This window comes from Tamandua tetradactyla, chromosome 3 (genome assembly GCF_023851605.1).
Source record: "Tamandua tetradactyla isolate mTamTet1 chromosome 3, mTamTet1.pri, whole genome shotgun sequence".
Lineage (NCBI taxonomy): Eukaryota > Metazoa > Chordata > Mammalia > Pilosa > Myrmecophagidae > Tamandua > Tamandua tetradactyla.
In genome coordinates this window covers 65,790,574-65,925,976 of record NC_135329.1, presented here as the reverse complement: position 1 = coordinate 65,925,976, position 135,403 = coordinate 65,790,574, and the positions used below count along the sequence as shown (strand labels likewise).

Sequence of the window (135,403 nt, the reverse complement as noted above, 5' to 3'; positions counted from 1 at the left end):
GCACTGTGGCCCTCACCCCAGGCCACTCATCACCCATCCCAGCTCCAGGGCCCCACCTGCCCCTGGAAGGCACACAGCTCACTGGAAAGACCACTGTGCCCCACTCAGAACCAGTGAGCATCTGGGGAGCTGCTCTGAAAACCCCGAAAACTGCCTAAAGCCTAAGGGGCAAAGCAGTGGCACTTTAATACACTTTGGCTGAGCCAGTCACCACCACACTTGCTGTTCTTAATTCAGCCTCTGAAGATTATATTAAGAACCTCCTGAGCAACGAGCAATGAGACTGAGTAACTAGACCTGGCCATGCTTAGGGCTGAATCAGAGAGCTGCCAGCAGCCAGCACATGCACAGGCAGCAGTGCCCTGAGCACAGGTGGCCAGGAGGGGCTTGCCCGGGGCTCAAGAGGGTGGCGCCGGGGGCATGGGCACTGGCTCAGGTCCAGCTGCAAGGGGGACATCTGCAGATCCAAGGGATGGGCACGGACACGGGGGGTGCTGTGGGAGCTGAGGTTGGCATGCAACTATGCTCACGGGCAGGTGACCTCAGCCCTCCCCAAATGCCTCCTAGAAGCTCGGGGCAAATCCTCTAGAAGCCTGAGTCCCACATCTGGGAAATGGGGGTAAAACCAGAACCTGCCCCTCCTTGGCCTGTTGTGGGAGGCCGGTGAGCCTCACAGCAGCTCCTAACCCTTGTAGCCCCTGAGGAGGGGTCTGGAGCCTCCCACTGCAGCTGAAGAAACTGAGGCTGCATGCCTTCGGCTCCATCAGCGGTAGCCCCGACCTTCCACACACAGGGCCCTGAGGCCACCACTGCCCAGGGGCCTCGGCCAGGGCCCAGCTGAACTGCTCCTGAGTATCTCCTTGTAAGAACCAGCCATTGTGAGCCTCAGGGGCTGCCACCGTGCCCCTCGCCCGCCAGCCCAGAGTCTGGGGTCACCAAGCATCCCCCCAAAGACTCAGTAGTTCCCATTTTTCAACCTCAGCTCATGCTCTCACCCTTCTGGAAAAGCCTTTCCCCTCCTCTCTTCCTTGTCCAATACTTCCACGTTCAAGGCCCAGGTCAAATCCACCTTCTTCCATGCAGCCTTCCCTGATTTCCACACCCTGTAACCATCTCTCATCCTTTGACCTCCGGGGAAGGGCAACATTTCAGAGCTCCTCTCACAGACCATCTCTGACTCACAGAATCCCGCAGAGCTGGTCATCCTCTCCCAGAAGAAGGCATGGACTCTCAGAGAGGCTCGCTGGACCCAGCCAGCCCCGTCCACCCGCTTATTTATTTAACACTTGTCAACTGTGGGAGGGGTCTCATCACCTAAACACTTCCTGACCCCCTGAGAGCAAGCCCAGCCCCATCGTCCTGGCCCCTTGGGAGGCTCAGCGCACAGTAGGACCTCATGAAGCAGTGGCAGCCAAGGTACAAGGAGAGGGCACTTTCCGCGGTGGCCAAAGCCTCCTGCACCCACTCGTCCCGCAAGTCCCCTGGGGGCGCGGAGAGGGAGGGCAGCAGTACTGTGGCCCCTGCAGCTGGCTGTGGCGGCCCCAAACCTGGCCTTAGAGACTGGACATGCGCTGAGTGTGCACTAGGGAAAGCAGGTGACTTGTGGGTCAATGACATCTTATTTCAGCTGCCCAGGGTCATTTGAGCGTCAGCACACAGTGCATCACACATGCACGCACCCATACTACCGGGGATCACACATGTGTGCACACACATGGCACTACTCAGGGTCCCACAGGTCACTGCACATCGAGCTGGTGCTTGAGGAAGGGAGAGTGAAGGGGATGCTCACAAAATATGGGAGGGGTTGGAGGGAGCCAACAGGAGATGGTGAGGTACCCTGCAGCCAGAGGAAGGGGTAGGGCAGCCCAGGCACCTCAGGGAGGGAGAGAGGCAGGAGATGGAACCCAAGAGTGGCAGGAGGAAGAATGGCTGTCATGGATGGCCACATCCTACAGCCGGAGCCTGTGGGGGTGTCACCTGATAGCCTTGACCCAGATCCTGAGGAATATCACGTGAAATGGTACGGGGGGATTAAGATTCGCAAGAGAATTTAAATTGCTCATCTGTTGATCTTAAAATAGAGAGATTATCCCACATTACCCTCGAACAATAATCTGCTCATTATCCTAGGCCCTCTTGTCCAACAAGTTTTTGCCTCTCAGAGACCAGTCATGCTCCGTCTCACTTCAGGGTCAGTCCTCTCTGGGTTTAGGCTCATATAAATCAAGGGTCCTTAATGGGCAAAGAGGATGCAGAATAAACGAGAGGCGGCAGAGAGGGATGTAACCTCACATTCCTGGCTCTGAAATCAGATGAAGGAGTATGGACCTTCAGAGACTGGAACCAGAGGGGAAATGGGTTCTCACCTACAGCATCCATTCCCTGCCAAAACCTTGATTTTAGCCAAGCAAAAGCCAAGTCAGACTTCTGACTTCCGACTGCGTTGTTTTAGGGCAATAAATGTATAATAATGTATTCCAGCAGCAATAGGAAATGAATACACCAAAGGAGCAGCTGGAGGAGAGAGCTACCCTCCAGGACCTCTGGCCTTTGGCCAAAGGTGTCACCAGTCCAGGGCAATCAGCAGGGATGGCTAGAGGAGGAGCCAGCTTCTCTCTCCTCCTGCTTTCCCCTCTCGCTCCAGGGCTCCCCACTGGCCAGACCCCACAGGAGATGGATGGCATCCAGCAAATGAAGAGGAGTAAAATGTGTCTAGACAGGTGAAGGGAGAGGAAACCCTTCCTCTCCCTCCCTTCCCCTCCTCTCTTACACACACACACACACACACACACACACACACACACACACACACACACATACTGCTTCTCATCAAAATGAACTCTGTTCTCCTGAGTTAAAAAATTCTGCCAGGACTCAATTTGGAATGAGGAGAAAAGGGACTTCATCTTTCTTTTTCTCCTGTTCTAGTAAGAAGCAATTTCTCTAGGTCATTTTTGGCATCAGAATCAAAACCTGTTCAGACATGCAAGCCAATCTGATGGAAGCGTGCATGCACCTGGCGAGAAGGTCTGGCACCTGGACACGTAATGCGAGCAGGCGCCATCCCCACCCCAGGGTCAGCAAAGCGGGTGGACTCTTGGCACTGTCCCACACAGCCTGAGAAGGGCACCTCCCCATTCCCAGAGTCTCTGGACCTAGGACTGCAGCTCCCCCACAGCAGCTCCTCCAGTAGGGACCTACAGCATTGAGCTGTTCCAAATTATTCGCTAAACCATTTAAAAAAATTTAACTACCTGCTCTGTGGTAGGTTTTGATTCTAAAGGAGATAATAGGTGATATCAAGGCTCAGAGTCTTCGATTCAGGCCGAAATGAACCTTAACAAAAGTGGCAACTTATTTTTATTCAGAAGCAAAATTAAGTTCTGGCGACCACAAAGGAGCCAGGGCGTCCACATGTGCGTGGAGAGTTTCCATGGAGAAGGGCCGCAGGCTAGGGGGTGTGATTGCAATTCTGCCCCCAATAAAAGCCAGGAGTTCTCAGGGCGAGATGGTTCTCGCGGGTTCTCCAGGGCCTCTGGTACGACGCGGTGCTCCGCTAGGGTTACGAAAGAGACCAGCGAAGAGCTTAAATACACGCTGTACGAACTTCACTTCCTCCCACTGCTGCACGCTGAGGACACCGGCAAACGTGGGCCAAGCATGACACCTTGAGGGTCTGTCAGTAACAAAGGCTTTCCTTGAGGAAATTCGGGAAGCCCGGAAATGCCCTTTAGCAAGAGGTATAACTTCTGTAAAACTGCGAATGCTGATGAATTCTTCATTAATGGAGATGCCGGGAGGGGGCCGCAGAAGGGCTGCCAACTTGTGCGCAGGAAAGGAAGTTTCTCACAAAAGTCCCCATCGGTAGATGAGACTCTGCAGTGGCAGGAACAAGCTCAGAGAGGTTGAGAAGTGCGCTCTGAGTCACACAGCCAGCCCATCTGGTGCCCATCCGGCCCCAAACGGGGTGCAAAAGCCTCATCCTTTCCCGGGAACAGGCGTCCCTGGGTGGACCCAAACCGGACAGCGCCCAGGGCCCGGCGGTCATGATCGGTAGAAGCCCGAGCCGGAGCCCACCTGGGGCATGCAGACCCCGCTGCCCGCACCCGGCCTCGGAGCTCCCTCCCCGCACGGCTGCGGCCGCTCCTGCAGGGTGCTGGCCGGGGGGCACCTCCCACCGCTCGGCGTCCTGGAGCCATTTACAGAAGACGTGAGGAGAGCCTCAGGCCGGAGCCGGATTCGAGGCTGGCTCTGAAAGGTGTCACCCTTCCTGGCCCTCCAGGAGTGGTGCTCCAGCTTCAGCGGTCTGAGCAGGACCCGGGCAGCCTCCGCAACCTGTAGGTCCCATTAACCCCTGAGCTTCGTGTGCGCGTGCCAGCAGTGAGGGGCTCCCAGGAGGAGATGTGGGAGGCACCCCGAATTTCTCTCGGGACCTCCTCGGGCTTCTAGCTTGATCTCATTTCACCTTCCCAAGCCTCATCCCTTATTTCCACAGTCCCGGGCGGGGCCTCTGGCTCTTGCCTTTGGTCCATTGCCATTTTCTTTGCTTTCTCCCTCCAACCCTGTTTATCCTTTATGGTGCAATCTAACCCTATCCCCCTCACCCCCCTCCCCTCAACACCCCAACACCCTCTTGCAGGGTTTTGAGCTCTCGTTGGGGCCACACTGTCTTTCCTGAAAACTCCCTGCCCTGCAGTGCCTGTATCAGCATCCTCATGGTTTGGCGGGACAGTGGGGGACCCTGAGCAGGAAAAGGTGGCCTTGGGCCCCTGCTGCACCGCAGGCAGGCTGGAAAGACTCAGGACCCTTGTTCTGGCAAGTGGAAGTTGAGTGGTAACGGCCTGTGCTCTCTTTTTCTCAAAGGAAACCTTGTTTACACTGCTTACAATTCAGAAACATTTCAATAGTAAAGAAAACCTAAACAAAGTAGCAGATAAAATATTTAAGGAATTGCAAAATGAGAAACACGCAGTTACAAAATCTCAACTCTCCCCTAAACTAATCTATAAATTTAGGCTCGAGTAAAAAATATTACTAACTTTAGTAGGCAGTATCATTTATTGGGTATTCTAGAGGAGGGTTGTTTTAGGTTTTTTTTTTTTTTTTTTACATCATTTTAAAAACCAATCAAAATGTATTGACGTAAATATTGTTACTTTACATATTTCCAATAACTGGACAAAAGGTCTGTACTGCTTTACATGTTTCCACCTGGACATGGCAGAGGTCAGCGTTGGCATAAGCAATAGTGAAACTTTTGTATCAGCCAAAATATGATGATGCTAATTGTTGGGGGGGGCTAATGAAGTTGATATAAAGTATCCATAAGAAGTATATTGGACTCATCTTTTTCAAAAGAATAATATTTTAGGAAAATACAGTTTTATAATGGTTAAAGAGAAATAAATGTAGCATCAACTCAATATCAGCAATTAAATGAAATGCGTATCAATCCTAATTGCTTTGAGAGAGAAAATCAGGCAAATGTCTGGCGGTTGTGGGGTATCAAGGCCAGCTGCTATAAAAACTGAACCCCTCCTCTTGACCCTGAGCCTCTAACTCTTCACATCTCCACCTTCCTGCTCCCCTGGGGAAGGAGGACCCACGGATCCCCTTGTCCTCCCCAGCCTGTTTCTGGGGCCGCATGGGGAGGAGAACAGGACAAAAGGCCACTAGGGAGAAGCTGGAACTTCAACCCTGTGCCAACAATTTCTGTTTACTGTGACCTTTTCTGCTCTGAGCTTGTCGAGCTTTCTCTCCATCCATCACCCAGCTTCCAGGGGACTTTTTCTCAGAGGACAGAATGCAGTTTTGATAGGAAGAACTTTTCTTTTCCAGTTCTTTCTTTCTCCAGGTCTTTGGCCATGTGACTTTCAGAGTCTGGCTTCTGTTGGGAGTGCCTGATGTCCCCGTCTCTACTGCTAAGCTGTTATTTCCCTCCGGATTAACTTTCTGTGAAGTTTCCTTAGGGGATCTTGATGGATTTGAGGTTGTGTTTGAAGTGCCAGGTTAAGACATTGAATCTGGCTCTCAAAATGTCAGTTTTCAAGCTGCAAAGATGCTTGCTTGTCTTGGAGATTTTTTATTTGAAGTGTAAGTCATTCAAACATTTCTTATTCTACATGTAGCTCTTGGTATATTTCTTGGTTTTCTTCAAGATTTTTTTTAAGGAATTGTTCAAGTTAATGTCATCAGTGAGTTGATAAAACTCGTCTTTGCCATGTTCCCCATTTTCCAATTCATTCTTTTTGTTAAACCCTCACTTGCTCTGAGAACATGTTTACCCTCTCTGTGTCTGTGTCTCGCACTCCAGGTTTTCTGCAGGAGGCTTAGTGGCTCTGGATGTCATCTGCTGCCATGCACAGAAGCTCAGGTACTGCTCAGTCCCAATATCAGGAAGTGTGGTGGATGACCCCGTCGTTCCGTCAGGGGGTCCCCATTGCTCTCCATTTAAGTTGGTCCTACTGAGTCTGTGCCCTCAGACTCTTCCAGCTGGGGATGGGAACAGGATATCACCTAAAAACTTCTCTAAACAGGCAAGGCCATATTTGTAGGAAGGTCTGTTGGTGGGTTGCACTTCTCTCCTGAAAAGGGAGAGAAGCCTGGGCTAGGGAGGGGCAGAAACCATGAGATTCCAAGGAGAGACTTAGATATTAGAGTGTTTATTAATTTCCTTTTGGAAATTGCTATTTACCTACTCAAACATGCAAGGCAGTAGAGAGCTCAGGTAGCCTCCAAAGAAATAGCAGTGTTGGCAACTGTCTCCTTCTCTGGACCATCCATTACTCCTTACTCACACATGTGCCTGTACCTGCATGGCCCTTTCCACCACAGAGAATCTCTGCACAAAAATCAAAGCTTTTCAAAAAGACTTCCACCTCTCTGTGAAGCTACACCAAGCCCCTCAAGACTCTCTGTCAATCAGCAAATGTTGCAGGGGGGTGGGGACTACCCCTGGGGATAGGAAGCCAGAGAGGCTGATTCCAGTGGACCAGCCAAATGCAGCTGATGGAGACAGAACATTTATTGAATTCACATTGTGCGTTAGCTAGCAGAAGACTCCGCCCTTCTCAGCTTGCCCTGGGAGAGAGCGCCATCTCCAGCAGAAAAGGGTGGATGCCGTGACAGGTGACAGGTCCTCTGGCCACACCCCTGGTTTCTCTTCCAGTGTGCTCTGTGCTCCCACCCTCCTTGCATGTGGTGCTCAGGCGCTGTCCCAGCTCAGCTCTGCAGAGACCTCTGCCCTTTACAAGGTGTACTCAGGTCCTTGGGGATCTCTTTATGGAAGCCCTGAGCTCCCTGTGGCACAAGTGGCTCCCAGAGCTTCTCTGGATACAGCAGAAGCTTTGGGGATTCCCCTGACACCCTGACTTCAGTGAATTAACAGGAATGTGTGCAATTGACCAGCATGTTAGACAAGCAATCTTATCACAAAGAATCCAGGCTTGGCGGTCAGAGGATTTGGGGTGAACTCTGGCCCTGCATCTTGCGAGCTGTGGTGTGCAGGCAAATCACTGAGTGTCCTTGACAGCACACTGGAGAGAAATGAGCACATATCTCTTGGGTAGGTGAGGGTGAAAGTGCTTAGCAAAGTGCCTGTGCATAAACAGCTGTCCATTTAACTGGTGTTTTTGTGGTTATTGCTAGTTTTCTGCCATCCTGGAGGTCTCCGCATTCTTCTGAGGATTTATGTCCTCAGGCTGCAGGTTCAGCTGTCCTCTCCATTTCCATAAATGGCAAATCCACAGCAGCCCCAGAAGTTGGCAGCACTGTTACATTACACGAGCTGTATTAAAATTCTCATGTCTCCCAGTGCGTCCGCAGCTGTTCGCATGGACTGCAGGGTCTGAAAGCCGTGGGGTAACCTGCATTCCCTCCTGCCTCCAGCCCTGACCCACGAGGTCGCCTGATGTGAGCTGTGAGTGTAGCACTTGGTGTGTGCTGTTTGGCCACGTGCCGCTCACTTGGAGGGCAGAGGCCCCTGGCATGATGTGGCCGGCACAGGGCTGGAGCCAAGGAGGATTCTCACTCTTTTGGTCAGGCCAGCAGTCCCATTTTATGGCTGCCTCGGTCCTACCTTCTTCACCAGGCCAAGTCCCCCTTCCCAATGCCAACTTGGGAAGGCTTGTGACGCCTGAGCCAAGAGAGAAAAGGGGAGTCTCCCATGATCGCAGAGGGCTGGGAGTCCACACACATCCATGAGGGTGGGAGAAGTGGGAATAGAGCAGAGGGCCAGGAAGACCTTGTTCTCCTTGACCCTGTTAGTGCGTCCCCAAATTCTGCCCACCTCCTCACCATCGCCAACCCTACTCCACTCCCATAACTGGAGAGCATGCAGAGCATCAGACTTATGCACACACTGCATGCACACATACATATGCACACATCATACACAAACACCACACATGCACAAACACCACATACATGTACACATGTTCACCTTACACAGGCACATATATGCACGTCACACACACACATCACACACATGCACACATCAAACACATGTTGCACTCATAGGTCACATGCATGCACACACCACATGTGTTCCACATGTGTGTGCACACCATATGTACACAACATGCACAAACACATCACACGTGCAGTCACAGGCACATACCACATGTCACATGCACATGTCACATGTGTGCATACATCACATGCATGTCACATCACTGCACACAGGCACAGCGTCACACATCACATGTGTGTGCATGAAATGCATGCACACATCACACTTCACATGCGCACATGTCATATGCATGCACACATCACACACATCACGTGCATACACACATCACATGCTAGCACATATCACACGCACATACACATCATACACATGCATGTCACACGTGCACGCACATGCCATGTATATATCACATGCATGCACACAATCACACACACACCTATGTCATACATGCACACTGTGTGCACGGATCAATGTGCACATTCCACACACACACGGCATGCATACACACCTCACACACACATGTCATGCACACACGCCTAATGCACAGCCATCATGCACACACAAATGCATGGACTGATACTTGATTTTGATGAGAAAATAGAATCAGCCAGAGACAATGGGGAAATGCAGTGAAGAGGGAGAGGTGGACAGGGCCTGGACATGCAGCTGGGATGCTGGGATGTGGTTTCTGCATGACTGTATGTGACCATCTAGCCCTGGAGACCTAAGGCAATGACCACACACCTCTCCACTGAGGACCCACACTGGGCTGGGAATCCCACCCCAGCATTTCCCTCCCATCACCAGCCTTGTCAGGGAAAGGGAGGTGCCTCCACCCCAAGGGGTCCTCCCACACAGAGATACTCAGAAAATATCTGGCTAAAGAACTATGACACCTATTTTTTTTTTAATTTCTTGATAGAATGTTGTTTATATGACATTAAATAACAGTTAAAAATGGAAGTTAGGTTCCCTTTGCTGTAGACTGTGGTGGTGGTTGAAGAGCCTGGAACAGGGTGAGTCTGGCCTCTGTGCTCCCTTCATCAGGCAGGACCCTGGGAGGCTCTCGGCAGACTTCGAACCATGAGTGCATTGCCCACCCGAACCCACCCACCTTGGCAGGCGGGACAGGACCCCCTAGGAGACTTCCCTGAGTAGAGCTAGAGATAGAGTGGCCAGAAGTCCCAAGTGAGAGGGGTGAAGACTCAGACGGAACAGCCAAAGGAAACTTGGCAGGTTATTCAGCAAATGACAAATACAGTCATAGAATTCTTGTTTCTTATCTAGACTTAAAGGCTTTTAAAAATATGCACAGACTTTTCCACCTGCTTTTTTAAATTAAAATGCCAATTCCCTTGAAGCTTGTTATTCCCTCTATATCTCTGTCTCACCAATACAATTGTGGATAATTTGGGCTTCATTTTTTTAACTGATTTTTTTTTTTTGCCTTATATCTGGGTTCAGAATGAGAACCACAACCACAAACTTCCTGATATTGAAACATATTGAAGCATATTTCAAAGCCACAGTGATCAAAACAGCTTGGTAATGGCACAAGGATAGACATTTAGACCAAAGGAATAGAATAGAGAGCTCAGAATTCTATCTTCACATTTATGACCACCTGATTTTTGACAAGGGGGCAAAGACCACTCAACTGGGAAAGAGTAGTTTCTTCAACAAATGGTGCTGGGAAAACTGGATGTCCATATCCAAAAGAATGAAGGAGGACCCTATCTCGTACCATATACAAAATCAACTCATAATGGACCAAAAACCTTAACATAAGAACTAGAACTGTCAAACTCCTAGAAGAAAACATAGGGAAGCATCTTCGGGACTCTCATGTTGGCAATGGTTTCTTAGACTTTACAGTCAAAGCACAAGTAACAAAAGAAAAAAACAGATAAATGAGACCTCCTCAAAATTAAAAACTTCTGCACCTCACAGGATTCTATCATAAAAGTAAAACAATGATCTACACAATCGGAGAAAATATTTAGAAACCACATATCTGATATAGGTTTAATATCCAGAAAAGATAAAGAAACCCTTCAACTTAAAAAGAGAACCCAATTTAAAAATGGCAAAAGACTTGAGTACACATCTTTCCAAAAAGGATATGCAAATGGCCAGAAAGCACATGAAAAGATGCTCAACCTCATTAGCCATCAGGGAAATGCAAATAAAAACTATTGTGAAATACCATCTCACAGCCATTAGAATAGCTACTATTTTAAAAAACAGGGCAGTGTGACGGTGGCTCAGTGGCAGAGTTCTCATCTGTTACGCTGGAGACCAGGCTCCCTTCCCAGTGTCTGCCCATGCAAAAAAAAAAAACTGAAAATAACAAGTATTGGGTAGGATGTGGAGAAACAGGAACACTCACTCATCGCTGGTGGGAATGTAAAAAGGGCAGCTGCTGTGGAAGATGGTTTGGCTATTCCTCAGGAAGCAAAGTATAGAATTACTGTATGACCTGGCAATCCCACCACTAGGTGTATGCCCAACAGAATTGAAAGCAGGGACTCGAGCAGATATTTGTACACCAATGTTCATAGTAGCATTATTCACATGTGAACGAAGAAACAAAATGTGGTATAGACATATATGGAATATTATTCAGCCATTAAAAGAAATGACATTCCAATACATGTGACGACGTGGATGAACCTGGAACACATGCTGACTGAAATAAGCCAACTACAAAAGGACAAATATTGTGTGATCCCACTGATATGAAATAATCAGAGTAAGCAAACTCATAGAATAACCTCTAGAATATTGTTTACCAAGGGACAAGGTGGGGATAAGGAATAGGAAATTAAATCTTAATATGTTCAGGGTTCAGTGAATAAAAAAGTATTTTTTTTCCTCAAGTTGAATTCTTGATATTCTCACAAGCAGTGTGGACAACCAAAGCTATAGGCCAAGCCCCCAGTCTTGGGGTCTGTTCATATGAAACTTAACCCCACAAAGGATAGGTCAAGTCTACTTAAAATTAGACCTAAGAGTCACCCCCAGGAGAACCTCTTTTGTTGCTCAGATGTGGCCTCTCTCTCCAACCAAAACAACAAGTAAATTCACCACCCTCTCCCGTCTACGTGAGACATGACTCCCAGGGGTGTGGACCTTCCTGGCAACATGGGACAGAAATCCTAGAATGAGCTGAGACTCAGCATCAAGGGATTGAGAAAACCTTCTCGACCAAAAGAGTGAAATGAGACAACGTGTCAATGGCTGAGAGATTCCAAACAGAGTCGAGAGATTATCCTGGAGTTTATTTTTATGCATTAAGTAGATATCACCTTGTTATTCAAGATGTAATGGAGAGGCTAGAGGGAACTGCCTGAAAATGTAGAGCCGTGTTCCAGTAGCCATGTTTCTTGATGATGATTGTATAATGGTATAGCTTTCACAGTGTGACTGTGTGATTGTGAAAACCTTGTGTCTGACGCTCCTTTTAACTACCTTGTCAACAGACGAGTAGAATGTATGGAATAAAAATAAATAATAGGGGGAACAAATGTTAAAATTAAAAAAATGTTCAGGGTTCCTATTTGAAATGATGAGGATGTTTTGGTAACAGATGGTGGTGATGGTAGCACAGCATTGTGAAACTAACTGACAGCACTGAATTATATATATGGCAAAATGTGGTTAAAAGGGGGAAATGTTAGGTTGTGTATTTGGTGACAGAATAAAAATCTGAAAATTAAATTTATGGAAACTGCACTACACGCAGCAAACCCCAAATGAAATCATGGATTGCAGTTGATAGTACAGTTATAAAAATATCCTTTCATCAATTGCCACAAATATTCCACATCAAATCAAGGTGCAAATAATAGGGTAGTGTATGGGAATACTGTACTTCATGCATGATTGTTCTGTAAAACTACAACTTCTCTTATTAAAAAATTAAATTGTTTCCAGAAGCAATCCAGTTGGGATTTTGATTAGTTTTGTGCTGAATCTATAGAATCATTTGGGAGAAGTTGATAATTTTATAATATTCTATCTTCCCCTTGGGATGTAGTTCTGTTTTATATTTAATTTTACCTTCTTCCATCTCTTTCATGGAAATTTAAAAATTCTCCTCATAGAGGGTGCTTTAGTTTGCTAAGGCTGTCAGAATGCATTACCCCAGAGACAGAATGGCTTTTATAGAGGATTTATTTAGTTACAAACCTTCAAGTCTTCAGAAGCAGTTGGCTTTCCCCTGGGTTTCTTTGTCACAGGGAAAGGCACATGGCCACATCTGCTGGCCTTGCCTCCTGGCAAGGTTCACATGGCTTTCCCAGGGACGTGTTCTTTCTGCATCTCCAAGTGTCTGGGTCTGTGTCAGCTCTGAGCCCTGAGCTGAATTGTGCCGGGCTGCTGAGCTCCCTTCCGACCTCTCTGTTTTAAGCGTCCAGCTGAATAAATTAAACATCACTCCTTCACTCATTCATTCCATGGACATCCAACGCCTCTCCACAACAGGGCAGTTATGTCCAAGACTCTGGGGCACCACAGTGAACGTGTCTTATGAAATTGCTCCTTTCATGTGGGGAGAGAGAGGAAAAACAAAGCCATGAAATGTGTTCTATGTTGGCAGGTGCCTGTCTAGAGAAGCTTCTCTGAAGAGTCTGCAAGATAAGACCCAGGGCAGATAGGGAGCTGCCGGGTGCCAGGGGCATACAGCAGGGCCTGGCATGGCTCAGGGTAATGGCTGGCACCAGCGAGCCAAGGGAAAGGAAAGGGGTTTTCCTGGAGACTACTCAGCTGGAACTCCTGGCTCTCTTACATTTGAGCTTGTCTGTCTGGCTATTTCACCTGCCTAGTAAGGTTTCTAGACCTGTAGTTGATCCTTTTTATTTTTCCCCTATATACAATACACTCTCACCTCTGGTTATTTTAATTTTACTTGTTTTATAAGACTCTGTTTGCTTTATCAACTCTCTGAAGTTATCTTCTGCCTTTCACCACATAAGTGTAGGATACAGATGGTCCTTTGGAACCTGCTTTATTTCCTGGGCTTGTGCTTGCAAGTGACCTTAGGAATTCCCTGTTCACAGGGTGACTGCCCTAACTTCCTGTGAAATAGGTTTTCACCCCTCCTGGGTGCCCTACAGTGTGACTTAATACCCCACCCCCACCCCAACCTCAACTTGTTTTTTGCACTACTTTGATGTCTGCAAAACGCTTCTCTGCCTTCAAAACTCTAGAAGGCCAAGCCAGAGTTTCCTAGTTCCACTTTACAGACTTTCTCCAATAGACCGGCACTGACACACAAGCACCCCCAGTATGTGCACAGGGGCCACTCTGCTCCCCCGGAACAGGGCTAGAGACCACAGTGGGACACAAGCTGACTCCACCTGGGTTGTGTCTGGGTAGGGCAGGGGGCAGGCAAGGATACCAGGGCTTCTAGGTGGAGCGTCTTGATTTGGCACTCGCCCGATCACTGCAGCCCTTGAACTATTTTCCATATTTTGAGGAAGGGCAGTCTTTCAGACACCTCTGCTGCCTTTGCCCCAGGGGACTGGAGCCGTGGCCGCCCTCGGAGCCGGCGGTCAGCTCCGAAGTGGCTGATCAGAAGCAGTGATGAGGATAGGCCACCGCCCTGCAGTTCGGAGGTCTTTATGTCCCACCCCCGATCAGCGAGCCAGAGCCAGGCACCTGGGCAGCGGATCCCACTGCTGCAGCCACATGGCTGGTTTGGGGGCTGGAAGCTGCTGCACGGGCATGACATTCGCTGCATTAATAAGAATTTACCACCTTTTCCTCTGCTTTCCTGGATGCTGCACAGTGTTCTCTAGACTCTGGAGTTTCAAACCGTTAATTCAGACAGTTCCTGCCAGTTCAATAGCTATTTTGGTGGAGGAACTGATTCCTGGACCTTCTTCTCTGCCATCTTCCCACAGTCCCCCGTGCCACGAGATATTAACCCCCAGAGACTATTTTATCTTAAAACAATGCGATTCATACACACCACAGAAACAGTGCATTATAACTTTTATTTATAAGCCTGGAACAGACAAGAATATTTGTTGCTTTCAAGTTTAAATTAACTAATAAAATGAGGAAAACTACCCAGAAGCTGCTATTTACAAAGGACAAATATAACTAAAGAAAGTTTTTTATTCCAAAATCGGAATAATGACATTTACAAAGTAATCATTTTATAAATGTTGATCTAAGTCCTTTATGCTCATGGACTTTTTTTCTTAGGGGAAAAAAGATTGAAATGAACTCTTTGGCATCATCTTTTAAAATAATTTCTTCTTGGCTCATTATCCACTGGAGTGCTTATAAATGTTTAAATGGGTGAATAAGAGTGCATGCTGATGACTCGTCTCTGAATGTGGAAATGCAGGCTGGGCGGCACTCTGTCCTTCTATGTCCCTCTGGTGATGGGCCACCCCAAAGCTGTGTGGTTGGGGGGACACGCCCTGGAGCCCAGGAGCTGAGTGGCCCAAGCAGCTCCTTCTCTCGACACATGTGATTCCGGCGAGGTACAGTCTCTGCTCCTCAATCTTCCCATCCATCAGATGGGAGGGTAATTCCAGGCAGAATTCAATAAGGCAATACACGTAAAAGCGCCTGGCCCAATGCCTGGCCAACAGTCAGCACTACAGACTGTGACCTAAGAATACCCTGGTGGGCTAGGGGACTCTGAAGGCCACGGGATGTCCCTGCTTTCTTTCCTCTTCCTCTCTGCCCAGGTGAGAACTTCTCCCAAAGGAACCAAACCGTCATTAGAGAAAACAAGCTATTTAAGGAGCTGGAAATGCTACTTCCGACCTAGTTCTTATCAACTACATTTTCTATACAATTTTGGCTGTTTTTTATTGTTTGTTTCATGTGAGCAAGTGGCTCCTCTTTCCTTTGGAAGGCAAATTCTATTTCTTAAGAACAGCCTCTGTAACCCTCATTTCCTTCCCAAAACTGTTTTGGTGTTACAGTAAGCTTCTTTTCATGTTTGTCCTTTACAAGAGATAGGGCATTTACCCTACACCATTTTAATTGAATAGTGTTTGCTGCGAAGTAAAACAATTTGCTTTTATTTATTAAATTTGATGCCTTTGGGCTAGCTTCTAAAAAAGAAAACCTGTAGACAGTTAAACAATTCATACTGAAATAACCAGATACTGGGTTTTCCCTTGCTCCAGCCTTTAACAGTTAAAATGTCCTGTGGAGTACTGCTTGGTGGCAGGTTATAGGAAATCACATCCACTGGACCCTGTACCTCCACAGAGCCATGCTTTGTGGTTAAGAGAACATTCGAGCTTGTCCATGGAAGCACACGAGTGGTCGTTAATGGGAAAAAATGTGCTCTTCATAAAAAGAACTGCACAATAGCCCAAGGCAATGTGTGGCGGTGGACAGCACACAGGGGACAGGGTCTGCGACCCGCCGGCCGTCCACTCACCCTGAGCCACCTTCCACTTCTGGCCTCAGTTTCCCATAAGTGCCAAAAGGCTGGACAGCAGACAGTGTCTGAGGCCCGCTCCGGTTCAGGCGCCCCCTGATGCTGGGACCTCCTGTCGCCCCAGGAGCATGAGGGCCTACAGGTTTCACCTTTCCAGGACACCCACTGGTGTCCCCTCAGATGTGCCGTCCAGTCAGGAAAAAGAGAGGCCTGTCCTCCTTGGCATTGGCAGTCTGGAATTCATCACGCAGCCGGAACTGCCACTCGTCTTCCAGCTCCAGGCGGACGACCGTCTGGCGGAGTGAGTTCCGGTCCTGACAGATGACGCACAAAGTGGCACCTGCAGGGACGATGTTGGAGAAGAGAAGAGCCTGGCCCCTGCCTGCACCCTACTGCAGTAGCAGCACAGGGTGCTGTCTGGAGGGCGTCCAGTCAGCGCGCATTTCCTTTGTAATGCTTTATAATCCTAGCAAGATATATAGTGTGACTATTATTTGGCAGGTGTGGCCAATAAGACACAAAGAGGCAGAACAGAAGTTGAAAAAGATCTGAGCAGAAGGACAGACAAGAAAGCAGACAGACGGGTCCTGGCATTTCCAGTGCCAGCCCTTGGGGCATGCCACCCCGCCCCACCCCACCTCGTGGCTGGATCCCACCCTCTTTGCCATCCAAAACAGGTTCGCCTGGCACCCCGCCACCTTTCCCTGCAGGCCCACACTTCAACCACACTCTGTTCACCTGTCCAGCCATCTACCTGCACCCCCCTCCACGTGTCCTCCCACTACGCGATGTTTCCTGAGGGCAGAGACTGTTGTAGACCCCTCTTAAATATTTCCCAAGGCCGTGTACACTGTTGGTTCTCAATTCATGTCTGCTAGAGAGGAAAGTCAAAGTATTTTGGGGGGGGGTTGGGGAGCGGGCGATGCATGGTTCAGGAATCGAACCCAGGTCTCCTACATGTTAGGCAAGAAATTTATTACTGAACCACCTGTGCACCCTTGGAAATACTTTTTTAAAGTCACATAGAATGCGGGTCGCTCACAATTACTCTAACATGAAAACAGCTTCAGGAGGAGAAAAGTAAAGGAGCTTGTGGGACCCCCAGCCAAGGAGAAATAATTCAACTCCCAGGATGGAGAAACATCTGAGGAGATTTGGGCCCTGATTTAAGCATTTTAGACCAAAGAAGTAACCCAGAGATTGGCAATACTTCCTATTCTCCTACAAGGGGGAGGATGCTCTAGGCCCGATCTCACAGAAAGCATGCTGGCTGGGGTGCAGGGAGACCCAAGACCCACCTTCATGGGGCTTTCTGGGACAGTGAGAGCAGTAACTTTCCCTCTCTAGGCCTCAGTTTCCCTAATGAGGCTCAAATGAAGGCGCCCCCCCAGGTCACCCCTCGAGGGGGCTGGGAGAGAGCAAGCCATCAAGCCGAGGTCCGGTGAAGCCGAGCATGGGAAGTTACCTTTCAGGAAATGGAACTTCTTCAAAAAGCTAGCCCCCACAAATGCATCACAGAGGTACAGGAGGAGCCCGCTAAACTTCCAGTCAGGGCAGCTGAAGTTGGAAGAGTGGGGCCGGGAGCTCACGTAACACACCGAAATCTGAAAAGGAAGGGATTCAAGAGAATACAGTTTTCTGTGAAATATGCAATATCATACAAGAGATTTGAGTATAAATATTAGCTGCTTGGTCAAAATCAGGGTTTGGAGGGAGCCATTCTGACCAAAAGGGGAAAAGGAAGTGTAACAAATAAGGTATCAGTGACTGAGAATTCAAAAGTGTCGAGAGGCTACTCTGGAGGTCACTCTACAGAAGCTTCAGTTAGACATTGCTACTTCACATGACTCACCAACCCTCAATCAAAACCATTCCAGCCAGTCCTAAAGAACACCTAGAGCTATATAAGATTCTACAAAGGTTCCATGCACTAGGGTAACTTTCCAGAAATCTACAACCTCCAGATAAGTCCCTGGGCCAAATAGGTCCAGAAACCCAGAGGGCCCAGCCTCTCCAGAGCATCAGCTAGTTCCATCTCCCTACCCCATATTACTGACAGCCCCTTTCAACACAAAAAGGTTAGAATAGCCATAGCCCAAGTACCCCTAAAGAGTAGGATAGAAAGACCAAAGGTGATGGTGGAGTTATACAGAGAAGGTAGGGTTTAACAAACAAGTATGATTACTAAATCATTATATTGATATTTCCTTTAGTCTCCAGTATCTTAGAGCAGCTAGAAGTAAAAACCTAAAAATGTGGAACTGTAACCCATACCAAACTTTGAAATCTGTTCTACAACTAATTGTTGTGCTGTGCTCTGAAATTTATTACTTCTTTGTATGCATGTTATTTTTCACAGAAAAGAAAAAGTAAGTCGATTGTTGTGCTGGTTTGAAAGGAAGTATGCCCCCTAAGAAAAGCCATGTTTTAATATAAATCCCATTTCATAAAGGTAGAATAATCCCTATTCAATACTATATATTTGAAACTGTAATGAGATCATCTCCCTGGTTGATGTGATTTAGTCAAGAATGGTTATTAAACTGGATTAGGGGATGACATGTCTCCACTCATTTGGGTGGGTCTTGATTGGTTTATTGGAGCCCTATAAAAGAGGAAACATTTTGGAGAATGAGAGATTCAGAGAGCAACACTATGAAGCAGAGAGTCCACCAGCCAGCGACCTTTGGAGATGAAGAAGGAAGACCCCTCTCAGGGAGCTTCATGAAACCGGAAGCCAGGAGAGAAAGCTAGAAGATGATGCTGTATTCGCCACGTGCCCTTCCAGCTGAGAGAGAAGCCCTGACTGTGTTCGCCATGTGCCTTCTCACTTGAGAGAGAAACCCTGAACTTTATCGACCTTATTGAACCAAGGTATCTTTCCCTGTATGCCTCTGATTGGACATTTCTATAGACTTGTTGTAATTGGGACATTTTCTCAGCCTTAGAACTGTAAACTAGCAACTCATTAAACTCCCCTTGTTAAAAGCTGCTCCGTTTCTGGTATATTGCATTCCGGCAGCTAGCAAACTAGAACAATTGTAATGATAAAAAGATATCATTATCTTTTTATCCAATATTCTGGAGCAGCTAGAAGGAAAAATCTGAGAGGATCGTAAGTAGCCCATGACTGACTCTGGGACTTGCCCTAGAGATCCCACTTGTTGAAGAGTGCTCTGAAAACCATTGCTTCTTTATTTCTTTGCTTTGTATATATGTTATATTATACAATAAAAAAAGTTAAAAAAAAAAAAAAAAAGTCAGTTCAGAAGGGTTTATCCAGAGTTATCTACTCATTAACCACTTGAGCACCAGAAAAGTACGGGCGTCAGAATTGGGTTTGATTTACAACTTATGACACTGGGGGCAAGTCAGTTACACTCTGGGTGGGGCGAGGACCTGAGACAGCAGCGAGGGGTCCCTCAGGGCCCTCACATGTGGGACAGGCAGCAGCCCCGGGGCAGCTACCTGAGGCCCCAGGTTGAGGTAACAGTCGATGGACAGCACGGGGTGGCTGCAGTTCTTGAGGGAGAGCGGGAAGAAGCGGTGGCCATGGTGATGGAGGAACTTCTCGAGCAGGAGCTGCGCCGGCACCGCAAGGAACGTGTGCTTGCTGTCAGGGGCGCAGATGTACTGGGCAGGGGCGCCCGCCGCAAGGTGGCCGGTCACCTGCGGGGGGAACCGAGCATGTCAGCGTGGCCGCCAGGGGGGCCACGGGTGTCCCGAGGGACGGGCACCCAGCCACGGATGCCAGAGGCAAAGGCAGTGATGCCGACGAGACCAGGCGATTCAGGAAGGAATTCCCTGTTAGGAAAACCGCGTCTGCTCCGGGCAGGGCACGTGGAAGCGGATCAGCTTATGCGCTGCGGGCACCCGCCTCTGCCGGCAGAGGCCTGGCGGTCGGGGAGCTCTTGTCCAGATCCAGCGTCAGAGCCTCCGGGAACGGCCAGAGACCCTGGGGTGAGCCTGTCCCGACACCCGCCGTCCCGTCCACCCCACGGCCCCCCCCGCCCCCCCCCCCCCCACCGGCCTCCCTTCGGGCGCGTGGCACACCTTGCCCGACCATCCTCACATCTTCCCTCAGGCTCTCCCCTCTGCCAGGATGACTCGTCCTCACCTGTCATCTGCTTCCTCAGGACCCTGCCACCAGCCCCCGGTCAGAGCCTGTCCCCCTGCTGCACACACCTGACCTTCACGGCTACTTCAATAAACACTCATTTAGCATCTGCCCTGGCTGCCGGGCTATGAGCTCCCAAGGAACTGAGGAGCAAATGAGTAAATGAAAACCATTATGTTGTTCCACTCAGATGAAAGATTATAAAAATGTATTTGCTTTCCTATATATATTAATATTATACATCGACAATTAAATGTAATGGAAAATAAGATTGTTTACATAGGAAGAAAGATGAAATACCTAAGGAAATGCACAAAATGTCCTTTAAAGGTAATAAAAGAAAAATTAAATTTCTTTTAAAGGCACATCAGGCTCTTCAGTTGAAAAACTTCAGATGGCCAAGATCCCAATTTTCTCCAAACTAAACTACAACTCTTAACACAACTTCAGTATTTTTTCTTTCCTTTGGGCACTTAACTAAATACCTCCCAAGTTCTTCTGGAAGTGCAGACTTCTTTAAGTCTTGGTTCTTTGAAAGAGAAATGAGGTGGGCTTTCTCCCCCAGATGTGGCCTGGCTCCCAGCCCGTGGGACAGTGGCAGAGGCTGCCCTTGGGCTGGGCACCGCAGCAGCAGGATGAGCTGCAGGTGCCGACAGGGGAAGGGGCTCTGGGCCGAGGGGTCGGAAACAGCTTCAGGTGGATGCACCAGCTTCCAGAAGACAAACTACTCTCGAGGGCAAGCGGAGATTTTATGTTAAGTCCCTCAGGCCTGCTCAGTTAGAAGGCCACCGTCAACCATCCCTCTCAATTCTCAGGGCCCGGCTTGTGGGCAGACAGCGGGTGCCCAGCTAGCCGGGCAGGGCCAGGAGCCAGGTGTGCCCCGGTGCTGCAGTATGGCCGGGGCAGGCAGGACCCGGCACCCCCTGCCCTCGAGGAGCGCCGTGGAGCAGAGAAGCAGACAGTCAGTGGCATGGAAAAGCCCCTGCGCGCAAGGAGGGACGCGGCCACCCCAGCCACCCGGGGCAGGAAGACTGCAGCCCGAAGAAGCGCTGCGCGGAGCCCTGAGGACCCGGGTAAAATCCGGGCTGGGAAGAGGAAGCTGCCGCAGCCCTGGCGGCCCGAGTCGGGCACCACTCACCGCGGCGTTGGAGGAGAGGGTGTGCGGCCCGCCCAGCGCCATCTGCTTCTTGGTCACGCTGAAGCGGTTGAAGCGGAGAAGCAGGAGCCCCGCGCTGTGCGCCCGCAGGTTGAAGTCCACGTCGTCGCACGTGAACCTGCCCGGAGGCGGCGGCGGCGGTCAGCCCCAGGGAATGCACGAGGAGCAGGCCGCGCCCGCCCGGGAACCCGCAGGAAGGCTCCCAAGCATGAGTTCTCGGATTTGTTCAAAAGGAAACAAGCCCCAAACCTCCCCGGCTAAAAGCTCCAGCACCGTGGACCAGCTGAAGTGAGGAAAGCAAGCCTGGAAGAGACAAGGGACCTGCCAACGCTGCCCAGTGCCGGTCCACTATGCCCATGCCGGCTCCAAGAGCCACCCCCGCGTGCACCTCCTCGGGCAGTGCGCCCACTGCCTGCCCAGAGACGGGCTCAGGGCGCCCGTGATCAGATTCGTCTTCGGGCAGGGAAGTGCGTGCTGTAGAAGTGCAGAGAGCAGCAGGGGACGTTACCTACTAGCGTCCTTCATGCAACGCTCCTTAAACCCACGCACTAGGGGGCGGAGACGAGTCAGCGAGAGAAACACACAGTGCGGTGTAGTTCACCAAATAAAGTACCATGCGAAGGGAGGGACAGAGTTGAAGGAGGGCTGAAGCCATGATACGGCAGGCTAAAAGCGAGGCCCGGGCAGGGCTCGCGGGCATGGCTCCTTCGGTTCAGTTAGCGGCGGCTGCCGGGGGCCAGCCTCCAACCCTCCGCCCCGCCCCCACCCCCGCTGGCGGGCCCGCTTCCCGCCGCCCCCGCATGAGGGCGGAGCTCACCGGTTCCGGCTGTACTGCACGTTCTGGGTCAGGTCCACGTTCAGGACCACGAAGTCATGGACGTGGCAGCGGGAGAACGGCTCGCGCACCTCTCCGCCCCTGGCCTTGCTCGACCACTTCCGCATCCCGATCAGGGCGTACTGGGTGACGTTGGGGGTCGCCTCGATGTGCTGCATGATATGCTTCAAGGAGACGCTCCTTTCGGACCAGGACAGCTCCCTGCCCAGAGGGGAAGAGGGGCGGCTCTGGGCGAGGAGCACAGAACTTCGCGTGGGGCCACCCATAAAAGGGCCCCACGCTGTGCTGAGCACTCGGTGCTGCTTTAATCTAGCAAAAAACCTGATGGCATCTTAGAGGTGACCTGAGGAACTTGCCCAGAGCCTCCCCATGGAGCTTGGGGTTAAGCAGTGGTCCTGACCCTGAAGCCTGCACTCTCTCTGTCCTGTCAAGCCACCTTGCATTTCCAATTCACCAGTTTTGAAGGCAAACGGAATAAAAGAACTGGGCTTTCTACTGTGAATTTCAAGGGAAAGTGGAGCAGGAGGGGCATGCTGGTTTGAAAGGATGTGTGTCCCCTAGAAAAGCCATGTTTTAATCAAAATCCCATTTCATAAAGGCCGAATAATCCCTATTCAATACTGTATGTTTGAAACTGGAATCAGATCATCTCCCTGGAGATGTGATGTAATCAAGAGTGGTTGTTAAGCTGGATTAGGTGATGACATATCTTGACCCATCTGAGTGGGTCTTGATAAGTTTCTGGGGTCCTATAAAAGGAAATATTTTGGAGAATGAAGGAGATTCAGAGAGAGCAGAGCATGCTGCAGCACCACGAAGCAGAGAGTCCATAAGCCAGCGACCTTTGGAGATGAAGAAGGAAAACACCTCCTGGGGAGCTTCATGAAACAGGAAGCCAGGAAAGAAAGCTAGCAGATGATGCCATGCTCACCATGTGCCCTTCCAGATGAGAGAGAAACCCTGACTGTGTCAGCCATGTGCCTTCTCACTTGAGAGAGAAACCCTGAACTTCATCGGCCTCCTTGAACCAAGGTATCTCTCCCTGGATGCTTTAGATTGGACATTTCTATAGACTTCTTTTAATTGGGACATTTTCTTGGCCTTAGAACTGTAAACTAGCAACTTATTAAATTTCCCCTTTTAAAAGCCATTCTGTTTCTGGTATATTGCATTCCGGCAGCCGCAAACTAGTATAAGACGCCACAGAGCCACCCCCAAAACTGAGGTGTCTGAGGCTAGGCCTGCTGACACGGACATGAGATAAGCAAGGAGGCAAGCTGAGGACAGCATCCCCAGGGCTGGGTGTCCACTAGGGCCAAGCACATTGCCCAGCTCTTCTGGAACTTTCTTTCCCCAACTGAGGGGTTTAAGCTATACTCCCTGAGATCCCAGCCAGGTCTGACATCCCAGAACTCCAGCTGCTGCTTGAAACAGAACGAAGAGCTCAGCTCCCACATGCATTTCTAGTACAGAGACATCTGGGGCAAATTCTTGCCCTTGGAAAAGTGATAGCAGAAAATATTGAAAGTGAAATAAAATCACTGTTCCTGTGAGCCATGGTAGCTCTGCCCTAAAGAAAGCTTTATTTTCTAGAAGAACAATGATCAATGGTAATTGTTTATTAGGATATCCCTAACACAAGAGAGAGGTGAACTAACCTAATGCTGTCTCAAAAACAAAGAGGAAATCAGAAATCATCAGGCAGTCCCAAGTTGAAACACTCACATGGCAAAATCACAAAAGGAAGCATTTTACCCTTGATGTTCAGATTCCATTATGTCTATTGTGCCTTTTCTATGTAGTACTGCTCCCTGCAGAACTCCAGGGGCAGGATTCTCATCAGAGACATGCATGCCAACCCGCCTTCCTCAGCTTCTAGGTGCTAATTGTACCTGAATCAACACTCATGTCACACCCTGCACAGGTACCACCCCGCCAGAGGAAAGGAAAACCCCAAAAGATGAAGAGATTTGCCTGCAGTCATGCATCAAAAAAATAATCTGAGAGGGCAGGCGATAGTGGCTCAGTGCAAGAATTCTTACTTGCCAAGCCGGAAACCTGGGTTAGATTCCCAGAGCCTGCCCTTGCAAAAAACAAAGAAAGAAATAAAAAACCTGAGCGGTTAGAAGTTAGTTAAGCTGGGGATGGGGAGAGGCAGTGACCAGAGGAAAACAGGACAGGGACTTCTGGTGTCCCAGCAATGTTCTGTGTCTTGACATGGGGGTTGGTTAAATGCATGTGCTCAGAAAACTTCCGCGTATGCATTATGCTTTTCTTCTGTGCGTGTATATTTACACTGAGCATATAATGTGTGATTTTCTGTTTATGTTATATTTCATTAAATTTTTAAAAATTAAAAAATGTAAAGAAAGCCGCTTGGAACATGAGTCCACTTCCGCCATGCCCAGGGCTCTGTTCACCAGACACAAGGCTGGATGAGATGAGACAAGATGTACTTTGTAGGGCACCAGGGGCCAAAGAGGGCTTCCCATTAACATGCACACAGCTATTAAAACAAAACAAAACAGAACAAAACACAGAAAACTGCAAGTGTCAGAGAGGATGTGGAGAAAGAGACATCCTCCTTCACTGCTGGTGGGGCTGTAAAATGGGGCAACCAGTGTAGAAGACAGTTTTCAATTCCTCAGAAAGCCAAATACAGAATTTTTTGTTTGTTTGTTTTTTGCATGGGCAGGCACCAGGAAATGAACATGGGTCTCTGGCATGGCAGGCGAGAACTATGTCTCTGAGCCACGGTCACACCACCCCAAATACAAACTTTCTTAAGACCTGACAATTCCACTACTAGGTGTCTACCCAAAGGAATTGAAAGCAGGGACTCAAATGGGTATTCTTACACTGACGTTCATAGTGACGTTCACAATTGCCGAAAGATGGAAGCAACCCAAGAGTCCATCTACCAATGAATGGGTAAATAAAATGTGGTATATCCATATGATGGAATATTACTCAGTCATATAAAAAGAATGACGTCCTGATGCAAGAACATGGGTGACCCTTGAGGATATTACACTGAGTGAAATAAGCCAGACACAAAATGACAAATATTGTATGATCTCACTGATGTGAATTAATTAAAATATGCAAATTCATAGTCAGAACCTAGAATACAGGTTACCAGGGGCTGAGTGGTTGTGGAATGGGGAGTAATGCTTAATTGGCATGGAGTTTATGTGTCAGCTGATGATGATGGAGGCACAACTTTGCATATATAATTAATACTACTGAACTGTCTATTCGAAGAGGGATAAAAAAGGAAATTTTAAGCTGGGTACATTACCACATACACACACTCACAATGCCCATGGAGCTGTACAAAATAAAAAATAAACCCTAAAGTAAACAGTGGGCTAATGTTAATGGCATAATGATAATTATGTTGTTTCATAAAAGTCCCATTCTAATGCACAATGTTAATAATAGTGAAAACTGCATGTGAGAGGGGGATATACACAGATTGTGTGTGGGTGTATGTGGAGAGAGAGAGAAACTGGGTATTTTCTTTGTGATTTTCCTGAACAACTACAACTGCTCTAATAAAGAGTAAATCTGATTGACTTGTATGGAAAGTAAGAGCTCCAGGATGGCGAGGAGGAGGCCACGAGAGACCATCCCACCTGCTTCTTTCCCCAGCACAGGTGACGTCCACCATGCTCCACATCACGCAGGCATCATCAGACATGACGATGAATGGCCAGATGTCCTGGGGCCGGACCCCCAGCTCGCCCTGCCGGCTGCGCTCCAGCTCCAGGTTGTGGTAGGACAGCTCCTTGATGAGGAAATGGGCAGCACCTGAAACGGGCAAAACGCCCCAGCTCAGAACTGCTCACCAAGACTCCACGCTAAGACAAGCAGGCTTCCAATTTTCCTTCCCTGCATCATTCTCCCACGGATGACTGGCCACTGACTTGGGAGAGTAAAAGTAGGGAAGCAAAAAGCTCCTCTCTGATTGAACACGTCTTTCTTAGCCTTTCTTTGCTAACAATTAAGAACATGAGTTAAATCAGTAGCCCAACATAGAAAAGGAATATTCATAAAAAATCAAGCATGCTAAAATAGCTTTAAGAGTCAAAAAGCAAAGGGGTTGACCTAAGATGTTTAGCTCTTTCATGTTCAGGATATCCTCTGAAGTCCTCCTTTAAGTCCTCCCCCTAGAAATCCCTCCATGGATAGTAACTTAGAAGCTCCCAGGACACCAGCTCTGAGCAAAGTCTTTGGGAGCACCCTAAGTCCTCCCCCTAGAAATCCCTGCATGGACAGTAACTTAGAAGCTCCCAGGACACCAGCTCTGAGCAAAGTCTTTGGGAGCACCCTAAGTCCTCCCCCTAGAAATCCCTCCATGGATGGTAACTTAGAAGTGCCTTCAATGCTGGCACTGGTAAGGCCCTTGGGGAGCACCATGAGTCCTCCCTCCAGGTACCCCACCAAGGACAGTATTTTAGAAGCACCTACCAACTCCAGCACTGTTGAAGGCCCTGGGGAGCACCAGCATGACGTGGTTGGGCCAGTGTTTCTTGTAAACAGCCATCTCGTACTCCTTGACAACAAGCACATGCAAATGGCCGGCACCATCCATCGCGTGGTACAGATTGAAGAGCCCATGTTCGTGGCGGCCCGTTGTCGGCGTGAAGGTCGGACTTTTTATATATTCATGGCTCTGTAAAGAATAAGCATGGGGGGGAGATTGTGCTCTTGGCCACAGCTGTTCCCTCCCTCTGAAATGTGACTCTGCAGCTCCTTCCACGGAAAGATGGAGTCCATTCCTATACCTCTTTGATCTGGACTAGCCCCATGATTTCCTTTACCAGTAAACGCAGCAAAAATGGCACTGTGCAGTTGAACTTGGCCTCGAGAGGATGTGTACATTCCACTCTCAGAACCCTGCTCGGCCACCACTTACTCGCCTGCAGGGGGTGCAGGGTGGGGGGTTGGAGAGGCCACCAGAGGCAGAGACCAGCTCATCCCACTGAGTCGTTCTAGGCAAGGCAGCCACCACCTGACCACAGGGGAGAGGTAAGGCCAGAAGAGGCATGCAGCTGACCCAGCACAAGCTGCTGACCACAAAGTCATAAGGGGAATAAATGCAGGGGTGAGAACATATCATTTTACCAGATTCATGATACTCTCACATTAGGGTGTGATGTGCTCTGAGCTCAGGTTATCCAGTATGACACAAATCCTCCACCTCATATGAACATTTGACATCCCCAAACACTTGCCATGTGGCCTGGCTAGTTAAACACTCAGGCTGTGGTATCTTTTATGTAAAGAACTATATTTCCCTTAAATATTTCCTCAACAATAAGTTCCTCTGGCATACTGGGTGTCATGCTCTGTCTGAATTTCTCAAAGCCCATGCTAAAAACCATGCACACAGCTGGTGCTCATAACTAGTTCAGCTGGGATGGCTGGAAAAGTAAGTGTGTAGCAGCAATTCCCCCTGGAGGCACCCTCACAGAGCCTGTGGGTGTGGAACCTGCTTATGCTGGAGACCTCTGGCACCTCACTCGTGTGCTTCCACTACTTAATGCCAGACTGGGCCCCTCTCCACAGGAGCCTGGCACTCGGGGAGGAGAAGGAGCCTCTACAAATGTTCTGCAGTCGCTGGGGCTGGATAAAGAGCAGCCAGTTTCCCTGCCAGGCCAAGTGCCTGCAGGAACTGTCCCAGTGAGACTGCTGGTTCCAAAGGCACTGGATTATTAAGAACAATCGCCTCATAAGATAAAGGAAATCATCTTATAGCGATACACACTGAAATATTTATGGCTGAATGATACAATGCCTGGAATTTACTTTAAAATAATATGTACGGGGAAAAAAAATATGTACGGGGAGGATAGTGGGATAGACCATGAGGATGGAGTTGGGTGGGACCCATTATCCTACTCCATCTACTTGGATGGTTGACGTGCTCTGCAACAGAAAGCACTAAAGAAAGGAAGGGATGGAGGGAACATCTATTCAAAACCTGCCACCTTCCAGGCACTGCACTGGGGCCTCATAAAGGTTATTCAGGTTATTCCTACAACCAGCATGTGAACAGTGACTCTTGCCCAATTCTCCAGATGAGCAAAGTGAGGCTCAGAGACATAATGTGACAGCTCTGAAGGAACACAACTGGAGAGGAGTAGAGTAAGGCTCAAACTTGGATCTAAGTAATTTTACAGCCCAGGTGCCACACCAGCCTCTTCCAAATTCCATCCCCATATTGGTTTCTCCACCTGTCTCACAGGCCTCTGACCGAGCACGTGTTTCCTCCGGGTCCTCAGTGACCACGGGAGCCGTTTAGACCCAACCCCCTGGGACTCAGCATCAATACCTTGTCGGAGACGAGGGGCAGCCGCATGCTTTCCAGCTGGCCTCCAGGTTGGCTGAAGACAAAGTGGTGCTCCTTGGACTTGGGGATGATGAAATGGAGCTGGACTTCCTCTCCTAGCATGGAGTAAGAGAAGGCAAAGGCGTGCAGGGTGGACTCATAGAGCTGAGGTGTGAGGGGAAAGGACAGAGCTTGTCACCAGAATCCAGCTGTGCCTCCCAGAAGAGCCCACTCTTGACCGTGACGCACAGGGACACACTGCGACCCTGCCCCACTGACCGCAGACCCGGGCTGACACCAGTTCAGAGTGGAGACCCCTGTGTCTGGCCATGGGGCAGGCATAGCCCAGGCCACACAGATTTGGCCAGAGCTGACTTTTGCCCTTAACCCACTTACATCAGAGCCTCGGGGTGCTTGGAAAGAACTAAAGATTCACACTAGCAGTCCCATTTGTAATTCTCATTCATGTGTTACAGGCCATCGCAGGACTGCAAATGACCCTCTTGGCCACTCCCTGGCACTGTACCCCTCACAGCCATCCTATGAGGCAGCCCTGCTCACCCCAGGTGACAGATGTGCAAAAGGAAGGACAGACGTCTCAGGCCCACTCCTGTCTCCCAGGCTCTGGCCCCTGCTCTCCCGGCTGCCCCAGCCAATGTGTCTGGGTGCGCCGCCCACCTCCCCCACCAGGCCCCTTGGCCTCTGCACACTCAGTCCAGGGATCTCAAGGTACCACCAGCCCCCCCACAGCGATGCCACAGCTACAGCTCCCTGTGGCCATCAGGTTCTCGGGAAGCAAATACCAAGAGTGATGGACCGACTCCGGGAAGGGACAGAAGGAGCACAGCTGAGAAAGTTTACAAGAGGGCAGCTCGGGGAGCCACAGAGCAGAAGGGAAAGAACACGACCACCCTCCATCTTCCACACATAGCTTAGGGGGCCACCACTGCCCAGATAAGGGAGCCCACTACCACTCAGATAAGGGGGTGCCATTAACACCCAGATAAGGGGGGCCACCACCACCCAGATAAGAGGGTGTCATTAACACCCAGACAAGGGGGAATCACCACCACCCAGATAAGAGGGTGCCAATAACACCTAGATAAGAGGGGCCAACACCATCCAGATAAGGGGGTGCCATTAACACACAGACAAGGGGGGATCACCACCACCCAGATAAGAGGGTGCCAATAACACCTAGATAAGGGGGGCCAACACCATCCAGATAAGGGGGTGCCATTAACACACAGACAAGGGGGAATCACCACCACCCAGACAAGGGGTTGCCATTAAGACCTAGATAAAGGGGGTCAACACCATCCAGACAAGGGGGTTCCATTAACACCCAGATAAGGGGGGCCACCACCCCCCAGATAAGGGGGTGTCATTAACACCTAGATAAGGGGGGCCAACACCATCCAGATAAGGGGGGCCACCACTGCCCAGATAAGGGGGGATCATTACTACCCAGATAAGGGGGGCCACCATCACCCAAATGTGGGGGGCCCGTCACCATCCTAGATAAAGAGGAAACCATGATAACCCCAGACAAGGGGCGTGTTACCACCCAGTGGTGGTCCTCTTTGGCCCTGGGATGCAGACCCAAGCACAGCCCTGAGCGCAGGCCAGCAGTGGCCCAGCCAGAACATGGGCCCCTCCCCTCCCTTCTCCTGCACCCCATTCTCCTATTAAAGCAGCCTGAGACCAAGACAGAGTTTTTTCAAGAAGCAAGAACTCATTGCTGACTTACTGATAGGAAAAGTGATAAAAAAAAAAAAAAACCCTTAAGTCCTTTCACTTCTTTAAATTGCAAAACCAAGAAAAGGTTTTCATGATAGTTTTCTTCTACCTCAAAATACACATTTTCCTGGAGCCTGCCCATGCCAAAAAAAAAAAAAAATGCATTTATCTCCAAGAAAAAAATGCAAAAATGTTTGAAGAGCTTGCCGGAGGCAAATGGGATTACAGGTTATTTTAAAGCTTGAAAAAATTGCTCATATGATTGTTCTGATTGCTTCTACAATGAAATTGAATACTTAAAAATATTTTAGTACCAAACACAAACAGGCACTATTTCCTTAGCAGTTAAACTCAGGGCCCAGGCAGATATGAGAAAATGAAGCCTCCTGCCTGCCGTTTCCCTCTGCCAGATGAAGCGAGGAGGCCAGGGCTGCTGTCTTAAGTCATGTGGAAAGCACTGGAAGATCAGCCAACCCCCACTTCAGCCCAGGGTGGGACCAACCCCCACCTCTGCTCCCTGTCCAGGTGCCTGGCTCACTCCCACAAGTTCCTGTGACCTTCCCCCTCCCTCCTCCCTTTACTGGGGTCTGAAAGGAAGCACTGAAGATGAAATACCATCTACCGTTCATAAACAGTCAGCCTCACAGGCCCTCCACACTGCAGAGGTCCAGCTCCACCCCTCAGGCTCGCCTGGAGTGTTCGTTGACAGGGCTTAGGCCGTGCTCTGGCCTCTGCTCCACCTCCCTAGCTGCCCTCAGGGACCCCCACCACTTGCTCTGTATGCTCCACTCTTCCCCATTAGAGTCACCTCACCCGCTGGGCAGGCACGTCTCCTCTCCAGGCCATGCTCTTCTCTCTCCTATTTGCTTTGACTTTTTGGCAAACGATATTGATTCTCCAAAGCCCCCTTATGTGTTCAATGGGGATAATGTACTGCCCTACAGTTTTTGGTGAGAATGAACAAGGAACTAGGCACGAGTTTCCTAAGCAGTGTATGTTAAAGGGTTAAGGGGGGGCTGGAACACAACCCCTCAGTGACCCAGATGTCCAGTGTCCAGTGGCCTGGACAGCCAAGCTCTGGTCTCCAGCCTCTCACCCTGGACAGCCTTTTCGACACATAAGAAGGCCAGGAAGCACTGATGCATCTAAAGTGCCCAGCAGCAGGGTGCCCCGAATTGCTAAAAACATCTTGAGGAAACAAAACAAAGCTGGAGGTCTCACGCTGCCTGACTTTAAGGCATATTATGAAGCCACAGTGGTCAAAACAGCATGGTATTGGCATAAAGATAGATATATCGACCAATGCAATCGAATAGAGTGCTCAGATATAGACCCTCTCATCTATGGACATTTGATCTTTGATAAGGCAGTCAAGCCAACTTACCTGGGACAGAGCAGTCTCTTCAATAAATGGTGCCTAGAGAACTGGATATCCATATGCAAAAGAATGAAAGAAGACCCATCTCTCACACCCTATACAAAAGTTAACTCAAAATGGATCAAAGATCTAAACATTAGGTCTAAGACCATAAAACAGTTAGAGGAAAATGTTGGGAGATATCTTATGGATCTTACAACTGGAGGCGGTTTTATGGACCTTAAACCTAAAGCAAGAGCACTGAAGAAGGAAATAAATAAATGGGAACTCCTCAAAATTAAACATTTTTGTGCATCAAAGAACTTCATCAAGAAAGTAGAAAGACAGCCTTCACAATGGGAGACAATATTTGGAAATGATATATCAGATAAAGGTCTAGTATCCAGAATTTATAAAGAGATTGTTCATCTCAACAACAAAAAGACAGCCAACCCAATTACAAAATGGGAAAAAGACTTGAACAGACACCTATCAGAAGAGGAAATACAAATGGCCAAAAGGCACATGAAGAGATGCTCAATGTCCCTGGCCATTAGAGAAATGCAAATCAAAACCACAATGAGATATCATCTCACACCCACCAGAATGGCCATTATCAACAAAACAGAAAATGACAAGTGCTGGAGAGGATGCGGAGAAAGAGGCACACTTATCCACTGTTGGTGGGAATGTCAAATGGTGCAACCACTGTGAAAGGCAGTTTGGCGGTTCCTCAAAAAGCTGAATATAGAATTGCCATACGACCCAGCAATACCATTGCTGGGAATATACTCAAAGGACTTAAGGGCAAAGACACAAACGGACATTTGCACACCAATGTTTATAGCAGCGTTATTTACAATTGCAAAGAGATGGAAACAGCCGAAATCTCCATCAACAGAAGAGTGGCTAAACAAACTGTGGTATATACATACGATGGAATACTATGCAGCTTTAAGACAGGATAAACTTATGAAGCATGTAATAACATGGATGGACCTAGAGAACATTATGCTGAGTGAGTCTAGCCAAAAACTAAAGGACAAATACTGTATGGTCCCACTGATGTCAACAGACATTCGAGAATAAATTTGGAATATGTCCTTGATAACAGAGTCCAGCAGGAGGTAGAAACAGGGTAAGATAATGGCCAATTGGAGTTGAAGGGATACAGACGGTGTAACAGGACTAGATACAAAAACTCAAAAATGGATAGCACAATAATACCTAATTGTAAAGTAATCATGTTAAAACACTGAATGAAGCTGCATCTGAGCTATAGGTTTTTGTTTTGTTTTGTTTTGTTTTGTTTTGATTTTACTATTATTACTTTTATTTTTTTCTCTATATTAACATTCTATATCTTTTTCGGTTATGTTGCTAGTTCTTCTAAACCAATGCATATGTACTAAGAAATGATGATCATGCATCTATGTGATGATGTTAAGAATTAATGATTGCATATGTAGAATGGTATGATCTCTAAATGTTGGGTTAATTTCTTTTTTTCCGTTAATTAAAGAAAAAAAAAAGAGAAGGGATAATTGGAGGTGAAGGGATACAGACTGTACAACGGGACTGGATATAAAAACTCAGAAATGGACAGCACAATACTACCCAATTGTAATGCAATTATGTTAAAACACTGAATGAAGCTGCATGTGAGGTATAGGTTTTTTGTTTTTGTTTTTTTGTTTGTTTGTTTGTTTTTCTTTCTATTATTGTTTTAATTCTTATTCTGTTGTCTTTTTATTTCTTTTTCTAAATCGATGCAAATGTACTAAGAAATGATGAATATGCAACTATGTGATGTTATTAAGAATTACTGATTGTACATGTAGATTGGAATGATAAAAAAAAAAAAAGAAATAAAAAAGTCCTATGATCTGAAAAAAAATAAAAATAAAAAAATAAAGTGCCCAGCAAAGTCGCCTGGCACACAGCAGGCGCTCAATAAATGCAAACGCCTCTCTTTACCAATACACTATCTAGACCTCACCACATTTCTCTTCTCCCCCTTCACTTTGTTCTAAAGAGTTTCCGTGTGTCTGGGGCATCAAGGCCTGTTTCACATCACTGGGTAAGCGTCTGCTGAAGCGAACTTTTGAGACTGTCAGGACATACGGAAAAGTTGGCTCATCTACGTCTGTTAACTTTGCCACTGGGAAGGTGTCACTACAGGAGAAACAAGGCTGGGTCTTGAGAGCATAATTTCAGCAATTACCGAAGAGAGATGCATGCAGATGGGGAGCAAGGGCTTCAGGAACTGCCCATGCCCTCTGGAGTGAACGATCAGGAGACCCGAGAAGGCACTGGTACAAGCAGGGACGGCACCGTGCAGAGTGAGCGGGGAGCGCGCGCGTGCCCAGCACCGTGCAGCGCCCAACACCAAGTAGCGCTAGTGGGGAGCGCGTGCGCGCTGGGCACCGTGCAGCGCGAGCGGGGAGCGCGCATGCGCGCTGGGCACAGTGCAGAGCTAGAGGGGGGCGGATGCGCGCCAGAGCACCGTGCAGCCCGAGCACCACGAAGCGCTAGTGGGGGGCGCGTGCGCGCCCGGCGCAGTGCAGAGCTAGAGGGGGGCGGGTGCGCGCCGAGCACCATGCAGCGCCGAGCACCGTGCAGCGCTAGTGAGGTCGCGTGCGCGCCAAATACTGTGCAGAGCGAGAGGGGGGTGCGTGCGTGCCGGGCACCGTGCAGACCGAGAGGGGGGCGGGTGCGCGCCGAGCACCGGCCCGTGGCCTACCTGGCAGCGGGGCTGGAGGCCCCGGTACTGGTGGCACTGCCTGCAGTGGTGGTACGTGCTGTGCGCCGCATACTTGGAGAGCCGCACGCGTGCCGTCTGGCGCCGCCCACAGGGGTCCTCTGCCTTCCGGGCCGCCCCTCTGTCTGCACAGAATTCCCCAGCATTGGTAAACAGCAGCAGGACGCACAGCAAATATACCCCTACCTGCCCAGATTAAAACTAACTGAACTGCCAAAAGGAGGAGTCAAAGAAGGGCTTGTGTGGTGGGCCAGGACTGCGTTTGACCAGCTGACTCTGCTGGTCAAAACAGAAGTCTCAGCATGAAAGACGGAAAAAGAGACGAGGCTCACACGGCAAACGAAGTGTACCTCATCCCCTGATCTGCGAAGGTCATGAAGCCGTGGTAAAGGACCCACTACACTGCAATTTAAACGGATTGGCAGCCTAGTGATCAAATACTGTAATGCAGAGGAGCCACTCCCAGTTTTTTCAAATGACTTGGCAGGATCAGGCTCCTAACACAACCTTAATCAGAGTCTGGCCTGCAGAAGGAGGCTTCCAGGAACTGGTCTTTTCTAAGAGCAGTGGCTCCACAGGGAGACTCCCCCATTCAGGGGCCAGACTCTTCTATTCATGGTTTGTAATCACACTGGTTGGTAATAACTACTGCGTGTGGATGGTGATCCTGAAACATCACAGGGTAATGATACTGTGAGAAGTAGAGACCCCAAAGAAGAGAGAAAATGAGAGACTGAGAGTAAAGGAGAGGGAAATGTGTCATTTTATGACGATTCCAGATTCACAAATAAGCGTATACATCCGTACCCTGTCTTAATCAGAACCTCAGACAACTCTGATAAGGACAAATCACCAGAGGAGTCCTCCTCACTGTTCAGCATCCCCCGAGCAGCCAGGCCCCCTTCCTAGGCTTTGGGGTGCCTCCTCCTCTGCACAGTGCCATCCCAGCTCTGGGCTGGGTCTGCTGGTTAAACAGCAGCAGCATTCACAGAATCCAGTCCCTCCTTTTCAGAGACTGCTCCTGTGTACTTCACAAGAAGCTGGACAGGAGTCTGACCTTCACTCTTCATGCCTTGATGATGCGAACAGATCATACTGGCATCCTCGTACTTCGGGTCGTGAATGACGTAGTCGAAAGGCATCTTCTTGAACAGCTCCAGGTCAGGCCAGGGGTCACTGAGCTGGAGGTACTGCTGATCCGATTCCTCTCGGAGGTCTGCAAGATCGACAGGAACACAGCAACCAAAAGGCAAGTGAGGACGAGGCACGGGGACAATGCCAAGACCGGGATGGGTTCTTGGAAACCCACTGCGCCCCAGAGCTCCTGGCACACGGCCCCACTCTCTCTACCCAGAGACACAGGCTGAGACCACATGCCATGGGGGGCAGGTCTGCCCTCTGCCCACCACTTGCTCACCTATTCCAAGGACTCACCCAACATACTCACCTGTGCTCTGGGCTTCCTCCCAGCACCATCCCCCAAACTTATTTATGCCTGAAACTAATGTATTCTACTTTCTTGCCTCCTTGTGTGTAACTGCTCCACAGCTCACATCACTCCACCCGTTGAGTTCTCCCTTCTGAGTGCCAACATCCGCAGCCCAAACCCCATTCCTTCACTGCTAGGTTTCACATTACATTAGGATTGGTATAGTCTATGGGGCTCAGTAAATATTTGTAGGCTAAAGGTAAAAACATCTAGTTGGTCCAATTCAATAATGTGTGTGTGTGTGTGTGTGTGTGTGCACACACACACACTAAACCCACTCCATGGTGTGTGGGCAAAGCCCGTGCCCATTAATGAGCGACAGGGGAGCAGCACTGATTGTATATTCAAAAGGTGCTCTGAACTCCATGTGTGTGACATCATATGTCCGTCATAACACCCTGTAAAGCAGGAACTCTCTCCATTTTGCAAAAGAGAAGCCCGAGGTGGTAAGACATTAGGAGAATGGGCTTTGAGTTTTAGCATACTGAGTTCAAATCCTGTCCTTATCTTTGGTATGTCCAAGAAAGCAAGGAGACAGAAGCTCAGAACACCTGCTGGTGTTCATCTGAAATTCAGTTTCAAATGTACGAATGGTGGACAATCCAGAGCATGCATAAAGAAACTCCCCTTTCCTTAAAGGAAAGACAAAGAACTGGATGGAAATTTTACTGTATATATATGGTTACTAGAATAAAAATTTTTTTAAATGCCATAAAACTACAACACAAACAGTGAACCTTAGCACAAAGCATGGACTAGAGTTAATAGTACAGTTATAATAATGTCCTTTCATTATTGTGAACAAAGCCTGCACACAACTGCACTAATACTAGAGCGGGTATTGTGGAACTCTCTATTTTCTGCATGATTTTTCTGTAAACCTACATTTAACTAATAAAAAAGGAAAAAAGCTGGATTGGTTTCCTGGGTTCCAAATCTTCTCCAAGCAAAAACTTAACCACAGCCAAGGGCATTTGAAGACTTGCTTTTAGATAGCACAGCTTCTTGGCACTCTTTCTCAATAACATAATGAATTTCCATTCCCAAAGCAAGAGATGCACCAGCCAGACCAAGTTTATGAACCACGGAGAGGGGTGTGTGGAGAGGAAATGGAGAGTGGTCTTACAACTCGCACAAAACAGCTGTTCACAGAGAATTACCTCAATCAGGCAATTACGTCAAACAGTCAAATTATGTCCAGTGAACAAAGAGAGAAGCATCTTCCCCCACATGAATATTTCTGTTTTGCCCCAAGACATCGACCTATGTGCTCTTTTGCTTGAGTGGGAAATAAATTCCAAAGAGGAAAAAACCTCTTCTGATGGAAAACTCTGTTTTCTAGAGGCATGGGTCAAATCTGGTTTAATTCCAGCTCTGCCACCTCCCAGATTGGCCCCTGAGCCTATTACTTATCAAGAAAATGGGAAAATGGTATCTATCTCATGGTGTGGCATAGAAAAAATAAAATGTGGTAATTTTGAGTACGCATCTAGCACAATGCTTAACACGTGGGAGGTCCTCAATAAACTGTAATTATTTTTAGATTAGTAATTTTATCCCAACAAAGGCCTCCAGGGTGCAATTCTGATATGGCACAAAATGACTGTAAGGAAAAGGCCTTTTGGACTAATCGTAATCTGATCATTCCACCTAGAAAGTCAAAGACACAATTCAAGCCTCTGGAGAGTTGAGAAAGACGACCCCAACCCGTGCACTGGGCATCAACTCACGGGTGTTGATCTCTTCTTCATCGTATACATCCACTTCCGTCAGCCGAACAAGCATTCGGGATAAAATGCGGAGGAACTCCAGGTAGGCACCTGTCTTCCCAACCTGGAAAGACGTTGAAAGAAGAGCTAACAGCGCGCCCCTGCCCACATCCCAGCCCCGTCGGCAACACGTGCCGTAGGCCGGCACCTCGCCCAAAGGTCTCATTCAACTAAAACAAGATCCCAAAGGGTGCGCACATTTTAGGGAAAGGCAGCCCAAAAACCACGAGGCTGGCAGCACATACATCTTGTGAGTCACTGCAAATGAGTCTTCAGATTTTAACTTCAGATTTAACTTACATGTTGTAAGCTGTTAGAAACAGGGCTTTTTCATAAGTTTAAGAAAGGTTGCTCTAAAAGCAAATGAACTGACAGTATAAATGTAATAATGTCTAAACGACTTGCATAATTACATATTCTCTATTCTTGTATTTATTGATATGTCTGTGGTAAGATGTCAAAATTCAATGTAAAAGACAATAATTAGGCATCGTGATTCTCTCTTCTTAAGGCCAGGGTAAAAAGAGAAAATTATTTCTCTTCTTCCTTCTATTTCTTCTTATGTCATAGAGTCTCTAGCTTCCTCAGCCCAGCACAAGGCTAGCACACTGACTGGACTGTTAGTCTTAGTTTTGGTTATATATTTGGTTAAAAAGGTGCCTGTGGGCTAGCCTAAAACCTCTCCCCTCCCCCCCCACCCCCATAACTCTAGGAAAGCACTTTCCAAGCTCTTGGCCCAAATACCTGGCTCATAAACAGAATTCAACAAATACTGATGAATAAAAATAACTCACTTTAAAAAGGAAAATAAGATGGACAACAGGGGTGGAGGCATGAGGAACTATTTGCAACACATGCAACAATGGATTAAAATCTATAATATCTAAAGAGCTCCTACAAATCAACAAGATGAAAAACAGCCTAAAGGAAAACAAGAAAAGAGAAAATCACTGAAAAAGAAATTCCCAAACCAATAACTATATAAAAATATGTTCAACTTTATCAGTAAAACTACAATATACTGTTTTTTCACCTATCAAACTGGCAAAAATCTTAAAGATTGATAACATACATAACATGAGGGCATGGGGAAAGCAGGACTGCCTTTTTAAAATATTTCCTTTTATCCTGCTTTTTGAAATTACCAAAACTCATACATGCTCATTTATGAAGTTCAAGCATTACAGTGGGATAAGGAGGTTTAAAGTTATAATATTCCTTCTCTTGGTCCCCAAATCTCACTCCTCTTCCCGGGTAACATTTCAGTGGCAATCAGGTCAGAAGTCTTCCTAGGCATTTTCACACATATGCACACCCATTGATGTGTTTTTCTAATTGATATTACACTACATATATTATTTTGTAACTTGATATTTTGCATTTAGTATTTTTAGAGAAATGCCAATGTCAGTATCTAGAGCTCTACCTGACATTTTCTATGGCTGAATTCCATGGCACAGTCATGCCCAAATCTATTCACCCAAGGCTCAATCGATGTCACTGAGCAAACAGCTCTAAAATGAGTATTTTTATGCATACATATCTTCGTGCATGAGGGATGGATTCCTGAAAATGAACTTTCTGGGTCAAAGATAGCACACCTTCAACAGTAGGTGCAAAAAGGAGGTGGGATGACACGATGTTAACCGCTTTCTCTGAGCCAGGCGACATCCCAGCCGCCCTACAATCACCCTTGTTAGGCTCTCACGCCATTTCTACGCTAAAGGTGCTGCTACTTTCTTCATTCTGAGAAGAGGGCACTGAAGCACTGGGAAGGCCCGTGACCTGCCCATACGCCAGGTAAGCTGGTGCCCAGCAGCCCCTATTCACACCTGCACTTCCTGCCAAAGCAACTCCCTAAGGCCGCCACGGAGCTCCTTCTCCCACATGCTCATGAAGCACCAAACATGCACACTGTTAGATTTTTGCCATTTGACAGGTGAAAAGGGTCCTTGATTGTTATGAGTTGGGGAGCGCTGGGATGGGGGAGCAGGCCTCCTGCCTCCAGCGTTCCACTGAAACCTCCCAGGGCAGAACTGGCCTCGTGCTGATCTCTCAGGGTGCATGCCGACCTGGCAGGCCCGCCGTGAGGGCGGAAGGACAGAAGGAAGCAGAGACCCACAGTGTGCAGGAGCAAGAGGCCACAGAGGGCCCGTCGTGGAGGAGGGAATGGCCTCTGCCCCGGGAATAGCCGAGGCCAGTAAAGGGGTATTTCAGACCCTCAATCCCTGCTCAGGACACAGATGCAGGCAGTGGCTGAGCGAGAGTGGGTGTGGGGGAGTAGACGACCCGGGAGTGGGTCTGGGGGTGCAGGCCGCCAGCGTGGGGCCCAGCACGCACCTGGGGGGGTCCGCTGAGCAGCAGCCTCCGGGGGTGGAAGCTGCCTCCGCGGGCGGAAGGGGGGTGGCCATAGTCAGCGTGGCTGGGCCGTGGCACCGTCCACTGCCGGTAGTAGAGGGACTGCTCAGTGGCCGTCGTGGCCCTGCTGAGCAGGGGCCGGAAGGAGCTGGTCCACATGACCGAGGGCGCGGGTAGGAGCGAGGTGGCCTTGGGCAGGCCGCTGCTGTCTGTGGACGTGAGCAGGTCGTGCACCAGCTTGGGCAGGATGACCACTGGCGGCCGCCGGCAGGCCCTGGTCAGGGCACATGGGGAGGAGGTGGACGAGGTGGCCGGCTCAGGAACATGGGTCTGGCCTGGCCTGAGCCCGGTGTCGGGCCAGGGGCCTGGACCTGCGGGGTGTTCCCACTGCTCAGGCGGGGCGGCGGGCCCCTCCGTGGTGCTGCCGGCTGACCCCCAGCCCTGCTCTGCCTGCTTTGCCCGCTCTCCGGGTGGGGGTCCCACCGGGCCCGAGGACTCGCCGCAGAGCGTGGAGCCTGGGGAGAGAAGAAGCATAGCTGCACCCCGAGCCTGGGGAGAGAAGAAGCCATCAGCTGCACCCCGACGGCTGGCGCCTGCAGTGTGGTCACTGCAGGAAGGAGCCCTGCAGTGGTTTGGCAGGGGTTTCCCAGAAAGCAACACCTTTATCTTAACCCTGTGGGCTCCAGGGAGAAGGGGCATGTGAGATGACTCCGAGGTATATCCCATCAGGTGCAGTCAGCTCAGGCTGTCCTGACACCCCTCTCCTTCCTCTCTCAGTGACCTCCTCCTTCCACCTCAGCAGCACGAAGGAGGCCATCTGCATCCACTTCTCACCCCACCAAGATGGCCTGTCCATTGGTGGAGGATTTGAGAACAGGGATGGGGAGACTGTGGGGAGCCCGGGGCATAGCTAGGTGTGAAGGGCCTGGAAAGAGACACAAGGCTCAGAGTGGACCTTAGGACCACAGAGGTCCCCACCCATTCTCCAGGGGTACGAGACTCAGAGTGGGCCCCTTGGTGCAGAGTCTCCACCCACTGCCCTAGTTTGGGAAGAGGTGTCTCTGCAGGAACCTGAGGACAGATCCCAGAGTGTGTTCCCGTCTGTCTACCGCTGGACCTCAGTTTGTCTCTCTTGAATCACTAGAGACCATCGGTCTATAAAGGAGAGGTGCCACCCCCTGCCCTGGTCCCTGACTCCCTAGTGTGCCTCTGTGAAGAGACCCCTAAGCTCTCAGCGCCCTCTGAGAGACCCTCTCTGAGAATGTCACCACCGCCCCTGGCTGGAGACCCTACAGGAGGAGAGAGGCTGCAAGTTAGCTGGGCTCCTCTGAGTGATGCAGGCTCCTTCCCCATCTGCCAGCTTCCTTCCAGGGCCCCAGGCTCCCCAAAGATCCTCGAGGCTGCAGCACTGGGCTTTGCTGCCTGAGCCCTGCATTAGGAATCCTATCTTCCTCTAGACAGAGCAAAAGGCCCTGTGATTGCTTAGGGCTCTTTGACTCCACTCAGCGAGCAACAACGGGGCTCCCCCGTGGCAAGAGGCCAGGTGAAAAGGACAACCAAGCTACCCAAGCAAACTTCCTGTGCTCCCTACCCTCTCCCACCTCGATCACACCACCGGCTCTTCCAGGCCACACCTGAGCACAGCTGTGCCCCCCACCCGCTCCAGTCTGTAGCCCCCTGGGCACCCCAGCTCTCGGCGCCGCACGTACTTTCACTGCACATACTACACCAAAGCCACCAAGTGTCAGCTGCTCTCTGAAACCCTCAGTGGCTGCTCCCTGCCTTGAGTCTGCCCTCCACCTGAGCCGAATCCATCACGCCTCTGGGTTCAGGGCTCAGCGGTGCCTTTGGTTGCTTTCCCCAGTGAAACCTGCTGACTCTCTTTCTCTGGATCAGAGCTGACAGGCACACCTGCCCCAGCCCTGGGCCCCCCCGAGGGCACAGCAAGTGCCCAGAGCCAACAGCCCTACGGGCGAGCTCCCAGCGAAGGATGCCCACACCCACTCACTCTTCCACCCGCAGCACAGGACACACCAATCTTCCGGAAAAGAGCGGTGACTGAAACCTGCAATTTCCCCCAAAGTCTCCAACTTCTCAGTCCCGACTGAGATAACCTTTATTCTCTAGAAAGTTCGGTGCTTCAAAGGCTTCCCTCTCTCCCCAGTTCTGGTTGAAAATAAAGGATCGGCAAGTGGCCCTTATAACTCCTTGCGTTTCGGAAGCCCAGGTCCATCGTGTCCCACGCGGGAGACTCACCGGACGATTTAGAGGACAGGGACGAAGATGCGGAGCCACGCGAGCACGGCCTTTCCCTGCCCGTGGGACTTCTCTTCTCCGAGGTGGAGCCTGTTTCGAAACAAACACACCAAAATCGCTTCATGATCCTCACCCTCGACATTCTCCCAGCACCACATAATTCATAAAGGGTGTTTGCTCGCCTCGTCCATCCGTCCCACCACCACTTTGGGAGAAAGGGGCCACACACAGCTTTGGGAGAAAGGGGCCAGGGAGCCCCGAGGCACGGCGGGCTTCCTGGGGGAGGTGACGTGGCACTGAAAACTGAAGGGAAACCCTGGTGGAAGACAGAGGAGGGAACCCTGAGCAGCGAAAGCGCCATGTGGCCCGGAGGCCACGTGCACACACCACCAGGCACAGCCACGAGCTTTGTGCAGTCACGCAGCGGGGCTGAGGCGGGGCGCCGGAGAAGGAGTAGCACAGGGGAGGGGAGTGAAATGCCAAGAGTGATGGCTCATTCCCCCGGGTGGGCAGGGAACTCGTGCTTCTGAAAGATCACTGTAGCAACAGGGAGGGCATAGGACAGGTCTCCCAACACCTGCCTGACAGGTGAACGACTTGCCCTAAGCCACGGGGTCAGCAGACTGAGAAGGCGTGGGGTCCGGGGTTCCACTAGCCATGCTCCTTCACAAGACCTTTCTATTCACACTGTTGGCTTTTTATGTTTTCTACTATGCCCTTAACTACAGCCAAATGCCTTGCACTGGTCTGACTTATGAATCCTATTAAAAATACAGCGTCAGATTCTAAGAGTCTACAAATGCACTGGCCTATTGTCATAAATCCCTGTAAAGGACAGCATACTGGTGAGCTGATTCATCTAAAATAAATAAGCAAGGGAATCATACATGTGGCAGAATTCTCAACAATTTGAACAAACGATGAACTTGAACCCTAAGAAATCTAAATTTTCCATCCTATTCTCTAAGAATCCTCGAGCTAACCTTGTCAACAGACGAGTAGAACACATGGAATAAAAATAAATAATAGGGGCAACAAATGTTAAAATAAATTTAGTTGGAAATGCTAGTGATCAATGAAAGGGAGGGGTAAGGGGTATGGTAAGTATAAATTTTTTTCTGTTTTCTTTTTATTCCTTTTTCTGAATAGATGCAACTGTTCCAAGAAATGATCATGACGGTGACTATGCAACTATGTGATGATACTGTGAATTACTGATTATATATGTAGAACGGTATGATCAAAAGTTAAAAATGTTTGTGTTTGTTTGGTGTTTTTTTGGTATTTAAAAAAATTTTAAAAAGAATCCTCGAGCTAGGAGGAACTGATAGGAGTTTCCATTTTCTCATGCCACCAAAAATAGAAAAATGTTCCATCTGATTTCGAGGCAGGCTGTGCCATTTCCTTCGTCAAAGACTTATCTTGGTCCTGGAGTGGCCAAGCCAGCGGAGACAGCTGTCCAGGTGTGCGCACAGCCGCCTCGAGACCGCCGTCCAGAAGGAGCTCCAGGCAGGAGCTGGGGGGGGCAGGCGCCCGCCTCACCTTCTTTCCCCAGCTGCTCATTTCCATTGTCCATGTCACTCTCCAGGGCTTGGTTTGGGGCGCCTTTCTCCGGGGGCGCCCCCTCACCGACCAGGCAGGCAGCCAGGCCGAGCTCCTGCTCCAAGGCTGCTCTCACCAGGCAGGAGGAGTTCATCAAACGCAGGTCACAGTACCGAAGGGACCTGGCAGGAAACAAAGGAAGGACATTCCCGCAGAACGTTTTGACGGAGCGCCGTCTATGGATGGGACAACCACGCCTTCCCTTGTCAGGACAGAGGGCTCTGTGAAGGAAACCAGGGGGTCCCCAGTTTGTGCTGGAAGAAGCAGCCCCTTCCTGAGCAACCCAACACACCCCGCTCCCCACAGGACATCTTACAGCCACGGGGATCTGGGGACCAGCGGAAGAGAACACCCATTCCCAGCTTTCATAAACACCACCCTGCCCCCACCCCGCGACCCCCCGATGGGGAGACACCGGTGGGGGTCTGAGACCCCAATGTGGCTGCAGAGAGCAGCACCCCAGGACCTGCCACTACCCCCTCCCTCACCCATTACCACCAGTGACGGGACAACCCTCAGCATAAACACACAAACCTGCACTGCCTGTGGACACGAAGGCACCCAGGAACAGGCAGGGACAGCACCTCTGGGCAGCCCCCGGTCCAGGCTCTCCCAGGGGCAGGACCCTCCACTCACCTGGGCAGAGATTCGCCATGCGGCTCCATCCCACTGAATATCAGGATGCAAGGCAGGCCCTCCAACTCCAGGTAAGTCTGAGGTCTCCACTCTGCATCCTCAATTTTCTGCCACATCTGCAGATAATTAAAGAGAAATACAGCAGGCCCAGGGGAACTTGCTGTCTTCTTTAAACACTTCCTGTTGAGTAAAGCCTTCTCAGCCAGTCCTTCAATGGGCAGGAAAGTTTTCTATGCTGCAAATAAGCACCTTATCCAGCTCCTTCCTGCATCTGTCTTCCCAGCCACCCAGAGCCCTGCCTGCTACATCTTAGATGCTCTCAAATGTCTGTTAACTGATAGATGCTTCAGGAGGAAATCCATGTCCTCAGTTCCCCTAAGGTTCTTTCCCACGTGCTGTCAGTGATGTCATCATCCCTGCAATCACATTTTCCACCCACTTATTTTCCTAATGTTCTTTCCCTAGACTGTCTTCTCCCTTGCCTCTTGGTTTAGGGAGTGAGAGCCAGGCATGTGCCGGGCATGGGGCCAGCAGGAAGGCACTGGAAGGTTGTGAGGTAAGTGCTGGCAGTGGTCAGCAGAGGGGACAGGGCAACAAGAGGAGGCAGCACACCAGCCCCCCCCCACCCCGCCCAACCCCTACCCCCATTGGGGTGGGTTGAAGTCTAAAGGCCTAAAAGCAGAAGTTGAACAGAGGAGGGAAACGCACTCTGGGTAGAAAGAAAAGTTCTTGGACCCAGGGAGCTGGGAACCCGAGCCTGTGCTTGAGGGGGCGGGCTGGGGAATTGGACTGCAGGGGGGGACGCGCAGGTGCGCTGGCGGGAGGGCCCCTCCCCCGGCTCCAGCGCCGCCCCCGCGCCCACCTTGAGCTGCTGCACGAAGTGCTGCCCCACGGTGAGGCCGGCGCCGGGCTGGGCCAGGATGATCTCGAAACGCCGCTGCAGCGCCAGGCGCTCCCGCACGCGGGCCAGCCGCTCGAAGGCCGCCGCCGCCAGGGCCGCGCAGGGCGCCCGCAGCAGCACCATGGGCCCGCGGCCGCAGCGGCAGCGCCCGGGGGCGCCGAGGAGGCCCTGCGCCATGGCCAGCGTCTCCACCGACGTGCGGCTGCGCATCTGCGGGAGGCCGCACACGGCCATCAGGGCGGCCGCGTAGTGCTGCAGGAGCACGAGGGTGCGGATTACGGCGCTGTGCAGGCGCGGAAACCTGCAACACAAGAGGCCGTGGCTGGGGCGGGCGCGGGGGCTGCGGCCCGGGACGCGCGGCCCCGAGGACAAGCCGACGACGGTCACAACTCCTGGAGATGTCCACGGTTTGGAGCTGCAGTGCCTTGCTCCCAAAGAAGTCAAGTTATAAACTGTGGGTCGTTGGAAACAGACGCAGGTGCATTCCTTCTGGCTGTTTCAGCCCCTGGCACGTGGTGCTCAGTAAGGGAAGGTCAGTACCTCCCTAGTCCTGCAGCAGTTTGTCCCCCACTCCAACCAACCCCGTCCCCATTCAGTGGCTTTTTGGAGCAAGCATAAAGTAGTCTCTTGACCTACAAAGGTAGGGACCATGCCATGCTGTTCCCACCACCATCCGGCTGCCACCCTTTAGGAGGCTTTACTCTGCCTGGGTGTCCTGGGCAAATAACGGGAGAGAGGCAGGAGGCAGGCAGGAAGGAAGGAAGGAAGGAAGGAAGGTGGAAAATGAGTCGTCTCCCTCACCCTGGATTCTGCCCCAGCTGCTGTGGCATCTGTCACCTTGGGTAAGATGTGAAGAGCAAGACATTGGTCAGATAGGAGCATCTGTGACCTGGACTTCCTACTCAGAAGTCAGATGCCCCAACTCTGAGAGGGGCCCACTCAGGGTTCTCTTAAGACAGGAACTGCCTACCCTGAACTCTGTGCAGAGGATGAGCCAAGGCTGCCATTTCTGGCCACAGTGAAGTGACAGAACCAGATTTACCCTCCTGTCTGAAACAACTGAAAAATGGGACGAATGTAACACACAGTAGTGCTTCCAGACTCTGGACATCAGGCAATGAAAGAAGTGATCCTGAAACAAATTAGGTAAGCCTCCAAGCTTCTGCATGATAAAGTTTTTGGCCTGCACTCAGGAAGAAGGAACCCAAGTAAAGCCCAGGGGCCTCCCCTAGTTGAGAAGAGGTGCTGTGAGTGCAGGGAGAATAAGGCAGGTGGCATCTACAAGACAAAGTTCCCAAGACGGGAGAGCTGCCGAGACTGAGGACTCCAGAGATCTGACCAGGGCCTCCTTGAGTCTGCAGCTGAGTGGTCATCGCCACGTGTGTGTGAAGAAACGATGCAAGGCCAAGGAAAGAGTCAACCACAAGGATTAGCGGGTGCCATGCCTGAAACTCACAGGAGTTGACAGTAGATGCTGTTCCACCACTAGAGTAGGAAACTTCAGGACACAGGGGCCTTGTGGAGTGCCCAGCACTCAGCAAAGCTAGCCCTCACCTAAGCCTGCTCCAGCACTGTCTAACAAACCCTAAAAGCAAGGCCTGAAGGGTTACGCTGTTTCCAAGTAAACTAAGTATAGCCTAGATCAATGCTCAAGGAGATTTATAAGAACACAAAAAAATATGCAGCACTGGCAGCCAAAAATTACCAGGTATGTAAAGCTAGAAAGTAAGACTCAGAATGAAAAGGAAAAAAAATATCAATAGAAACCAACCCAGAAATGACACAAATGATATAATTAGTAGTCAAAAAAAAATTAAAAGAATTATTAGAACTTCATTCCATATGTTCAAGAAGCTAGAGAAAAGCATGTAGCAGAGATTAAAAAAAAAAAAAGCCCAAATTAACCTTCTAGAGATGCAAATTGCAATGTCTGAGATTAAAAAATAAACTGGATGGGAAAGAAAGTAATTTAGACACCAGAAAAAAAGATTAATGAACTTGAAAACACAACAATAGAAATGAGCTAAAATGAAACAGAGAAAAGAAAACTGAAAAACAAAGAATAGAGCATCAGGGAGCAATGGAACAACTTTGCATGGCCTAATAAATGGTAAACTGGCAGCCTCTGAGGAAGATGCAGAAAAAAATATTAGAAGAAATAATGGCTGATTTTTTTCTTGCTTGGTGAAAATAAGCTACAAATTAAAGCAAAAAAAAATTAAGGGGGAAGATAGCAGACCAAGATGGCGGCTTAGCAATGTGTGTAATTTAGTTCGTCCTCCAGAACAACTACTAAATAACCAGAAACACTACAGAACAGCTCCTGGGCCACGTCAGTGATCGGACACACAGCATACCCCAGTCTGGACCAGCTGGACCAGCGGCGAGCACCCCCAGAACCATGAGTTCCCCAAGACATGGCAGCCAGCGACCCCCCCGCCACAAACTGCTTCCCAGAGGGGAAAGGAAAGAGACTTTACCAGCAGCAGGGGCTGAGTCCAACCAAACTCCAATTGTGGCATTAATTAACAAATTCTAACTACTAAAAATAGGCCCCCAGCTCAGGTTAACCTGGTCAAAGTGGAGGTAGCTCATTTTTGCCCCGATGCCAAGGGGGCAGGGCTGAAGGGAAAAGAAACAGAGGTTTTTGTAGCTGTGTTTCTACAGAGGCTTGACTGCCCTTGGATACAGTGGCAGGACTTGTCAGGCTGCAAATGCCCCAGGCATAGGCAGAAACAAACTCGTTTGAGGGCTTGTCTGGAACCTGTGCCTTCCCCAGGGGAGGGGTGAAGCCCAACTCAGATGGAATCCCTCCCTTAAGGAATTTAGACACCAGGGCTTGGTCATTTGAAGCCATTAAAACCAGCCTACAGCCTCTTCTCTGTCTCCACCATGCCCCCAGCAGGGAGAATCCACCAAAGTTAAAGGCACTGCATCATCTTATGCTGCTGTGACCTGCAGGCAGACAAGTGCCACGTACTGGGCAGGATAAGAAAAACAGAGTCCAGAGACTTCACAGGAAAATCTTTCAACCTGCTGGGTCTCACCCTCAGGGAAAACCGATGCAGGTGACTCTTTCCTCCTGATAGGAGGCCAGTTTGGTCTGGAAAAATCCGGCTGGGGTCTATAATACCAAAGTAGACCCTCCTAAGGGTGGGTCGGGGGGAAGGCACCATACAGGCAGGGCAAGAAACAAGAGCTGAAAAATTCTCCTCTGTTAAACAAAACCTAAGCTAGAGGTCCAGAAAAAGCTGAACTGAATGTCAAAGAACAGATAGACAACAAATTCATCCAGCAAGAAAACACTAGGTAAAAGAAGTGAAAGCAATCTCCAGAATAAACTAATTAAGGTAATTAAATGCCTAGATGCCAACAAAAAAAATAACAAATCACACTAGGGAAATTGAAGATACGGCACAGTCAAAGGAACAAACCAACAATTCAAATGAGATACAGGAGTTGAAACAGTTAATTCAGAATATATGAACAGACATGGAAAACCTCATCAAAAACCAAATCAATGAATTGAGGGAGGATATAAAGAAGGCAAGGAATGAACAAAAAGAAGAAATCAAAAGTCTGAAAAAAACAAATCACAGAACTTATGGGAATGAAAGGCACAGTAGAAGAGATGACAAACAATAGAAACCTACAATGGTAGATTTCGAGAGACAGAACATAGGATTAGTGAACTGGAGGATGGAATATCTGAAATCCTACAAGAAAAAGAAAATATAGGGAAAAAATGGAAAAATGTGAGCAGGGACTCAGGGAATTGAATGACAATATGAAGCACACGAATATAGGTGTTGTGGGTGTCCCAGAAGGAGAACTGAAGGGAAAAGGAGGAGAAAAACTAATGGAGGAAATTAGCACTGGAAATTTCCCAAATCTTATGAAAGACTTAAAATTATAGATCCAAGAATATTCTACCCCAAAGAGAATAGATTCAAATGTTCGTACTCCAAGACACTTACTAATCAGAATGTCAGAGGTCAAAGAGAAAGACAGAATCTTGAAAACAGTAAGAGAAAAGCAATCCATCACATACAAGGGAAGCCCAATAAGACTATGTGTAGATTTCTCAGCAGAAACCATGGAGGCAAGAAGACAGTGGGATGATATATTTAAATTACTAAAAGAGAAAAACTGCCAACCAAGAATTCTATATCCAGCAAAATTATCTTCAAAACTGAGGGAGAAATTAAAACATTCTCAGACAAAAAATCACTGAGAGAATTTGTGAGCAAGAGACCAGCTCTGTAAGACATACTAAAGGGAGCACTAGAGACAGATACAAAAGGACTGAAGAGAGAGGTGTGGAGAAGAGTGTAGAAAGGAAGACTATGAGTAAAGATAAAAAGAAGGAAAATTAGATGTGACATATAAACTCCAAAAGGCAAAATGGGAGAAGAAAGTACTACCCGTACAGTAATAACACTAAATGTTAATGGATTAAACTCCCCAATCAAAAGACATAGACTGGCAGAATGGATTGAAAAACAGGACCCATCTATATGCTGTCTACAGGAAACACATTTTAGACCCAAGGATAAACATAGGTTGAAAGTGAAAGGTTTGGAAAAAATATTTCATGCAAATAACAATCAGAAAAGAGTAGGAGTAGCTATACTAATATCCAACAAATTAGACTTCAACTGTAAAACAGTTAAAAGAGACAAAAAAGGATACTATATATTAATAAATGGAACAATTCAGCATGAAGACATAACAATCATAAATATTTATACACTGAACCAGAATGCTCCAAAATACATGCAGCACACACTGAAAACACTGAAAAGAGAAATAGACACATCTACCATAATAGTTGGAGACTTCAATTCACCATTCTCATCAATGGACAGAACATCTAGACAGAAGATCAATAAAGAAACAGAGAATCTGAATATTACAATAAATGAGCTAGACTTAACAGACATTTACAGAACACTACACCCCACAAAAGTAGGGTACACCTTTTTTCTCAAGTGCTCATGGATCATTCTCAAAGATAGACCATATGCTGGGTTACAAAGCAAGTCTCAATAAATTTGAAAAGATTGAAATCATACAAAACTCTTTCTCAGATCATAAAGGAATGAAGTTAGAAATCAATAATAGGCAAAGTGCCAAAAAATTCACAAATATGTGGAGGGTCAACAACACACTCTTAAACAACCAGTGGATTAAGGAAGAAATTACAAGAGAAATCAGTAAATATCTCGAGGCAAATGAAAATGAAAACACAACATATCAAAACTTGTGGAACACAGCAAAGGCAGTGTGAAGAGGGAAACGTATTGCCCTAAATGCCTATATCAAAAAAGAAGAATGGGCAAAAATCAAGAAATTAACTGTCCACTTGGAAGAACTAGAGAAAGAACAGCAAACTAACCCCAAAGCAAACAAAAGGAAAGAAATAATGAAGATTAGAGCAGAAATAAATGAAATTGAAAACATGAAAATGATTGAGAAAATCAACAAAACCAGAAGCTGGTTTTGTGAGAAAATCAATAAGATTGATGGACCCTTAGCAAGACTGACAAAAAGAAGAAGAGAGAGGATGCAAATAAATATGATCAGAAATGGAAAAGAGGAGACATAACCACTGACCCCACAGAAATAAAGGAAGTAATGACAGGATACTATGAACAACTTTATGCTAATAAATATGACAATGTAGATGAAATGGACAACTTTCTAGAAAGGCATGAACAACCAACTTTGACTCTAGAAGAAATAGACGACCTCAACAAACCAATCACAAGTAAAGAAATTGAATCAGTCATTAAGAAGCTCCCCAAAAAGAAAAGTCCAGGACCAGATGGCTTTACATGTGAATTCTACCAAACATTCAAGAAAGAATTAGTACCAATCCTGCTTAAACTCTTCAAAAAAAATTGAAGAGGGAAAGCTACCTAACTCATTCTACGAAGCCAACATCACCCTCATGCCAAAGCCAGACAAAGATATTACAAAAAAAGAAAACTACAGACCAATCTCTCTAATGAATATAGATGCAAAAATCCTTAAGAAAATTCTAGCAAATAGAATCCAGCAACACATTAAAAGAGTTACACATCATGACCAAGTAGGATTCATCCCAGGTATGCAAGATGGTTAAACATAAGAAAATCAATTAATGTAATACACCATATTAACAAATCAAAGCAGAAAACCACATGATTATCTCAGTTGATGCAGAAAAGGCATTTGACAAAATTCAACATCCTTTCCTATTGAAAACACTTCAAAGGATAGGGATAGAAGGGAACTTCCTTAAAATGGTAAAGGGAATGTATGAAAAACCCACAGCTAATATCATCCTCAATGGGGAAAAGCTGAAAACTTTCCCCCTAACATCAGAAGCAAGACAAGGATGTCCACTATCACCACTGTTATTCAGCATCGTGTTGGATGTTCTAGCCAGAGCAATTAGACAAGAAAAAGAAATACAAGGCATCAGAATTGGAAAGGAAGAAGTGAAACTCTCACTGTTTGCAGATGATATGATACTATATGTCGAAAACCCTGAAAAATCCACAGTAAAACTACTAGAGCTAATAAATGAGTACAGCCAAGTGGCAGGTTACAAAATCAACACTCAAAAATCTGTAGTGTTTCTATACACTAGTAATGAACAATCTGAGGAAGAAATCAAGAAAAAAATTCCATTTATAATTGCAACCAAAAAAATAAAATATTTAGGAATAAATTTAACTAAAGAGACAAAAGACCTATACAGAGAAAGCTACAAGAAATTGTTAAAAGAAATCACAGAAGACCTAACTAGATGGAAGGGCATACCATGTTCATGGATTGGAAGACTAAATATAGTTAAGATGTCAATTCTACCTAAATTGATTTACAGATTCAATGCAATACCAATCAAAATCCCAACAATTTACTTTTCAGAAATAGAAAAACATATAACCAAATTTATCTGGAAGGGCAGGGTGCCCCAAATAGGTAAAAATATCCTGAGGAGAAAAATGAACTTGGAGGTCTCATGCTGACTTTAAGGCATATTATGAAGCTACAGTGGTCAAAACAGCATGGTACTGGCATAAAGATAGATATATTGACCAATGGAATCGAATAGAGTGTTCAGATATAGACCCTCTCATCTATGGACAATTCATCTATGATAAGGCAGTCAAGCCAGCTCACCTGTGACAGAACAGTCTCTTCAATAAATGGTGCCTAGAGAACTGGATATCCAATGCAAAAGAATGCAAGGGGACCCATATCTCACTCCCTATACAAAAGTTAACTCAAAATGGATCAAAGACCTAAACATTAGATCTAAGACCATAAAATTGTTAGAAAAAAAATGTAAGGAAATATCTCATGGATCTTATACTTGGAGGTGGTTTTATAGACCTTACACCCAAAGCAAGAGCACTGAAGAAAGAAAGAAATGGGAACTCTTCAAAATTAAATGCTTTTGTGCATCAAAGAACTTCATCAAGAAAGTAAAAAGATAGCCTACACAATGGGAGACAGTATTTGGAAAAGACATATCAGATAAAGGTCTAGTATCCAGAATTTACAAAGTAATTGTTCAACTCAACAACAAAAAGACAGACAACCCAATTACAAAATGGGCAAAAGACTTGAACAGACACTTCTCAGAAGAGGAAATACAAACGGCCAAAAGATACATAAAGAGATGTTCAACTTCCCTGGCCATTAGAGAAATGCAAATCGAAACCACAATGAGATATCATCTCACTCCCACCAGAATGGACATTATCAATAAAACAGAAAATGACAAGTGATGGAGAGGATGTGGAGAAAGAGGCACACTTATCCACTGTTGGGTGGAATGTCAAATGGTACAACCGCTGTGGAAGGCAGTTTGGTGGTTCCTCAAAAAGCTAAATATAGAATTGACATATGACCCGGCAATACCATTCATTGTTAGGTATCTACTCAGAGGACATGAGGGCAAGGACACAAACGGACATTTGCACACCAATGTTTGCGGCGTGGGGCTTGCCTTGCCCGACCGCACTGGGGTCTCATCCTCGGATGCGGTTCGGCTGGAGAGCGGTGTCAGCCGAAACCATGGGGCTCGAAGGTCTGGAGGGCGCGCGAGCACAATAAACCAAGAGCAAAGAATATTTGCAGCAGTTTATTGCAGGAGTAGCTCGCGGAACCTAGCTGGCTGGCAAGGCTTACAGGCTAGGCTCCCAAGAGGGGGAAACACAGAGAATATATAGGGTTGGTGAAGGGGAGGTAACATAGGCGGGGAAACTTTGACGGATGGCTAGTATGGAGTATGTGGATTGGTTAAGGGGGTGTGTACATGGTCCAATGAAAAGGAGGTGAAAAGGTGGGGTGATATATGCTCAGGAGTTGCTAGGCAGAGGGTCAGATTAGCAGGGCTTGCAAGATCGAGAGATGTTTGGACATGTCAGGGCATGTCAAGGCAAATAAGAGGAGGCAGTTTTTGAATATATGCAGCAAATGTTTATAGCAGCATTATTTACAATTGCAAAGAGATGGAAACAGCCAAAATGTGCATCAACAGATGAGTGGCTAAACAAACTGTGGTATATACATATGATAGAATATTATGCAGCTGTAAGACAGAATAAAGTTATGAAGTATGTAACAACATGGATGGACCTTAAGGACATTATGCTGAGTGAGATTAGCCAGAAACAAAAGGAGAAATACTGTATGGTCTCACTGATATGAATTGGCATTAGTGAATAAACTTGGAATATTTCGTTGGTAACAGAGACCATCAGGAGATAGAAATAGGGTAAAATATTGGGTAATTGGAGCTGAAAGGATACAGATTGTGCAACAGGACTGAATATAAAAATGCAGAAATGGATAGCACAATACTACCTGACTGCAATACAATTATGTTAAAACACTGAATGAAGCTGAATGTTAGAATGATAGAAGGAGAAGGGCTGGGGGCATAAATGAAATCAGAAAGAAAGATAGATGATAAAGATTGAGATGGTATAATCTAGGAATGCCTTGAGTGTATAATGATAGTGACTAAATGTACAAATTTTAAAAATGTTTTTGCATGAGAAAGAACAAAGGAATGTCATTACTGCAGGGTGCTGAAAATAGATGGTAATTAATATTTTAAAATTTCAACTTATGTGTAAGACTAAAGCAAAAATGTTTATTTGGTACAAAATTTATATTTTGACTAGTGCATTTCCTAATATAAAATTATGTAGACAGCTTAATTGAACACCATAAGTACATAAGCTTTCACAATGTGACTGTGTGTGTAGGACATGAGATTTTGTTGGTTTGCCCACAGTGATGCCCCGATGAATCCCAGAGTGATTTGATCAGTGAGTGGAAAAGTATTTGCAAAGTCCCCTTCAGGGAATGGGGAGAACAGGGGAAAATTCATCTTCCCCAAGTTGAATTCTTGATATTCTCATAAGCAGTGTGGATAACCAAAGCTATATGCTGAGCCCCCAGTCTTGGAGTTTGTTCATATGAAACTTAACCCCACAAAGGATAAGTCAAGCCTACTTAAAATTAGGCCTAAGAGTCACCCCCAAGAGGACCTCTTTTGTTGCTCAGATGTGGCCTCTCTCTCCAGCCAACACAACAAGCAAACTCACCACCCTCCCCCTGTCTACATGGGACATGAGTCCCAGGGGTGTGGACCTTCCTGGCAATGTGGGACAGGAATCCTAGAATGAGCTGAGACTCAGCATCAGTGGATTGAGAAAACCTTCTCAACCAAAAGGGGGAAGAGTGAAATGAGATAAAGTGACAATGGCTAAGAGATTCCAAACAGAGTTGAGAGGTTATCCTGGAGGTTATTCTTATGCATTAAGTAGATATTACTTTGTTATTCAAGATGTAATGGAGAGGCTGGAGGGAACTGCCTGAAAGAGTAGAGCTGTGTTCCGGTAGCCATGTTTGTTTGTTTTTTTTTAGCCATGTTTCTTGATGATGATTGAATAATGATATAGCTTTCACAATGTGACTGTGTGATTGTGAAAACCTTGTGCCTGATGCTCCTTTTATCTACCTTGTCAACAGATGAGTAGAACATATGGAATAAAAATGGATAATGGGGGAACAAATGTTAAGGTAGGTTTGGTTTGAAATGCTAGTGATCAGTGAAAGCGAGGGATAAGGGGTATGGTATGTATAAATATTTTTTTCTGTTTTATTTCTTTTTCTGAATGGATACAAATGTTCCAAGAAGTTATCATGATGATGAATATGCCACTATGTGATGATATTGTGAATTACTGGTTATATATGTAGAACGGAATGATCAAAAGGGATGTTTGCGTTTGTTACTTGTTTTTTGGTATTTAAAAAAATGAAATTAATTTAAAAAAATTAACGGGACTACCCTACAGCATATCTTGATCAAAAAAGTTAAAATCAGATAAATTTTAAAATCGTAAAAGTAGCCAAGGTACAATAAAACACATCACACAGAGCGTGCCAGGACAAGAACAGCACATTTGTAGATGGAAACACTGTGAGTCAGCAGAGTGACTTTAATGTTGTGAGTTTTAAAAGACTCAAGTTATGGCTCTAAACTCAAGGAATATATCTTTCAAAAACAAGGCAAATAAGGACTTTTTCAGGCACACAAGAGCTGAAAGAATTCCTTGCCAGAGGATGTTCCATATCAAAGGCAGTCCCTCAGACAAGGAAAATGACACCAGATAGAACTCTGGATCTGTACAAAGGAATGACAAGCACGGGAATCTGCAACTTTGTGGATAAATATAAAAGGTTGTTTTTCCTATTAAATAAATATCTTTAAAAGACTATTGACTGTTTAAGGGAAAAATATATGGTGGGGGTTATAACATAGGTATAAGTAAAATGCATGACAACAATAGCACAAATCCTGGGAGGAGAGAAATGTAAATATACTGTTGTAAGAATCTTATACTAACATTAATTGGTACACAGACTTGATAAATTAAATATATATACCATATATACTCTGAATTATATGCCTTCTATAAATTATAAAGCAAACAATAACACCGCAAAGAGTTATTGCTATTAAGTGGGGGAAGGGAGGATTGAAATAATAAAAAATAATGTATGTAAGAGGATACTATGAACAACTGTAAAGAAACATATTAGATAACCTAGAAGAAATGGGAAAATTCCTTGAAACACACAAACTAACTACATTGACTCAAAAAGAAATAGATTTCAACAGACAAATAACAGTTAAAGAGACTAAATCAAAAACCTCCCAACAAAGGAAAATCCTGAGCCAGATGGCTTCACTGGTGAATTTTACCAACTATTCCAAGAAGAATTAACACTGGTCCTCCTGAAACTCTTCCAAAAAGTTGAAGGGAGGGACGCTTCTTAACTCATTCTATTTAGGCCAACATCATCCTAATACCAAGGCCAGATAAAGATACCACGAGAAAAGAAAACTACAGGCCATTATCTCTTATGAATTTAGATGCAAAAATCCTCAAAAGGACAGTGCAACCATGGCTCAGCAGGCAGAGTTCTCGCCTGCCATGCCAGAGACCTGGGTTAGATTCCCAGTGCCTGCCCATGCAAAAAAACCTCAACATACTAGCAAACCGAATCCACAGTACGTTGAAAGAATTGTTCATCATGATCAAGCATCATGCACGCCAGGTAGGCAAGGTGGCTCAGTACAAAATCAATACATGCAATACACCACACTAATAGAATGAACTTAAAGAACCATGTGATCAACTGAATCGATGCAGAAGAGGCATTTGACAAAATACTACCCCTTCTTGATAAAAACAATTGTAAAACTAGGAATATAGGAAAACATCCTCAACAGGATAAAGAGCATATATGGGGGAAAAAAACAACTAGCATCCTTTTCAATGGGTAAAGACTGAAGGTTTCCCTCTAAGATCAGGAAAAAGACAAGGATGCCCACTGTCACCACTTATTCAGCATATACGGGAAATTCTAGCGAGAGCAGTTAGGCAAAAAAAAATAAATAAATGCATCCAAATTGGAAAAAAAGAAGTAAAACTTTCTCTTTTTTATGATGCATGATCCTATATAGAGAACATCCTGAAAAATCCACAACAAAGTTAGTAGGGCTAATAATCAAATTCAGCAAAGTGGCAAGGACAAGATCAACACCCAAAAATCAGTAGTGTTTCTGTACACTAGTAATAAATTCTCTGAAGAGAAAATCAAGGGAAACATTCCATTTACAATAGCAACCAAAAGAATCAAATATCTAGGAATAAGTTTAACAAAGGAGGTAAATAACTTATATGTGGAAAACTACAAAACATTGCTTAAAAAGGTCAAAGAAGACTTAAATAAATGGAAAGACATTCCAGGTACATGGATTGGAAATCTAAGTATTGTAAACATGTGAATTCCACCCAAAGCAATTTGCAGGTACAGTGCAATCCCAATCAAAATTGCAATAACCTTTTTTGAAGAAATGCAAAAGCTGAACATCAAATTTATATGGAAGGGTAAAGCCATCTTGAATAGTCAAGGCCATCTTGAGAAAGAAGTTGAAGGAGTCACACTTCCCAATTTTAAAATTTATTACAAAGCTATAGTACTAAAACAGCATGGTCCTGGCACAAGGACAGACACAGACTAATAGAATCAAATTGCGAGTACAGAAATCAACCCTCCCACATAGCACCGGTTGATTTTTGACAAGGGTGCCAAGGCCATTCATTTGGGAAAGAATAGTCTCTTCAACAAATGGTGCTAGGAAAAGTGGATATCTATATGCAAAAGAATGAAGGTAGACACCTATCTTTTACCATGCACAAAATTAACCCAAAGTAGATCAAAGACCTAAATATAAGAACCAAAACCATAAAACTCCTAGAAGAAAACATAGGGAAGCATCTTCAAAACCTTGCATTCGGCAGTGCAAGGTTTTTTATTGGAGAAGTTCCAGGTTTAGCAAAAAATCATGCAGAAAATACCTAGTTGCCATATAACTCTTTCCTCCTACAGTTTTCCCTATTATTACTACTTTGTGTTTGTGTGGTACCTCTGTTACAATATACTTTATAACAAAGCACAAGCAATAGATAGATAGACAGACAGATAGCTAGATAAATGGGGCTTCACAAAAATCAAAAACTTTTCTACAAAGGGCTTTAGCATTAAAGTAAAAAGAAAACTTACAAAATGAGAGAAAATATTTGGAAATCACATATCCAATCAGGGTTTAATACCCAGAATATTTAAAGAAATCCTACAACTTAACAGCAAAAAGATAAACAACCCAATTAAAAATGGGCAAAAGACTGGACAGACATTTCTCCAAAGATATACAAATAGCCAAAAAGCACATGAAAGATATTCAACATCATTAGCCATTCAGGAAATGCAAATCAAAACCATAATGAGATACCACTTCATACCTACAAGAATGACTACTATTCAAAAAAAATGAAAAATAACAATGTTGGAGAGGATGTGAGGAAAAAACTCTCATTTATTGTTCTTGGGAATGCAAAATGGTGCAGTCACTGTGAAATGTTACATATAGAATTACCACATGACTCAGCAATATCACTTCTAGGTTTATACCCAAAAGAATTGAAAACAGGGACTCAGACAGTTATCTCTATGCCAATATTCATAGCAACATTATTCACAATAGCCAAAAGGTAAAAGTGACTCAAATGTCCATCAACTGATGAATGGATAAAAAAAAGTGTGGTATATTCATGCAATGGAATATTATTCAGCCATGACAAGGAATGAAGTTCTGGTGAATGCTACAACATGGATGAACCCTGAAGACATCTACATGAAATAAACCAGACATAAAAGGACAAATATTGTATGACTTCACTGTTATGATATAATTAGGATAAACAATTTTTTAGTCAGAAACTAGAATACAAGTTATCAGGGTCTGGGGTGGGGGCAGGGCATGGGGTCTTAATGCTTAATCAGTACAGAATTTCTGTTTGGGGTGATGGAAAAATTGTGGTAATGGAAGGTGGTGATGGTAGCACAATATTGTAGATGCAATTAATATCACTGAATTATATCTTTGAAAGTAGTTAAAAGGGTAAATTTCAGGCTGTACATATGTTACTAGAATAAAATATTAAAAAAAAAATAGGATAGTACAACACAAACAGTAAACCTTAATATAAACTATGGGCAATGGTTAATATTATAATAATATTATATCCTATATTGTAACAGAGGTACCACACAAACACAAAGTAGTAATAATAGGGAAAACTATAGGAGGAAAGAGTTATATGGCAACTAGGTATTTTCTGCATGATTTTTTGATAAACCTGGAACTTCTCCAATAAAAAGAAAGTACTCAATCTAAAGAAAGGCAGAAAAAGGGAACATAGAACAGATGGGACAAATAGAAAACAAATGCCAAGATGGTAGATTTAAGCCAGATCTACCACTGAACCACATTCAATGTAAATGGTTTGAATGCCTCCTTTAAAATTCAGAGATTTTCTTATTGGATAAAAAAAATCAAGACCTAACTATATGATGCCTATAAGAAACCAACTTTAAAAATAAAGACACAAATAAATTAAAAGTTGTGCCAGTCTGAAGCTGTTAAATACCCCAGAAAAGCCATGTCCTTTTACCTGATCCAATCTTGTGGGGGCAACCATGTCTCTTTTAATCCTGATTTAATATTGTGGGTTCAACATTCTTTTAATCCTGATTCAAGATTCAACCTTTTTATTGGATTGTTTCCATGGAGATGTGATACACCCAATTGTGGGTATGACTTTTTGGTTAGGTGTAGATATGACCTCGCCCATTCAAGGTAGGTCTTGTTTAGTTTACTGGAGTCCATTAAAAGAGGAAACATTTTGGAAAATGCTCAGAGCTGAAAAAGATGCAGAAATTTGGAGATGTATGGTGTACTGAGAAAGAGAGCAGATGCCTAGACACGGACTTTGGAGATGCAGAGCCCCACAGATGTTACCCTGTGCTTTCCCATGAGATTCTAAGCAAAGCAGAACCAAGAGTTGTGTCCGAAGGAGTAAAGTGAAGGCTCACACATGCTTAGAGTGGAGACAACTGGCATCAAAATCTGTAAGCAACAGAACCAAAAATAAGGACCAGGAGATGCCAGCCACATGCTTTCCCATGTGACAGATATTGGCCTTTCTTGAGTCAAGGTATCTTTCTCTGGATCCTTAGTTTGGACATTTTTATGTCCTTAGAACTGTAAACTTGTAACTTAATAAATTCCCTTTTTAAAAGCTATTCCAGTTGGATATTGCTACCTATCATAGTTGCCAAACCTCAACCAAAACCATCCCTGCCAATCCTAAAGAACACCTAGGCATTATATAAGATTCTACAAAGGGTGCCTGCACTAGGTAATTTTCCAGAAACCTACAATCTCCAGATGGGACCCTGGACCAGATAAGCCCTGAAATGCAGAGAGGCCAGCCTCTACAGAACATCAACTAGTTTCATCTCCCCATCCCATATTATTGACAGCCCTTTCCAACGTGAAAAAAATTAGAATGGGTATAGCCCAAATAACCCTAAAGACTGGGAGAAGCATCAAAGGGGAAAGAGGAGTTATAACAGAGAAGATAAATTTAACAAATGAACACGACTGCTGAATTATTATATCGATATCTCTTTTAGTCTTCAGTGTATTGAAGCAGCTTGAAGGAAAAACCTGAAATTCGGAACTGCAACCCATATGAAATTGATATCTGTTCTATAACCACTCGTTACAACGTACTTTGAAATATATTGCTTTTTTTTTGTATATATGTTGTATTTCACAATAATACTAATTTTTTAAAAAACCAGCTGTTCCATTTCTGGTATATTGCATTCGGCATCATTTAGCAAACTAAAACTGATTTTGTTATGAGAGAAGTAGGGTGCTATGGTTTGAAATACCACACATGTGGAATGGTTTTTTAAATGGATAAGGGGTAGATTCTAGAAGAGTTGTTAGGATCTTGATAGAGGAAAGCCCAGGTTGCTTTGAAGAGACTGTTGGTAGAAATGTGGACTCTCAAGATACCTCCGACAAGGCCTTAGACAGAAATCATGCATGTGTTATTGCAAACTGGAAGGAAGGCAAACCTTGTTTTAAAGTGGCAGAGAATTTGACAAAATTAAGTGCTAGTATTGAATGGAAGGAAGAATTTGAGAGTGATGAACTTGGATATTTAGCAGAAGAGACGGCCAAACTAAATGTGGAAAATGCAGCCTGGTACTTCCTTGTAGTTTATAGGAAATGTGACAGGAAAGAGATAAGCTGAGAACTGAACTCTTGGGTACAAAGAAAGCAGAAACTGATCTTCTGAAAAACTCTGGGCTTCCAAAAAAGGAGACCCCAGAGAATAGTACCCCATGTGAGTATTTAACCAAACATTGACACAATCAGACATTTCAGAAAAAGCCAGAAATGTAAAGGGAGTTATCCAGAAAGGATTTATGAAAGAGCCTATTATCTGATGGGTGTGGTCCACATACATTGCATGGAAAACCAATAACAGCATTGCAGGATCTGTATAAATGGGAACCACTGACAGTCTAAACGAAAAGGGACAGACAAGGACAAGCTGAAGGAAAAATTACTTCAAAGGCAGAATCTTGGAAGCTAAGGTCCGAACCCAAGAAACCTCAGGCCAGGAGAGCAGACCCATCATGCATATGGAAAGGGTGAGTCTGCCTCAGCAGCACAGGGCGGACCACCCATCCAGGTGGAAAAGATGTGTTTGCCCAGAAGCAGAGGGCGGGCCTGCCGCCTTGCTGTTCAGAAGAGTTTTAGGGCCTCAGGCATTGGAGAGTGGGGTGCACACTCCCTGGGGATTTGGGGGAGCCTGGCAATCACCTCATTGTTCTGAGGGTGTAGAGCACGTGCCCTGGAGATGGCAGATGGCCTGAGTGCTGCCTGGATGCCTGGAGAGGGTGGAGCCGAGAACAAGGTACTCTCCCCAATGTCCCTCAATGTGGCAACCCTCACCCCAGTGCTTGGAAAGTGAAGGGCCACCATGTAAATCCTTAGAGAGGGTGAAATTGCTGCCCTCTAAATCCCAGAGGATGAAACGTCATTCTATAAATGACTCTCAGACTTTGAAATCCAATGGAGTTTTCCTTGCAGGTTTATGGAACTGTTTGGATCCGGTGACTCTGCTTTCTTTGTTATTTCTCCCTGTGGCAATGGGAACATGTATCTTATGACTCTTCCTCCTTTGCAAATTGGAAGTAGATAACTTATTCTGAATTTCACAGGTCCAGAGCCAGAGGAAAATTTGCCTTAGGACAAACCATGGCTGAAGCTGATTTTTTTTTTTTTTTTTTTTTTTTTGAGAGGGAGGAAGGGAAGGAAAGAAAGACAGAGAAGGAAGGAAGGATGGAAGGAAGGAAGGGAGGAAGAAGGGGAAACATCTTTAAACATTTTCTTATTTTATTATATTTTGTTTGTTTGTTTGTTTTTTACATGGGCTGGGGCCGGGAATCGAACCGGGGTCCTCCGGCATAGCAGGCAAGCACTCTTGCCCGCTGAGCCACCGCGGCCCGCCTGAAGCTGATTTTGATGAGACTTGATACTGTTTTTGATTTTGCATTGTATTTGTGCTGTTACTGAAATGGTTTAAGGCTTTTGTGATATTGTAATGGAATGAGTATGTTTTGTATATACAAAGAACATGTCTTTTTGGGGTCCAGAAGGTGGAATATGCCAATTTGAAGCTATTATGTACCCCAGAAAAGCTGTATCCTTTTCCCAGATCCAATCTTTTGAGGGCAGGCATGTTTCTTTTAATCCTGATTCAATACTGTGGGGTGGGAACCTTTTGATTGGATTATTTCCATGGAGCTGTGATGCATCCAATTGTGAGTACGGCCTTTTGACTGGATGTAGATGTGACCCCGCCCATTCTAGGTGGGTCTTAATCAGTTCACTGGAGTCCGATAAAAGAGGAAACATTCTGGAGAAAGCTCAGAGCCGACAGAGACGGAGACATTTGAAGATGCTTGGAGCACCGAGAAAGAGAGTAGACACTAGACATGGGCGTCTGGAGATTCAGAGCCCAGCAGATGTCACCACGCTTCCTCCCATGAGATGCTAAGCAAGCCAGAAACCATACTTGTGTCCCAGAGAAGACAGTGAAGGCCCATAGACACTTAAAAAGGAAACCACTGGCATCAGAAGCTGGAAGCAAAGGAATTGGAAGCAGGGACCAGCAGAAGCCAGCCATGTGCCTTCCCATGTGACAGACATCACCTTTCTTGAGTCCAGGTATCTTTCTCTAGATGCCTTATTTTGGATGTTTTTATGTCCTTAGAACTGTATACTTGTAACTTAATAAATTCTCTTTTTAAAAGCTGTTCGAGCAGGCAATAGTGGTGCAGTGACAGAGTTCTCGCCTGCTATGCCGAGAATTCGGATTCGATTCCCAGTGCATGCAAAAAAAAGAGCTGTTCTGTTTCTGGTATATTGCATTCCAGCATTTAGCAAGCTAAAACATAAGTAAAAGCAGAAATGGATAAACCCTAAAAACATTAATCAAAAGAAAGCTGAAATGGCTATATTAATATCAGAGAAAGTAGATTTCAGAGAAAAGAATATTAAATGGGGTCATTTCATAATGATCAATTCATCAAGAGATCAGTTCATCAAAAGACACTTCACCAAAGAAGATATATGAATGGCAGATAGGCACAGGAAAAGATGCCCAATATCAACAGTCATTGGGAAAATGCAAATGAAAGCAACAATAAGATGCCGTTACACACGTATTAGAATGGCTAAAATTAAAAAGACTGACAATATCAAGTTCTGGCAAGGATGCAGAACAGCAGGAATTTTCATACACTCAAGTAGGAAAGTAAAATGATGCACATACTTTGGAAAGCAGTTTGGGAGATTCTTAAAAAGTTAAACATATGCCTACCACATAACCCAGCCTGTTCTAGTTTGCTAGCTGCTAGAATGCAATATACTAGAAACGGAATGGCTTTTAACAGGGGAATTTAATAAGTTGCTAGTTTACAATTCTAAGGCTGAGAAAATGTCCCAATTAAAGCAAATCTATAGAAATGTCCAATCTAAGGCATCCAGGGAAAGATACTTTGGTTCAAGGAGGTCGATGAAGTTCAGGGTTTCTTTCTCAAGTCGAAGGGCACATGGCGAACATGGTCAGGGTTTCTCTCTCAAGTGAGAAGGCACATGGTGAACACGGCGTCATCTGCTGGTTTTCTCTCCTGGCTTCCAGTTTCATGAAGCTCCCCAGGAGGTGTTTTCCTTCTTCATCTCCAAAGGTTGCTGGCTGGTGAACTCTCTGCTTCATGGTGCTGCAGCATTCTCTGCTCTTTCTCAATCTTCCATTCTCCAAAACGTTTCCTCTTTTACAGGATTCCAATAAACCAATCACAACCCACCCAAATGGGTGGAGACATGTCGACACCTAATCCAGTTTAAAAATCACCCTTGACTAAATCACATCATCTAGGGAGATGATCTGATTACAGTTTCAAACATACAGTATTGAATAGGTATTTCATAAAATAACTTTATGAAATGGGGTTTTTATTAAAACATGGCTTTTCTAGGGGTCATACATCCTTTTAAACCAGCACACAGCCTTTCTATCATGTAATATTTACCCAAGAGAAATGAAAGCATATGTCTTCACAAAGCCTTGGATATAAGTGTTCATGGCAGCTTTTTGTGTAATCACTTAAAACTGCAAAACAATCTAAATGTCTATTCACTACAAAATAAGCAAACTCTGGTAGAATACCCTACAACACTGTAAAAAGGAGTGAACTACTGATACTGGTGATGATATGGATGAATCTCAAAAGAAACATGTGGAGTGAAAGAAGCCAAACATCATCGAGTATATATTGTATAATTCCATTTATAGAAAACTCAAATTAATCTATAGTGAGGGGAGGGACAGAGGGACAGAAGGAAAGTCTTTCTCCTTAACTTCATTGTGGAGAAGGTTTCACACGTGTCCAAATCTATCACACTCATCAAATTGGAACCTTGTGCCAGCTGCTCTGTGTCAGTTATGCAGCGTCACAACTATTGCTTAAAAGAAAGAAAAGACAAGCATGTAGAGGGCTCCAAGGTGCAGCCACACCAGGCCAGGGCATGTGCTGAGGCTGTGGTCCAGCAGAGACTGCAGCCTCCTCAGGGCTGGAAGGAAGCACCAGAGAAAGCACAGTGGAATAAAAATGGGAGTCACTGAATGTCTAAATCCCTCAGCTTTAGGTCACAGTAAGCTTGGATGAGATTTGCAGCCCCATGAGCAGATTTCCTAGCTGTCCCCGGAGATCTCTGCTGCAAGGGAAACCCAGCAGTCTGGCTATGCCTGATAGCAAGAAGCAGGAATTCAGATGCTCGTCCCTGTATTTCCTTCTGTTTCAAATTACTGGTTTCAAGAGCATTTTCCAGAGGGATGATTCCTAAAAAGGCAGCATGGGATGGTAGAAATAGCATCAACTCTGGCTTCAGTCCCCAGCTGCCTCAGATAGGCTGTGTGACCCTGGGCAGACCACCTCCTCTCTCTGGGCCTCAGTTCCTACAACTACAGAGTGAGGTGGTTAAACTAAATGATCCCTGGGTGTCCCAACCACGATTTGATATTCTCTTGGAGTTCAATGAAATATAAAATTTCATATTTACCCAACTCTTGTAGGTTTAGCAGAGAGGGAAAGTAAAGAGAGGAGATGACAATAACGATGACCACAGCAGCTAACATTGAGCACATATGCATGCCAGGCTCTCTTATCAGTGCTTTATTTATATTAACTAATTTTAATCTTCATAACACCCCTATTAAAGTAGGTTATTATTCCCACAGAGAATCAAGAAACTTTCCAGGGCTCAAAACCACAAGTATGATCCTGGAGGCTGAGTCCTCAGCCTACAACCGTTGTTGAGCCTGTGCTGTGCATGTTGTCTCATGAAACCCTCCTAAGAAGCCACTGGAAAAGTGATCAGTTCTGCAGCTGAGGATACAGAAGTCCAGACAAGTTAAATTATTCGTTCAAGGTCAAAACCGATAAAGGTAGAGCCAAGACGCATCAGTACATTGGTCAGACTGGCTTTTACTAGTTTTTACTAGCTATGCAATCTTGGACTGTGTTCCTAGTGGTCATCCAGTCTTGGGGTCAAGTTACCAGCATTTGGGTCCTGCTTCACTACAAACCTGAATGGTCTCAGGCAAGTGAGCTAGCCTCACCAAGTCTCCATTTCTCTTACCGCAAAGTAATAACAACAGTGTTTCTTGCTTCACTGGGTTGTGGCAAGGACTATAAGAAGGCCCAGTGTCTATAACACAATTAGCACTCAATGGATGTGAGTTGCAGTGAAAAGCTGAGGAGCGAGGCAGAGAAGACAGGACTTCTGCACTCAGCAGGTTTATGGGAGCAGCTGCCAACCCGCGAGTTTGAGAACTGGCCTAATGAATCTTTGACAATGCCATGGAGCTCAAAGGTCTCAGGGACTTAGTTCCTCAAAGAGTTTCCTGAAGAACATTAAAGCCATGAAATAAACCACATTCACCCTGAGCTAGGAAAGCTCCGTGGCCAAATTAAGTTGGGGAGATGCTATGCAGTGCATCCTTCTCTGGAGGTTCACAGCATGCATGGCTCTGAGGACACCTGTGGTAAAGACATGCTTTCTTTGAATGTAGCATTTCTCAAACATATTTGGCCATGGAACCCTTTTTGGCTTGACAACCACGAGTGTCCAGCAAAAGCAGAGTTTCTTGGAACACAGCTTGAGAAATATGTCTCACTTGACCTCTTTATTTGCAAGAAGGGAAACGAAGGGCCGCATGACTGTGGCAGAGCTGCTCATTTTGTTCTGCCTTAGTCTATAGAACTTAACCAGGCTTTATAATACATAAATGTGTGACACCACAACCACTTAATCTCTCCGAGACTCGGCTGCCTCGTCTGCAGAATGACAGGATTAATATCCACTTCACAGGCCTGTGGTGTCAGGGGTCAAAGCTCTGCAGTCTTTGGCTGCTTCTGGGCCCATGCCCAGGCCTGCCACTTGCTGGACTGTGGCCTTAGAGTATGAAGGGGCTTCCCCATGCCTCAGTTTCTTTACTTGCAAAATGGAGATAAGAACAGCAGCTGATTCAGAGGAGTTGTGAGGTCAAACCACAGAATGAAAGTAGAGTTCTTGGGACAATGTATGGCACAAAATAAGCACCCAATAAGGGATATGTAGGGGAAATACAAACATGAAGCCAACAATGATTAATATTGTTCCCTTTAACCATTTTGCTACCTCGCTTCCCTTTCTTCTTTTTTGCCCTTCCTTCATTCTCAAACCCATAATCCCATATCCCCACATATTTCTGTCCATTTCCATCTCTAAAACTGCCTGGAGCATGACCACGACATCACTGACCCAAAATGGTTCAAATGCAGGACAAGACATAAACCCCGACCCCTCTCACAAAGGGAGGGAGAGAGAGGTGAGCTCCGCTCCCGGAGTTCGCTGGCTGTCCGCACACACCTCAGCTTGCACTTCCCATTAGTGGGCATTTTAGCATCTTCAAGAAGAGAAGTGTACCTTTTTCCTAACGCGGTGACCATGGCCTCAAAGGAACTATCATATCTGAGCAAGGGGAGGCTGTGTCCCGAAAGGGTGGATTCAATAAACTCTGACAGCCCAAAGTACTTCTTATTATCCTGATACAAGTCCGCTTCCTAAAACAGAAAACAGCATCCGTCATCACACGTCGGGGTGGCAGGAGGCACACGTGCTGGCACGCGGGGGGCCACTTTGGGATCTTGGTCTGGTTTGCAATGACTAACAATTCCTCATTCATCACTTTATCTATTTCTCTCCTCTGTGGACCAGAGCGGAAAGCGCTCACTCCTTAAAGGGTGACGTTTCCCACCAGTTGGAGCTTTCCATGCTGGGGGCCCAGTGTCTCAACCAAGAGGTCATCAGCCTTATTATATATATATATATATATATATTGGGGGGGGTGCATGTTCAGGGAATCGAATCTGGGTCTCCCGCATGAAAGGCGAGCCTTCTCCACTGAACCACCCATGCACCCCAGCTTATTACATTTTAACATGCAACTTCCTCTTACAATTACTTTTTTCCCAAAATCTTAAACTGCTTTTAGAAATATGGAAGTTTACCATCTTGAATTCAGTTGCTATTAAAATCAACAGAAGGGATGCTTTTATCTAGCCAATTGCACTCACACTGACATAAAACTCCCCCCACGTGGACATCAATGCTTCTCAGATTTCAGAGCCTGGCAAAGCTGGGGTATCTTTTTAACAGTAAAAAAGCCTGGACCTTGCCCCAAGCAGCACAGCGGTCTGCATGGGCACAGAGCCGGAATGCCAGTCATGTCCCAATCCCACCACTTATGGGATGCCCTCACCCAGTGGGCTGACCGGGCGCTGCCTCTTTCTCCCATCTGGGTGCATGGACATAAAACACTTAGGACAGAGCCTGGAGCACGGCCAGCGCTCCAGAAATGACTGCTCATTATCAGTTCTGAGTCTAGAGGAGAGGCAGGCTTTGGTGTTTTCAAAAGATTCTCTCAAGAAGGCCCCATGTGTACTAAAACATTTCATGTTTAACTCTTACTCATCTAACTAGCTAGAATTCAGCCGCCCGGAATCCTTCTATCACCAGATGGTCTCGGTGCTCTACTATGATGAGAAAACCCAGGCACTGAGCTAAAGTAAAGCGCGCCAGGCTTCCAGGACATACATCTGTTTGGAGGAAAGAGGCTCTGAAGTATGTGGCCTGAGGATGTGGAGACAGGAACAAGGACATTTCTAAGGCTCGTAGGCACTTGAGGTCTTCAGTGTGGAGCCCTCACCCCACAGACCTCAGGCCCCATCGTCAGCAGTCGAGGTTCCGGAGGCTTCTCAGAGGGCTTCACTCACCAGGAGTGAGTGTCAACCTCACTGCAGATGCCATCCAGGACAGGGCCACCCCGATTCATCTCAGGACGGTGTCTACAGACCTTGGGGAAGGCTCCCCGCTAACCTGGCAATTCAGAGGTGGACGGAGCTGGACTCCTGAAGCCCAGCTAAGTGGTTCACCCTGACCTTTACGAAGCAGATGTCTTGGAGCCCGGGGGCACTCACGGGGCTGGGGGAGACAGGCCAGTGGACCTCGTTGTAGGGGCTGATGAGGCTGTGCTGGGTTTGCAGCGCGTACGGGGAGGATGTCACCTGCAGCGTCAGTACGTTCGGGGTCTCCTGCACCTCCCTGCAGTTGAGCAGTCTGTCCACCAAGCCCACGGGTGCGTCACCTTGAGAGCAGAGACCGTGAGCTGCGCTGCTGAGGGGAAAGGGGGAGAGGACACAGCAAGGAGACCCTCAAGCATTGAACACATTTATGCTAGCATCCCGCCCCCAACTCTGCCAACTATTGAAACGTTTAATTCTGCGCGTAACTAGGATGAGGGATACTAAATGGCTGCACCGCAGGGACCTGCAAGGGCCACTCTGATCCTTGCTACTTACTGAGTATTTGGCTGGAGAGCAATATTTCTAGGGGGTTCTTAAAAGGCACACACATTTCTCCAGAACAGTGGCTCTGGCCCAGGAGCATTCAGCGAAGCACCTTTTTCTGTGGCCCAGTTGGAGAGGTGGTCCTCTCCCTAGACCCGTTTCCCTGAATTCCTACTGACCTTGCAATGACCCAAGAAGGACATAAGATGATAACACCTGTGCCAAGTTCAAAGGAAGTGGGGAAGGAATGGAAGCATCCGGATAGGGGCCTCGGAGACAGGCCCAGCTGAGTTCTCTCTGTGGGACAATATCCTCTGCCTTCTCTCCCATGAGTGCAGGGTGAGAAAAATCAGGGAACCATACCAAGAAGCCTGCCCCAAAATGAGCATTCACAATACAGCTTTCTATAACATGTCAGGGTGTTCAAATTCCCCTGAGCCCCATGGGCCCTGTATGGACCTTACTCAGGTGCCCTGCAGGGCCCAGCTGTCCCAAGGCCCCATGAATTGTGATAAACCAAAGGCTTGTCCCTGATCCCACCCCCTGCCATGCCTTCCCACCTGCAGAGGCCCCCCTCGGTCAGCGGCTGTGTCCAAATGCATGGCCCCATGGCCAATAGCAACCTGGTAAATGACCAGGACAAACCCCGTCCGACTCCTGGCTTGGTACCATCAGATATGCACTGGTATTTATATTCACTGTAACTGAATAAGGAAAATTGCCTGGCGAATGGCAGGCTCCGCTGGGACTGTGGGAAAGGGTGAGTCCACGAGCCTCCCTAAGGAGGGGCCTGGGCAGGGCAGCACTCGCAGGCACTGCCCCACGGCAAGGTCCTTCTGCTGAGTGGGGTGCAGAAACAAAGGTCCAGGGTCTTAGTTCCTGGCCAAGCTCTGCACTGCATGCCTGAGGCATTCCCCTTTTCTCTAGCCCCAGGTCTCTGCGGTGGTGAATTTCCAAGGTTGCCCTTGCGACACCAGAGAAACTCGCAGCTCTGAGGTTCTGAAAGGCACCTGGGGCACCTGCTCACAGCCCCCAAGCCCAGCAGCAAGATGCCCATGGCCTCAAGTATTGCAGAGAAAGGGACCCCCTGCCCTGGGCCAGGACCCTCTAACCTCACGAGGCCCCAGTGGGCATGGTCGTGGATCAGGACGAATAGCGTGTGTGGGTTCTGAAAGCAGTTTTGCAGAAAGGTCTTAAATTTTGTCTGAGCCTCCGTGTCTAGCTTCAAGACATACTGTTCTGCTCTCTGCTTGGTCAGGTTCTCCTTTTCCAAGCCAAGCTCCAGTAAAACCCCTGCAGCAAAGGAAAAACACGCTAGTGCCTCCAGCTCTTTCCTTGCCCCATGGACACTGGGCGTGCCTCTGCTCTGTGCATGGAGAGGCACTCGTCCACTCAGGGGAGAGCCACGGGCCACCAGGTAAAGGCCCTGCAGAGGCCAGGAAACCACAGCAACGACTGCATGAGACAGCGGGACCCAGGCATGCCGTGGCCGAGGGCGGATGCTCTACTCTGCAAAACTGGCTCCCACCCTGAATGCACACAGCCTCTGCAGATGCTGACGCTCTGTGTGTTTCATGGTTTAATCTCAATCCCCCTTGGAAGTACAGGGAAAGAACATTAAGTGGGAGTCAGATATCAACACATAATTAGATGGTTGGCCAGAGTGTGTCATAGAGAAAACTCAACTCCTACATCTGTAAGATTTTGGTCAAGCCATCTTCCCTGAGCATCAGTTTCATAAGCCATAAAACAGGGACAGTAGTACTTGCCTACCTACCACAGAAGCAAAGAATAAAGTTAAACTGCCAACATGACTCTAGATGGATCACCACTTTTGCCCCCAAAGGCCACAGACCTGAATGCCGGACACGCAGCACGGTCTGCTGGTAGGCCACCTCCGAGGGCGGAATGCAAATCAGAAAGGCAACTTTCTCGAAGGATCCGAGGTCCAGGTTCTGGGTGCTGGAATCAGCAATTGAGCATACCTGGGAGAGGAGCTTCTGGGCCACCGCCAGCTGGAAGGGCCTGAGGCTGTGCAGCTGCGGACTGTGGCCTGGAAGCAGAGGCGGGAAGGCGGGTGAGCCGGGAGTTCAGGCCAGGGTGGCTGGTCTGCTGCACATTCAACATGGACAGACTCAGCCAGGGAGTCCTCGATGGCCCTGGAGTGGAGGAGAGACCACCCACAGCAAAGCGGCAAGCTCCGAGGTGACCAGGGGGAGGGGACGGCAGCCAAAGATCTGTCATGTGCCTGAGATGTGTCTTTCTCCGCATGCTACTAAAAGCTCAAGCTGAGCCCCCATGGGAGCAGGGGTACAGTGAGCCACTCTGCCTGCGGGCAGGGGCACGTCACAGAGGCCGCGGTGCCAAGGGTGGGCTTTGCATGGGCACAGCATCTTCTCAGACAGGAGAGGAGATTCCCACACCTCTTCAGGGACTTCGTGAGGGTAAGACATTTCAACAGTGCATTTACAAGCCCGAAATCGGCATGTACTCTCTCGGGGAAAGCAGACAGATGCACATTTCCGGGCAAACAGAGATTATCTTTAAGACTAAACTCACACAGGCTTTGATTTTGATGCTCAGGACAGGCCGCCCTGGGCAGGGGCCCCCAGTGCCGCTCCCTGCCACTCCTGGGGGGTCCCTCCAGTCACTCACCTGTGCACACGGGGGCCGCATTGACATCCACAGAGGCTGCTGCAGGGACCGAGGAAGGGGCCTGGCCTTGATTCTCCTGGTAAAATCTGTCCAGCAAAGTGTCAAGGTCGCCCTCTACCCAAAACAGACAGAAGAAGCAGAAATGTGTTTTCCATCCTGACCCAGGTCAGCAAACACCTCTGGACACCCATGAGGTGCCAGGCCCTGTCAGGAGACCTGGGGTCACAGAGCTGAAGGAGACATGGCCAGCACAGCGCAGTGAGGGGACAGACACACTGGCAAGGTCAGGGATGCTGCGATGCGGAACACGATGGAAGGAAGAGCAAGAAGCTAAGGGGCAGAGAAGGGCTGTAAGCCTGTGGTGGGGGAGAAAGAGGGTCCGAGAAGGTTTCAGAAGGAAATGAGCCACATCTCGTGGGGTGAGTTAGCCAGGCAAAGGAGGGGGAAGGGCACTGAGCACTTGGAAGACAACGCTCCAGGACAAAGCTTCAAGCTGTTCAGAGAGGAGGCGGGGAGTGGAAGCTGCCAAGGCTGGAGAGGCCACGTGAGCCCCCAAGGCAGAGCCCACACAACCCCTGCAGGAAGACACAATGGCCAGAGCAGGGGAGGCTGTATGCAGGCAGAGCTCCTCCTGACAGCACAAGAAAGCACATGACCCCCAGACAGAATGGAGGGACCCCGTTTCAGCAGGGAGGGGGCTCAGAGGTGGGCCCCTCCCCAGACAGAATGAAGGGACCCCACTTCAGCAGGGAGGGGTTCTGAGGGGGGCCCCTTTGCCCCGTACATTGCTGTCCGGTGCATTTATGAACTTGAGTCAGTCTGTCTCACCACATCCCACCTGGACAGAGGGTACTGAGAAAGGCACCCAGTGAGTCCACTTTCCCAGACCCCAGCTCATAATCGACCTCTCTCTGGTACTCGGCGGGCGTGAGGAGGCTCTCAGAAAGAATCCGGGCTTGGTATTTCCCTGGGGAATAAACAGCAACTTTTATCAGTCCCTTCTGTTTAGAATTAATATGTGAGCTTTTTGGTGGTGGGCTCTGTGTCCTTGTCCCCCAAGGCCGGGCACCAGGCGGGGCAAAAACAGATGTTCAGGGATTTTTGCAAAATGAACAAGTGATGTACCCATTCTGCCCCCACTTAACAGTCAGAATCAGGAGAGGATTTAGAAAAGCCAATATCACTTACAGAAAAAACCGTGCATCAGCCCAGATCCTATTCCCCCCTTACTGATTGTGTGACTCTGGACAGCTTACTCAACCTCTCTGAGCTCATCAGGATACATGGCTAGCAATAGCGTTGACCCCACAGGATGGTTACCATGATTAAATAAGGTAAAGGTAATTTTATCAAACACTTAACAAAATGCCTGCAACATGGCAGGATGACCATCTCTACTGAATGTACTACTCAAATCAAGGGAATGAATTTATTACAAAGAAAAACATAGAAAGAGTTTAGGATCAAAGATACCAAAAGACAACTGGAGCTGCAGAAGATAGTGGAATGCAGGGCTGCAGGGCTCACTCCTCCTCCAAAATCAGCTAGTGGACAGGCAGGAACTGTCTGAAACAACCATTCTGGGAGCACCGTGCAGCAGGGAAGAGGCTGAGAACTGCAGTAAAGAGCTCTGAGTGGCTTGCTCTGCAGTGGCTGCTGGCTCCTGCTCCCACCCTTGAGGCAGCCACCTGAGCTGCAGTCCTATCTGACTGCTGCAGATGGAGGTGGGTACAGAAGCCCTCATCCCCAAGAACAGGGGCTGGGAGGGACAGGGCACAATGAAGTACTGATCACAGCTCTTCATCACAGCTCTTTCAGACAGTGATAGCTGGGCCCACTATTCGGCAGCAGAGAGTGATGAAAGTTCAAAGATGCAAGGGCTAGCTAGGACTGCGGAGAATGGTTTGCTGAAAAGCACCATCTGCTGGGCAGGCCAGTAAAGCACAGCTTTGGAGAGTCATCAAAAAGGCTTTATGGGGTCTTTCCTGACCCTCTCCCCAGGGCTCTTTGGAACTGGCCTGGGCCCCCTTCATGGAACCTAGGACCTGTTTTGCCTGGAAAATACTGACTTGGAAAGTCCTCTCCCAGGTGACCCTCTTCCCAGACTTTGCCCTTCAGGTAAAAGCAGCTACAGGCAATGAAAGCAGAGGTTAAAAAAAAAAAATTATAGAGGCAAATAAAAAATGAACACAACAGATCAAGATTCCCAGAGAAGGAACATGGAAAGGTAGCTTCCCCTGGGGGTGAAACAATTTCACAAAGAGTGCAATCTTAACAACTATACCGTTACCCAGGGCAATAATCAGATGAAGAAGAGCTTAAGTAATCCAATCGGTCAAACATGAGCAATGCTAAACCAACTGTCAAAAGAGCCTCAACCCAAAGCCAGTCAACAGTAAAACCCTAGGCAAGAGAGAAACTGAGCTTCAAAGTAAACTCATCAAGATAATCAGATACCCAGAAGTGAGCAAAACATTATAAGCCACACTAAGAAATGGGAGATATGGCCCAGCCAAAGAAACAAACCAGAACTTCCAAGAAGACACAGAATTTAGAACTAATCAAAGATGTTGCAGCAAATATGCTAAATTAATTCAAGAAAATGAAGGAAAATATGGATAAAGAGGTAAAGAATATTAAGAAGACACTGAATGAGCATAAAGAAGAATTTGGAAGTATCAAAAGAAAAATAACAGAACTTATGGGAATGAAATGGCACAGCAGAAGAGATTTAAAGGGCACTGGAAATCCACCATGGAACTAGAGGTAAGGCAGAAAGTGACTAGGAGAGTGGTTCCAGGGTACAAGCAGCCAGAGAGGGACATCTACATTGTATAGGGAAGACTTGGATGAAAAAAGCAGAGAAATTAGGACTGAAAGGATGGGCTGAGTTTACTTAACTGTGACCGCCTCTGGGGCTGGCTGCTACACTCTGGTCAGGGAGAAGAGGGAGGAGCCGTGGGTACTTGGCAGGCAGGGATCTCATGGATTGATGAATAGCAGGGCACTCCCAGGCTGGCTGAGGCCCCACAGCCCAAGGTTACTCCACGCAGAAGCCAGGAAATCACCAGACACACTGTGCCCTCAAGAAGATTCTCAGCGAGGTGCACGGTGCCCACTCCCCACCCCCAGGGCTGACGATCTCCAGCACACATGGAGGCCTGTGGCCTTCAGTGGATTTCCACTTGGTCTGGACCCGACCCAGTGAGCTGCCCCAGTTGGGGAGAGGTGGGCTTGAGGGAAAGAGGTAGCAGGAGAATGGAACTTCTGCTGGGAAGATAAGGAGAGTGCACCTGGAAAGCTCCTGTCCTGCCATATCTCCTACAGATGTCCACAGAGACTGGCATTCTCACAGGAGACCTTGGCCTTGCATGCAGTGGGAACTACTGATAAACCAAGTGCCAAAGGATACCGTCAACACAAACCCAAGCAACTATAAAATCTTAAGTGAGTGAGGGAAATCAACTTTCAAAATAATCTTATCAAGATAATCAAATGTGACGACATCAGAAGAAAATAACAAAACACATGAAGATGCAAGAAGATATGGCCAAGCCAAATGAGCAAATTAAAAAGCCAGAGGAGACAGAGAATCTGGAATAACTAATCAAAGAAGTATGTACAAATCTCCAAAATAACTTCAATAGGTTGACCAAAGACAAAAAGGATATTAAGAAGACACTAGATAAGCATAAAGAAAAATATGAAAGTATCAAAAGAAAAATAACAGAACTTATGGGAACGAAAGATACTGGAGATCAAATTAAAAATATACCAGATGACAGGGCAATTGAATACAAATGTACAAAAGAACAAATGGTGAATAAAATGGAATTGGATCTCAGGGAAATGATGGACAACATGAAGTACACAGATATAAGAAGCATTGGTGTCCCAGAAGGAGAAGAGAAGAGTAAAGGGCTAGGAAGAGTATTTGAAAAGATACATGGGGAAAATTTCCCAATCTTTGTAAAAGACATAAATAGACAAGTCAAAGGAGTCCAACCAATTCCAAATAAATCCAAATAGACCTACTCCAAGACACACAGTAATCAGTCCGTCAAATGTTGAAGAGAATGAGAAAATTCTGAGAGCAGCAAGAGAAAAGCAATTCAGCACATACAAGAGAAGCCACATAAGACTAAGTTCAGACTATGCAATGAGCACCATGGAAGTGAGGAAGCAGTGGTATGACATATTTAAGATTCTGAAAGAGAAAGATTTTTCAGCAGAAAATTCTTTTTCAACAAAGCTGTCCTTCAAAGGTGAGGGAGAGTTTAAAATCTTCACACACAAACAAATGCTGAGAGAACATATTAACAAGAGACCCACCCTGCAAGAAATACTAAAGGAACTTCTGTTAGCTGAAAAAAAAAAAGACAGGAGAGGAAGATTTGGAGAAAGGCACAGAACTGAAGAGTATGAGTAAGGGTTACTTTACTCTCTTATCCTTTAAGGATAAGAGAGAGGAAAAAATAGACTTGACAAATTAAAAACCAAAGATAAGATGATTGGTTCAAGTATTGCCTTTACAGTAATAACTTGGAATTTGAATGATTAAACTCCCCAATTAAAAGATACCAATTATCAGAATGGATTAAAAAGTATGATCCGTCTATCTGCTGTTTTCAAGAGACTTATCTTAGATCCAAGGATACAAATAGATTGAAAGTGAAAGGATAGAAAAAAAATTCAACACAAGCTGTAAACAAAAGAAAGCTATACTAGTAACAAATAAAATAGACTTTAAATGCAAAGATGTCATGAGACAAGAAAGTATACTATACAGTAATAAAGGGGACAATTCACAGAGAATAAATAACAATCATAAATGTTTATGCACCCATATAAGGAGCTCGAAAGTATATGGGGCAAACATTGGAAAAACTGAAGGGAACAATAGATGTTTCTACAATAACAGTGGGAGACTTCAACACAAAACTTTCTTCTATGGATAGAACAACCAGACAGAGGATCAACAAGGAAATAGAGAACCTAAACAATGTGATAAATGAATTAGACCTAACAGACATATGTAGATGGTTGCATCCCCAAACACCAAGACATACATTCCTCTCTAGTGCTCATGGAACAGAGAACTTGAACAATATGATCGATGAAATAGACCTAGCAGACATACAAAACATTGCACCCCAAAACAGCAGGATACACATTCTTCTCAAGAGCTCTTGGAATATACTCCAGGATATGCCATATGCTGGGGCACAAAACAGGTCTTAATAAGTTTAAAAAGACTGAAATTATACAAAGCACTTTCTTTGATCATAATGGAATGAAGCTGGAAATGAACAACAAATGCAGAACCGAAAAATACACACACATATGAAGGTTAAACAACAAGCTCTTAAACAATCAGTGGGCTAAAAAAGACATTGCAAAAAAATCAGTAAATATCTTGAGACAAGTGAAAACAAGAAACACAATGTATCAAAAGTTATGGGATGCAGTGAAGGCAGTGCTGAATAGAAAATTGATAATCTTCAACAGCTACATTAAAAAGGAAGAAAGAGCTAAAACCAATGACCTAATAGAACTGGAAAAACTGGAGAAAGAACAACAAACTAACCCCAAAGCAAGCATAAGGAAAGAAATAACAAAGATTAGAGCAGAAATTAATGAAACGGAGAATAGAAAAACAATTGAGAGAATCAATAAAACCAAAAGTTGGTTCTTTGAGATCATTAAAATCGACAAACCCTTAGGTGGATCGACAAAGACAAAAAGAGAGAAGATGCAAATAAATAAAATCATGAATGAGAGGAGAGGTGTTACCATGTACCCCAAAGAAATAAAAAGGTCATAAGAGATTACTATGAACAACGGTATGCCAACAAACTACACAACTTAGAAGAAAGGGACAACTTCCTAGAAACATATGAACAGTGTACACTGACTCAGGAAGAAATAGAAGACCTCAACAAACCAATCACAAGTAAGGAAATTGAATAAGTCACCAAAAACCTACTAACAAAGAAAAGCCCAGGACCAGATGGCTTCACAGGCAAATTTTGTCAAACATTCCAAATTAACACCATTCCAAATTAATATCATTACTCCTCCAAAACTCTTGCAAAAAGTTGAAAAACAGGGAACACTACCTAACTCATTCTATGAAGCCAGTATCACCCTAATATCAAAGCTTGATAAAGACACTACAAGGAAAAAAAACTTCAGACCTTGAGTCACTTCTAGTCCTTAGAGCAATCTCTATTTAGGAATGAAAACAAGCACAACATATCAAAACATAGGGAATGCAGTGAAGGTGGTACTTAGAGAGAAATTTATAGCCCTCAATGCCTACATTAAAAAAGGAAGAAAGAGCTAAAATCAAAGACCTCACTAAACACATGGAGAAACTAGAAAAAGAACAGCAAACTAATCCCAAAGCAAGGAAAAGGAAAGAAATAACAGAAAAGTCCAGAAACAAATGAAATTGAGAGAGACAAAAAAACAATAGAGAAATTTAAAAATCAAAAGTTGGTTTTGCAAGAACATCAACAAAATTGTCAAACCCTTAGACTGTCAAAGAAAGAGAAGACTTCAACAGACTCATTATGAGTAGAGATTGGATCAGTCACCAAAAAACTCCCAACAAAGAAAAGCCCAGGACTAGATGGCTTCACATGTGAATTCTACCAGTCTTTCCAAAAAGAATACCAATCCTGCTCAAACTCTTCCAAAAAATTGGAGAGGAAACACTCCCTAACTCATTCTGTAAAGCCAACATCACTCTAATATTCATGCCAGTAAATTGAATCCAGCAGCACATTAAAAGAATTATACATCATGATCAATTGGGTTTTATGCCAGGTATGCAAGGCTGGTTCAACACAAAAGAATCAATTAATGCAATTGTTCTCCATTTGTTGTTCATTTCCAGCTTCATTCCATTACGATCAGAGAAAGTGCTTTGTATAATTTCAGTCTTTTTAAATTTATTAAGACCTGTTTTGTGCCCCAGCATATGGCATATCCTGGAGTGTATTCCAAGAGCCCTTGAGAAGAATGTGTATCCTGCTGTTTTGGGGTGCAATGTTTTGTATATGTCTGCTAGGTCTAGTTCATTTGTCATATTGTTCAAGTTCTCTGTTCCATGAGCACTAGAGAGGAATGTATGTCCTGGTGTTTGGGGATACAACCATCTATATATGTCTGTTAGGTCTAATTCATTTATCACATTGTTTAGGTTCTCTATTTTAACAAATCGAAAAGGAAAAACCACATGATCATCTCCAGTGAGGCAGAAGAGGCATTTGGCAAAGTCCAGCATTCTTTCTTGATAAAAACACTTTGACAGACAGAAATAGAAGGAAACTTCCTTAACATGATAAAAGTTATATATGAAAAAAACACAGCTAACATCATATTCAATGTGTGAGAGACTGAAAACTTTCCCTGTAAGGTCTGGAACAAGACATAGATGCCCACTGTCAGCACCATTATCAACATTATGCTAGAAGCCCTATATAGAGAAAGTCCCAAAAAATCTATAACAAAGCTACTAGAGCTAATAAAGGAGTTCAGCAAAATGGCAGGATACAAGATCAACACGTAAAAACCAGTAGTGTTTCTACATACTATTACTGAGCAAGTTGAGGAGGAATAACCATCCCCTGGCATCTGTCTGAATAATCTGTTTTCATGGCCAAACGTGTCCCCTACTCTACTCTCAGCTGTGCCCAAGATGCCACACATGACTGGAGAAAAACACTTCCCACCGCATTAACTCACCGTCCATAAACTCATGACTACTAACTTCATCAACTCTCAGGGTCTCCTAATGACTCTGTGACACATCTCTAGTCAACTTACTTCCCCATGCTTTTAGATAATTATTTTATAGTTCTCTTTGCTCTTGAACCCTCCGACACCTTGGTCACCTTACTCACTCCTGGCTGATGACTTTGCTTCTCATTTCACCAATAGAAAAAAGGGCAGTCAGAAAAGAACTTCTGTCTTCTCCCACCACCAAACCTACAAGCCCCCAGCATCTGGGCTCAGACTCTACTTCTGCTATTAACATGGATGAACCCCTGTGCCTGTGGAAGGCCACCCTCCCAACTGCAAACTGCAGCCCACCTCCTGCTCTTCTCTCCTGCATCCACTATTGCTCTCTCTCTATGACACCGTTCCCAGCATCCAACGTGCTCTTCCTTTCCCCAACTTAAAAAACAAACAAACAAAACCCCTGGTCCTTTCCCTTTGCAATTACTGTCTCCCTTTATATCTTCCCTTTATGGAAAACCTCCTAAAAATTGTTGCCTTTACTCATTCTCTCTTGCATCCAGTCCAGTCAAGCCTCTGTCCCCACTACCCACTCAACTGCTCTGTCCGTGTCACCTACTGTCCTGTTGGCGGATGGAGCCAGTCCTCCGTCTCAGCTCACTTATTCCACCAGGAGCATCTGAGCCATCCATCTCCTCTTTGTTCCTGAATCACACCCTCCCTTCAGCTTCCTAAACACCATTTTCTCATTCTCCTCCTGTCTCATTGCTTGCCTCTCCTCAAAGCTCCTTTGCTGGCTTCCTCTTGCCGAGCTGAAATGTTAGAATGCCTGGAACTTGTCCTCAGACCTCTTCTTTCTCTCTGACCTTGGCATATGGGTTTTATTAGTCATCTCTTGGCTTTAAAAACCCCACAAATGCTGATTACTCCCAAATTCTTTATACCTGACCTCTGCCCTAAAACTTCAGATTTTTATGTCTACACATGGTTACCACTCAGATATCTAAATCTTAGGCCAAGCCATTCAAGTAGAATTTCTGCTTCCACCATGACCTCTACTGCCGCCCATTCCATCACACGCAAATAATTTAAAAATAAAAATAAAAAATTGCTCCTTCCGCTGCTCTTCACATCTCAATAGACGTAATTGCACTGTTCCAAGACACAGGCCAAAACTCTTCTCTCTTTCTCCCTCCCTCTGCCTATGATCCACCAGCAAATGCTGAAGGCTGTGCTTTCACCATTCATTCAGGATTGAGCCCACTCTCCCCACCTGCAGCTCGGCCTTCCCAATCCAAGCCACAATCGTGCCTAGACTAAGACAACGGCTTCCAAACTGCTTGCTGCAGAGGGGATCTCTGGTCAGTTTCCTTACTGGCCTCTCCGTACATGGCAGGGCGATCCTTCTAAAGCAAAAGCCACATTATATCCCTTTTCTGCCCACGCCCCGCTGATGGCTTCCCCTCTTACTTTCAGAAAAACCCCAAGCTCTCACTTGGCCTTCAGGATCCTACACAGCCGTTTCCTCTGCTCCAGCCTTCTTGCTGTGCCTTCAGCGTGCCCCTACAGGGTCTTCAGGTCCCCCTAATATACCAGCACCTCTAGCTAACTCCCCATCCCTCCCCCCTGAGCTCTGCATCCTCACGGCACCTGTCACCTCATACTTTGTAGGCTTCCTTGTTTATTGTTGACCTTCCCCATGAGAATGTGTAAGCACCTGGAAAGCAGGGACTTTATGTTCACTTCCACACCTAGACGCACAGCTGTAACCCAGCAGGGCTTAGGATAATTAATTAATCAGCTGATTGTCTTATTAACTCATACAACACAATATGGTGACTATTTATCACCACTTCTTAGCTGAGGGTCAGACTCAGTAAGTGGCTCGTTATGTTTCCAGGTGTATGGTAGAACCAGACTCGAAACCACTGCTGTTTAAACTCCAAGTTCTTGGTCTTCCTAAGGAAGATATGTGATCTGCTATTTTACCATTTACAGAAGATATGAAATTCAATCAAGCACAGTACACACGGTTCGGGCTGCTGGCGGTCCTGAGGCACCTTTCTGCAGGCTGCTGCCGATTCTGTGACCCTCTGGCCAGCAGCAGCAAAAAGGGAGGACGGTACTGGGGAGAGCGGCCAGCAGAAGAGCGCGCCCGCGCGACTCACCTGTCACCGCGATGCAGGAGTCCATGGCCGCGTTCCTGCCGGCGCAAAGGATCACCACGTAGTTGGTTTTGGCCAGCTGGCCCTCCACGAGCAGCCTGAACATCTCAGACAGGCCCTCGGCCAGCGAGTGGGAGCACTCGATGACATGCACACTGTTGTCGCAGGAGCTGGCGGCCAGGCCGGCCAGCCAGGGCAGCTGCGCGGGGCTCACAGGTGCCCCCAGGCCAGCGGGAAGGGGCTGCGGTTGCCGGCTCTGGGCCAGGTGCGCCTCGCGCCACGAGCGCGTGAAGATCCGCTCCAGGTCCTCCATCAGGGGCACCTGGTCCGCCGCTGCCAACGACAAGCCCAGCTTGAAAACAGCAATTTCTAACCTCTCAGCGCCAGGGCACCGCAGGGTGAGAGAACTAGGGAAGACGTGCAGCCAGCCTAACCTCACCATCCAAACAGTGCCACAACCATTCCTGGTGTATTTCTCAGGTTTTCTGAATCTGCAAGTTTAAATAGCTATAATAATTCTGTGAATTGAACCTTTTTCCTTATCATTTTAACACAGTCACATCTTCATGCTGTTTAACGCTTCATAAATAGCGCCATCCTTGGGTGCACAGTATCCCATCCTAATTTACTTAGCCATTTCTCTACTGGTCATCCTTCATTTGCTTCCAAATACTCATCTTTATAAATACTTCTGCAACGCACATCTTGATGTATGGAACTTAACCTAAAAGCTCAAAAGTGGGTTTGCAGAGCCAATTAATGCCTAAAATTAGATTGTTTCCAAAAGGCTTAGCTGTGTCAGTTTTAGCATATTAACGGTATGTGGCAATGTGATTTTTCTGTCCCGTTAGCAGCCTGGAAACCTATCATTTGGGTTCTGATGGTCACAAACATGACCCTGATTGATCTGTTTATTTGCATTTATTTGACAAAGACTGGGCTGGAATACTTTTCTACATTTCTTTCCTACAGGTATTTTCTCTTTTATGAACTGCCTAGTTTATAAGTCCAAATTCTATTTTTAGGTGAGCACCAGACTCAGATTTAGATGTGTTCCATTCCCTCTCTGCCCAGCACTGGCAGTGTAACCTTGAGCTACCTCTGTGTCCAGGGGTGAGACCACCTACTCATTGGATGGTTGCAGAATTAAATTCATCCCCTTGACCCAACATCTCCTTCCAGAACCACCTCCACCAGCGAAGCTCCTCAACAGAGCTGTCTATTCTAGCCACGCTTGTTTTCTCACACCTATTTTCTCTAACCCACGTACCTCTCAACTCACTCATCACCAGCCACTTCCAAATGGCCCAACTCAACGGGCAGCAGTCCTTCTTCATCCCACTCAACCTGTCGGTCGCACGGACTCAGCTGCACTCTCCCTGAAACAGCTTTCTCCACTGGTTTCTGGGTCAATGTCTACCTATTCACCCAGCATGTACTCAGTGAGTGTCTCTACAGATGCTATTGGACACACAGGTGTGAACAAGATAAGCACAACCTCCTGGTTTCATGGTGTTACGTCCTAAAGGGGTAGACACCCCTACAGTAAATGAACAAGCGCGTAATATAACTTCTCAGGAAAGATGAAAGGTGCTAAGAGAGAGCCACAGGGGCCTGGTGGGCACTGCTCTCTTAGACAGAGCGAGATGAGGTCCTCAGAGGAGGTGCATATGCAAGGAAACTCCAGTGATGGGGGGTGGAGCCTACAGAGGTCCTGGGAAAGAGGACATTGCACAGAAGGGACAGCTAGTGCAGAACTCCTGGCTGGAGCCGGGACAAGGCACACAGGACAGGCAGTGGGGCTGGAGCAGAGCCAGCAGAGGCAGGAATTGGAGGGCAGAGCGGGGGCAGACCTGAGTCACCTGGGGCCTGAGATGGGGTCTGGGTGGGTCAGTGTTGTGGTCAGGTTCACCTTTTTACCAGGTGCGGGGACAGGGCCAACCCGAGACCCTGGAGAGGTGGGAGAGGCGGGCTTCTGGAGACGTTTTGAAGGGAGAACCAAAGGGACTTGTAGACGAACTGGGTGCAGATGGAGAGAGTGAGTGAGAGTGGCCTCCAGGGGTCCCCAGAGCCCCCACATCCTAAGCAGACGCTCTCATGGCTCCCTTCCTGCTCCTGGCTGCCCCGCCTCATCTCCTCCTCTTCTGGAACTCTAAGTGTGCCTTCGCACTTTCCTCCATCCGTGACCTCACCCAGTCTCATATTTGTATGTGTCACCTCTAAACTTCTGCCCTCCGTTGGTTTGACCCACAGCCTCACCTGTCCCCTGGGCTCAAGACTTGTCCATCCAAACCCTTGAAACTTCCCATGTGACCGCCTCACAGGCACCTCCGACCAGAGGAATGCTTGCTTGCCCTTCAGCCCCACGGTTCACTGGCTGTGCAGGCCAAAACCTAGACTCCTCTCTCCCCACCTCCCTCGAGCAAGCGTCCTTTCATTCTCACCTACAGACATCCTGCAAGTGGCCAAGCCTCTCCCTGGGCTGACTGCACCCAGGCTGATCACACCTGGGCTGATGCACCTGGGCTAACCACACCTGGGCTGATTGCACCTGGGCTGACTATACCTGGGCTGATGCACCTGGGCTGACCGCACCTGGGCTGACTGCACCTGGGCTGATGCACACGGGCTGACCACACCTGGGCTGACCACACCTGGGCTGACGTACCTGGGCTGATGCACCTGGGCTGACCACACCTGGGCTGATGCACCTGGGCTGACCAGACCTGGGCTGACCAGACCTGGGCTGACTGCACCTGGGCTGACCAGACCTGGGCTGACTGCACCTGGGCTGACTATACCTGGGCTGATACACCTGGGCTGACCGCACCTGGGCTGACTGCACCTGGGCTGATGCATCTGGGCTGACCGCACCTGGCCTGACCGCACTTGGGCTGATCATACCTAAGCTGACCACACCCGGGCTGACCGCACCTGGGCTGATGCACCTGGGCTAACCGCACATGGGCTGACCGCACCTGGGCTAACCGCACCTGGGCGGACCACACCTGGGCCTCCTCTCCACATGGCCCTGCACGACCTGGCCCCATGCGGCAGCTAGTGGGGCCGTTTTAGAATGGAAACCAGCATGTCAGCTCCCCCTGTCCAAAGACACTCCAAGAGTTTCACAATGTGTCCGAAAACACTCAAAGTCTTTTCAATTGCCTGAGGCCCCGCCTGCTCTCTAACAAGTAGCTTCTCCCACCCTAACCCTCTCTCACTTGCCACAGCCATGTGGCCCCCCACTGATCCTGGGACATGCCAGGCTCCCCCCCACCTCAGGGCTCCTACCTGTGCTCTTTCCCACCTCACGGCCCCTACCTGTGCTTCTCCCCACCTCACGGCCTCTACCTGTGCTCCTCCTCATTTCACGACCGCTACCCCACCCAGCCCTGCCTCCCACTGACCCTCGCACGGCGGCTTTCTCCTCCTGCAGGTCTCCTCTCCAGCATCACCTCCTACCATGACCTTCCGTGACGACCCTAATCCACCTTACACATACGCACACAAATACATACGCCTTTTGCCCTGCTTTATCTTCTGTTTACTGTTTCCATCCCCACTGGGTCATCACCTCTTTGAGGGCAGAGTCGTGTTCGTCTTATTCCTCGATGCACCCAGCCTGGCAGGTGGACCGTTCCTGCACCAGCCTTTAGAAACCTGCCCCCCCCAAGCCCTCTCAGGCCCCTCAGTGCAGTGGCTGCTGCAGTCACCTCACAGCGTCCCCCAAGGAGGTCTCAGAAGCGGGTTCCTGGTGTCTCATCCCGACAGCCCAGGCAGGTCTTCACAAGGGCTCTGTGCCGGGCAGTGGTTGAGGCACCTGTCGGTCACCACCTGCAGTGATTCTCCCACCAGTGCTTCCCCCCAGGTGGAGCCAACACTCACCCAGTTGGACGAGATAGTAGACAGTTAGCAAGAGCTGCATTTCCTCCGAGATGGGCTGCACGGTGGCAGCGCCACATTGCTCATACGCTCTAGAGAGGGACTGGGAATTCTGGTAGCAGGTGTACAGCAGAGGGCTGACAACCACGTCCTTCAGGTTCCCGCAGAGGTAAGGGAAGGTCCCGTGGCCTGCAGAAGAAGCAACGACTTGCGGCCACATGTATGCAGATTCTCTGGGCACTGGGAGCTAATGTGCAGGCAGTTACACCTAGGGGAGCTCGAGTGTCCGTTCCAGAATATCTCTGACTTCCAGCTGCTGCCAGCCTAGTACACCTGCTCTGCCTTCCTGCTACCTTAGGATTACAGAATTGCAACATGTTGTGAGTGAAAGGAGCTTTCACATTTGCTTGCTCATCTAGCCTAACCCCCCACTTTCGCAGAGAGAAGTGACTTAACCAAAGCCAAACGGCTCCTTCTGATTTTATTCCTCGGATACTAAGTGTGCAACATTCTGCCTTGTATGTATGTGACATCTTCTAGATATGTGTCCTGAATTATTTGCCAGCTTCCCTGACTCCCTGCTCATAGGGTTCATGCTTTATTCTGCCTTGCGTCCTCCAAAGACTCTCTGGCACGCTAAGTACAGACCAGAAAAATTAGAATACTGGCAGAACTTGACAAATGCTTTAGCAAACTATGTGTCAGATTAATTCATTCTCAGAGGTGGAAGAACCAGAGCCAAGCTCAAATCCTTCTCTACCATTCTCCAGCTACATGATCCATGTTAAACTAAGAAGCTTAAGTCTTCTACGCCTAGGTCTCCACATGTGTAAAATGCGAGTGAAGGTATGAAACCTTCTGAGGTTGCTGGGATGATCTGATGAGGTAAATGTGTGTGTGTGGTTTCTTATGCAAAAGGCACCCATTTGTTCATTAAATAAGCATGTCCTGGGTGCCAGACAAGTGCTGTGTGCTCCGCGCAGGTGTTGTGCCCAGGCCCTGGGGGTAAATCTGGGAATGGAGACACAGTTCACATCTTCAAGGAAAGTGCTCCTCTAACTCGAGCATGCCTCAGTGAGGGAGGCTTGGAGAAAATGGCAGGTTCCTGGGCCACCCTGGGCTGGTGGGGCAGCATGGAGCCTGGTTCTGACCCCCATGTCTAACGCGCTCCCAGGTCATATGGGTCTGCGGGCCCAGGGGCCAGGATTTGGGGAACATTGCTCATGGACAGTCTTTCCAAAAGAGGCAATGCACAAGGTCACCATAAAAAGGAGGATGTGGTGTCTGCCTTAAAGCAGGACCAGAAGAAGAGGAAAAGAGAAGGCTTCCGAGAGAGAGCATTTGGTTGTCTGGACGTGCAGGGGGGTTGGGCACGGGCGGTGGCACAGGGGTCAGCGAAGCAAGTGCTCTACAGAGGGGTACGCGGGTTACACGGAGAGGGGGCTGGAAGCAGAGCGTCCGTATTCCGAGACCATGAAGGCTTCGACTCCAGGCTGCTGGGCTCCCCCTGGACGTCACCACCCTTCCGGCCGGAGCAGGCACAGGGGTGCCCTGGACACCCCATGTCCTCTCGCATCACTGCTTTCCCAGCACCGTGTTCGCATTCCCCACACACCCGGGGGGCCAGGCATGACAGCCTGCCCACATGACCATAAATGTGCACATGCAGCCTTCATCACAACAGCCCCCGGCCTCGAGTCACTTCAGAACTAGACTCCTGCCCTACTTCAGAATCCCCTCTATAAAAACCAGTAAGCGCCCATGTTATTTCTAAATCAACAGTAAGATGCATCTCCCACTTTCCAACTACCCTCCCTTCCCGATGACTTCGTATGACGATACCAAGGGCAAGAGTGGGAGTTGGAGTGAGTATGAGAGTGCCAGTGAGTGTGTATAAGTGTGAATGCATATGTGCATGCGAATGTGTCCATCAGGTGTGAGTGTGTCAGGTACGAGTGTGAGTGTGTGCATGTGAATGTGTAAGCATGAGTGTGTGCATTAATGTGTGCCAGGTGTATGTGTGCATGTGAATATGTGTGTGTGTCAATTGTGTGAGAGTGCGAGTGTGTGTGAGATTACACCAGCACACCGTAATGGCAAGTGCCATCATGAAGCAATTCTCACACAGTATCCCTATTTCAAAGTATCCCATTTCATTAGAAAGACTTCTTTAGTTGAGCCAAAATCGACCCCCACGTAGCTTATTTTAGACACAAAACAGATCAGATACAATGCCATTTCCTGCCTCTACAATGACAAGCATAGATATTTTTGCCCAACCAAAGTCAGATTCCACAGTTCGAAGATATGTGCTCACCCCAGACCTGGGCTCCTCAAAGACAAGCACTGCAGTTTCCCCACCTCCCATCCCTGGTGCCAAGCCCTGAGGCTGTCCCCATGCAGGGCTCACTGGGGCTGAAGGAACGAATGAATGAATGAACAAATGAAACAGCAAACACACAACGGAGTGCAATTGCTTTCCTCTGGGTTGTGGCGGGAAGCTGTGCCGGGCCCCCGAGTTCCCGGGCTGCACTGCTCACAGGTTCTGCCTTGCTCTCTCACTGCCCTGGAGAGAGTTCTAGCAGAGTTATCTCAGGAGGTCACCCTTAGGGTCAGGCCAGGGCAGGGCCTCAGTTCTGACAGCGTCTCACATTTTCCTTTTGTCCCGCCTGTCTCTGCGAGTTGCTGTGCTGCTGTACTTGCCTTTAAATATCACTGGCTTGGCCTTGCAGATTTTCAGCAAGTTGTCAGGAACAGACACTGGTTCTCCTGAAGCCACCACAGGAAAGGTGCCTGCAGCGAGTCCCCCCAGGCCGAGCTGGGGTGCGTAGGAGGACACGCCTGCACTTTCTAGAAACACACCGAGGGATGAGTAAAATACGTCAGGCAATCCTCCACCTCCAGCCCCAGTCAGCTTTTGGGGAGCGCCCAAGTCTTGGCATCACAAATACTCTGGGGTCACTCAGTCCCATCATGTGTGCCAAGCGGCATTTGCTGTCTGCGGAGGCCCCTCTTGGGTCAGGGAACTGACCCCTGTGCAGCCCTTACTAAGAAGCTTTAACATACGAGAAGGAGATTGTTGACCAGCATCTGCCTCCTGGCACCTCCCTCATCAGCACGCACACACCCCACCACACCGCCAGCCCCCCTGAATTCTGGACACCACTGTGTCACTTACCGTACTTAGCGCTGTTCCCACCACCCTGGAGGAAGCCACCATCCGCAGCCGATGGAGATCCCGGAGACCACCCTTTGTGGCGTTTTTTGGGGGGCCCGGAGTTTGACAAGACACCTGGACAACACACAGATAAGCTGTCGCTAGGAACGAGTGTCCACAAAACTTCCCCCACATTCGAGAACATTTGGGTATTTTTTCTCAAATCACACTTTGCAATGGGCTGTAGGCATCTAGAGAAGCATCCAGGCATAAGGAAACATCCTTTCCATCTTTTAGGTATTTCATTCTAAAGGTGTGCAAGCCTCCAGCAAAGCTGTAGTTCCAGGAGCCTGAGCTCCTTCATCTTTAAAATGGGATAATAGGTCCTACTCTGCCACCGGGACGAGAGGGCGTGCACACCGGTGCTTCGTGCAGCCGCCACCATTACCCACGTCCACGTCATCCTCGCCATCGTTCTCTGTAAATTCCGACACACTTTCTGCAAGCTCAAAGGGAGAAGGCGCACCAGGGGTCTCACCACCCGAGGGCAGCACTGAGCCGCCCGGCTGACCGCTGACCGCAGCCTCAAAACCCGAGCGTGGTGCTGGTGCCAAGCCCATGTCCGGGGCCACCCAGGGCCCAGGTCACAGGCTCAGGGGTGCGTGGCCTGTCAGAGCAGCAGCGGTGGCTGGTGTGGACGTCTGCGGCCAATCTGATGCCCAAGTCCCCTCCCTTCGGAGCTGCGCATCTCAACCCTGGCTGATCTCTAAGCTCACCTAGAAAACCGAAAACTGCTTCCAGTGCACCTAACCCCACCCACACCCATCAGAATCTCGGCCTCTGGGTGGGTCCAGGCACCCCAATCATTTGGGAAGCTTCCCTGATGGCTGGTTTGCAGTTTCTCTCCATGGGCTCTGCGGAGGCTGCCGCAGCCAGAGCCCACTCTCTGGGAATGAGAGTCAGAAAACCTGCTGAGAAGCAGCGTCTCGACCCTCTCCTGGGCACTCTGCAGCTTGGGAGTTGCTGCTTTGAGAAGCCCCTAAGAGTACCTTCACCTCTTACAAAGGGTTTTCAACCAGGTGGGCTCCTTCAGCCCTTGGGGCTCCCGCCGAGACAGCTACTCCCATTTGAGACCCATAAAGAAGATCCCCACGAGCTGCCACCCCTCTAGAGAGCAGCCTGACCCCCGGATCTCAGCTCGAGGAGTGGGAGGCGCACAGATACCTTTTTGCTTTGCCTCTACGTGGACTTTTGAGTCCACGATCCCCAAAACAGCATCACCAGGAGCTGTTCCTGTGCACCAAGGTGGCCAGTTTACTTCGAGCTGTCTCGTGGAGGGTGGGCAACGTTCGGCCCCGCGGCTGAGCCAAGCCTTCCTTATAGAGCCCACTCACGGCAGGACGCGTGGCATCCCTGCACAGTGCGCCCAGCACGAGAAGCGGGTCAGGGTTCTTGTCTGGGACAGCAGGAAGGAGCCTAGGTATCTCCCCGATCCGTCTACCGCAGGAAGCACCACTTCTCCTCCGAGGACCACTGAGCCTCAGACTTTGAATCTTAATTAGACACTCCTTGTAGTGTCTGTAGCAGCTTCCTAAAACTTGATCTTGAACCATCTGCAGAGCATGGGAGAAGGCAAAGCCCTACCAGTTTAACCGGCAGCCAGGAGCCCTGCTTGCCACACTCTGTGCCACCCAAGTGCTGGCAGTCCCAAGACGAGTGTGACAACACCTGCAGATGCAGAGGACCCGGGAGCAAGTCCAGGCCACCTGTGAGTCCAGGGAAGGGACCCACTCTGTGCAGGTGACACCCAAGCTGAGTCCTGATGGTACATCTGACAGGTGGGGGAAGATAGCAATTCAAGTACCTAGAAAAGCACCTCCAGGGGAGGAGACAGGAGGCAGGGGCAGGCGGGGTGCTGGACTGTCCTGTGCAGCAGTGGCCCAGAGATCTCAGCACAATTAGCAGAGTGAGACCCAACAGGCCCCTAGGGCTGGATGCAACACCCTTCCATGGAACCAGTCACCCAGGAGACCCCACACGTGTCTTCCTAGGGCACCTGCTCAAGATCCCTCATCTCCCTGCAGTTTGGGGTGAAGGGCGGGTATCCACAAAACACCGTCAGGGCAGGGACAGGCCCCCCCCCACCACTGCCATCCCCAGAGGCCCAGCTCTCAGACGCACGGCCCCCAGGCCTCCCCCTAAATGTAAAACCTTGGGGAGAAGAAATAGCCACCAAAAGATAAATGGATGGCTGCCAACAGCTCCCAGGCTGTGGGAGACAGGGCTGAACTCCAGACTCCAGAGTGGGTGTGCCGCCCTGCTCAGGTCCTGAAGCCTGAGTCTCAGCTCAAGAAACTGCGCACTCCTGCAGCTGAAATGAGGTTCCATCCCCCAGTGGCACGGTACAATGGATGGAGGAAGGTCAACTCCAGGCCTGGTTCTCCTCTCTGGAAAACAGGGCCTTGGACTACAGGACTCTAAAGGTTTCAGTTTGAACCATCTTTGGTCCTAACCTCAGCTGAGCTGTGTGGCAGGGAGGGTGAGAGAAGCCAGCCTCGTGCATTGAGTGGGTGCCACTGGATGCAAGGGGACAGTGCAGGAGGGCCAGAGGACCTCCACCCGGCCAACACTTTGTCCACTGACCTGGCCTCCTGCTCCCAACAAAAGTCACTTAGCACCTGCACTTGCCTCCCTCTCAGCAACCGCTCACCTTCCCAGGCCCTTCACTGCCCCCACCCCATGCCGCCTCCATCTTCTACGTTGCAGCTGTAGCTCCCTCCTGCCAGATGCCTTCCCCAAACACAGCTGTCTGGCTGCTGGCGCTGCTGACCAGACTCACGTAGGCAGCTGCCAACCTCGTGCCTGGCTTCCCGCACAGCAGCCTCTGACCCTCTCAACCCTCGAGCGCAGCTTTTATCTCCAGACGAGGAAACTGTTACCAGAGACTTGTCCCAGACCCCCACGAAGAAGACACAGCGCTGCATGCGAATTCGTCATCATCTGCTCCAAAGCCTCTCCCCACTACACCACTCTGCCCCCCTTTTTCCAAAGCCCTGGGGCCCCCATGCACGTCTTGTGATGAGCTGGTCCCCGGGCTTCCCTGAGGGGGCCCTTTCCACCCGGCCCCAGCCCAGGCCCAGGCAGAGACGCCAGGCTGGAGGCCCCGCCGGCCGGGCCCAACTCTCCTGAGCGACACCAGGCTCCAGGGTCCCCTCTGCTGCTTTCAGCCCAGCCAGCAGCAGGGCCCGGGCAGGTCACCCAGAGTTGGTGAAGCTACCGAGAGCCGAGGGCCTTGCAAGAGCCAGCAGGTTCTTCTTGGTCAGCTGCGGGTGTTTCGGGGCGTCTTTGCCATTGAAAACTGCTGGGCTCCCTGCAGCCGGTGGGGGGTGCTCAGAGGCTGGCCCTGAAAGCACAGAGGAGAGAGAAAGGGTAGGGTGAGCCCACAGCAGTTTCCGCAGCCAGGACAGTGGGACATGGCTTTCCTTCCCTTCTCACTAATAAACTTTTTGCTGACCATCCGCACTGGGGGATTGTAATTCCTGCAGCGGGCGCAGCGATTCTCACCAAATGACTCTTCCTTCCCCACAGAGCATGCACACAACACACGCGTGCCTACATGGCGAGCACAGGCTGGGCAAAGGACAGGCCTGGGCACAAGAGTGGCCAGTGGGTTCCCCAAAATGGCCCTGCCTGCCTCTTCCCTTCCTGTTACCTCTCAGAGCACAGTGTGCCCAGGGGAGTGGCAGCACCCAGGCCTGAGCTGCTCACAGGGCCTGGGGCAACCACAGGTTCTGGTCTCCTGAGGCTGGGTATCCAGAAGGTGGCGAAGGCTCTGAGCTGCAGGCAGCACAGCGCGTTCCCTAGGGGAGGTACGGCTCCAAACCACGCTGCCTACATCTGGTCCCAGTTCTGCCACTTACTATCTTGTAACCTCCCTGTGCTGTAACTTTCCCATCCACCAAATGGATTTAATAATAATACCAACTCATCGAGCCATCACAGAGTTTATATGAGTTAATATAAATAAAGTGCATGGAACATGCACGGTATATAGCAGGAACTAAGCAGGCATGGTGCTATTATCATCTCATTTAAGTCTTATAATCACCCTGCAAATTAGGCAGAAAATGTTTCTTCCCCAACTTTACAGATGAGGAAACAGAGGTTCAAATAGTTTAAAAGAGGCATCCCAAGTCAGCTGGCTGGAAGGCGGCAGCACGGGGAACTTTTCGCCCACTTCCTCTGACCACAGTACAGGGGTCTCAGTGGCCATCGTGCTGGCAGAGGTCCCAGGTGGCCTGAGCACGGCCCCAGGCAGGGAGGACCACGGCACATGCCCTGGGGACAGGGGCGTTCCGGAGGGAGCCGGTTCCCAGCATGCGCGACACTGCCTCTCACAGCCCAGCATCGGCTCTCCTGGGGCCAACGAACCCGTGCAGACCCTCTGGGCAGAGGCTGGGGAAGGCCGGCAGCTCCTGTGACAAGTCCCCCTGCCAGTTCCAAGCACCAGCAAATGGCCAAGAGTGTTACTGGGATCAGAAGCGCCTGATGGCAAATCTCAGTGCCACCTCTTACATCCCATGCGAGCCTGTGCTCACATTCAGACTTGACAGCCTCAGCTTCCCCATCGGTGAAAGGAGGGAACCAAACACTCTTGTAGGTGGCTGGGAAGCTCCTGGGAGGGGAGCACACATGCCGTCCACCATCCTGGGGGCTCTGCCCAGAGCTGGGGTGCAGAGGGGCTGGGGTGTGACCCCGCTTTCAAGGACACTAAAGAAGAGCGGAGAGAAAACTTCCAGATTCATAATATAACGTGCTCACTGGAAACAATTCCAGGTGAGAGGTAAAGGCACTGGAGAAAGAGGTGTCCCATAGGCACGGCCCCTCTTACACGGAAGAAGACTGGGTCCCATGACAAGCCAAGGGCTCCGGCGCCCTCACCTGCCTGCTGCGTCCCCATCGGGGTGCTCGCCTTTGCTTCAGGGATGGGCTCGCTGGCGAAGGCAGGAGGCCCTGCGCTCTCCAGGGGCTGGAAGAGAGAGCTGGAGCACGTGCTGGCGGGGGGCTGCCGGCTTCTGCACTCTGAGGGGACAAGACACAGACCTGAGAGCCAGTCCATAGCTCCCCGGCAGCCATGGATGAGCTGCTCACCTGGAATCCCTTCCATGGGACAGTGGGGTGTGGGTAACACAGAAGGGGCCGGCCCCAGCCTACTCTTGGGTTCCTGGTGGCCGGGGGAGAAAGGGGGGCTCCCTTCCTGCGATGCCACACCACGGGCCAGGGGGGTGGGGGCCAGCCAAGGGCCAGCCTGCCACCCCAGGCTCTGACAGCCAAGTCTGGGAGCACTAGTGAGCACCTGAAGGAAAGAAACAGGCCGCACGAGCCAGGTACTCGGTCCAAGGAAGGAAAAGGATTGCACCAAGTAAAGGAGAAGCCACAGCTGTCCTCAGCTGTCCTCTGCCAGGACCTCCAACTCCAGGCAGGGCTAACCCGGCAGGCTCCTGACACTGACAGCTGGTCCTGAGTGGACGAGCCATTGCGTCCCTGGAACCTAGAGAATGTCAGCTTAAGAAGCATCTGCTGAATAAAGTAAGGAAAGGAGAGAAGGAGAAGAGGAGGCAGGTAGGATGCGGGTAGGAAAGGGGAAGCTGAGAATGCCCAGGCCCGCCTCAAAAAGCCTCTTCCTTGCACTCATGGCACCTAACCAGGCAGACTCTGCGTGGCCAGAAATCAACAAAAGCAGACAGCTGGGGACAGGAGGGGTTTGGCTGGTCTCTCACTGAGAACCTTTCCAAGGACACCCCCCTGCACAGCTGCTCCAGCTGAGTCCAGTGCTCACCAACACCCAAGGGTCCCCCCTCACAGCTGATTGCAGCCCTGACAGGTCCAGGGGAGAAGTGGAACCTTTCCCAAAGCTCCCTACAGGCTTAGCCTGTTGCTTCCTGAGGAGCCAGCAAGGTGACACCTGCCATCCTGCAAGCCAAGTCTTCACCAAGGTTTTCACCAAGGTTTTCACCCCGGCACCACCTGCCTGGCCTGGATGACTGCTGGGGGACTCACCCGTGCCTTGCAGGACCCTGGCAGCCTCCACTAGCTGCCGGCAGTAAGCCCACGACTGCCAATCGGGAAGCAGGACCCTCTCCAGGTGCTGCCAAATGTCCCCAGACCCGGTCACCCCGCTGGAGGGCACTGCTCTGAGCACTGCCTCCGGGAGGCACAGCAGTGTGGCTCCATTCCCAGCAAAGAGATTCTCGTCTCGTTATTTCTCTTTTTCTGGCACTTATCTGCACCTTGAAGCACTTAAAATGTGGGCCTCTGTAGACCATAACATGCCCCATCCAATCTGCCTGTCACAATAAATTAAGTTAAACATCCCTAATGGAAAATAGCATTTTAAATTTCACGGTCCTAACATTTTTCCATCCAGACCCATTCTGGAGAGGTTTCTCCCCAAACTCACCCTAACAGTGTGAGTCCTCACTGGAGGACACATGTTACACACCCACCACGCCAGCACAGCAACTCACCTGAGCCCCTCCAACAAATTAAAGGTCCTTTAGTTAGAGTCCCTTGTGCATTACGGACCAGGTAATACTTCAAGTGCTTTTGCTTCTTGGGTTGGGTGGTCAGTTTCAGGTTGATATGATTGGAAAATTCTGTAAAGTAGCAGAAGCCTTTCTTTCCACAGCCCACACAATTCCCAGAGAAACCTGGATGGGGAAACAAAGTGTGACTTTTTCAGCTACAACTGGCTAAAAGGGGGGCGATTCCGCCACCTCACCTCCAGGTCTGTGCAAACAGCATGTAACTCGCCTTGGGCAAGACCCTTCAACTTGTACTGTTCCAGGGTTGAGGGTCCTGACTTCACCAGAAGGGATAAGATTTAAAAATACCCATGGGCCCAGGAAGCTTGAGAAGTTTAGCTCTGTTCGGGGCATGTGTAAAATCCCATATAAAGGGCAAACTTTTTTAGGGCAAGAACTATCTCACCCAACCATCTACACTTATGAAATGCCTGGAATAATTTCCTATGTCCCTGTTTCCTTCAGGGACAGATCTTGAAGGAGTTAGCCCGGGGGGGGTGCTGGATACATCAGGAATCCTCCTGAGAATCCTAAATTCCACTCTAGCATCAAATACATTGATCCCGTGAGTTGCTGAAGAGAATCCAGGAGAGCTGCAGAGGGCAAGGGCGGTCGTTGGCCAGTGACTTCGTGGCTGAACAGCCCCTGCAGACACTCACTCAGAGGCTGGCTATGTCTTGGGGCTCACCACCTCCTGTTCAGGGTTGGGGGGTCTTTCTGGGAGCTGCCGGGGGCCCACTGTCTGCACAGTGGGAAGGCAAAACCCACATCATGTGGGCTGGTACAATTCAGAGAATAGGCTTGAGAAGACCTTCAGCCCATCCAAAATGTACTCGTTAGCATTAGTGTTTCCCAGCAGGGAATGTGCTTTTCCATTCTGCTTTTCGCTGTTGCATAGACTCACGATCTCAGGGCCTTGCCTGGCCTGCTGGCATGTCTGTGGATACAAGGCACAGGTGAGGGAGACCCTGGAGGTAAAGGTGCTGAGACGAGCAGACTCTGCCATGTTCTCAGGTCTGCAGGGGTCACCACGACTTGGCCATGGGGCCATGTGACCCACACGAGCTCTGCTTTTGGAGACTCCCTGAGGTCTCTGACTGGTGTTCACACTGACATCAGTTAGGAACCCTAACAACCCCTCCACCGAGAAATAAAACCTTCCACCCCAGAAACCTACTGGATTTTCCAAAATCTATTTTATTTTAAGCAAATCTAACCTTGCTCAGAAGGCCTCAGAAGCGAAGGCAAATCTTTTGGCCCCGCCACAGGACAGGTACAGGATAATTTAACTTTCCAGAATCTTATCTCCTTGGTATCAGAGCAAGCAGGCAAGCTACCAGAGGGACATAAAACCCTGCGCCGTCTTCTCACTCATGTTTGAAAGACAGGAAGGGAGTTGATGAGTACAGAGGATGGCAACGCTCCCTGTGCCCACAGCTCACTCGAGCAGGAGAGCAGAACTCTCTTTGGGGAGCTCTGAGAACCAGAGAAGCCACGTCTTTGTCCAGAGTCGTGGACATGGAAAGGCCGACCTTCAGCTCTGGCATCAGCTGAGGTCTCAACCACGAACTGGCAAGGCTCCTGTCCCTCCCCCACCTCCAGCTCCTTCAAGGGGCTCTTGTCCACCACTCAACACCCAACTCCAAGGCTGGCTCCCCCAGAGAGACGTCCTCAACCCAAGGCGCCTGGGTCTCCCTCTCTTCTTCACTCAGCTGACCCTGGAATCTTCCTCCTCAGTGTCAGTTATCAAAATCCCAGTCCCCAGGTGAGAGTTGCAGTGGTTGTGTCGTGCATCTAAATCTCCATGTGTAGACCAGGATCTGGCACATGGAGAGATGAGCAAGGACCGAGAGGCGAGAAGAGGAGGAGGAAACAAGTAACCACAGAGGTCAGCGTTCTAAGATCTTGCATTCACTTTGAGGTAGTCACTTTGAAATAACAATCTAATGTTTTATTTCTTCCTTCATCTCCAACTTGGGAATCTTGACATAGACTTAGAAACCTGTGACCTCTCTGGAAGGGATTCTGGCCCTGGCAGGTAAAACATGGATGAATGAGAGACAGAATTGCAAGATCAAGGATGCTAAGAGTAATTTGCAAAGGCTGGTGCTGCCTTCCGCTTCTAGAAAGAGCTGAACAGACTGCAGGTGTTTGTCACAAGAGAAACATGGCCAAGGACCCAGAGCTCTGTTTCAGAAGCAGGGACGCAAGCAGGCTGCAAAGAGTCTCCTCTTTGGAGTTCAGAAATCAAAGTGGAAACCCTACATGTTCCTGGAATGGGAAATGTATAGGGAGCCAGCAAGCTGTTCTGCTTCAGCATGAGCTTTCTGGTCAGGAAAACGGGCTGTTCTTCTGAACAGTGGATCTGGAGACAAAGTCCACGGGACCCACCAAGAAAACCACGTGACTGTACAGATGGCCCCAAGCATCTCCACTAAACATGAGTCACCCCACTGTCAAGAAATTACTCTAAAGTTAATACCAGTTTTCAAAACAAAGAATAAAATAATGAGCTTTTCTTTTTGGAAATTGACCTTAAGAAGCTGGAGGACATGATTTCTCTAAAAGTCAGGTCTAGAAAGCATGGGATCCAGACTGAACCCTCAAATTCCTGCCAGGCAAAAATATGCGGGGTTTCTCCAATGCACTACACCACAGAAGACATCCTGTGAACTCATCCTCGTGCACATGCACAGCTGCGCCAACAGCTCCACAGCCTGAAGGAGGCAGAGGTAGCGTGTACATGGCAGGTGCACTTGTACGGTCACATGCAGGAGATTTGCACGCTGGGCACTGGCTCTCGTGCTGTGCCCCACCCCTCCACGCAGCCACGAGGGCACAGCCTGCAGTTCGCGCTCCGATGGCGACGTGGGACTTCGAGCAGGTGTGCTGGCACCTCTGAGCTGACAGCTGATGCCGCAGGTACCATGAGCCAGGCCCGGCACTTTGCAGAAACATCCCCATGGAGACCTCACCAAATCCTGCAAACAGCACAGCTGAAGGAATCTGGCACAGAGATGAAGTAATCTGTCTGGGTGCAGCACGGGGGGGAGTGAGGGCGAGAGCCCCCTGCCATGCCACCCCTCACAAAGTCAGGTCCAAAGGAATGTGGACCAATGGGCCTGGCCAGTACCACTCACTGTTCCCGCTCAAAGCAGCCTCAGCTGCATCACCTGTGATATCAGGGGAGTGGCTCAACCTATCAGGGCTTCCGTTCCCTAACCCTGAAAGAGTTACGACCCTAAGTTTCCTTCCAGAACCAGAATTACATGATGCTTCTTCAAAGTGCCTACAAGTGGCTTCCTTTGCACTCGGTGGGTGTATGTTCGGATCCCTTCCTTTGTGGGGAGGGGGCTCTCCCTGCAGGCATCCTCAAAGGATGGCTCTGGAAGCCCACAGCACCTGGCCCGAGGCATGTGTGAATGTCCTCCGTGTCCTCCAGCGACCTCACCCTCCACTGCGCACCTTTCCGGGAAGATGGGGGGCCTCCTGCCAGGTGCCTGCTGCCCTCGAGGCCAGGCCCTGTGATGCCACTCAGCAGGCCGTCCCACAGCCCACAGCACCAATCCTCCACGGAAAAACCCAAATTTGACCAATACGCTTTGAGCAAAAGCATGTTTCGAGCACTCACTCGCAGTGTATTTGCTGTGAATTGAGCTGGTGCTCTGAGGAAGACAGAGGTAAAGACCTTTGGCCCCTGACTCTTAGGAGGAAGGATCCAGCGGGGATAATGGTCAGGCAGAAGCACCAGCAGTGACCACACATTTCCTCAGCTTGGTGGCATGGGAGAGGCCACCCCGGCAGCAGTGAGGCAGGACACAGGGGGAGAACCTGAAACACCAGAGCACGTATCTACCGGGCATGGACTTGCTTTTGGGGTGCAATGTGCTACGGGAAGGGAGAGGAGTGAGTGAGGATGGGGACTCCAGGAAGACTTCCTGGGGAGGTGGGATTTGAACTCAGCCTGGACAGGTTCCTACCTCTGCGCTCCCTTCAAGCAGGGAGCCCCTCACTGCACCGGGAAAGCTGGAGGGCCGCCCTCCATTTCAACGTGACCGTTCTAACTAAACGCTTTTCCCCCCTTGTCTTAGCTATCGGCCAGTTCAGATGAACGACTTAAAACCTGAAACACACACGGAGATGTTTCAGCTTTCAGCTTTCATAGATAAAATCGCTCTCAGCTAAATCACTCAAAGAAGGCTCCGTAGATGATACGTTGTGGGGGTTGGTAGGGGCAGGGGCTGAAGGCCTTTACTTCCCCAAGATATTCCACAGCTCCATTTTATCATTTTATAGGCCACTAAAGGCCACTGAAGGGCTGGGGTTGGGGCCCGCCTTGCCCGGGGCAGCCCGCAGGGTTATTGCAGGAAGGCTAAGGCCCGTTAAGTGCCCAGACGGAGCGCCTGCAGTCATTTGCAAAGAAGAAAGCATGACCGCCCTTGTGACCCATTCCAGTCAGCTTTTTGGAGAGCAATTAACAAAGGTGCTCCTTCCTGTCCGCGGGGCTGGAGATTCCGGCCTCTCAGCCCAGCTCAGGGCGCCTGCGTGGCCTCCCCCCCCACAGTGACAGCGGAGCGTCCACACAAACCCGGGCCCGGCGGCCCCCACATGGCTTAGCTCCAGCTGCCCTGAACAGCTGACGAAGCTTGAGAGTGAGTGACCCACAAGCTTCCATCACAGAGTGAACTTTCTGGGATTGTTCCTGTCTTAAAAAATTAGTTGCAAGAAGTCCAGGGACCTCCCTAAAGGGAGGGTTGCCTAAAACTTTTTCTTTTCACGTCCCTTCCTCACTCCCAGAGCTGCACCTGTACCTCTAGTCCGTGTGCCTCTGCCTCGTTTCAGGGTTACCGGAGGGCAGGTCTACCCATGGCCCCCTTGCCAGGAGCCCTTTTCCTTCTCTGGGTCAACCCCCATCCTCGCTCCTCTCATCCCCTTTTTTCCTGGGCGCTCTGACAGTGCCTCGGGTATAAAATCTGCTGCCATGAACTGGCCTGGCCAGCTGTGGCCACATTGGACATCGGACCGGAAGCTTAGGTGTTTGCAAGCATGGAAACTATGGAAAACTCACCTTGCAGGGAAGACTGCTCTGATGCTGTCTGAAATAGTTCATCATCACCCAGCCCTCCAGCACCAGGCCAGGCAGGGTGGGGAGGGGGCAGAGCCAAAGTCCCCAGACATGCCCACCCCCACTTTACAGACAGGGTCCCGAGGCCTCAGGTGACACTGGCACCTGTAGTCAGTCCCAGGACAGCACCCACACGTCTGGTCTCTTGGCCCCTCACTCTGCACAAACATCACCCAGGCGTGGGACGGCCTGACTCTGCTGTGGTGGCATTGGAAGGGCAAAGGTTAATGATGCAGGCAGCCGGCAAGGGCCCCCCAGCTTTCCCCACCAGAGCCCCAGTCGTTTGTGGCAGGCACCCATGTGGGGTGGTGGTCAAAATGTAGACTTTAGGGCCAAAGGAAGTCCTGGGTTGAGCCCTAGCTCGGGCCCTGCCACAAAGCTCCTTGCAGCCACAGGCATGCCAACAGGTGGGGCAGCAGCGGCTGAGCAAGCAGAGGGGAGGGAGCTGCCCGGAGACATCAGGGCACCCCTGCAGGCAGCTGCAAACCCCCAGCCCCATGTCTAATGGTGTCTAATAGTCTCTAGAACTTTCTAGGATAAGAATTGCTTCCCATTCTTGACACAGGTAGGCACTTTAATACTAAATAATGGACATTATGCAGGAAGGCGGTCACATTTTAAAATAAATCTCATTTGCATGCTTTCCACAAAGAAAATCGTCTCATCTGGAAAAGAGAAACAGGCTTGTATGGCATGCTCATGAGCGGACACCAAAGGCCCCCTGGCTGCTATCGCTGCCACTAACAAAGGCCTCCCTCATCCCTGTTCCCCCGAAATGCAAACCAAGCCACAGGGGAGGGAAGGGGGCTCCCCAAAAAAGGGTGGGGAGGGGCCCATGGAGAATAGCAGAGGAGGGGTTCCCTGAGAAGGGTGGGGAAGGAACTCAGGGAGAGGGCTGGGCAAGGGGCCCACCAAGAGGGGGGGGTCTCACTGAGAAGGGTGGGGGAGGGGCCCACAGAGAAGGGTGTGGGAGGGGCTCACCAAGAAGGTGGGGGGCCCAGCAAGACGGGTGGGGGAGGGACTCACCGAGAAGGGTTGGGGATGGTCTCACCAAGAAGGTTGGGGGGGGCCCAGCAAGAAGGGTGGGGGAGGGGCTCACCGAGAAGGGCGCTGTGGCCATGGTCATCTGGCAAGAACCTTCCGTCAACAGCGCACACCAGGAGCTGGTCCGGCAGGCCGGGGGCCTTGGCACCCACGAGGAGGAAGCCGGCGGGGACATCGAGCTGCTGGCTGGAGAGCGTGGCCAGACGCAGGTCCTTCCCTGCCTGGCAGAACCCTGGAGGAGGGCACAGGACTCAGTGGGCTCCGGGGACATGGGCAGAGCAGTGGATGGAAACTCCGGGAAGGGCCGGAGCCCAGCTGGCCTCTGACATGTAAAATTACAGTCAAGATGCCCGAGACACTGGCACGGTCCTTACTTTGTGACCACGGGGTTCTCCACACCACCCTTGTTAACACACGAGAGAAGCTCAGCAGGAAACAAACTGTACACAGGAAATCGGGGCGTCCATCAGATAAATCCTTAAGAAACTGAAAGCAATTTATTTTCGCAACCTGCTTGTTCATGTAGGAGAAATAGGCAAATGCCAAGAATGAGGGGCTCGAAAGTGTCTAGGAGAGGGGAGGGGCCCAAGCAGAGAAGGTGCACTCTATACCCTTCTGAACTGTTTGCATTTCAGATCTTTTTGACACATTTCCTATTCAAAGCCTGTTTTCAAAAGCATCTGAACCAAAGGAGGCAGTGGAGGACTGAGGTTTATTTGGGGGGCCCCATTCCAGACCATGCTCTCCCCGGAGGCTTGGCCGGGCCCCTACGCCTCGTCCATCCTCAGCTACAAGGGAGACAGGGGTGCGACACAGACCCCAGGCCCAGAGGCCCCCTGCAGGACCCCGCAGTCCTGGAAAGAGCCTCTTCCTGGGCGCACAGCCTCCTGTCCACCCCCTCATCCCTGGAGGAGGCAGGAGAAGCCAGCCTCCCCGTGGCCAGGTGCCCACAGCAGGCCCTGCAAAGCTCCGACCCCTGTGAAAGCAGTACTGCGCCCAGCCAAAAGAGAAGGAAACTGAGGCTCAGAGAGGTTAAATGATGTGCTCAGAGTGCTGACAGCTGTGCCAGGACAGGACTGCGGTATGACTCCCAGGGAGAGGGGCTATCCGGGGAAGTCAAGCAAATTCCCTGTGGGTCTTCTGACTCCACGCCCTGGGCCCCTGTGGCCCACGCTCCCTGGGTGTCCAGGTGCCAGAAGAGGGCAGTCCGTGTGCAGTCCACAGTTACTGCGTTTGGTTAGAAAGGCTGTGGCAAAACTCCCTGCCTGCACTCCACACTAGAAGCCCCTCACAGGAGCCCCTGCATCCCTCTCCCTCTACCGGAACGGCCACCCCAGCAGGGCTGAGCCCCTCCTCTGCCGGCCACAGCACACAAGGCCAGAGCCTGACTGCACAACCAAGCTGACCACTTCTCCCTGCCACACTTCCACCTTAAAAAGCTGTTAGCAGGCCCCCAAGTGGACCATTTTTCTCACCCCGCATAAGCCTTCACACATGTTATTTTCTCTGTCTGGAATTTCTCAGCTTCCTCCAAACTCCTCACACTCTCCGGCCAACTCCTATTAATCCTCTGAAACCCAGATAAAGGACCACCTCCTCCAGGAAGCCTTCCCTGAAGCCTCTACTTGCACCGACTCCGATGCACCTCTGCTGACCCACCCTCCCTCCCACTTGGCACATCGTAAGCCAAGTGCCTGCTTCCCTCTGAGTCTCCTCCGTTACACTGGGAGCTCTTGGGGCTCAATAGTTATTTCAATTAATTAACTAGCTAAATAACTAATCACACACCTCTTGACTGGCATGTGACAGGCCAGATTAACTCAATAACCCACAGAGAGGTCGTCTGGCTAGTGAGTGGCAGAGCCAAGCGTCCCTGAGTGCAGAGCACAAGCGCTTGTAAAGAGGCTAAACTGTCCCCCACTTGGACCTTGGAGCCTCGGCTCCTGACCGCCCAGGGTGACTGAGGTGAGGCATTTCTGTCAATAGTGGAGTACGCCTACTTGTGAAAGCTTATTCCTAATAATCCACTCTGAGTAAATCCACTGTGTAAGCGGCCAGGAGTTGCTAATTTTCAGACAACTAACATATAAACATGAATTTTTGCTCCCAATCCACTTGAAAAGCTGCACTGAGGGGCCACGACCCTGCCTCATTTCCTCACTGGCTCCCAGAGCTGCCCCGCAAGCCCTCCTCAGCGTCCGCACACCTCCCCTTGGGCCCAGGTCTCACCGTCAGTAGTGCAGCTTCCATCAGGGGTAGGGTGCATCTGGTAGGGATCTGGGGGACTGCTTGATTCCAGCCCCCCCTCTCCCTCTTCTTCCTCCTCCTCATTGTCCACTCGGCCACCAGCTGGGAGTGGGAAAGAAAAGCACTGAGTGAGGCAGGGGCCACTCCAGCCTTCCCTTCCACCTGCTCAACAAAGGAATGAGACCCAGGGGCAAATGCAGAATTAGTTCCTCTCATCTTTTAGCCCACAGATCTTAACCACTTAATCAAGACTTAACCCTTTCAAAGGCATGGCCAGCCTCCTTGACTAGAGGGGAAACTGAGGCTCACCGGCTCGAAGGTGCACCCGAGGTCCCTCCCTGGCTTTGTGGCCCCTCACGACACGGCAGGGAATGGCCACTTTGGAAAAGTCAAAGCCGAGGCATCCAAAAGGCACCCGTGTCGGAAGAGGCAGGGTCTACCCAGAAGAGTATTGTACAGGTAAGGAACGTGGCTTCGGGGGCCCAGAGGCTGGCCCACGGCTACTCAAGGGCAGAGCTGGACTGCCAGGCCTGGGAGGAGAACAGCAGGAAAGCGCTGCCAAGCGATACTAACCCATCGTCCCTCCAGGGAAGGCTGTGTGTGAACACTGCTAAAAACACAAGCCAACCAAACCGGTCACACACGCCAAGAGCCATGCCAAAGGACTCTAAGGCAGGGCCAGACCACTCCAGCCTTAGGAGACGTGTTTGAAAGTGAAATGGGACTGCAGGAATGAGGGCAGACGTTGACCTCTCCTGGACAGCCAGGAATTGGCCGTGGAAACCCCTCTGCTCCCTGCATGTGGCCACTGCAGCAAAACCGGCTTCTTGTCCCCACGCCCACTCTTAGATCCTGCGTGGCAGGACCACTGTCCTCACTCGTGTCTGTAATCCTGGCACTCAGCAAAATGCCTCTCACAGAGGCAGCACTCAGGAAATACCTGCCCAACTGATCCCAATGTGCAGTCACTCCTTAGTCACGTAGCACAAGGAGGCATTTCATGTAAGTGAATTTTCAGGGCTTCTAATGTCTTTTAATTTGGACATTCTTCACTCACCCATCTTTAAATCTCATTTAGTGAACAGCATTATAACCAACTCTCCTCAAGAAACAGGGTAATTACGGACATCCTTAAAATCCATCTAGGGTATGGTGGTTTCTTCTTTTTCTGTTTCTCTGTCTTCTCTGTTAGAGCTGATTTCTCAGCTGCCCCTTCTCCTACCCTCCTCTTACTGGGCTCTACCACCCTCCACCCAGTGGGTTAACGATGAACTCCTGTGCAGTGGAAACAGCTCAGCCTGGGAATCAGGGAACTCAAGTCCTAGTGTCTGGACCTGCCATTGTCTGTGCAGCCACAGAAAAGTTATTTAACTTCTGTGCGTCTCAGCCTGCATCTTTAAAGTGAGCTGGTTGTAGGGTGCAAGGGTAGTTCAGTGGTAGAATTCTTGCCTGCCGTATGGGAGACCCTGGTTCTATTTCTGATCCGTGCACTTCCCAAACAAGCAAACAAATGAAAAATCAAACAAAAATTCAGCAAATGGTGCTGCAATAAGGGGAAACTTACATGGAAAATGAATGAAATGTGACCCCCGCCATACAGCATGAAAAAAAAAAAGTGAGCCAGTTAATCCACTTCGGGATGTGACATCATGGGAAAATATAGATGCTCAGAATTACACAGACTGTTCCAGGTGTGCTTTGCCCATACAGGCGACACCACTTCCCCATGGCTTTTTTTGGCTGCCACCTCCAGGACAAAGGAACCCTGGGACAAGAGAGAGGAACTGAGATTTCCAGGTGGCCCAGCAAGAGCGGACGCAGGAAGCTGGTGTCGCCGTGTTTCTGGGTCTGGATGGCAGAGACTGCGGGAGGACTGAAAAGACAGCCCGGGGAAGAGCAGAGAGAGGAAGGGGAGGGAATCCAGGCCTGCGCCTTGCTCAGCAGCTGTCTTCCCAGTACTGGGGGCGTGGCTTCAAGGGGGTGTAAGGATCCCCTCCAGGGCCCCCGGCGCCAACAGTGGGGGCAGGCAGGAGGCAACAGCCAGTGCTTTGCAAAATCTAGACTTGTCCCTGAGCCAGAAACCCAAAGCTCAGAGGGATGGAGAACCAGTGAAAAAGGGAAAGCAAATCTGGGGAACTAGAAGCAGCCCCCCACGCAGGACGCTAGGGCACGCGGGTGGGCACAAGGTAAAGGCACAGGAACCTGACTCCTGGAAGGCATTACAGAAGAGGCTCTCAACCCTCAGCTCCTAAAAAAAGAGCTCAAATCCCAGTCAGGAGAAAGCGGGGGTGAAGGTCAAAGGTCTACACTGGACATTCCAGGGCCCTTGAGGTGGGTGACATGACCACCTGCGGCTGAGCAGACCAGAGCAGACTTGGGCGCCTGGACCCTGGGGCTCCTGTGGCACAAACAGAACCAGCTGGGTTAGGGGCCTGGGAACCCCGAGATTCCAAAGCACCACTGCACCCCACAGGAGGGGGGAGAGGAGAGCACCTGATTTAATGTTCCTAGGACATTCCAGGCGGGCAGGGTGGTTCGTGAATATCTGTTCCAAAATACTGGGCCAGTACTTGTGTTCCCTTTTGGGTCTTTATTTTTTTTAATAAATAAATAAACTGTGAAAGGCTTTGTTTTGTTTTGTTTTGTTTTTTAACTGTAGAAGGAGGGTGTAAGACCCCTAAATCAGCACTCAAGTGCCCTGACAATACATAAAATGCTAAAGACAAGGGCTTTTTCCCCTATCAGCAGCCTGGCCAGTGATTAAAATCACCTTTAATACTATTGTCTGGGAGGCGACTAAGATAAGAGGCCTGCCAGAAAGACAGACAGACAAAACAGGATGCCACTTATACAAACCAGCCTGCCCCAAATTTTATGATGCAGGAGCAGGGCTTGGTTTATTGTGGCATTTAGCAAACAGAAAAGAGTCTCCCAGCCCCCACACCCTGCCTCTGGCCCCCTTAGTCCTGCCCCAGGCCCCTCACACTCTTTTGCTTGCTGGACAAATGCTGACAGCCAGCAGGCAAGTGCCAGCGTTCAGTGCTGGGGGAGTAAAAAGTCGGAGCCTACAGGCTGGGCCTGGAGAGCCCTGCCTGCCCCAGGAGCAGGGCAGCCTGCCTGACCCCAGATGGAGCAGGGCAGCCTCCCCGAGGCCTTCAACGTGAAGAAAAGTCCCTTAGGGGCCAAAGGGCTCTCTGCCAGCCCCCCGTGTGGCATCTTCACATCTGTCCCCCAACCCGACACCAGGGCCACCGAGCTCCCCTATTCCCACTCTTTCCAAATCTGGAGATCCAAGTGGTCTGGCTCAGGGAGGTGAAAGCACCCTGCGGGTTTTAAAGTGCATTCAGACCCTCTTCACTGTGGTCAGCCTCGTAACCACTACTAGTCTATCACTGGCCACAAAGATTTCCACGAGGAGTCAAGTGTGTTCATCCCACAAAGCTGAGCTGGCCAACAACTCAGTCTGCAGTCACTCAAGGCCACCACCACACTTCCCAGGAAGCTTCCCAGGTGAACACCACGGAAAGCCTGCTTTTCCCAGCTTAGGGTTTTGTCTGCAACCTTGCTTCTCTCAGACCTGGATCCAATTCCTTTCTGTCCCTCTCTGTGCCATTGGTAAGGTCAGAGCTGACACAGGTGCTTCCTACAGGGTCAGGGACTGAAAGTACACACACTTGTGACAGGGCCTGCCAGCACCTCCTTGCTCACTTGCTCACTCCTCTCCAAGTGCAACTTCCCAGACCCATAGTCAGCTGTTCCTGCTTGTACACACACAACCATACACACACACATACACACACTCATGCACACATACATGCACACTCACACATAGTTATACACAAACACAGATGCACTCACACATACACTCAGACACTCTGACACAGACATGCACACTCACACACATACATTCACATATGCAAACACAGATACACTCACACACTCATGCACAGACACACATGTACAGGAACACATATACAGTCATACATGCAAACACAGACGCACTCACACTCATGCATGCAAACACATCCACCCATATATACACACACATACACACATACACTCATGCACAGACACGCACGTGCACATGCATACACTCACAATATGCACACATAAACACTCACATACACTCATACACAAACAATACACACTCACACACTCATGCACACAAACACACATGTACACACACATACACAAACTCAAACATACATCATGACTGCCCCAGCACAGAACCTGACACACTGCATGCTTTCTTTTTTAATTTTTTAATTAGCTGGTTTTAAACCAGAGCCTTCTTTTATTTTAATAGCTAAGTGAACTCTGCAGGTAACTGCAAACAAAAGAACACCAAAAAGAAAAAAATTGCAATGGCAGTAACTCTCTCAGACCATGGATTGCCATGGAATTGCTTTTGACCTGAAAATACATGGCTATAAAAAATATAAACTAAAAATTTTTAAATAACCACTTTATTTCTTGGACAATTAAGTCCTAAAATTGTACCCCTGCTTGCAGATAATTTATTCTTGGCACAGGTTACAATCCTAAGGATTTGTTCTTGGTTTTTAATCGTGTCCAGAGAGTTCTTGTATCTGTATCACAAAGAGAAATTACCAAGACTATTTTGCCAAGATTTGGCCCCGAAACCTGAGCAGAAGATAAAAAGTAGAGCTGAGGTGCAAACGCACGTGGACGGTGCCCAGGTATCTAAGCTTGCAGTGAGAGAGCAAGTAACCATTACACTTGTAGGCAGTCCAGAACAGCCGAATGACCCTCTTCCTGTCTTGCTATCCTTTCATGACTAATTCTCTCCCTTGCAACTTTATGGCTCTTTGCATTCTTGCAACTTATTTTAATTTTAGCCAAGTGAGAACTCGCGTGCAATTTCCTTTTTCTAATAATTCTTTCTACCCAGAGCAGAAGAGGAAACCACCGCAAGCCCTGCTGTGAACGCTGGCTGCACCCAGGAATGGTCAGGTAACACCTCCTACCTTCCGGAGAGGAGAGCTGCTGCTCAGTCTCCAGGTACAGCTGGGAGAAGACGGGCCTGGGCGTCAGGGCATCGGAGCGCAGGGATGCCTCGATGGAGCTGTGCAAGACTTCTTCAAAACGGGTTGTCTTCAGCTGTCCAGCGTAAGAATTTCCCATCTTCAAAAAAATGGGTGGATTCTGCTGTTTAAAATGGCATTTCACTTTCAATTAAAAAAAACAACTGACACCACACATCGAGCTGAAAGCAGAAAGCTGCCTGCTGCAAGGAGGGCAGGGCCGCGTCCTCGGCTAGAGATGGGAGCCTCCCAGCCCACGGCCTGAGAAGCAGACCAGCCTTTCCCCAGCTCAAGGCTGCGCTGGCGGGGTGTGGCCCTTTCAGAACACTACATAGGAGTTTGGTGTTGAGCGTCCCGGGGTTCTCAGAGCCCCCGCATTTCCCAGAGACGCAGTTCTGCCCGGGACAGTCCCCAGCCAAATGACCGGCAGGAAGCTCTTTCTGGATGTCACAGCCGCTGAAAACTCACTCATTACAACCAGTCTTCAAACTTTATGATCACGGGAGGCTGCCTCCCCTCATCCTCCCAGAACGTAGGTTGACAATTTTTTTTCATTGCCTTTTCTGTTAAAGGCCAACTGTGAACATCTTTCTTTTAAAGCGCTTCCTAATTTAGTTTTCCTTTATAAAAGCAATGCATATTTTTACACAGAAATTCTGGAAATTACAGAAGAGGGTGGGAAAATAAGAGAAAATCACCAATGTTCCTGATCCCCAGAACAACCCCTTAATTTGTAGCAGCTTCGTTGAGCTATTTGTTCACACTCCATGCAATTCACCCAAAGCATACAAGACAACCATCGCCACAATTCCGGAATTGTTTTTCATCACCCCAGAAAGAAACCCCCTATCCTTTAGCAGAAATTCTCCACTCATCCCCTCCTCCCCAGCCCTAGGCAATCACTGATCTGTCTGTCTCTGTGGATTTGCCTATTCTGGATATTTCATATAAATGGGATCGTGCAACATGATCACCATGAATTGGTGGTGAGCTTTATATTATTTATTTCTATTTTTATTGGATTATAATTGAGACTGTGGCCTGTAAAAATTCTACTTTTTAAATGTGTTAAAGGTTTCTTTGTGACTAGATACCTGATGGATTTTTACAAGTAGATTTAAGAAAAGAGATGTTGGCACTCTGTTCAAGGGATGAACAGATACAGCTTGAAAGATTAAATTTTTCAATGGGCCCACATCCTTGTCTATTTCTTATCTGCCATACTGTTAATTTGTAAAGCAGCATTTGATTTTAAAAATAGCACCAAGATGTCTGCACAGGAATAGCTGGAGATGGCCTTCCTTTACGATGATGTGCAAACTCCAGTTACAAGACGCCTAAAACACCAGGCAGGGACTCACCCACCACTTTGGCTGTAGACTTCTGTAATAAATTCCCCTTGTCCCTGCTCTCTTGGTGGCAGAGCAATTTCAAGATGACCCTTGGAGTCCTTAAGGAGCTCTGGTTTCCCTCCCAAGAGCAGAATGAACGATGGAGTCAGGTTTTGCTTTTCTGCCTTTGTTGTAAGGAAGGTTCAGCCTTTCCTTTTCCCACTACAAGTAATTGGAAACCATTAAACACTTCCTGCTTGTGGCAATAACTGCTGGCCCCAGGGCCCCCTGGCCAGCCTCTGCTTACAGCCTGGGGAAATGAGCTGTGGGGAGGATTACTTCAGGAATCGGCCTCCAGCAGAACGAGCCAGCTCTTGAAAGACAGAGGCCGGCTGCAGGGGCACCGAACAGCCGAGACACAGCAGGCACCGGCCCGCCCTCGCCCACCTCAGCACAGGAATAGGGGTACCCACCTCCATGGATACACACCTGCACGATCTCAGCTCAGGAGGGCCATCTACAGCTGCCACCAATTAATATCATCTCCAAACCCCTTTCTAGAGCCCTTTTGTCTCAAGAGCTTGAAGACAGAAAGAGGTTTTTTCATGGAACCTGAATCATGCCCAATGATGGAAAGAAAGTGGCTGGGGCACTGAGACCCCACCCTTCCAAGGCCCTGTCCAACGTACCTGGCAAGGCGGGTCAAGGATGCCACTTGGCAAGGTAGGTCAAGCCCACCGCGGCTAGAGGCAAAAGCGGGGAAGAAAGAAAACCAAGAGTCATTGTCCAGCGCTGAGCATGTTCCCAGCTGACACACGTGGAAGTCATGTGAGCGGACAGAGGTGCAGCCCACTTTAAAGAGCAAATTCAGTCTTAGAGATGATAAGTTACCTGAAGGACTCCTTGTTGAAAGAAAAGAAAGAGAAGCTTAAGGTGAGAAGGACAGAGAGAGAGAGAGAGAGAGAGAGAGAGAGAGAAAGGGAGGAAGAGAAGAGAAAGGGGCAGTGACATTTAAAAAATTTTTTCATGCTCAAAAAGTACACAGTTTCCTTTACAGTGCTTAAGCAAACACCAAAGTTTTAAAATCTATAAGCAAATATAGAAAATGTTCACCCCTCTATCTAATGATGCATTTGAAATCATAATAATAAACATGCACCGATAAATTAGGAAGGGGTAGGCGTATGCAGAACAGTATTAAAATGCTGCGTGCCCTTTTGTTATTCCTTTCGGAGCACAGTTACATAGTGTGGGGGCTTTTCTCCACCCACAGGGCAGCGCCCCACCTTACAGACAAGACTGAATGACAGAAGCTACCCCAAGGCGACGAGCACTGGGGACTAGAGGACCAGAGCAGGCCGGAAGCTCCTTGGGGAGCTGGGGCATGCCCGGACAGACGGACAGCCAATGCCACAGACAAAGGAGAGCCTGGCCGGGGCAGACATGGACCCTGACTCCTCCAAGAGGCAACGGCGGCCCCTGGAGTGCTCCCCCTGGGCTGGTCTCTCTCTGCCTGACTTGGCCCTGGACACCCCTGCCACCCCCGCCCTGGCCCGGGGCTGCTGGGGCTCTTCCACCACCACCAGCCTGAAGCCCACAGGGCAGGGACAGCGGCCAGACTGTGGCCTTGGCCTCGAGGCCCAAACGGCTGGCTGTGTGGGCTGCACAGAGGACGCAGGACCCTCGCCGGCTCCACACCCCTCTGAAGGGGGGCACATGCCCTCCCTGAGGGTCTGTGCGGTCCTTACGGGGAGAAAAGGAGGCAGCGTGTGGAGGAGCCTAGCACGGCGCCTGGCTGAAGATGCACAGGCAACAATTTTTAGCTTAATCTGAATATTCACAAGAAAAGATAAAAATTTCAGACAGTAAATGAGGAGTGCAACAAGTGCCTCGGCCGCGGTGCTATGACACCGGGGTGGCCCTCCCGTCTCCTACCTAGAATTCTATACCCAACCAAAATAAATGACCTGTGAGTGTTGCTTTGTCACTGCGTGACTATTGTGTTCCCCAAAACCTTTCACCCAACGGTTTTAGCAGCCAGTGATTTTTCTTGCCTTAATCGGTTATGAGGAGTGGGAGGAGAGATGACTTCTTAATTCCATTAATCCTTTTACATTTATTAGCCAATATTTCCCTGTAAAGAAAAACTTTCCCTCATCCACTGGAGATTAACCATAGTTCCTCCTGAAAAGGCAGGGTAAGTACTTACTTGTTTCATTTATTTACCAATTTTCAGATAAGAGTGTATATAAATGCTGTTAATAAGTCAGGGCAACTCAATCTCGGGGTTTGCCCCTATGACTTAGGAGAAGCTAAGCCTACTTAAAATTATGCCTAGGGTCACTCCTACAGAATTTTGCTGTTGTGGTGGTGGTGGTAGCATGGGCAGGCGCCAGGAATCGAACCCGGGTCTCCTGCATGGCCAGTGAGAACTCTGCCTGCTGAGACACCATGGCCCGCCCTAGAGAACTTTTTTATGTTGCTCAGATGTGGCCTCTCTCTCTAAGCCAATTCGGCAGGTGAACTCACTGCCCTCCCCCCGACATATAAAAATAAATATAAGTAGGATATATAAATCTCCCTGGCAACGTGGGACAGAACTCCCGGGATGAGCCGAGACCCATTATCAAGGGATTGAGAAAGCCTACTTGACCAAAAGGGGAAAGAGAGAAATGAGACAAAATAAAGTTTCAGTGGCTGAGAGATTTCAAAGGGTCAAGAGGTTATTCTTAGGCATTATATAGATAACCCTTTTTAGTTTATGGGGTAGTATTAGAGTGGCTTGAGGGAAGCACCTGAAACTGTCAGGCTGTGTTCCAGTATCCTAGTTCTTGAAAATGATCGTATAGCGATATAGCTTTTACAAAGTGACTGTGTGATGGTGAAAACCTTGTGTCTGATGCTCCTTTTATCCAGGCTATGGACAGATGAGTACAAAGATAAGGATAAAAATACATAAATAATGGGGGGAGGGGATAAGAAGTAAAAAATTGGGTAGATTGAGATACTGGTGGTCAATGAGAGGGAGGGTTAAGGAGTATGGGATGGACAAGTTTTTTCTTTTTTCTTTTTATTTCTGGAGTGATGTAAATGTTCTAAAAATGATCATAATGATGAATACAGCTATGTGATGATATGGTGAGCCACTGATTGTACACCATGTATGGACTGCATGTGTGTAAAGATTTCCAAATAAAAATATTTTTTTTAAGTAAAGGCAAAAAAAACTATTTGATTAAAAAAGTGAAGGCAGAATAAACCATTTTGGAAACATAAAATCTCAAAAACAATTATCTCTCAAGTTCCCTTTCTCAAAAAACTACAAGAGAATGGAGTAAAAAACCTGAAGACATGAGACCCAACACAGGAGAGGACTTCCCACTGTAATGGTGACAGGAGCCAGGCAATCCACAGGACAGGGGGTGGGGGCTCCAGGGGGGAAGTCTCCAAGGAACCCACAGAGTAACAAGGGGCCCCCTCAGGTGTTAGATGCCATAGAAAGCAGCTTTATAATAAGTTCTAGCTGACTATGGGGATGAACTGCTGATAGGTGGATAAATTGTAAGTCAACTAAAAAATGAGACCATCAGCAGCTCCAGGAAAATTAAAAGTTGTATAAAAATAGAAAATTTAATTACAGCATCTTGTAAGTCTACAGGAGTTCTGATTCAGCCAAATTTTATTATATTATTCTACCAGAAGTCTGGGAAAGGCAAGGCTGAGTGTGCGTGTGCTTTATGTGTGTGCATGTGAGGGTGCGTTTGGGAGGAAAGAGGGATAAGAAAGGTAAACTGTCTAGGAAAAATTAACAGCGATAAGAAACAGCAGCACAAAATTATTATTTGGAAATACAGAGATAAATTCCAGGAGGAAAAACTAAATTTAAAAAATGGTTGCCTCTAGGGGGCAGGATTTGGAGTGGAAGTAGTTGGGGAGGAGTCTGTGTCTGCCCTTTTAAAGCCTGTAATATCATTTAATGTTTCAGATTACATGCACACTTATATTATTGCAAGGTGAACATTGCATTTAAGAATAAATGAAATGCAGACCTAAAAACGAGCATGTTATAGAATCTTTGTAGAATAGCAATTGGTGAATATAATGATGGACTATAGAGTAATATCAAAGAACTTCACACTGCAAAACATTTTCATATTCATTATCAATTCCAATCCTGGCAGCAACTCTCCCTGGTGGTTACTCTTATCCTACTTTCACCCCTATTTTGATCCCTATTTTACAAATGAAGAAGCCAATGCTCAGAAAGTTTGGGAGGTTTGTCTAAGTATGCACAGCTGATGACTGGTCTGGAAGAGAAAATAAATCTCCAAAGAACCCCTGCCATGAAAAGTAGTGTTAAGAAGTCTAACCTAGCAAAATATGAAAGTCTTTGACACCCTCATTTTAAGGGTTATCCCTCTGTATTAGCTTTACCTTCTATGCCTTTTCTGTTAGCGAGACACTTTCAACTTCAGAGAGAGCTTCAGCGTTCCTCCAGATGCCTGGAGGAAGAACTGGGGAGCTGGCCTGGCGAGACACAGCATCCACAGGCATGAAAACCAGACTCAGCTTTCCCCCAGGCCAGTGTTCTCTGCATTACTCTAGGAGCCAATAAAATCCTCCAACCTTCAAAGAAGGCTCTACCTGCACTCACAGGAGCAAGTGACAGCACCTGGGCCACCCCCCCCCCCATCAGCACACTCCACCCAAAGGGAGCACAGAAAGTGTCAGCACTCAAATTCATATCTATGAATTTATGAAAAAAGTCACATTCATAACTTTTCAGTACACATTCTATAAAGTAAATAACATATAGTACATACCACGGTCCACACGTATAATTTATAAATCAATAAATACATGCACAGGTGCATTTGCATGTGTGAAAGAGCAAAAGAGACAGAGAGAGAAGACCTGAGTTTGAGTTCCACAGATGAATAAGAAAAACAATTTTTGTTTAGCATCTAATTTGTGCCAAGAAACTGTCTCCCACAGCCCTGTGGCAAAGTGTAATTGTCTTCATTGCATGTGAAGAAACTGAGTCTGGAATTTAAAGCCATTTATTGTCTTCATTGCTTTTTATTTTCTTCAGCAACATAAACTCCAAGAACTTTTTGAGCAATAAGTAAATGAATAGCTATCATTGATTGGGTACCCTCTCTGAGCAGGTACTTGTCGAAGGGGTTTACACTTATAATTTTATTTCATCCTCATCACAGCCCAAAGACAGAGGTGGTGTGTTCTCACTTTACATATTAGGAAACAGGCTGGGCAAGATGAGGTGACTTGTCCAAACTCACATATTCTGTATAATTTCAGCATTTCCCACCACGGCCCACAGCACAGGAATCATTGCTTTCAACAAAGCTGGTGACTTCAAGAAAGGACAAGTCTCTTGAGGTTGTTGTCCTTTTCAAAGTGATATGCACCTGTCTGGCCCTGGCAACAACTTGATTAAGAGAAAGGATTGCCTTAGATTCTTTCTTACTGGTGTTTAACGAGAGGGTGCTACCATGATAAGAAAAAAACACCCAGTTTAAAAGACACTTTTCTAGAGTGCATGGGCAGTTCAGTTGTAGAATGCCCGCCTCCCATGCGGGAGACCCGGGTTCGATTTCCAGACCATGCACCAAAAAAAAAGACACTTTTCTAACCAGACAAAGAAGGGGGAACATTCCAAGGATGCTACCTGAAGACCCCCTGTGGGGAGCTGGGGTATCAGAAGGTGACCCTGGAGCAGCCTGGCCCCTGCCCTGCATGGCCCTTCCCGAGTGAAAGCAGGAGACTCCGACTTCAGTCCACTCAAAGAGAAACGGCGGAGCCCTGGCCTCCCTAAAGTGACTTCTTCTCCCCACAACCTTTTCTTTAGGAAGAGAATATCAAGAGGTCAGCTCAAGAAGCAGAAACCCCATTTCTCTTACAAAGCTCACCAACGCTTTAAGGGGAGACCCAGAGACATGTGTATCCCCCCAAAGCCTATGGCACACGGTTATTTCCCACACCTCTCCGTGTTCAGCAGCCAAGGAATGGGGCATGTCCAGCTAAACTCAGAGCTCCGGCCTGTCAGTAGCTGCTGAGCACACCTCCCAAGGGAAAGCTTGGTCTCCAGCACCCCGGGCCCAGCACCCGCCCTTTTACTCAAGAAGAGGAAGCCACAACCTGCAGATTCCCGCAGGTTACAAGATAACAAAACTCTCAGCGTTGTAAGACTTCACAAATTGTTATCAAAACTGGGCCCCAAACATTCCAAACCTGCCTGCGTGGTGGTAAAGGCATGTACTTTGGAATCAGACCACCAGGAACCTGAATCATGGCCGTGTGACTTTAGGCAAGCTACCTAACCTCTCTGAGTCTCTGGTTCCTGGTAGGTAGAAAAATAGAGATAGTAAGAACGATTTTATGGGGTTGTAATCAGGACTAAATGTACTAACATATGTAGGGTGGTTGGCATATAGTAGAAATTAATAAATTCTAGTTTCCTCTCTAAAATGGGGATTAACTGCTCTTAATTCTAATTTCCAGCTGCTAACTGCAGACCTTGATTTATTTTGATTCCCTATACTCCAGTGAAAATAATCCAGGTAGACATTTCTGAATATCTTAAACCAACGCCCCTTCCACTCACTCCCCAACTCAACTTGAATCTCCTTGACAGCTGGCATATTCTAGTCACCTCTCTATTTCCCAGGGTGTCTGGTACACTGTGAGCCCTTGGGAAATAACTCCTGAAGGGAGAGCAGGGGAGAGACAGAGACAGGGAGGGCGAGAAGCTGCCTATTCCAGGTGTAAGGACAGTGGGGACTGTGTCTGAAAACACTCAGATTCAGAATAAAACTCCTAGGCACACCAAACAAAGAAACTGAGGTTTGAATTTATGCTCAGTAGCCACCAGGATTCCACCAGACGCCACTGCTGCACCCAATTCGGAAAGCTTATTAGCTAATGTCCCCCCTACCTCAGGTGCAACTGGAACTCATCTTAGTTTTTCTGTTCCAACCAAAGTCAGAGGGAAGCCATTCTTACAGATGTCCAAGTACAAGACGCAGACTTTCTTATTTTCCTGGGGCGCACACGCTGTGCAAGCAGCCCCCAGCTGCGCCAAGTCTCCCTGCAGTTTACATTAAGCAAATGCACGACAGTTTCGTACCACCCAAGGCTGCCCTTGAGTGTGCTGTGTCTACCAGTTTCCCCGGAGTCGGAGCTGCTGGATGTGGCAGCCAAGCTCACACACTGTCCATCCCGCTGGAGCCTGGAACAGTCCTGCAGAAAGCAGGTCTGGCAGGGGCATGGCTATGGATGCTGATAATCATCCCCAGCTGCCAGGATCCCAGGTCATCCTAGCTCCAGAAGATGCAACACAGGGCGTTCAGGGTTGCAGGACCCAAATTAAGATACCTGGGTCTGTCCCAAGCCACAAACCAGCAGCTTATGACCTGTTCCATGCATCCTCTGGGGAAATAGAGGACTTTCCTCTTTCAGAATAATGGACTATGAAAAAAAAACCTAAGTTGGATACATCCCTGTTTGATGCCAGGACCTAGGACAAAAATAAAATAGGTGTGGTCCCCACCCCAGAGAATCTCAGAGTTGTGATGGAAGCTCGGGTACACAATGCAATGCAAAACAGGGTGTGATGATGGCTTTGTTGAGAGTATTTTCAAGAAGGTAGCTTCTAAGAAATAAAGGGAGCAAAAATTCTATCTCAGAATAGAATCAATTTCAAAGGAATGCTAAGCCTTGAAGGAGTAAAGGCTTCCCAGATAGACAGAGGAGAGGGGTATTCTGGGTAGAAGGTGTTCAGTGCACCGAGGCTTGACCCAGCGATGTATGGCCCCGTGACCACTGTATGGACGGGCACAGAGGGTCTGGGGGCAGTTGGATGTGGAGAGCCTCGCAGGCCTGATGAAGCGTTTAGAACTGAGCTTGTAGAGACTAAAGCAGGTCTGATTAGATTGCACGGGAGAACTCCCTAAGGAAGGCCGACCGAAGAGCACTGCAGTGGACGTAAAGACGGACGGTTTCTACGTGGAAGAGGAGGAAGAGGGAGGAGTCTGGCTGATTTCTGGCTTGGGAATGAGAAGGAAGTCGGTGGTAAAGGCAATACGAGGAGCAGACTGCTGTACCCAGCCCCTATGCCCTTTGCCTGCCATGGAGCCCTGTCTACAAAGCTTTATTTAGTCTGGTGCCCATTTATCTTTGCTTGCAGTTTCTTCATCCTCTGTTCCCTTGTCTCTTCGCCTCAAGAAGCAAGCGTGGCAGGGAAGAAGGAGAGGGCTTTGAAGTCCAAGGCAGGGATTCCAGCCACAAGGAAGGAAAACTTTCGATGGCTTCCTAGCACGCAGTCTGCTCTCTTCTTTCCCATTAGCCTACCTTACTCTGTTCTGAACCTCATTCAAAACCCGCTTATGGGCACAGACATCAGCGATCCCGGGACTTGATCTGTGTGGGGAGGCAACCTCTGGGGCCTTCCATGAAGGTGTGGGAGGCACCAGGCCCAGCCAGGGTGACACAGCCCCACCCCCAAATCTCACCAGACTCCCCCAGACCCCAGCTCAAATCTGACCCCAGTTCCTCCCTCTTCCAATCCCCAGTGACAAACTTCTAACCATAAGAATCCTTCAGCCAACACACAGGTGACATCACTGGTGAGTCCGAAATTAAAACACAAAAAACAAACCAGCGATATCCTCAGGATTGCATTTTCGACCTTCAATTTCCAACAGCAGGCAGAGGTGGCCCTCCCTGGATGAGGAATGGAATTGGTGGTGCTCTAGCAAGGTAGGAACAGTCAACCCTGAGTATATGATCCCCTAATAAATGTATTAGGGCTGCGGAATGGCATCCCACTGACTCTTTGACAGTCCTGTTTGCAGGAAGCAAGGCATTCTAATGTAGATTTCTCTGATTTCCCCTTAGAGGAACTCATAAACTTCATAGGCGTGGTTTAAAGAAAAGGAAGCTGAGAAGTCCCACTACAGTCTCATCTGCTTGTGTCTCCAGCTGCGCCAGCCTCGACCCTGGAGCAACAGCCCCAGACACAGCTCCACATCTGTCCTCCGAGGTCCCTAAACCCTGACAGCTGGACCTCGAGGCGACTGCCCTGAGCCCTCCCCCTGCAGCAAGAACTGAAAGACAGAAAAATATCCACAACAAAAGCCAAAGAACATTTTCAGGGGTGGAAAAACACTCCAGAGCCACCAGTGCCCAAAAAGTGTTAGCGATCACCTTGGAATATCATTTATTACCATAACTACGACTGCCTTAGGGTCCACCTCCTGCATGAACTAATTATTTAGCTCCTCTTAGACACCATTTCAACAACATAAACAAGGAAACTAATTCATGAGAGGGGCTTCCCTGGAGCACCGCCCCCCCCCCCGCAGCCCCCCTTCACAAAGGCCAGCGCCTTCTTGAAGGGCGCTCCTCGCCCAAAGTCAAACATCCCCGACCTTACAAATGGGCTCAGGGACCCCACAAAGCAGCCCCGAGACGCTCCGTGCAGCCCCAGCGGAGCAACGGGCGAAGCGCCCGCGGGGTCCACACCCTGCGCCGGGGCCCCGCCACCCCCCCACCACCCCCGCCACCCCCACACGGCAAGAGCTAAAGGACAGGATTATTCCAGGAAATGGGGTGCCGGGTATCTTTGCGCCCTTTCCCCAAAAACACCAGGCGCCAGGGGCTCTGAGGAAGACCCGCCCTCCTGCCCCAGGAAAGCGCGGTGGGGACCCCACCTGTTCGGTAGCACCCCACGCGGCCGGCGCCGGCACGGAGCCCGCGCGGGTTTGGATCCGGGGCTGCCCCCGGGGGAGAAGGGCCAGGTGAGCGGCGGTCCCTCGAGGTCTCCCCGGGGGCCAGGCGCTGCTGAACCGCGGGGAGACGGACGCCCGGACGCGCGGCCAATGGGCAGAGGGACGCCGCCGTGCCCTCCTCGTGGGCTGCTGTAACGAGGCCCTCTCTAAGGACCCGGAGTCCTCCCGCCACCGACACGACATTGGGCAAGAAAAAGATTTAAAATCCCCGTGGAAATAAATTGGCCCAAGTTACCATTCTAATGAGGAAAAAAATAGCAAGGAGCAGTGCCCCTTCAATAATGTGAATTGAGGGCAGTGCCCACTGCTGTCGCAGAGGCCTGGGCTGGGCAGAAGGCTCACCGCTGAGCCCTGCACGGCTGGTTTGTGGTGAGTCCTCCTAAACCGAAGCTTGCGGGTCACTCAGCCTTGCCATAAAACCCTCTTCTACTCTGTCCCAGTTCCTAGCTGCCAGAATGCAATACCTCTTCTACTCTGTCCTAGTTTGCTTGCTGCCAGAATGCAATATATCAGAAATGGAACAGCTTTTAAAAGGGGGGATTTATTAAGTTGCTAGTTAACAGTTCTAAGGCCATGAAAATGTCCCAATTAAAGCAAATCTATAAAAATGCCCAAATGAAGGCACCAACAAGAGGTGACCTTCACTCAAGAAAGGCCAATGGAGTTCAAGGTTTCTCTCTCAACTGGAAAGGCACATGGCGAACATGGCGACCTCTGCTAGCTTTCTCTCCGTGCCTCTCGCTTCATGAGGCTCACCTAGGGGTGTTTTCCTTCTTCATCTCCAAAGGTCTCTGGCTGCATGGGTTCTCCTCGTGGCTCTTGTCATTTTCTCCAAAATGTTTCCTCTTTTATAGGATTCCAGTAAACTAATTCCACCTGGGATGGGTGGAGTCACATTTCCATCTAATCAAAAACTAAAACCCACAATTGGGCGCGTCACAGATTCATGGACATAAACTAATCAAGAGATTCCAACCTACAGCAGTAAATGTGGATTAAAAGAATTGGTTGCTCCCACAAGATTGGATTAGGATTAAGTGGTGGTTTTTCTGGGGTGTGTGAATCCTTTCTAGCAGGCACATACTCCATAGCAGGGCACTGCCCTCCCCTGGCCACCCTGAGCTACTCGCACTCCCACACTCAGGTCACTGTGCCCGTGGCTGACCCTAGGGTTTGACACCGTGGGTTGTTGATTTCACTTTCCTTTCTGACTACACCGGCTAGAAGTGACGCATTACAAACAGCAGGAACGTGTTCATATCCAACAATATGTCTTGGAGATCATAACACCACCACTAACAGCTAAACATGACTTGGCATTTACAAAGTATTTCTCTGCAATTATTTTCAGATCACTCTAGGAGATGCAGCTTTACTTGTACAGACTAAGAGGCTGGGATAGCCACTGCCACTGGATGCTGACAGCGCACGCTGCTGGCGGGACAGCTGGCCGCTCAGGGCTTCTGTGATCTCCGTGTCCTGCCACACCTCCAACTGTACACACTGCATTCCCTCGAGCTGAAGAGCCCTGGCCCCCAATTATGACATGAACTCCTCATCCATCAAGACTCAGCTGAATCATCAACGCCACTGGGTGGCAGTCCTGTCCTCTAAGTACAGCTGTATTCCTGCATTCCTCTTGGACCCTACTGTATTTGCAGTGACCTCCCAACACATCACTCTGTGCATTTGCCTGTCTCCCCTACAACAGGGGACTCTCCAGGGGACAGAGATCACATATGCATACACCGGTCACAATGCCTGCCATGCAAGAGATATTCCATAAGAGTGCATTTAAGTTAGCTTTTCCATTTTACAGAGTGAAAATAAAAAGTAAAGAGTTCAAGGCAAAAGGAGAGAGGACAAAAACACTTCTGACACCTACCTCCAGGAAAATAGAAAAAGCCCACAGATTTAGTTGGGTATAGCCAAGAAGTTGGGAAACTAGAACAAATTCTGTAGGCTGAGCTCATCAACATACCCTCTTTGTATGCCAGTGAAAACACAGGGGCCGCAAAGTTTCCCAACTATTTAAAGGTTGTCTTCAGTCACTGAGTCTAGACTATCAGAGCAAAAACAAGCCAAGTAACTCACTCAATTCACTGCATTTCAATTTACAAATGAAGTGCCATATTAGGTACCAGACACTGGAACGCATAGTATTTCTTTTCCATTTAACATGTGTTAACAGAGTTACCCTTTTCACTAGGGTCTTATGTTTTGTTTTGTTTTGTTTTGTTTTGTTTTGTTTTGTTTTTAATGTGTCATTGATGAAGAAATATTTGAGGGATAAGCACCTAATCCTACTTCTTTAAATCCTGTGGATTTTAATTATGCTGTTTTGCATTTTTAGAACACATACGTTGCATTACAGCAGAACTACATGCTTATATTTCTGCATGTAAACTATGTTTTCAGGAGCTCCTCTGATCCCCAAAAATACAGACAGCTTAGCATGCTGATTTGGATTCAGAAAATATGGTCACCACCTCTAAATTTCACACCAATCCCTTCTGATCCATTACTTCTAGCTATGCCAAATCTTTCTCTCACTGCACTGAAGGAGCTGGAAACTTTTCCTGGAGTAGGGCCAGTTGTTGGGTTTTGTTTTATACAGTAAATCTGTATGTCATCCTTTATTTTCCTCTACAAATACAAAATAAAATTTAAGCATAAATAGTGAAATATCCTTTCCTGGCTTTTGTTTCCTGCAAAATAGTGGAGTATCAGGGAAACTGTGGAGCTAGACATGCCTGGGTCCCAGTCCCACCCCTGGGACCTGTCAGCTGTGTGACCTTGGGTGGGTGACATCACTTCTCTGGGCTCCAGTTTCCTCAGCCATAAATGGAGATAACAATGTTGACTTCATAGGGATGAAATAAGATAATGTAGGCGAAGAATGTATCACGGTGGCTGGCACTCAAGGTCAGGATGAGCTCTTGTGGTCACAAACATATTTCCTCATCCATGCCTTTATGTTCTCATCCTAGATTGAAATCTCCCCCTCTCCTCCACTTCCACTCGAATTTGGAGCTTAAAAATTCCTGAAATTAACCATTGGGAGTAAAAAGCCCTCCTAATGTTTGAAACCCAACCCCTTGGGCTCCTCTTGGCTAGTCTCTCCTTTTGCCTTTCTCTTCCATCTGCTTGGAGTTGCAATTCACTCACTCGCTCATTCATTCAATCCACAGACTTTTACTGGGGCCGAGTCGACACAGGTGTGTCACTGACAACCGCCCAGGGCCTCAGTGGTCTCAGGGGAACGAGCACCAGGAGACCCAGCCCCAAGACGCAGGAGGGCTGGAGGGCCACCCAGCACCCTCCATGCGCCCGTTGCTCATGATTCGCATTTACCAGAGTCAGGAAAACAACAGTGAAGGTGCCGCCCCTGCGGCACCCGCTCAGAGCCCACCTGAGAAGCCCCCGTGCCCGCATCCGTGGCAGGGCGACCCCTGCCAGCCTCTGCCCTCCCCAGACCCAAATCCCCGAGCAATTGGCTGACCACCTACAAAACCTGAGTCTCATGGCCACACCCAGGACAGGAAAGGCACCAGCTCAGCAGGAGAGCAAGGCACCCTTTTCTGCGCGGTGATCAGAGGCAGGCTGGCACCTCTGGTCAGTGACCTCCTGTCTGCACGATTTCACGCTACCGTTGGTGGTGACCCTAAAACAGAAACTAGAGGCTAAGCAAAAGATAGCGAGCTGTGGCTTTTGCCCAAAGCGAGGACGTTATCAGCTCTGCCCTTCCAGCTGCTCAAGGAAGCTGTTGCCACTTGGGCTTTCCTTTTATTGGACGCGACTGTGACCTTCACAGATCCCCCGCCCTGACCAGACTGAGCTCCTAGCATCACGTCGAACCCATTTCTGCTTCCCAACACCTTGCACAGAATAAGTGCCATGAGAGTATATTAACAATGCTCTTTTTCACAGGTTAATTATCAAAGAGTAAGAAAAAAAGATAATTAATGACCCAAAATATCTCCTCTTGGTTCAATTCTCCAAGTATAAATTGACATTTCCCACTTTTTTAGCACTGATGTTGACCCATTAACAAACACATTTTCCACATATTCAATGACACGTAAATGGCAGGAAAAAAAAAATAAAAAGCACAGAAAGTATATGTGGGGATAGAAAATTAAACTGCTCAGACCCTCAGCACCAAAATAATTGTAATTTTTTAAAATGCATAGAAAAATGACTGGAATGAAATACACTAAAATGCTAACAGTGGACGTTTGGGAAAACACACTCACGTACAAACTTCTTGTCTCCCGAATTTTCTGTATTTTCTAATTTTTTTTTACCAACGATCACATGCAATTTTTGTAAATCACTTTTTTCAGGGGAAACTTGACCCGTGAAATTCCACCAGACTTTATTTCTGAAAGTAGACTATTAGAACAGGAGCCTATTTCCTAGCAACACAATGGGGGACCAGCCCTGAGTGCACGTCCCGCAGGCTCAAGTCAATTGAGCCACTTTAGCAAGATGATCTGGGTAGCAGCCCACAGACACAGCTCAGCATCTACTTGTATGCTTCAGGTGACAGCACTCCCAGTATACACCGGAGCCCTCCTGGGAGCTGGATGGGAAGCAAAATCTCCCAAGGACCCAGCAGTCAGAGCTGTCTTCCATTCCCTCCATTCCAGGCCTGGGAGCTGCCTCCGAGCTGGGAGGCAGCCAGGGGCATGGCCCTGCCTAAGCCCCAGCCGATCTACCTGCGTGACTTGCTCTCCCTGGACAAAGCTGGCCTTGGTGGCTACAGGGATATGGGCGAGTGGGTGAACCTTAGCTGCTACAGGGTTGTGGGTGAATGGGTGAAACTGTTCACAGCTTCTCTGACCCAAGGGGCAGCTGGGATGGTCTCCTTTCCCCAAATGTCAAGACTCCCTGTCCTAGCCCAAGCACAGGCCCTGCATCTTCTAGGAAGCTTTCCCACATTGGTCCAGGTTGTCCTCTAACCTCATTCCTTTTTTTTTTTTTAATTGCGCTATTAAATGTGAGCAGATACAAAAGAATATTTACTAAAATATATATGTTGGAAGACTCACAATACAGCTACCCATAGGCATTGACCACCTGTGACGTCCGCTGTGCACTTTCTCTCCCCTCCCCAACTCCCACCTGTCCCATAAATGTTATCCTGAATGTTTGCTTATCATTCCCTTTCTTTTCTTTATAAATTTAACATGACCGTAAATTTAACTTAACTTGAATCTAAAATTAAGCCTATGTTTAACTAAATTTTTTCCCATTTGGCAAAGATGAACTTCAACGGACATATGAATCACACGGGGTCTTGTTAAAATGCAGATTCTGTTTCAGTAGATTTGCACAAGAGCCTCATTCAACTTCATTTTAACCTGGATTTCAACCTGAGCAATAGATTGCTCAGTTTTACACTTTTAAACTTTCTCTCCATGGACTCATGCTTTTCTGTGGCTTGGTTTTTCCCTGAGATTTATCCAGAATGTTGCCAAAAGCCAAGTCAGTTGCTCTCACAGCTGTCGAGTATTTTTGTGGTACGAATGGCCTGTGATTCACCTTTCCAATCCATGGCTGATGGCTATTCACACTAATTCTAGCTTTTTTTTTTCCTTGGGTGTATGGGGTCTGGGAATGGGACCCTGAGTCTCCTGCCTGGAAGGCAGGCATTCTACCACTGAACTACCCATGCACCCTAATTCTAGCTTTCTTAAAATTACAAATAACACTACTTTGGACCTCACCGTATGTATCTCCTGTTACGTAGACAGGTTTCAAGATTGCGGCACAACTCCAGGGGGCTCCACTCACCTGCAGTATGCACGAACGGTGCCCCTAGACTGGAGAGGCAGGCAGGCTGAGCTCTGCCATCAGGGAGTGTCCTGGCTGTACCACGTCCTTGTCCACTCTGGCAGGGATAAAATGGTGCCTCGCGGTGGTGTTACTTTGCTTTCCCCTCTTTACTAGTGATTTTGAGCCCTTTTCATATGTTCCTTTCCAAATTCCTAAACTATTTCCTGCATCTTCTAGGAAGCTTTCCCACATTGGTCCAGGTTGTCCTCTAACCTCATTCCTTTTTTTTTTTAATTGCGCTATTAAATGTGAGCAGATACAAAAGAATATTTTTCCTTTCCAAATTCCTAAACTATCCCTTCGATTTATTTTACCAAACAGGGTGGGAGGGAGGCTTCTGAGGACATGATTATCTCATTTTTACTTTGTATTTTTATCCCCTATAGCATATTCTGATCTCTTTTTACTGTTTTATAGTTTTTCCCCCGATAGGGGTGAGAGGCATTCCTCTGTCTTGATACATTTCATACAATTTGTCAATGTCATTATTTTCAATATTTTAATAATTTCTTTCCGTTATTTTCAAATAAAAAAATCCTGTAAATCTGGGAGAAGCGGAACTTTCAACATCATTTGGGGCAAAAAAAAATATTTAAACTAGGAGAAAATAAAAGTAGGGTCTTCTGGCTTTTTTTTCCCAAAGGTAATAGGTATGCTGCAATATAATTCTGTACTTGTGTGACCAAAATCACATTGCAGTAATAAGGTAAGAATTGTTAAGGCCAGTGAGCAAAGAATTGGCAAGGGCTAATTTTTTGTTCACATTAATTACTGAATGACTTCTCATCTAAAAAAATTGGCCGTTCTTTTAGAACTGTTTATAGCTAGCAACAAAGAAAAGTAAAATTTGACAAATGCACAGCATTTCATAAGTATATACAATTTGAGGACTTCTCCCAGAAAATACACACTTTGATGCTACACAGTGCTTACACACAGGGCATGACAAAGGGCTTTACAAAATATTCCATAACCAAAGGTTCAACACCTGGAAGGAGACTTAAAACTATCACCCAGTCCAGTCATCTGCCTTATAATGATGAATCGTTTTATCATTTTACAGACAAGGGATTAGACTATTTAATCCAAGTACTTAGTTCTGCTACTCGCAACTAAAGCATTTACCCTTTATAAATTCTTGACTTTTATGCATAGATTTGAAAGAGATTTCTGCCACTAATAACTTTGATATGAACGTAAATTTAAAGTAGAGGCGAAGTGATAGGACTTCATGCTTAAAAGGCCGTCATCCTTCTGTCCCATTGCTCAGACACAGGGGTAAAGACATAAATTTAGGGTCTTGCCAGGGTAGACAGCTGGGAGCATTTTATGCAACTTAATCTCTGGTGTATTGCTTCCCTGGACATGTTCATATTTGATGAAATTTGACTCTACAACCTGACAAAGGCAGATTCTGAGATCTTGCATGTTTATTCTATTTCACAGCTGCTTGAGTGCCAGTCTTGGCTGTTTCCTGAAGCCATGATGGGAAATAACCATATGGAATTGGCTTTGGCATTTGCTAACAAATTAAGCCCACAATGTCATGATACTTATATGAGGTCCCACAACAGAAATTACTTTGAGAATTTAATGCCAGGAGAAAATATTCTTTTTCCCTGAAGATGGGCATGCCTCTTCCTTTCTAAGAAGATTATTAGAACTCCTCACTTCTCCACTTTGTTCTGAAAAACAAAGAGATAAAAACAAATGTATTTATCTGGCCACCAGATAAATACATTTCAAAAATAAACAATTGCTAATTTCAGGTAAAACAAAAAGCTATGCAGCGAAAAAGAAAAATGTATTAGCGAGGGTTCTCTAGAGAAAAAGAGCAGGAGATATGTGTAAATTTAAGATTTATAAAATTGTCTCATGCACCTGTGCGGATGCAAGAGTCTCAAATCCATAGGGCAGGACGTGAAGCTGGGAACTCCAATGAAGGGCTCTACAAAATCTATGGGAGAGGCTGGCTGGCTGATGAAGCAACGAAAATTCTCTCTTCTCCCTTAAAATTCTTCAGCTGACTGGATTATCCCATTTGTGGGAGACATACACTTAGTTGACCATTGATGTGATTAGTCAGAGATGCAATCAACTGACTGATTATTTAATAAACCAGACTTCAGTTTATCAACCAGCCATGAAGTATCCTTGCAGTAATAGTTAGCCCAGTGCTTGTCAGACCAGACAACTGGGCACCATCACCTGGCCAGGCCGACACCTGAAACCAACCATCACAGTAACCATTCACCCCACAGCTCAGCTATCAAAGAGTTTACATGGTCATAATGATTGATGCATTCAATTGAGCTATCAAAAACTACAAATAACTATAGTAGGAGGGTGGAAGGCAGGATGAATTTGTCTGTATGGAAAGAATGGGGTATGTGTGAAAGAAAGCAAAATCCTTCTCTTCCATGTTAGGAAGTCAATAAATATTACTTAAAATTCTGTTACAATTCTGTTTTGGATGGACCCACATCCAAAGTTTTGGTGCAAATGTTGAGATGGACTATACCACACGCCTGTCAACAAGGGCTGAGAAGATTTATTCCTTACATAATTCCTCACACAGGTCCTAAATGACGAGAGAGAGTAGGAAAGGAGCCTGGGCCTTTACCGTGGCTGGGGAGTAGGGCAGGGTGAGAGTCTACACGTGAGCAGGGCTCATGGGCATGAATTCCCACCAGTGCCAAAGGAGAGAGCCCCGGACTTCCTCATCAGCCTACTCAGATGTGCAGCCCAAGGGGAAGAGAAAGGCACGAAGCTTAAAAGCTGTCATAGATCAAACATCAATAAATGGAATCAGATTCCTCAAGACAAATTCAAACACCAAGAAGCCCAAAAACACATTATTTAGAAACATGGAAGTAATTACCAAAAGAATCTGTGGAAAGGGTTGAAAGTAATTGTATCTGGAGGACAAGAAATGAGGAAGTGAGGAGTAGCTTCAGAGAAGAAGACTGCAATTAGTATTTAATAGAAATTATATTATTTAATCATCCTGAAAATCTTTATTTTACTAAGGAGAAAATGGGGCTCATAAGCATTAAACAACTGAGATCACATAATCAGCAAGTTATTGGGCTAAGATTTCAATCCAGGTGCACTCAAATCCAAACCTTATGATTTCTCCAACACATCATGTTCCTCGCTTATTCTCCTGTAGTAAGGCAACTAGTGAGAAAACGTATAGCCGTATGGTCTCATAAAGCGCCATATGACGTGAGAAAGAAAAGTGGCAAAGAATATTCAAGAGGAATTAAGGACAACATTTAAGGCCATTCCCAAAAGTAGAGTCACATCAGGAATGAATCAGCACGAACACAGGCCTCGGTACAACTTTCTTTCACTAGTGTGTTGGTTTGAAGGGATGTATGCCCCCTAGAAAAGCCATGTTTTAATCAAAATTCCATTTCATAATGGTAGAATAATCCCTATTCAATATTGTATGCTTGAAACTGTAATCAGATCATCTCCCTGGATGATGTGATTTAGTCCAGAGTGGTTGTTAAACTGGATTAGGTGACAACATGTCTCCACCCATTTTGGTGGGTCTTGATTGGTTTACTGGAGTCCTACAAAAGAGGAACATTTTGGAGAATAAAGAGATTCCGAGAGAGCAGAGAAGAATGATACAGCCACGAGAGCAGAGAGCCCACAAGCCAGTGACCTTTGGAGATAAAGAAGGAAAATGCCTCCCAGGGAGCTTCATGAAACAGGAAGCCAGGAGAGAAAGCTAGCAGATGACGCCGTGTTCACCATGTGCCCTTCCAGCCGAGAGAGAAACCATGACTGTGTTTGCCATGTGCCTTTCCAGATGAGAGAGAAACCCTGAACACCATCGGCCTTCCTGAACCAAGGTATCTTTCCCTGGATGCCCTTGATTGGACATTTCTATAGACTTGTTCTAATTGGACATTTTCTCGACCTTAGAACTGTAAACTAACAACTTATTAAATTCCCCTTTTTTTAATTTTTTTTATTTTTACATGGGCAGGCACCGGAAATCAAACCCAGGTCCTCTGGCATGGCAGGCAAGCATTCTTGGCTGCTGAGCCACCATGGCCCGCCCCCCAAAATTCCCCTTTTTAAAAGCCATTCCGTTTCTGGTATATTGCATTCCGGCAGCTAGCAAACTAGAACAACTAGAACAAACATTCATAAACGTAAGCCTCTGATAAAACCCTGCAAGTGTGTGATCCCTCCCTGGAAAGCTGGGGCTCACCTTGGGAAGCATCACCTGCCACAATGGAGCAGAATCAAGAGTCCCAGGATAGGGTCAAGCCGAGAACTTCCCCAGCCATGTCATCCTCACAGCCAAGGGTGGGTTAGGGGATCTCCAAGGATGGTGAGTAAAGACAGAAGGGAAGATGAGGAGCAAGATGGACTTGGGGGTGAGGACACCTAGGAAAGGGGCTCAGAACCAGGGCTATGAAGTGTGGCTGAGGGCAGGCGTCTCTACAGCCCCACTCACGAGCAGAGGCCTCCCTCATCGCTCGAGGCAGCATTTCTGCATGGACCTGTTCTCCTGTGTCTTGAACAAACAGCTAATGAAATAGGCTAGGGTAATCCAGAGTGAGCCATTCTCGAAGGAGCTAGGAGGGAAGCACAAGAAAGAGGACACATGTCGTGGGATGTGGGACAGGGAACCAACTGCACAACCACAGCAGCCCACTGGGGCCTCTTCTCTCCAAGTAACAAGTCTGCAGGTGGAATCCCCAGGGCTGGTGCAGCATCCTGACAGTGACATTCAAGACAAAAACTCCTCCCTTTGGAATGGGGCTACTGCATTCCACATTCCAGGCCAGAAAAGAGGGGAAGGCAGAGAATAAAAGGAACATGCCTTCTTCACTAGGAAAACAATGACTTTCCCAAAAGCCCCACCCCGCAGACTTCTGCTTACAAAACTCTGCTGGGAGCTTTGTCTGATGGTCGCCTAAGTTCCAAAGGAGCTCGGAAAATTACATTTTCAGCTGGTTGCATTTCACATTGCAACCCCTCAGGAACTTGGGGCAGCGGGATGGGACAGACATCTGGTGTCTGCCAGCATCTGCACAGAACCTAGCAATGAGAAGATTAGCGATGTGTTTTAGAAGCAAGCACGGAAAGTATGATAAGACCAACACAGACCAAGGCCAAGTTTGCCCCCAATGCTGAGGCCACGCTGATACCTTTGGGGAGAAGAGGATGTTCAGACAGGACATGGGGCCACAAGGCAAGTGTAAAAATCCTTCATAACCCTCAAGGTTTCTCTCAAGTATGTGTCATCCCCTGACAGAGATGGCTCATGGATGCCCTTAGGAGCACACATTCCATCAGAGGGTAGAGACTCTGTGCTAGGCATGTCAAGCCAACCTAGATGGAAAACGGGCATGACCGGCAGACTCCCCAAGATCCTGAGCCACACAGACTGCCGAGCAGCCAGTAGGTGGCAGCACCGAGAACATCCAATCTCCACAGTAACTTGACCGAAGTAAGAAAGCCTTATCCCCCCCTTACAAGGAGCTAAACTAATGCGGACAAAGTCATTTGCCCAAGTCCAAACCACTGATGGCTCCAGAGCAATACCTCTTCCCAGTCTGTCTGCCCCCATGATTCTTGCTGCATCAGAAGAGCCATTGTTATCAGCCTGGGGACTCGAGCTGGTGGACCCCAGCCTCCGCAGGCAGAAGTTGGACCACTACCTGTCAAGGTTGAGAACAGAGGCCAGCAGCAGCCCCCTGAAGGCCAGCAGCTCTGCACAGACCTCTGCTGCAGGCAGGCGCAGGGCCTGGCACAAACACAAGTGCACACTTGGCGGCCACCTTCAGCCATGCCGGCCCATAGCACCAGGCGGCCCCTCCTCTCCCCAGCACAAAGGAGGGGCGCACTGCACAGAACCCACCCTTTAAGTTTAAAGGGCCAAGGAGATTGATGATTCCTGGAGAGAGAAAACGGAAGTCACAATGCTCAGAATAGAACAGAGAGACTTTGGGCTCCTGTGCGAACATGGTGCCAAGGGGTCTATCCCACTGGTGGCACCAGTGCCACCTGCAGCATGTTTTTATGTGTCTGTAGCTATAGTGTGGTAAAAACTGGCATGGAAAGCTAGATATGGCACAAGATAGAAAACAAGAAGCAGCACATTTTAGTTGCATCATATAAGATTTTCAAATAGCTTTACACACCAACATTAGTCCTGAATATGAATGAGTCCAATGATGACAAGTAAAGCAGGGGTTTTTGCAGCAGACGTTGCTGTTTTTGTTTTTGTTTCTCTTGCATGGGCAGGCACCGGGAATCGAACCCGGGATCTCCAGCATGGCAGGCGATAATTCTGCCACTGAGCCGGCCCTCCCCCGCAGACCTAACAAAGACGCTTCATTCACAAAATCCTTCCCTTAATAATCCTGCAAACAATAGCGTCAAAATGGCCTTATTAGCAACAACAGAGGTGACCATGTCCAGCCACACTGCCCCAGACTTGATTAAACTATGCTCTGAGTCCCTTCTGTCAAAACTTTTTGGAAGAGCTCAGGTAATGAGAAGGATAAGGCTTGTCGGGTGTTTTTTCATCTAAAAAAAAATTACATGCTTATATTTCGTGCATATACATTTTTCCGAATTAACCTGTTAGATGGGAATGAGTTGCCCTAGTCCCATTCTACTTGCCACCAAGTTGTCATCAGAGTATGATGTAACTTGTTCAGCAGGTGGTAGGCTTGGCCAAGCACCCACTGCTAAGGGCTCCAGCGCCCAGGACTGGACATAAAGATCGGCGTGAACTAACGCTGTGGCCACACACGCCCCTCCCCAACTGTGACAGCAGCGTCTCTGGCACACAGACTCCCTGGGACGACCCCTGACCCTGGAGCTCTGGGCTCTGGGCTCAGCACTCAAGGCACAAATGAGAAGCCCTGGAGGAAAGTGACTTTCTTCTTACTGAAAAGAAAGGGAAACAGTCACATAACCCAGTCAACCCAGGTAACTTTGAGAGAGCTTTCTCCTTTATAATACGTTTTTTTGCGTGTGTTCATTTTCAACTTGTCATAAATTCCCACCTGAACTGATTTTTATGCTCCCCGCGACCTGGACATCAGCCACCTATCTGGAAAGAGGATTTCTCAGCAGGTCAGCCTTTCCAGTTTGCAGGAATGAAAGAGACCTGCTGCCAGTAGTTAAGTGTACATGTGCCGTTTTGTTAGAGTGCCCGGTTCCTTTTATCCTCCTGAAGAAACACACTCAATCACTATTTCTAACAAAATGCCCACAGGCAGAAAAAAAAGAAAGAAACAAGCACTCCTTGGAAAACTCTCTGGCTCCTGTAAAGTCATGGTACCTTTTCGTTACTCCTAAGTATTTCACTACCGGTTGCTAATAAACAGGAGAGAAACAAGACCTAAAGCAGAGAGGACCATCAGCCTGCACAGGGGTCAGAACTAATACGTGAAACGAGATGTAGTGTGCGTGGGAAGACACCCTTGAGCAGTGCCATCAGCCTGCACAGGGGTCAGAACTAACACGTGAAACGAGATGTAGTGTGCGTGGGAAGACACCCTTGAGCAGTGCCATCAGCCTGCACAGGGGTCAGAACTAACACGTGAAACGAGATGCAGTGTGCGTGGGAAGACACCCTTGAGCAGTGACTCCAGCAGCAGGAAACCAAGAAGAATTGGGCAATTACTTCCTGTCCGCACTGTACCACCAAACAGGCGACTCCACTTCCGCCATTTATGTCAGTATTCAATAGTCGAGCAGGTTAGAGCAACTATCACAGTCACTTTTACAGATTAAGTCACAGGCCTTGCCCCAGGGCCACAGGCAAGAAATGAGGAAAATCAAGGTTTAATTGCCTCCAAACCTTGGTATGCACCGCCAAATCAAAATATGGAATCAATTCACAAAATAGGAATGTCAAGGGATAGTAATCCAAAATAACACATTTTCCAAATGCCCAAAAGTTTCTAATAAAATGTAATGACATTTTAGAGCAGCTAGAAGTAAAAACCTAAAATTGTGGAATTGTAATCCATGCCAAACTCTGAAAGACATTGTACAACTAATTGTGGTGCTGTGCTTTGAAATGTATTACTTTTTTGTATATATGTTATTTTTCATAAAAAAGAAAAAAAGTTGATTGTGATGATATAAAAATACTTGTTCCTTCTAGCCTCCTATATTCTGGAGCAGCTAGAAGGAAAAATATGGGAGGATCATATGGTAGCCCATGACAACTCTTGGATCTGTCCTGTAACTACTTGTTGAAGAGTGTTTTGAAAACTATTGCCTTTTTATTTCTTTGCTTTGTATATATGCTATACTATACAGTAAAAAAATTTTTAAAAACTTTTAAAAAAATGTTATGACAGGAATTTTGTAAGTTATCGGGGAGCTATGATGACCTTTTGAGGATTTCCAGGTAAGAAGCAAGTGAAAAAATATTTGCAGATGTGATAAAGAAGTGTTAGAAAAGCTGCTCACGTACTGAACAAACTGAGTTCTAATATATGCCAGAAAAAAATCATCAAAGTGCAGATTTGTATTACTGGGACAATTTCCAGGGGGAAAGAACAGACTTTTAAAAATGAATGAGGAAATTGGGCGGTGCAACGGTGGCTCAGTAGCAGAATTCTCGCCTGCCATGCTGGAGACCCGGGTTTGATTCCCGGTGCCTGCCCATGCCAAAAAAAAAGAAAGGAATGAGCAAATTGTCTGTGATTGCTCACATATCTGCGGCCCAGGGCTCCTTGCTAGCCCTGCACATATAGCCTTGGGGGGCAGTAGGGTGCTGCCCAATGCAGCTGCTGCGTGGGCTCTTCCTTAGCTCTGCCCTGCCTCACCCCTGAGGAAACTGAGGCTCAGAAACTTCCCACACAGTGGCTGAACACTAGAACCCAGGTTTGTCTGGGCCCTGAGCTCCAGCCACGAGACAGGGACAGTCCCAAAAGATGAGCATCCAGTCTCCAAGTCTCCAAGCCGAAATAAAATCAAGAAAATGGGGGGAGTCCCTGGGTGTGGCTGACCAGGTGCACTGGGTGGAGAGCAAGACCTTAGGAAGTCACCCCTGGGCTGGGTCAGTGAGGACAGCCGAGTCTGTTCAGAGGTGAGGGGCCGCTGCAGA

The 135,403-nt window shown here is 48.0% G+C and overlaps 1 protein-coding gene across 1 annotated transcript; it reads right to left on the bottom strand.

The window, feature by feature from the left end:
* Positions 1–14,215: 14,215 nt before the first annotated feature.
* Positions 14,216–109,443, bottom strand: GREB1 (growth regulating estrogen receptor binding 1). Its single transcript, XM_077153223.1, has 32 exons — positions 109,260–109,443; positions 104,254–104,373; positions 102,080–102,256; positions 95,799–95,981; positions 94,213–94,353; positions 92,549–92,674; positions 89,293–89,406; positions 88,818–88,964; positions 86,118–86,303; positions 82,236–82,565; positions 73,160–73,288; positions 72,322–72,435; positions 71,522–71,719; positions 70,779–70,959; positions 69,298–69,493; positions 67,745–67,881; positions 45,160–45,499; positions 44,298–44,413; positions 43,602–43,783; positions 42,060–42,149; positions 39,786–40,318; positions 37,407–37,509; positions 35,245–35,403; positions 34,170–34,312; positions 28,333–28,494; positions 26,466–26,670; positions 25,631–25,805; positions 21,975–22,193; positions 21,140–21,275; positions 19,353–19,553; positions 17,350–17,488; positions 14,216–16,224 (listed from the first exon to the last, which is right to left on the bottom strand). The coding sequence occupies exons 1-32, from the start codon at positions 109,414–109,416 to the stop codon at positions 16,061–16,063; spliced, it is 5,703 nt and encodes a 1,900-aa protein (XP_077009338.1). The 5' UTR covers positions 109,417–109,443; the 3' UTR covers positions 14,216–16,060.
* Between the last annotated feature and the right edge of the window lie 25,960 nt (positions 109,444–135,403).

Coding starts and splice junctions, on each gene's coding strand:
- GREB1 (XM_077153223.1), bottom strand. CDS start 109,416: ATGGGAAATTCTTACGCTGGACAGCTGAAGACAACCCGTTTTGAAGAA. Junction 71,720..72,321: donor TGCGGCCCCCGTGTGCACAG/GTGAGTGACTGG, acceptor CTCTGCTTCCAG/GCCACAGTCCGCAGCTGCAC. Junction 45,500..67,744: donor GTCACCGCGTTAGGAAAAAG/GTACACTTCTCT, acceptor CTTGTGTTGCAG/GTTTCCGCGCCTGCACAGCG.